At 36.6% G+C, this 144,179-nt stretch overlaps 1 long non-coding RNA gene and 1 pseudogene across 1 annotated transcript; one reads left to right on the top strand and one right to left on the bottom strand.

Annotated features, from left to right (window-relative positions):
• The first annotated feature begins 74,126 nt into the window (after positions 1–74,126).
• Positions 74,127–104,606, top strand: LOC140506831 (uncharacterized). The gene is made up of 2 exons (XR_011968107.1): positions 74,127–74,491; positions 103,605–104,606. It is a non-coding gene; the product is annotated as an uncharacterized lncRNA (long non-coding RNA).
• LOC140503044 (transgelin-2 pseudogene) lies at positions 83,549–84,246 on the bottom strand (annotated as a pseudogene).
• Positions 104,607–144,179: the final 39,573 nt, after the last annotated feature.

Here is a 144,179-nt window from a genome sequence, read left to right as displayed (position 1 = left end):
ATTTTGAGGTGTGTGTGTAAGGGATACCATTAGAGTTATGGAAAATAGTCATTTTCTCAGTAAAATGGGAGGTAAGATCCTCTTCTGAGAGAGATGGGTGACTGAGGAATGAAGAGAGTAGAATACTTTGGAAGGCTTATTCTGAAGATTATGAGAAAGAACCTATCAGAGAGGCTTGCTGTTGAAAGGATTGCCATGTACCAATGAGGGCCATTGTGTGAATTTATAGCAGATCTAGTGACTTCTTCCAATATTATTTAGCAACTCAGGAATATTGGGATAGCGTGGTAAGGCCTGGTGGAGAATTGATAAGGAGTGAGTAATAAGGGACAAGGAATTCAAGGCCATCAAGTACTATCTCTTGTTGGAAGTGTGATGTATGTTGTCTTTGAAGTTTAGTTTGGTTTTGCGTTTTACTCAGTGTGCAGAATTAATCATTGTGAGTCAGAAGATAACACCCTTCCTCTACTCAGTTCCTTACATAATTTATTATAAATTACTTCAAAACCATCTGCTGATTTTTCCTCTTTTTTCCCATTTTTTTCAGTAGAATACCTGCAGCATAATTTTAGAATAAAAGTACTATTTTATGTCAATAGCATTTTCCTAAATGATGAGATGTAAAAAATTTTCCAAGGAAGCCAACAGCTGGGGAATGCACACATTCAGCAGCCTGGCCTCAAATATGTTCCAGGGAAACTATGAATTTGGCACTGGAATTAGTTATTGCCAGTAGAGATTACAGATGAAATTCATATGTATACAATTATGTATGGTTCACAGTTACATTGCACTTTGTGGTTATAAACATATTAACTTACTTGATCCTCCCAACAATCCTGTGTGTTAGGCAGTGACAGTATCCACATGTTACAGGTGATGGAACAGAGGCCCAGACAGGCAAGGTAGCATGTGCCAGATTATACATGTTTGTAAGAAACAGAGTTAAGTCTCAAACCAAACCCAACTCTCTTTCATCTACACCAGGCTGGGAGTTGGCCTTTCACCTCTGCGTTGAGTATTACCCTAGGATTAAAAATCCAGCCACCCCTTTAAAATTTTTACCTTATGGTCTTTAAATTCTCATGCCCAGAGCCCAGAGTTGACTGTTTATTTTAAATTTAGAGGTGGTGGTGGGGAACATTTCCAGCCCAAGTCTTTTTAGCCTCACTATTTTATACTATAATTATCTTCCCTTGAAAACATGAGCTTAACCCTAGGGCCCTGGCACCTGGTTCTTCTCTGGGACTCTGTGGGGCTTCATAGCTGCCTTTTTCTGTGGCCTTTTTTAATACCACAGCTTTCTCCCGCCATATGCCTGCAACTGCTTGAACTTCCCAGCTTTAGGTTTTGTTATCCTCTGTCTAGACCAGGTGGGTTTAGTTCATTCAGTCAACACAGCTGTTGAGACTTCAGAGCCATTTTCCAGGAGAGAAAAGCAAGATAAACTTGCCTGGCAAACAAGCATAACATATTTACCAATCCACACACATTTTTGCTACACAGATTGAGAAAAATAAATTACAACAACATTCTTTTTTATGCCTTTTAAATGATCCTAGAAGGAAGCTATATACCTCTATGTAACAAGTTTTCTCAATACACAAAAATAAAATAAAACTAAACCTGACCTAGGAAAAAAAGCAAATTCAACTTAGAACTATATAACCCCCTCTTTTTGTGAATATAACCTTCTTTGGGGTTATTTCTCATGTGCATCCAGTTTTCTAGGGCCCCAAACCTTCAACTGAGCTAAATATGGACTGACGAAAATTAACATCTTTAAAGATGGTAACTGATGAATGCCTTTTAGAAAACGATGCTTCTGTTGATTATGAACAAAAATCATTTCAATGTATTAATTTCCATGAAAACATTTAACCATTTCTACAAAACCTATCCTTATGTACAAATAATAGGGGAAGTTTCTGAAAATATAGTTTACTTCCTCAACATATCACAATGCTTGAGGCATTTATGAGGAAAAACTCTACTCTTACAAATCTCATGTATCATCCAATTTTAAGCATTTCTGTATTTCTTATCCAAAACATTAAATAAATAAGACCATTGTCTTCATTTTAAATCTATGATTGTGTACTGTTGCTATGTCGTACTGAACATGAGTCAATCTCACTAGGAAAATAAAAGCATTTGTGAATTATTTCCTTTTTTGCTTCAGACAAATGGATAATTGTTTTCTCTCCTCAGTTTGATACTGCTACCCTTCTCATAAATATCCAGGAGATAAAAATGTTTGGCTCTTTCTTTCTTTCAAAATCATGAATGAATACAGTTTAACAACCCAGTTCTTTAATCTCAGCATCTCATCTAGGGCAACTAATAACATTAATCAAAGCGGCCATTTATGACGTTTAAATAAATGTATTTCCTTTTACACACACAAGGACAATATAGATGATCTGGAGATACCAGTTATTTATCACAATGATATATTTCTGTTATCATGATACCATTACTTAACCATTGATTCTGTGAAGCAAACTGCTTCAGATTTTGAGACATATTGATGTCAGAAGAAAGAAGAAAAAATATGCTTATGAAAATGCAAAGGTTTCTCTTATGACCCACTTTCATTTTCTATTTTTAGAGATAATTTATATAGCTTATGATCACACAGAGAAGTTGGGCTTAACATTAATAACATTTTCACATGACGTGGCTGTATATCATGTATATGCATGATACATCGGTGATTACAAGTTCTAATAAACAATGTATTGTAGAATACGAGAGGAGAAAGAGGCCACGCTTTCTAAAACAGAAACTTAGCAGAGCCAATTTCCCATAAACCTAAGTTAGTATACACTTAAAAATCAAAAGCAAGGAAAATATTAGTCTTTTTGTGTCTCTGTGGTTTGGCAGCTAGGCATGTTCTAAGCCATCAGTTGGAAATATGGGGTAAAGTGAACCCAGAAATAGGAACCATGACTGAAAATATGTCTGCCTTTGATTTAAGTTTGAACTGGTAATGCAGAGCCAAAAACAGTAATAAAAAAAATAGTTCGCATAGACAGCACACAGACATTTATGTGGTAAATTTAAGAAAAACTCAATTAATTTACTCATATGAATCAAATGCAGTGTTTCATACAACATTTTTATGATTAAAATAAGCTTCACATTGGTTTGTATGCTTTCCAAATAAGACAAAAGCATCGTAAATAAGGAACTAATTGTCTCTGAAGTCAGAATACTCTATTTCATTCCCTAAGGAGATTGTGGAACAGAAATTGTGCTACAATAAGTTTTATTTTGTCCATGTGTAGATAATCCTTATGCTTTATGGGGTTTCCTCCTTTTCCTGATCCAGCTGCTTGAGGGCTTTCTCCACATCTCAAAAATTCCTTATAGCTCAAATGATCTCAAGTTCCAGGGCCTCATCTTTGACTCAAAATATCCTTACAACCAGTCGTATAAAAGACACAGCTCCTTGTGAATCCATCTCTCCCCTGCAAAACAAAATAAAAAACCCTGCACTCATTTTAGGTGTATTTTACATTAAAGAGGCAATGTGGGGTAGTAGATAGAGAGTTAGTCTTGGAACTTGGAAGATTTGGGTTCAAATCTTTCATCTTACTCATACTGTAGGTCTGACGCTGGGCAAGTTATTTAGCCTCTGAGTGTTTAAGGTAACCCTTTAAGGCTGACTCTGAGTTGCAAAGAAGATACCAAACTGTATTGGTAAAGGTAGTTTCCTCATCTGAGCATGCCCTATGACAATAAAATCATGAATTCATTGTCTATCCCTATATTTTCTATGTACTTATATGTGCATGTTTCCTTTAACAGAATGGAAAGAATGTTTCATTTTGTTCTCTGTGCCCACAGCACCTGATTGGTTGTTGTCTTTTTGTTCTCAAAGAGGACCAAAATGACATCACTATGTTAGAATCAAGTTACAGTGTGTCCGAATATGACTGATCAGACCAATAAGAGCTTGGAAGGCTCTACCACAGATTGGGCTACTTAGTCTATGTGAACATTTAGGGTGGATTCTCTAAATTTACACATTCCTCATTTTTTTTGTGCTCCTTCAATTCTGCTTTGCTCATAGAGAACAACACCTTCTCTGATGAGGGCACTCCAGGCTGGCTGATCCTGTGCCAGTGTCTCCTATGTCATGTAATCAATTCCAAAGTTCTTCAGGGAGATTTTGAGAGTGAGACCCAGAAAGACCCCCCAGCACCTAGCACACTGCTTACCACATATCTTTCTTTTCTTTGACTAGAGTTTTGATTTCTTTGGAATAGGAAACTACCACAGAAGAAATTCCCTTTATCAATTATAGTCTATCTTCTCTGAAACTTAAAGTCTTAGAGAGTTCCTTGGGCTACTAAGAAGTTAACTAGTTTGTTCAGAATCACACAAATCAAATCATTCTTATATACTTAATGCTCTGCAGTTTAAAATTTTGATTGATAGATATTTGTGTGGAATAGGCATTTAATATATATTTGTTAGAATCAGTATGGATTGGAAATCCCCTTTCACACAACAGAAAGCTATATAAAGAAATGCCAATGAGGCACCACAAGGAATAGAATGCTGCACCTGGAGCCAGGAAGATCTATATTCAAATACAGTCTCATATATTTATGAGCTGTGTGGTCCTGAGCAAGTCATTTAATCTGCCTCAGTTTCCTCATATGGAAATGGAAATGAAAATAGTCCCTACCTCCCAGGACTGCTGTAAGGATAAAATAAAATTATATTAGTAAAGAGTTTTGCAAATCTTAAAATTGCTAGCTATTATAATTATTAAATTTTTCAGTTAGTCATTTCTGAAACAACTGTTGATTAAAAAGAAAGGACAATGAGGATTAAGAACTTCAATAAAATGTTACCTCAAATTACATAGCATAGATAAACGTATACTAAAATATACACTTGACAGTATTCCCTACTTCTTTATGTCTCCCTTCAATCAACTAGTTGGTGATTCTTGGTTGTCATGCTAGCTCTTTTGCCTTCTGGAATATCATATTCCAAGTCCTCTCCTCTACTTTCACAGTAAAACTGCTAGATCTTGTGTGATACTGACTATGGTGCCACAATATTTGAATTAGTTCTTTCCGGCTGCTTGAAATATTTTCTCCTTGACCTGGGAGCTCTGGAATTTGGCTATAATATTCTTAGGAGTTTTCATTTTGGGGTGCCTTTCAGGAGGTGATTAGTACATTCTTTCAATTTCTGTTTTACCCCCTAGTTCTAAGACATCAGAAGAATTTTCCTTGATAATTTCTTGAAACATAATGTGTAGGCTTTTCTTTTGATTGTAGCTTTCAGGTAGTCCAATAATTTTCAGTTATCTCTCCTGTATCTATTTTCCAGGTCAGTTGTTTTTCCAATGAGATAGTTTACATTTTCTTCTATTTTTAATCCTTTTGATTTCGTTTCATTGTTTCTTGATGACTTATATGGCCATTAGTTTGCATTTGTCCAATTCTAACTTTTGAGGCATTGTTTTCTTCAGTGAGTTTTTGTATTTCCTTTCCTCTTCAATGAATTTTTGTAGATCTTTTCCCAAGTGACCAATTCTGCTTTTAAAGGAGTCTCTTTAGTAAATTTATACATACACACACACACACACACACACACACACATATCTATATGTATGTGTATGTGTATATATATATATATATATATATATATATATATATATATATATATATATATATATATATATATATATATATATATACACACAAACATATATATGTGCATGTGTGTGTGCATGCCAGGACAAAGACAATCACAATGAGCAAAAAGAAAATTAGAAAAGCAAAGACCATAGATTCTTACTATGGGAACTTGGAAGATCAAAATATAAATTCAGAAGAGGATAGTACTGATACTATACCCACATATGAAACCTCAAAAGGGAATAGGAACTGGTCTAGCACCCAAAAAGTATTCTTGGAAGAGTTCAAGAAGTGTTTTAAAAGTCGAATTAGAGAAGTAGAAGAAAAATTGATCACTTCTTTTAAAAATGGACAAAATAGGGGGAAAAAATCACTGAAGAAAGCAACTCCTTAAAAAGTAGAATTGGTGGGGGGGAGAGCCAAGATGGTGGAGTAGAAAGATACACATACACTAGCTCTTACCCCACAGCCCATAAAATACCTGTAAAGAAGAACTCTCAACAAATTCTAGAGCAGCAGAAGCCACAGAACAACAGAGTGGAGGAGATTTCTAGCCCAGAGTGACCTGAAAGACCAACAGGAAAGGTCTGTCCCACCAGACCTGGACCAGAGCCTTGGCCATGCAGCACTGGAAAAAGCAGAACCAAGCGGGCTTCAGGGACAGAATCTCCAGTGGCAGCACAGATCCATCAACCCACAGACACCACAGGTCAATGAGAGGGTCTTTTCGGCTGACCAAGAAGGGAGCAGGGTGTCCCCATAACTTGGTCCTCTAGAGGTAGGAGTGGACAGAGTTCCCAAAGCAGGCAGTAACCCACATCCATTGTTGAAGGTCTCATGGTAAACCCCCTGAGGGAACTGAGCCCTGCATGGTGGCCCTGCCCCTTCCTAAGCAGCTGATCTTAATCTCACACTGAATAGCAGCCCTGCCCCCACCTAAAGCCCCTGAGGGTTTGGAGCAGCTCATCTGAATCTCAGCCCCCAGTACTGGCTTGGTGGAATTGGAGGCAAGGTGGTTGTGAAGAGGAAACTCAGAAGTCAAGTAACTGGCTGGGAAAATGCCCAAAAAAGGGGAAAAAAATAAGACTATAGAAGGTTACTTTCTTAGGGAACAGGTATCTCCCCCCATCCTTTCGGATGAGGAAGAACAAGGCATACTGTCAGAGAAAGTCAAGGCCTCTGCCTCCAGGGCCTCCAAAGGGAACATAAACTGGGCTCAGACAATAGAAGACCTTAAAAAAACAAGTTAGCACCTTACTAAAGGAGAACCAAAAAAATGCTGAGGAAAATAACAGACTTTTAAAAAGGCTAACTCAATTGGAAAAAGAGGTCCAAAAAGCCAATGAGGAGAAGGAGGCTTTAAAAAGCAGAATTAGCCAAATGGAAGAGAAGGTTCAAAAGCTCACTGAACAAAATAGTTCTCTGAAAGAGAGAATTGAGGTCAGGGAAATGAATTACTGTGAGTTAAACCAAGAAGTTAGTAAACAAAACCAAAAGTTTGAAAAAATAGAAGATAATGTGAAACATCTCATTGGAAAAACAATTGACCTGGAAAACAGATCCAGGAGAAACAATTTAAAAATTATGGAACTACCTGAAAGCCATGATCAAAAAAAGAGCCTAGACATTATCTTTCATGAAATTATCAAGGAAAACTGCCCTGATATTCTAGAACCAGAGAACAAAATATATATTGAAAGAATCTACCAATCACTTCCTGAAAGAGACCTGAACAGAGAAACTTCTGGGAATATTGTGGCCAAATTTCAGAGTTCCCAGATCAAGGAGAAAATACTGCAAGCAACTAGAAAGAAACAATTTGATTATTGTGGAAATACAATCAGGATAACACAGGATCTGGCAACTTCAACATTAAGGGATCAAAGGGCTTGGAATGGCATATTTCAGAGGTCAAAGGAACTGGGATTGAAACCAAGAATCACCTACCCAGCAAATCTGAGTATAATACTTCAAGGAAATAAATGGTCATTCAATGGTATAGAGGACTTTCAATCATTCATATTCAGGAGAAGACCAGATCTATATAGAAAATTTTACTTCCCAAGACAAGAATCAAGAGAAGCATGAAAAAGTAAACAGGAAAGAAAAATCATAAAAGACTCTCTAAAGCTGAACTGTTTACATTACTACATGGAAAGAAAATATTTATAAATCTTGAATCTTTTCTCAGTATTTGGGTAGATGGAGAGATTGTACATACACACACACACACACACACATACACATACATAGATAGAGAGTACAGAGTGTGTTGAATCAGAAGAGATGATATCCACACAAAAATAAAATAAAATAAAAATTAAGGGGTAAAGGAGGAAAATACTGGGAAGAGAAAGGGAGAAATGGAATGGGGCAGGCTATAACTCATAAAAGAGATAAGAAAAATCTTGTTCAGTGGAGGAGAAAAGGGAGAAGGGGAGAGGGGAAAAATGAAGCTACTCTCTCCACATGTGGCTGAAGGAGGGAATGATATGCTCACTAAATCTGATATGAAAATTTATATCACAACACAGAAAAGTAGGAGAGGAGGCAACAAGTGGGGTGAGGGGAATGTTAGAAGGGAGGACAGATGGGAGAAGGGAGTCACTAGAAATAAACACTTTCGAGAAGGGACAAGGTCAATTGTGGGGGAAAAATAAAGGGGAATAGAGTAGGACAGAGGGCAATATAATTAGTATTACACAACATGATTATTATGGAAGTCTTTTGCAAAACAACACATATTTAGTCTGTATTGAATTGGTTGCCTTCTCAGTGGGGCTGGGGTGGGGGAGGGAGAGAAGTTGGAATTCAAAGTATTAGAAACAAATGTTTAGAATTTTGATTGGATATAATCAGGAAATAAGAAATACAGGGAATGGGGTATAGAAATTTATCTTGCCCTACAAGAAAAGAGGGAAGATGGGGATAAGGGAAGGGTGGAATGTAATAGAAGGCAGGGTACATTGAGGGAAGGAGTAATCAGAATGCAAAGTATTAGGAAGCAGGGGGAGGGGAGCGATAGGGAGAAAAACTGGACATGTTACAAAGTGAGGTAAAAGCAATTAGTATTGAAACAATTGACTGAATTAATTACTGAGAATAAATCAATGACATCTTTAGTTTGGGGGAAAGAATTTTAGTCTAAATTTCCTAGAGGAAGGTAACTTCAGGTAAAATTTGGCATTGATGGCAAAGTTAAGGTTTTAATGGTAATTTGATTTTATGATTGCTATTTAATCAGGAGCTAGAACATGTATAAAAAGGCATGTAGGCCACTTAAGACTTGCCTCAAAAGATGTTCCTTAGCCAAATTGAAATTATAATCATATTTGAAACCTGGTTATTGGAACCTGACATTTTTAGATGCTATGGGACTATTAAGTGACTGTTCTGAGTCTAACTCCTGGTATGGATAGCAAGAAAGGCAATCTGAGCCTCCAATCCATGATGCCAGTAAGCAGATGAGATGATGGTATGAACTGTTAAAGGTGATCTCATGGGAAGGGTGGGAGAGCAGCTGTTCAGCCTGGGCTGAGGTAGGATTCTCCTGACTCAATTTCCCCACAGACACCTGGCAGACTTTAAGCCTGACTAAATGCAAATTGACAATCTAATCCTTCCTGGAACTGACATGAAGTTGGGGAGATATTGTATCCCTGCAACATCCCTACTCTTGGTGGCAATTTCCTACAGTCAAAAAGTTTGTAAGCTTAATACCAGATCTATTAAATTATAGATTACTGGTAGGGGAACATCCAAGGTAAAGTCTAAAATTAAGATATTAGGCATAGGACTTTAGACCAACAACAATAAGTTAGGGTCCTTTAATTCTTAGTAATACTGTGGAGACAATTAGGTCAAGAGTTTGTGAAGTTAGCAACATAAATATTATTTGTGTCTCAGTTGGTTAATGTTTAAAAAAAAAGAAAAATTCTTTTGTGGTCCATATGGTAAATGCTTTGAAAAGAAGTATCACCTGACCAAAAGTTTGAATTGTTTTATCTGTTATAAACTGTATTAAAAATGAAAAATAAAATTTAAGAAAAAAAGTAGAATTGGCCAAATGGATAATAAGGTACCAAAGCTAATTGAAGAAAACAATTTGTTAAAAATTAGAATCAGGCAAGTAGAAGCTAATGACTCTACGAGGCTTCAAGAATCAGTCAAACACAATCATAAGAAGGAAAAAATAGAAGAAAATGTAAAATATCTCATTGGAAAAACAATTAACCTGGAAAATAGATCCAGGGGAGATAATTTAAGAATTATTTGTCCATTGGAAAGTCATGATGAAAAAAAAGAACCTGGACAGTACCTTCCAAGAAATCATCAAGGAAAACTGTCCTGAGGTCCTAGAACCAGAGGATAAAATAGTCATTGAAAGAATCAACTAATCACCTCCTGAAGGAGATACCAAATAGAAAACCCCAAAGAATATTGTAGCAAAATTCCACAATTATCAGGTTAAGGAGAAAATACTGTAAGCAGCCAGAAAGAAATAATTCAAATACCATGCGTACAATCAGGATCACACAAGACTTTGAAGCTTCTATATTAAAGGATAGTAGGGACTGGAAAATGATGTTCTGTAATGCAAAAGAGTTTGGACTACAATCAAGGATCAACTGCCCAGCAAAACTGTGCATAATTTTCAAGCAAAGAGATGGACATTTAATGAAATAAGGGAATTCCAGACCTTCTTGATGAAAAGTCCAGAGCTCAAGGGAAAATCTGATCTTCAAATACAAGACTCAAGAGGAACATAGAAAGGTAAACAGGAAAAAAAAAAATTAACTATGTTATTCAATAAGGGCAAACTGTTTACATCCCTACATGGGAGAATGATAATTGTAAATCTTAAGAAGTGTATCTTTATTACAACATTTTAAAGGGATATACATAAACAGAGGGTATGGGGATAAATTAAATGATGTGATGGTTAAAAACCTAATTAAAGGGTACAAACAGATTGCAATGGGAGAAGAAAAGGAGGAGGCAGGAAAGTGTAAATTACATCACAGAAAGAGGCACAAAAACATATTATAGAAGAGAGAAAGAAGAGAGGGATCTGAGCATTGTTTCAACTTTACTCTCATTGGATTTGCTTCAAGGAGAGGATAACAAAATCAGTTAAGTAAAGAAATCTAACTTGACCTACAGGCAGTAGGAGGGAAAGGGGGAAAGAAAAGGGAGAGGTGATTAGAAAGGAGGGAAGAAGTAGTAAGGGAAAAGGGAAAGAAAAGAGAGGGTTGATAAAAGGCAGGGAAGACTGAGGGAGGCAGTGATCAAAAGCAGAACTCTTTTGAGGAAAGTAAGGAAGAAGCAAGAAATAACAGCATACATGGGGGGGATGGGATGGAAAGAAAGACATAGATAATAATCATAACTGTGAATGTGAATGGGATGACCTTTCCCATAAAACAGAAGTGGAATACAGAATGGATTAAAAACCATAATCCTACAATATGCTGTTTACAAGAAACACATGTGAAACAGGAGGATATACACAAAGCAAAGATAAAAGGCTGGAGTAGAATATATTATGCTGTAGCTGAAGTAAAAAAAAAAAAAAAAAAACAGAGGTAGCAATCCTAATCTCAGAAAAAGCAAAAGCAAAAATAAATCTAATCAAAAGAGATAAAGAAGGAAACTATCTCCTGCTAAAAGGCACCATAAACAATGAAGTAATATCATTACTAAACATATACGCACCAAATGGTATAGCATCCAAATTCTTAAAGGAGAAGTTAATGGAGTTATAGGAAGAAGTAGACAGCAAAACTACACTAGTGGGGGACCTCAACCTCCCCTTCTAAATAAATAAATCTAGACTCAAAATAAACAAGAAAGAAATTAAGAAGATGAATAGAATTATAGAAAGGGTTGGTATGGTAGACCTCTGGAAAAAACTGAATGGGGATAGAAAAGAATATATCTTTTTTTTTATGTGGCACATGGCACATACACAAAACTTGAACATATACTACAGAATAAAAACCTCAGAATTTAATGTAAAAAGGCAGAAATATTAAATTCATCTTTTTCAGATCATGAGGCAATGAAAATTATAAGTAATAAAGAAACATGGAAAGACAGACCAAAAATTAATTGGAAACTAAATATTGTAATACTAAAGAATGAGTGGGTCAAACAACAAATCAAAGAAGCAATCAATAGCTTCATCCAAGAAAATGACAATAATGAGACAACATACCAAAACTTATGGGATGCAGTGAAAGTGGTTCTTAGGGGAAGTTTTATGTCTCAGAATGCTTATATGAATAAAATAGAGAAATAAGAGATCAGTGAATTGGACATGCAACTGAAAAGTCTAGAAAAAAAAAACATATTAAATATCCTCAATTAAATACCAAATGAGAAATACTGAAAACCAAAGGAGAGATTAATAAAATTGAAATTTAGAAAACTATTGAACTAATAAATAAAACTAAGAGCTGAAACAAGAGCTGAAATAAAACTAAGAGCTATATGAAAACAAAATAATAAAATTGATAAATCTTTGGTTAATTTGATTTTTTTAAAAAAGAAGAGAACCAAATTACTAGTATCAAAAATGAAAGGGATGAATTCACCTCCAATGAAAAGGAAATTAAAACAATAAATAGGAATTATTTTGCACAACTGAATGCCCACACATTTGACAGTCTTAGTGAAATGGATAAATATTTACTAAAATGCCCAGATTAACAGAAGAGGAAGTAAAATACTTAAATAACCCCATTTCAGAAAAAGAAATTGAAAAAGCTATCAATGAAATCCCTAGGAAAAAAAATTGCCAGGGTCAGATGGATTTATAAGTGAATTCTATCAAACATTTAAAGAACAATTAATTCCAGTACTACATAGACAATTTGGGAAAATTGGTGAAGGAGTCCTACCAGTTTTTTGTTAATATGGTACTGATATCTAAACCAGGAAGAGTCAAAACAGAAAAAGAAATATATAGACCAATTTCCCCAGTGGATATAGATGCAAGAATTTTAAATGAAATATTAGCAAAAAAGATTACAGTAATATATCATGAGAATAATATACTTTGATCAGGTGGTATTTATACCAGGAATGCAGTGCTGGTTCAATATTAGGAAAACTATCAGCATGATTGATCATATCAACAAGAAAACTAACAGAAACCATACAATTATTTCAATTTGGTGCAGAAAAAGCTTTTTGACAAAATATAACATCCATTTCTATTAAAAATAACTGGAAAGCATGGGAATAAATGGAACCTTCCTTAAAATGATAAGTAGTGTGTACCTAAAACCTTCAGCAAGCATTATAAGTAATAGGGATAAGCTAAATGCATTTCCAATAAGATCAGGGGTGAAACAAGTGTGTCTATTATCACCACTGTTATTCAGTATTGTACTAGAAATGTTAGTTTTAGAAATAAGAGAAGAAAAAATTGAAAGAATTATAATAGGCAAAGAAAAAACTAAGTTATCACTCTTTGCAGATGATATGATGATATACCTAGAGAATTTTAGATAATCAAAGAAAAAACAACTTGAAATAATAAACAACTTTAGCAAAGTTGCAGGATATAAAATAAACCCACCTAAGTCATCAACATTTCTATATATTACTAACAAAATCTGACAACAAGAGATAGAAAGAGAAATTCTACTTAATGTTACTGTAGACATTATAAAATATTTGGGAGTCTACCTGCCAAAAAAAACTCAGGAACTATATGAACACAATTATAAAACACTTTTCACACAAATAAAGTCAGATTTAAGTAACTGGAAAAATATCAGTTGCTTGGGGGCAGGCTGAGCTAATTTAATAAAAATGACAATTCTGCCTAAATTAATTTACTTATTCAGTGCCATACCAATCAATCAAATTGCCCAAAAATTATTTTATAGAGTGGAAAAACAATATCAAAAATCATCTGGAAGAACAAAATATCCAAATATCAAGGGAATTAATGAAAAGAAATGCTAAGGAAGATGGCCTAGGCATACCAGATTTTAGATCGCTTCATAAAGCATCAATCATCAAAACTACTTGGTACTGGCTAAGAAATAGAGGGGTAGATCAGTGGAATAGGTTAGGTACACAAGACACAGTAGTCAATGGTAATGGCAATCTACTGTTTGATAAACTCAAACACCCCACCTTCTGGGATTAGAAGTACGATCTGACAAAAACTGCTGGAAAAACCAGAAAATAGCATGGCAAAAACAGGCCATAGACCAACATCTGACACCATATACCAAAATAAAGTCCAAAGGTCTACATGATTTAGATATAAAGGCTGATACTATAAATAAATTAGGTGAGCAAAGAACAGTTTATCTTTCAGATTTATGGAGAATGGAGGTATTTATGACCAAACAAGAGATAGAGAATGTTATGAAATGTAAAATGTATAATTTTGACCACATTAAATTGAAAAGGTTTTGCACAAACAAGCTAATGCAACCAAGATTAGGAGGGAAGTAGAAAACTGGGAAAGAATTTTTACAACCAGTGTCTCTGATAAAGGTTTCATTTCTAAAATATGTAGAGAACTGAATCAAATTTACAAGAATACAAGTCATTCCCCAATTGACAAATGGTCAAAGGACATGAACAGGCAATTTTCAGAGAAAGAAATAGAAGCTATCTATAGTCATATGAAAAAATGCTCTAAATCACTATTGATTAGAGAAATGCAAATCAAAACTCTGAGGTACCACATCACACTTATCATATTGGCTAATATGACAAAACAGGAAAATTATGAATGTTGGAGAAGATGTGGGAGAGTTGGAACACATTCATTGGTGGTGGACTTATGAGCCGATGCAACCATTCTGGAGAGCAATTTGGAACTATGCCCAAAGGGTATAAATGCCAAAATGTGCATACCCTTTGACCCAGCAATATTGATTCTACAGCTATATCCTAATGAGATAATAAAAATTAGAAAAGGACCCACATGTACAAAAATATTCATAGCAGCTCTTTTTATGGTGGCAAGAACTAGAAATTGAGGAGATGCCCATCAACTGGGGAATGACTGAACAAGTTGTGGTATATGAATGTAATGGAATACTATTTTGCTATAAGAAATTATGAGCAGGGGGACTTCAGAAAAACCTGGAAAGACTTATATGAACTGATGTTAAGTGAAGTGAGCAGAACCAGGAGAATATTGTATGCAGTAACAGCCAGAGTGTGTGATAACTGATTTTGATAGACTTGGCCTTCTCAGCAATGAAAGGACCTAAAACACTTCCAAACAACTCATAATGGAAAATGCCATCCACACATCCAGAGAAAGAACAATAGAGTCAGAATGCAGAATGAAGCAGACTATTTTCTTTTGTTTTGTTTTATTTTTCTTTCTCACGGTTCCTCCCATTCATTATAATTCTTCTATGGAACATGACTAATGTGAAAATGTGTTTAATAGGAATGTATGTGTAGAATCCATATCAGATTGCATGCCATCATGGAGAGGGAAGAAGAGAGGGGGGGAATATTTAAAACTTATGAAAGTGAATGTTGAAAGCTAAAAGTAAATAAATAACCTAATAATTTCTTTTAAAAAAGGAAAGTTAATACTTTGGGGAAAAAAAGAGAAAGAAATGGATTTCAGAAACTAACTCTTAAGGAACTAAGATTCTTAATCTCCATTTTTCATCCCCATTTGTATACTCCCTTGGCTTCATCTATCTTAACTATACCTTCATCTATCCCACTCCATATCTACCCATCTTTCCATTTTGGTCTCTGAAAATCCTGCTCCATAGTTAACAAATCTCTTTTTATCATCAAGTCTGTCCTGTCACACTCCCACCATCTCCTGGCTCTCTCTGAGTCCTGGTTCTCTTTTGATGAGATAGCATCTGTGAGGATCCTATCTAATGCTGGTTGCACTTTCACTCATAGCTATGAATTTACTGCTCAGAATATTCCTTGCTCCACAGCACCACTTGCAGATTCTCCTGCTACCACCATCACTGACAGAGGTCAGACACTGATCTTTGTCTTTTGAGGTTTATTTAATCCAAATTTATTATTCAATCAATATTCTGATAGCAATTATCTACCAACCCCCAGGGCACTCTCCTTCCTTCCTCCATGAGTTCAGTAACTAGCTCAAAATATTTCTTCTCTCCATGCCAACTCCTGCACTCAAACTAGGGGACTTCAACATACTTATTAACAGTCCTTCAACATCCTATTTACCAACTCCTCAACCTACTGATTTCTCATGACCTATTTTTTCATAGCACCTTAGAGATGAGAAAACTCTTGAAGTTGCCATTACCCACAAGCATTCCAATTCCATATTTATGAACTCTAAAATTCCTCTATCTGATCATAATTTTTCAACATTCAATTCTCAGGATCATTAAACCTATTTGACATTTTTATTGTGACAACTGATCCCTTTACTTCAATACTCCTGTTCTTTTCCTGGCCATCACCCTTATAATTGCTACACTTACTACTCTTTCTTGTATCAGCACATTGGTGAGCCAGTTCAACTCTACAGAATCCTTTACACTCAAGACCTTTGCTCCCATATCCTAGTGCTGACAGTATATTGCTAAATCCCAATCTTACGCTACATCCTACCATTATTCTACCTTCATTCTTATTTGTATGCTGCTGAATGAAACTAAAGAAAATCATAAAACCATACTGAGTATAAAACTATAAATTTAAGTTACATAACTTCACCTGGGTCCTCACTGTCTCACAGTTCTCATTTATAGGTCTCTAGTTGATTTACTATCTCAGTCCCTAGAGAGGTTATTCTAAACATTTTTGTCCCTCCTCTTATGGTACCTCCTTTCCCCATCTTTCCAGCTTAGGACTTTGCCTCAAGCTTCCCAGAAAAAAGGAGACTTCATTGACAGCAATCTTTCCTCCCTTCCTCCACATCTCACATCACTCAAAAGTGTTCATCACCTATCTCCCACTTCACACCTATCTCTGCAAGTAATTCTTAGATCCATTTATCTAGCCTCAATCTTCCATGTGACCTCCAGTCTCAGATCACCAACTGCTTATTCAAAATCTTGAACTGTATATTCCATAGACATCTCAAACTCACTATTGTCAAAAACTGAACTTTTATTTCCCCCTCTCCCAAAAACCCTTTCCTTCTTCCTAAATTTTCTCATATTATTAAGAATAATTCCTTGTAAGCCAGACTCAAAACTTCGGTCCAATTTTTGATACCTCTTTTATCCCACATAACTGATCTGTAATGACTTTTTTTTTTTTTAAAGCCAAAGAAAACAAAGTTTATTAAAGATTCACCATCTTGGGTTGGCTTTTAAGAAGACTAAGCATTTGTAACACTTGTATTCACAAGCTGGCCAGAGAGAATCTCAGCTAGACAGAGTATGAGCTAGATTGAATCTGAGTGCCTTCATGGAGGGGAGATGGGACTAAATACAGAAAAGACTATAGGAAGGATGGGGGGGGGGGGCGGGATCTGGTAGTCTAGAGTGATGGGAGAAGGGGTCTAGGGAGGGTCCTGAGGAGAAGTTCAAAGAGGGAATCCAAGGAGGATCAAAGGCTGGAAACAGCTGAAGGCAATCAGGAGACATTAGACAGTGGAGCACCTAGGTGGGAAGCAGGTGGGGCAATCAAGAGGTAACAGACAATGGCCACAGATTTGAGTATGAAAAGCCAGGTTAAGTGGGGAGATTCAAGAAGAATTCAAGGAAGTTCCCAGAGTTTGAACCCCATCATTCCCCCCTCAAACAGACTGAACCCAAATTCTTTTGGGGTAAAGGGCAAAGGTCTCAGCTTCTAAAACTCTTTCCTGTTGGCAAGGGGCATAGAGCTGTCCCTGCCTTGATGGGTCCTGTTCAAGGGTTCAGAACCTAGGTGGTGCCAGGACTAGTGGGCTGGAGACCTTGGATTCAGATGGAGGTTGGTATATAGCCTGGACTGTCATCTGGAAGTTGATGGCTTGCATTCTGGAAAAAACAAACCTGGCAAGGAGGTTAGGCAAATACACACCAAACAAGTACAGAAGGAGTATAAATAAAAGACAATTTCCCTGGCATAAAAGATAATTTCTCGGGAAAGAATTAAAGATGACTATAGCAAGGCCAAAATATAGAAGAGCATGTTTGACAGGGGAGTTTTTTTCCATCGTTTATCACCTTTCTTTCCAGATTGTTCTATGAGTATGTAGAACAAGGCCTGGGGTCAGGTCCTAAGGAATGAATTAAGACTCCCAAAGCCTGTCCTCTCCTTTCATCAACAGATAGAGTTAAAGATTTTCCCAGATTGGGTAGGTCTAGTGATAGGGTGGTGGTCAAATTAGTTTTCAGAGTCTCAAAAACGTTAGCCTGGTCTGAGTCAGTGCCCTGAGTAGGATCATAAAGGGGTTTAGCAATAAAACCAAAATTAGGAATCCACAGTCTACAAAATCCAGTCATGCCTAAAAACACTCAAACTTGTTTCTTAATGGCTAGAACATTGTCCTTTTTCTCTCAGAGGTTAAGGAGAGAGAGGTGGGCATGAGCTCATGGCCCAGATACTTTAGGGACTGGCATGCTATCTGAACTTTGTTCAAAGAGACCTTATAGCCTTGTGTGCCCAAGAAATTAAGGGCTTCTGTGGCAGCAGCCAAAGACACAGCCTGGGTGGGGCTACAAATAAGAATATCATCCACATACTGAATTAAGCTACTACCTAGTATTTTGAGGTCCCTTAAATCCCTTCCCAAAGCCTGGCCAAATAAATGAGGGTTGTCTTGAAAGCTTTGGGGCAACACTGTCCTTGTTAGCTGATATGGACTTGATTCCCCAGGAAAAGTACATTCCAAAGCAAAAATAAATTATGAGTATTCTCCATTAGGCTTTTTTGCAGAAAGGATTGCAGTGTTGCATGGAAATGAACAAGGAACAAGGATTCTATACTTAAGGAATTTTTCAGTTGAAGGTGTAGTCTTTCCCAGGTCTCAGATTTAATCAGATACTGACTGAGATGGGGGAGTACTTTAGGGTCTGGAAGGCTAACAATGTCTGGGGTGGCAGAAGTAGCTTGCCCTAGAATTCCCAGATGCCAAACAATTGGCTCAACTGTCTCCCACACTCTCAAGTGAACATGGGGAGATTTAGTGAACAGAGGGATAAAGGAGATGGGAGGATTAACTAGAGAAAATTGGCTTCCCAATTTCACTACCAGGTCCTTTTCCAGCAAGGGGGCAGGGTCAGAGGAGGGCATAAGGAAGGAGTAGTTAAACAACAGATCCTCAAGTAGGCTGGGGAGGGGGTATGTCTGGAGACATTCCTTAGTTTCTCCTTCAACACCTATGACCTGAAGGGTCAAGAGACAGGTAGGGTCAGAGTAACTGGTTAAAGCAGAGAACTTAGCCATGTTAAAGTGGGTAAACTTACCTTCAGCCTTCGTTTTTGCCCAGGGCTTAGCAAGAGAGGTGGAGAAAGTGGGAGCATTGCCAGCACACAGGCTTTCCCGTCATTCCAAGTCTTGAGAAGACTGGAGGACAGGGTACTGGGGGACAGCTCCACCTCTTTTCCAACCTGAGGGACAATCTTTCCTCCAATGTCCCTCCTGGTCACATGGGCATGGTTCCACAGGAGTTGGTTCCTGGGGCTCCCTCTGAGGGGGGCACCCTGGAGGGGCACTCCTTGGATGAGGGGCACTCCTTGGATGAGGGACCCTCCTTGTGGCAACAAAAGCAGGTTTCCCCACTGCCCAAGTAGACAGCCTTCCTCTAAGGGGGCGCCCTGGAAGGGTGCTCCCTGGGTCTTTTCCTGGCCAAGGCAGCAGCCAAGAATTGAGCATGCTCCCTGGCCCTGGCCCTTCTCCTTTGTTCTCTTTCCTCTGCTGCAACGAAGCGTCTGCTATTAAAGACTGTAAAGGCTGTCTCCAGTAATTGGGCCTGAGGTGCTTGGGGTCCCATTGCCAATTTCTACAGTTTCCTTCTAATATCTGGGGAAGACTGATTAATAAAATACATGCTAAGGACTGCCACCCCTTCTATGGAGTCAGGATCCAAATTTGTATACTTTTTAATAGCTTCTATTAGCCAGTTTTGAAAAAGAGCAGGGTTTTCCTCTTCTCCTGGAGTAATTTCCCTAATTTTTTTGAAAATTAACTTGTTTTTGAAATGCAGTTTTTAGGCCTTCTAACAGATAAATTACCATAAGGTCTCTCTTTCTCCTGTCCTCACTCTTTTGATAATCCCATCCTGGGTCACTAGTGGGAACAGCAGCTGCTCCTGGGGGTATTTTATGGGATAATTGCCATCCATATGATCCCCAAACTTATGGGCATGCTCCCAAATTCTCCCCTTCTCCTCAGTGATACAACAGACAGAGAAAAGAATATGCAGATCCTTCCAAGAAAGTTCAGATTGTAGGGATATGTCCCTAAAACCCTCAGTAAACCTAGTGGGGTCTTCTGAGTATCTCCCCAGTTTCTCTTTAACCTGAATGAGATACAGAACATGCACTTCCCTCAAGGTAAAAAACCTTGAAGGTGCTGTAAGGGCAGAGGCTTGGTTAGAGAGATAAGAAGTCCCAGTTTTCATGACGGAGGGACTGGGGAATGCTGACTCAACTGGTTTGGGCTGCAAGGCCAGGGCATCTGGCTGGCAAGGAGAAAGATCAGCTGGCACCTGAGGAGGCAAAGAGGTTAGAGGGGGAGATACCCCAGAGACTGCTATGGGAGAGGAGCCTGAGGCCTGAGTGAATGTTGCCTCATCAGAAGGAGCTACAGAGGGAGGCATCTCAGCAAGCCCTGTGGCTGGGAACAGAACCGGGGTTGGGAATGGAGATAGGAGAGGAGGTGAGGCCAAGATCCTAGGAGCTATAAACAGGGAGTCATCCAAAACATCCAATTCACCTCCATTTCCCTTCTATAGGGTGGCTCTAGCTACAAGCATCTTACAATCTTTTCTGAGAATGGGGTCCTGAGAGAGTTTGACAAAGGCCCTTACGTAAGATATTTCTAATCATTTTTCCTTTAGGAGACGATATAATTCTAACTGTAAAAGGGTACTATATTGTAAGGTCCCAAACATGAGCCATACTTCGTTGTCCTTCAGATGATACTGAGGCCAAAGTGTGTTGCAAAAGAACACCAACTTTTTCTTTTTAAGTTCTTTAGAGAAGCTAAATTTTTTCCAATTTTGTAAGAGACAGCCAAAAGGCGAATTCTTTGAAATTGATGAAGTTTGACCCATTACTTGGCGTGGGGTTGGAAGTTCCCCCTTCCTTAAAGGAAGATGTGGGAGTAAGCCTTGAGAAAAAGAAAAACAAAAACAAGAGGACAAAAATAACTGAGTTTTCCTTGATTTCCTTCCGTCCAGGAAATCCAGAGAATTGGGCACCCACTTAACTGACATTTCTCTAACCTCCTAGTGCCCAGGAAGTTCAGAGAGTTTTCCTGATACTGGGACCTGAAGCCAGGTCCGAAAATCTGCTTGTAAGGTGCTTGGAGAGTTTGAAGGGGATAAGAAGAGGGGGAGGCTTACATACCTTCCAGTTTTAGTGGAAGAACTTGAGATTAGCAAGTTTTCCCAGGCAGGGAAGCATAAATGATGAAGTTTAGGGGTGATGGGGACCCCAAAATACTGACAGTCCGGGTCGTGCTCGAATGAATTCAACTCAAGCTTTCTTAAAGCCAAAGAAAACAAAGTTTATTAAAGATTCACCGTCTTGGGTTGGCTCTTAAGGAGCCTAAGCCTCTGTAATGCTTGTATTCACAAGCAGGCCAGATAGAATCTCAGTTAGACAGAGTCTGAGCTGGATGGCATCTGAGCCTGTAGTGACTTTATCATTATATCTTCACATTTTTTTTCTATACAGCTCCTTCTCTTTACTTACACAGCCATTATCCTTGTACAGAACCCTATTACCTCCCACCTGGATTAATCCAATGGCTTTCCCAATAGTCTCCCACAGCTAGATGGTACAGTGGATACAACACCAGTGCACGAGTCAAGAGGACCTGAGTTCAAATCTCACCTCAGACACTTGACACTCACTAGCTGTTTGACCTTGGGCAAGTCACTTAACCCCAATTGCCTCATCCTGGGTTATCTCCTGTCATCCTGATGAGTATTTGGTCACTGGATTCAGATGGCTCTGGAGGAGTAGTGAGACTGGTGACCTGCACAGCCCTCCCTCACTCAAAACACCATCAAGTGCAAGTTATGTCATTATTTCTCTGAAGGCATGGTCTTCTTTGGCAACAAAGGATGAACACATCCCAGTTCAAGCTCTCCCCACTCTAATCTGCCTTTCACTCAGCTGCTAAAGTGATCTTCCTAAAGCATATGCCTATGTCACCACCCAAGTGAATAAATTCCAATAACCCTCTATTGCTTCATCAAATATAAAATCCTCTGTTTGGCTTTTAAAGCCCTTTGCTACCTGGCTCCTTCCTATCTTCCCAGTCTACTTATACCTTACTCCCCACACTTTATTATCTGATAACACTGACCTTCAAACTGTATCTTATGCATGATAATGAATCTTTTGATTCCATACTTTTTCAGGGACTGTCCCCCATGCCTGGAATACTTTCCCTCCTACTCTCAGTTTCCTGTTTTCATTCAAAACTCAGCTCTAATTCTACTTTTGGCAAGAGATCTTTCCTCCTCTTCTAATTCTTCTCTTTTCTTCTTTTCTCCCTTTTCTCTTCCTTTCCACTGCTAGTACTTTGTCTCTGAGATTTCCTTTCATATATACTGTATATATCTTGTATGTCCCTCGAGGTCAAGGACTGTGTTTTTGTCTTTATTAAATCCCTAGTGCTTAGCACACTGCCTGGGACATAGCAATTGGTCAGTAAATGCTCATTGATGATGATGATGTTAATGATGATGATGGTATTCATAAGTATATTTTCTGTTTATATTATGAGCAAGGCACATAGGTGTCCCAACTGATTTTGGCATTTCAAAAATGCATTGTTTCTCTAAATGACTAATAATGATATAATACATTTTGGAGAGATATTAATATTTTCAGAAATAGATTAGAGAATAAAATACTTAATTTTTTAGGTGACAGTGTTTCCTCTGTATCATGATGCACTGAGCCTTATCCAGAACTTGTTGCCCATATTGACACTCTACTTCCTTTGTCCAAAAAGATCTGCTGACCTTTCTGTTTCTGTACCTCTTCATCAGCATATTATTGGACAGTATGCTGCCTAATTACCGAATCCAGAGACAGCTTTTGGCTATTTATATTTTCAGCCTGTGTTACCTCTTGGGGGTTATGAGTTCCATATGCTCACTACCCACTGTGTAAAGAAGTGCTTATTTTTATTTGTGCTAAAGCTACCTCTTGTAAGCTTAGAAATTTCCTTTAAGTGTTCTAGGGTTTGGTGAGTCTTCCTAGAGTTCATTATCAAGGTCACCTAAAAATGTATTTTTGAAATGCCAAAATCAGTTGGGACACTTGTGTGCCTTGCTCATAATATAAATAGAAAATGTACTTAGGGTACCAGGGCAGAGGGGAGTTCTGGAGGTCAGTCATAATGGAGCAGGTACCTTCATCACAGTTTTAAGGCAAAGAGGAGCTTTGAACTAGAACTTGTGGCTACAGGGGATCAATGGCCTTTCGTGGGTAAAGGCCAGAGCACAGACCAGGAAAGCAGTGACCTTATATCTCCCAGGATAACATCACCCTGGAAGTAACAACAATTACCAGACATCCAGAACTAGCTCTGAAAACAGCAGCACAAAAAAGCCCGAAAATTGGTACATTGTCTTCCCACTCCTAGGTGAGCAGAACTCAACTTTAATATAAAGTTCAAAGACAAGAAATAGACTGGAAAAATGAACAAACAACAGGAAGAACAATAATAACAAATAATTTGGCCATAAGAAGCTATGACATAGAAGACTAAGATATAAACTCAAGAGAAGACATTAGATTCTGGGAGCCAAGATGGCAGAGCAGCAGTAAATTGCCTTAATTCTCTCATATTCATCTCAAAAGAATCATAAAGCAGTCCTTCAAAACAAATCCTGGAGCAGTAGAATCAGTAGAAAGATGGGGTGAAATAATCTTTGAGCTCAAGAAACATGGAAGATTGACAGGAAAGATCTGCCTCACTTGGATTAAAGAGGAATATAGTCCAGGACAGTAAGCATCCCAGAAAGCCAGCAGTAAGCCCCATCTCAGTAAACCAGCAGCAGATCCTGAGCTCCAGTGCAGAGGAGCAAGCAATTGTCAACACTAGGACCCCAACATGCCTTCATTTAGCCAGGGAATCAGGCAAACTCTAGCTCTGAGAATTGCCACATACTTCACCACAGTACCTGACAAGCAGGCAATCTCCAGCAGTCAGACCTCCATGGGCTTCAGTGTAGCCCTAGGCAAAGAGGTAGACTCCAACCCTACAGGTACCTAAGCAAACAGGTAGCCACCAGTACTGGACCCCACAGCATTTGCTTCAGCATATCCCTAGGCAAACAGGCAGTCACCAGCAGCCAGACTATTATGTGATTCAGTGTATTCCTGGGAAATGCAGAAACATACTACTGGCTTCAGCACACCCAAGACATAAATACTAAGACCATGGCTCAGTACTAGGTAAGCTGCCAGACCCCTATAGGCTCCAGTAGCAACAGCCACCCCCCACTTTACCCCCTGAGCACAGCACCAGTCATGAGGGTCTCCTATGGGTGTCAGAGCAACATCAGTACAGAATGAGGTAAACAGCCAGGGTCTGCAGCCCCTGCACAAGAAACCTGAGATAATGCCCCCTTTCACTCCAGGAGCAGAGATCAAATTTAAAAGAAAGGAAAAAGGACAAAAAAGATGATTAAAAATCAATGGAAAAAAGAATCTGACCATAGAAAGTTATTGTTGTGACAGGGAATACCAACCCACAAACTCAGGAGGGGACAACAATGACAAAACACCTATGGACAAAACCCCAAAGAAAAATGAGAAGTGGTCTCAAACCCAGAAAGAACTCATGGAAGAGATCAAAAAGGAGCTTAAAAATCAGATTTAAAAGGTAGAAGAAAAATTGAGAAAAGAGATGAGTGTTACATGAGAATTATGAAAAAAGAGTGAACTGGGAACAAGAAAACAACTGCTTAAGAAAGAAGAACTGGCCAAATGGAAAAAGAGAGACAAAAATTCACTGAAGAAAACAACTCTTTAAAAATACAATTGGCCAAAAAGAAGAGAAAGTACTAAAGCTAACTGAGGAAAACAATTCCTTAAAAGTTAGAATTGGACAAGTGGAGTCTAATCACTCTATGAATCAATCAAATAAATTCAAAAGAATGAAAGAATAGGAAAAAATGTAAAATATTCCAATGGAAAAACAACTGACCTGAAAAATAGATCCAGGAGAGATAATATCAGAATCACTAGACTATCTGAAAGCCATAATCAAGAGGAGGACCTGGAGGGCATCTTTCAGGAAACTATCAAGGAAAACTGCCCTGATATCCTGGAACCAGAAGGCAAAATAGATATTGAAAGAATCCAACTATCACCTCATGAAAGAGATACCAAAATAAAAACACCAAGGAACAGTATAGCCAAATTTCAGATCAAGAAAAAAGTTCTGCAAGTGACAAGGAAGAAACAATTCAAACGTTCATAATCAGGATTACACAGGATTTAGCAGCTGCCACATTAAAAAATTGGAGTTGGTAGAACATGATATTCCAGAAGGCAAAGATGCTAGGACTACAACCACGAATCACTTATCCAGTAAAATTAAGCATAATACATCAAGGGGAAAAATGATCATTCATGAAATAGAAGAATTTTAAGCTTTCATAAAGAGAAGACCAGGTTTAAACCAAAAATTTGATCTCTAGAGGGGGTGGAGCCAAGATGGCGGAGTGGACAGATGCACATATGCTAGCTCCGAACCCACTGTCCATAAAATATATGTAAAAAAAAAGAACTCCCAGCTAATTCTGGAGCAGCAGAAGCCACAGAACAACGGAGCGGATGAGATTTCTGCTTCAGAGAGCCTGAAAACCTCTCACAAAAGGTCCCTCACGCCTTGGACCCAGAGCAGAGCCCAACCCTGCCTCAGCGGCGCAGCGCCGAAAGGAGCAGATCCAAGCAGGCTTCAGGGACGGAATCTCCAACAGCCACACAGGTCCCCCCACCCACAGGTGACAAGGGTCGATGAGAGGGTCTCTTTAGCGGGTCGAGAGGGGAGTGGGGTGCCCCCATAACTCAGGCCCACTTGGGAGGCAGCAGCAGAGGCGGGAGCAGACCAGGGCTCCCCAAGCAGGCAGGAGCCCTGATCCATTGTTGAAGGTCTCTGCATAAACCCCCAGAGGGAACCGAGCCTGGGGAGGGACAGGATCAAAAGAGGGAATAGAAGTAATGGGGGACAGGATAGGATGGAGGGAAATACAATTAGTTCTTACACAACACTACTATTATGGAAGTCATTTGCAAAACTACACAGATTTGGCGTATATTGAATTGCTTGCCTTCCAAAGGGAAGAGGTGGGGAGGGAGGGAGGAAGAGAAGTTGGAACTCAAAGTTTTAGGAACAACTGTCGAGTACTGTTCTTGCCACTAGGAAATAAGAAATACAGGTAAAGGGGTATAGGATGGAGACAAGGGCAGAGAGGGATGATAGAAGAGAGGGCAGATTGGCAGATAGGGGCAATTAGAACGCTCAGTGTTTTGGGGTGGGGGGAGGGAACAAAAGGGGAAAAAATTTGGAACCCAAAATTTTGTGAAAATGAGTGTTAAAAGTTAAATAAACAAACAAACAAACAAACAAACAAATAAATAAATAAAGGAAAAAATAAAAATAAAAAAAATTTGATCTCTAATGTTAAGACATAAGAGAAGCTTAAGCAGATAAAAAGGGAAAGGAAAACATAAGGGATAGGTAGAGTTAAACTGTTTACCTCCCTACATTGGAAGATGAGACTTGTAATTTTAAAATATTGTATCACTAATAGTATAGCTAAAAGGAATATACTTAGAGTGTATTGGTATAAGGTGAATTTGAGAAAATATTAGTTAAGGAATGAGAAAGAGGAGTACACAGGGAAAGGTAGAATGGGGTAAACTATTTCACATGAAGAAGTGGACAAGACCTATGACAGTAGAGGAGAAGATAGAAGGGTGAGTAATAGGCATCCCTTGACCTTTATTCTCATCAGTATTGGCGCAAAGAGTTACCTCTTATATATTAATATACATAGTTAAATATGAAAATATATCTTACCTGACAGGGATGTAGCAGAGGAAGAAGATTAAGCAAAGGTCAGGGGCAACTGACAGAAAAGAGGGCAGACTGGGGGAGGTAGCAGATAGAAGCAAAACACTGGTGAGGAGGGAAAGGGTGAAAGGAGAGGACAAACAGGAGGAAAAGTAGGATGGAGAGAAATACACAGTTAGCAATCATACTGTGTGTGAATGAGATGAACTCTCCCGTAAAATGGAAACAGATAGCAGAGTAGATCAAAAACCAGAATCCTACACCATGTTGTTTACAAGAAACACATTTGAAGCAGAGAGACACATACAGATTAAAGATAAGAGACTGGAGAAGAATTTATTGTACTTCAACTGAAGTAAAAAAAAAAAAACAGGGGTAATAAACCTGAGCTCAGACAAAGTAAGACCAAAAGTAGACTTAATTAAAAGAGATAAGGAAGGAAACTATATCTTGCTAAAAGGCACTGTAGACAATGAAGTATCAATAGTAAACATATATATGCCAAGTGACATAGAATCCAAATTCTTTTTTTAATTGAATTATTTTATTTGTTTTCAGTGTTTGACAATCACTTCCACATATCTTAGATTTTTTTTTCCACTTCCCCCTACATTTACCCCTCCCTCCTCGCTCTCTCCCTGAGACAGCTTACCATCTTATATAGGTTCCATATGTACAATCATATTAAATGTATGTAGCATAGAAGAATTAAAATGAGTAGGAGAAACCATAAAACAAAACATAATGCAAAAGAAAATGTTCTGCTACATTCTGCCATTGAATTCCATACTTCTTTATCTGGATGTGGTAGGTATTTTAAACCTCAAGAGTCCACTGGAAATTTTTTAAGTCCATGTATTTCAACTAAGTATACCAGAAAAAGTCTTCACACTGCGGTTGTTGCTGTGTACGAAGTTCTCCTGCTTCTGCTCCTTTCATACAGCATCAGTTCATATAAGTTTTTCCAGGCTTCTCTGAAGACTTTCTGTTTATGCTTCTGATAGCAAAATAGAATTCCATTATATTCATATAACATAATTTATTCAGCCATTCCCCAATTATTGGGGAATTGATTTCCAGTTTTTGACCATCGCAAAGAGAGCTGCTATAAATATTTTTGTATATGTGGGACCTTGTCCCATTTCTATGGTCTCTTTAGGAGAGAGTCCCAGAAGCAAATATTTCTGGGTCAAAAGGTGTGCACATATTTTTAGCTCTTTGGGCATAGTTCCAAATCGGTCTCCAGAATGGTTGGATCAGCTCACAGCTCCACCAACAATAAATTAGTGTTCCAACTCTCCCACATCTTCTCCAACATTTATTATCTTCCTGTTTTGTCATGTTAGCCAATCTGATAGATGTGATATGGTATTTCAGAGTTGTTTTGATTTGCATCTCTCTAATTAATAGTGTTTTAGAGCATTTTTTTATATGATTATGGATGGTTTTAATTTCTTCCTATGAAAATTCCTGTTCATATCCTTTGACCATTTATCAGTTGAGGAATGACATGTATTCTTGCACATTTGACACAGTTCTCTATATATTTTAGAAATGAAGCCATTATCACAGACACTAGTTGCAAAGATTCTTTCCCAGTTTTCTGCTTCCCTTCTAATCTTGGTTGCACTGGGTTTGTTGGTGCAAAAAGTTTTCAATTTAATGTAATCAAAATTATCCATTTTGCACTTCATAATGTTTTCTGTCTCTTGTTAGGTAATAAATTTCTCCATTCTCCATAAATCTGACAAATACATTATTCCTTGCTCCCTTAATTTGTTCATAGCAACAATTTTTATACCTAAATCATGTATCCATTTGGACTTTATTTTTGTGTACAGTGTTAGGCATTGGTCTATGCCCAACTTCCACCACACTGTTATCCAGTTTTCTCAGAAATTTTTGTCAGTGAGTTCTTATCCCAGAATCTGGAGTCCTTGGGATTATCAAACAGTAGACTGTTATATTCATTAACTACTGTCTCTTGGGTACCTAACCTATTCCACTGGTCTACCCCTTTATTTCTTAGCCAGTACCAATGGTTTTCATGATTGCTGCTTTATAATACAATATGAGATCTAGTATGACAAGACCACCTTCCCTAGCATTTCTTTTCATTAGTTCCCTTGATAATTTGGACCTTTTGTTCTTCCAGATGAATTTTGATATTATTTTTTCTAGCTCTAGAAAATAATTATCAGATAGTTGGATTGGTTTGGCACTGAATAAGTAAATTAATTTAGGTAGAATTGTCATTTTTATTATATTAGCTCAGCCTACCAATGAGCAACTGATGTTTTTCCACTAACTTAGATCTGACTTTATTTGTGCGAAAAGGGTTATGTAATTGTATTGTATTGTATCCATATAGTCCCTGAGTTTGTTTTGGCAGGTAGATAGGTAGACACCCAGATATTTTATAGGGTCTACCATAGCTTTAAATGGGAGTTCTCTTTCTATCTCTTGCTATTGGGCTTTGTTAGTACTATATAGAAATGTAGAAGATATTTGTGGGTTTATTTTGTAACCTGCAAATTTGCCAAAGTTGTTTATTATTTCAAGTAGTATTTTTACTTAATTCTCTGGGATTCTAGAAGTATATCATCATATCATCTGCAAAGAGTGATAACTTAGTTTCTTCTTTGCCTATTTTAATTCCTTCAATTTCTTTTTTCTTCTCTTATTGCTACAGCTAGCATTTCTAATACCATATTGAATAACAGTGGTGATAATGGACATCCTTGTTTCAACCCTGATCTTATTGGAAATGCGTATAGCTTGTCCCCATTGCATATAATGTTTGCTGATGATTTTAGGTAGATACTGCTTATTATTTTAGGGAAAGTTCCATTTATTCCTATACTTTCCTGTATTTTCAATAGGGATGGGTGTTGTATTTTGTCAAAGGTTTGGGGTTTTTTTTTTGCGTCTATTGAGATAATCATGTGGTTTCTATTAGTTTTGTTGTTGATATGATCAATAATGCTAATAGTTTTTCTAATATTGAACCAGCCCTGCATTCCTGGTATAAATCCTACCTGATCATAATGTATTATTCTTGTGATAAGTTGCTGTATTCTCTTTGCTAATATGTTATTTAAAATTTTTGCATCTGTATTCATTAGAGAAATTGGTCTATAAGTCTCTTTCTCTGTTTTGTCTCTTCTTGGTTTAGGTAGCAGAGTCATATTTGTATCATAAAAAAGAATTTAGTGACTCCTTCTTCCCCAATTTTCCCAAATAGTCTTTATAGTATTGGAATTAACTGTTCTTTAAATGTTTGATAGAATTCACTTGTAAATCCATCTGGCCCTGGAGACGTTTTCCTAAGGAGTTCATTGAAAGCTTCTTCAATTTTCTTTTCTGAGATAAGGTTATTTAAGTATTCAACTTCCTAATATAAACAATATAGAAATAATATAGACTAATATAGAAATATGTTTAGCATGATAGCAGAAGTATAATCTATATCAAATTGCCTACCATTTTCAGAAGAAGGGAGGGGAAGGAAAGAAGGACAAAAATTTGTAACTCAAAATCTTGTAAAAATGAATGCTAAAATGTTGTTCTGACACGTAATAGGAAGAAATGCTACTATAAAATAAAAAGGAAGAAAAGAAGAAGAAATAAAAAAGAAGACAACAATGTGAAAATATCTACAAGTACTCAAAGAAAATGCTAACTTGGACCAATGCCAAGAAGAATTTTTAGTAGAGTTAAAGAAATTAATATGAGTGGTAGAGGAAAAATAGAGGAAAGAAATGGGAATGATACAAGAAAATTATGGAAAGAGAATCCACAGCTTGGTTAAAATAGACATTAAAATACTGGGAAAAAATAGCAGCTTAAGAAAAAAGAATAGACCAAATGGGAAAAGAGGTACAAAAATTCACTGAAGAAAACAATTCCTTAAAAAAAACAGAATTGGTCAAATGGAAGAAAGAGTTAAAAATTTTCAATGAAGAAAATAATTCCTTATATATTAGAATTGGGCAAGTGGAACCTAATGACTTCATCTGACATTAAAAAAAATCAAACAAGGTCAAAAGAGTGGAAAAATAGAAAAATATGTGAAATACCTCATTTGAAAAACAACTGACCTGGAAAATAGATCCAGAGAGATACCTGAAGAGTAATTGGATTGCCTGAAAGCCATAACCAAAGAAATAGCTTAGACACCTTTTAAAAGAGGGAAGTAGTGGAGAACTTATTTGTACAAAAATACTTATAGCAGCTCTTTTGTGTGGTGGCAAAGAATTGGAAATTGAAGAGATATTTATCAATTGGGGAATGGCTAAATAATATGTGGTATATGATTGTGATGGAGTGCAATGATCCAAGAGAATTCCTAAAGACTCATGATTTTAAAAAATGCTATCTACCTCTAGAGAGAAAACTGATGAAATCTGAGTAAAATTGAAGTATAATTTTTATATTTTATTTTTCTTCATATTTTGACATATGGATGACATGGAAACATGTTTTGCATGATTTCACATGTATAATTGATGTCATCATGCTTGCCTTTTCAGTGAGTGGGGGTGGCCTAAGAGAGAAGAAGAGAATTTAGACTTCAAAATATTAAAAGAAAAGAATGCCAAAAATAAACAATAATTTTCACAAAATAAATAAAAGTAATTCCCAATGGCAAAAAGTTGACAGTTTTCAATACTGAGCCCCCAAAATCATGAAGTTTAATAGTGCTGAAATAAAGCTTGCACAGTTTCTACTAGAAACTGTGGATGATGGACAACAACAGGGTACCTAAGAAACTTCTAGAAGTTCAAGGAAACCAAAGCACAAGAAAATGTTCATCCAAACTTTAAATTACTATAAAAGCAGTGAGTTAGAGATAGCAGGTACCTTTAAGGTCACCTAGTCTAGCCTCCTCATTTTACAGTTGAGGAAACTGAGGATCAAAAGAGGTAAAGTCTATCGCCCAAGGTCACACAAGTAGTAAGTGCCACTATGAGGATTAAAACCAAATTTTCCTGACTTCAAATCTGATTATCTGCTTTGTACAGCACTCATACCACTCATCTGAGGAATCGGGGAAAATAACAATCAGTGAGATCAACCTGGTGTGTAGTAAAAACAAAAAATGAGGTCAATCATTTTGAACAAAGGTACTAAACATTCCACAAAATATAAAGGACTAAAGTATAAGGGCAAATCATATAAAAAGTCAGTTGATCCCCTTTTAAAATGAAGGACAATTATCAGATCAGCAATACTTACCTTCATTACTTTATGTATTTAGATTTCCATTTAAAACGTTGAAGAAGAAATTTATTTGCCAGTCAAATGGATTCTATCCTACCCTAATTAGCTCCCTATCACATTTGATTTTCTTACATATAGCAGTGCACATGTTAAGTATCTGTTAAAAAAAAAAGACAAAATAATCTACATATATATTAATACATTATATAGAGAGATACCTTATACATTATATACATATACATATTATACCTATACATTGTATGTACATACATATACATTATACACATATATATACATTATACGTATTGTACATACATATAAATTATACCTATGTATTATACATTAAAATCTTTTACAGAGGTTGAAGAGGTGAAGAAATTATATGAAGAACTCAGTAAGACCCTCTAAATTAAATCAACTTTGATGCATAGCAATTTCATTAAAAAATAGGAATAGTCAAGGATTGCAAACAATAAGTTGGAAAATGTCATTTAGGAGTAAGGAATGAGGGGGCTGAAAGACTTGTAGGCTACACAAAAGCCTTAATGAAATATTTCATGCATGCTTTCTTTGGGAAAATAATTTGGAGACATTAGACATGACTAACAACAAATAGCATGAAAAAATAAACTGCTTATATTTTATTGGACATAAATCATTACTAAATCAGTTGTATGTACACACTCAGACCATTAATTTATTAACATAAACATAAGATTCATTACAACCTAGAATAAAACTGTTAAAAAGATATAATGTACAATTAAACCAGTCTGATTCACTTAAACAAGTTATTGACCCTAGACATTGGGAAATGGAGGGAGAAAAAGGATATTGACACTAATTATGATAAATTCATGCAAAATTTTGACTGACATAAATCAATTTCCATCAGGAGAAGACCAAAACAATCTTAAAACTGCCTTAGAAAATATTTTATCTACTTGCTAAGTAGAGAAATAGGATAGCTAAGGGAAAACCCAATTTATAATGTAAAGTAATTTGTAAAATTTTACAGAGAATGATGGTTGAAGATTATGAGCACTATCACCTCATTAAAAAAAAAAAAAGCAAGAGCACAGTGAGGAAAAACAAGCTTAAGGGTAATTTAATAAAAAATTCAATTAAGCAAAGTTATCCCAAGGTCATGAAACTGGAAGGAAGAAGGTCAACAATAGAAGAAAGATAGACAAGCTCTATTAAGATTTATATAACAGACTATTTTCTCCATCAAAGACAGTAGGCCAACCAAATTTATAATCTAAGTGTACTACAAATAACATTGAAGAAAACAATGATGGGGAAAGCAGCTAGATAAAATCATATACAAACAGAAAAATGAAGTCTAGGAGAGACACCATTTGGAGGGCATTGAGAGATCATTTCTCAAGATATCTGAAGGAGAGAAAAATGCTGTTGTTGATATTATTATTACCAAAAAATAACATATAACATCAATAACTCTGATTCATCTTTTTCACTGTCAAACTAACCTTTGTCTCTATTAATCTGATATAGTAAGCTTTGTTTGGGGCATATACCAGTCATTGTATATGTTTTGTTATCATTGATTCACCCTCATACTTCTGGGGTTTGTGTCCAGAGCAGGATGAAGATAGAATGGAGTTACAAATAAAAGAGATTAGAGCTGTTTCAGGTTAATGAGTATTTTAAAAAGATGATAACAAAAGGGATATATTGAAGTAATCAAGTCAAAAATCAAATCAAATTTGTATTTTTTTAGACAAAAAACTATATCCAATAACCACATGCCAACTTTAGCTTATGTTTAAATTTTTCATCAAATTAATCTTCATAGATCCCTGGATGAGTATTTATTTTGGAAAGAACAGTCAGGTTTTCATAAGCTGGTAGCATAGGTGATAAAGATTAGATTTTATATTCTTTTGTGTCCTACATAGTACCTTGTTTGTAATAGGCCCTGCATCTAATAGAAGGATATTTCTAGTCCGTAGCAAAGTACTTGGCACACAGCAGACACTTAATAAATGCTTGTCAATTTATTTTGTGATGTTGATTGATTGATAGACGTATAAGTAAGGTTCAAAGCCCAAATATAGTTCCTGCAGTTTCCTAAGCACTTGGTGAATTGACTCTCCCTCCTGTCACAATACTGTAGATTTTCTTTACCTTCTTTATCAAATCTGGTAAAAATTTCTAGCTTCAAGAAATTCCTGCTTCTTTAAATTATCACATCACACTAGAGCTAAAGGTTACCACCAGCAGCCAAGAAAAGACCCACTTCATCTCAGTGGAAAATTTGAACCCACTATTACAGAAAGGCAAAATTAAAACATGGGCACTATTTGAAAACTTCCTTCATATCGCTGCAAGTCAAAAAGCAAAGGGACCTCATAGGATGAGTGAGTGTTCTGCCATGATTACAGAGAGATTTCAGCCAATTACAGTATTCAAATTGTTCATCAGCTGGATAAAGCTCCTCAATGCCTTTGTAGGATACATAACCTCAAGGGATAAAAAAATCATCTTTCTTAAATCAATCGTATCACTGGGTCATCTGTATAATAACTGAAATGAGTCCTACAAGACAACTCTGCTTTCACACACACCCCAAAAAATAATCTGTAGAAAGGAAACTATTGAAAAACTATCCAAAACCAAAACCATCATTTTAAGAGTCCTAACATGGGAATGATGTAATGCAGATCAATGGTTACATAACCATCATATTAAAAGATGCATGGAATGTGAAAGGAAGATAAATGGAGAAATGGCTCTGAATCAAGATTTTTTTTCCAATAAGATAACAAAGGAGCTGATTTTATTTGGGAAGAAAAATAAAGGATATTATCACAGAGGCTGCAGAAATGCATCATTTCCCAATTGGGGATATGGAGAAGGAGAATGTATTTTAATAATTGCTTTAGGGTAATAAACATTTTTCTGTACACTCAATTTCTTCTGGTTAGTATAGCTCTCTTAAATAAAAGTTACAGTGTAGAAGATAAATCCACATTGCAGATCACCACACTAGACTCCACAGGGAACATTTAAAGAAAGGAACAGAGCAGACCTTGCCTATAAGAAATGCACAATATAATGGGCAGGAAGAACAAGCAAAAATGACAGCATACAAGGACACCTCTGATACAAGAGAAACACAAAGTAGGTCACTACCTCTATTTGTGTATTTGTGAAGCATCCTGAGATTGCTGTGGAGAGTGGAACACTGCCTTTCCTCCGTGGGATGAATATGAAGAACAAAGAGATAAGGAGAGAAATGGAAGGAGATGAAGGGGGCAGGGGGTGGTAAGCAAATTCAGCGCACTCCCTAATAGAACAAGGACTGAAAAGACAGAAATTTTTCAAACTTTTCTTCTTAACACAGCAATGACAAAATTGCCTTGTCTGGTTGTGATTCTCCCCCAAACTTCTTTTTGTTTCCTTCTTGGCACTTTTTAGATGTTTCATTAAGGTTATCATCTCCATTGCTACCCTCTGACTCCTTCCCCTCACCAATAAAGACCCTCCCTAAACATAAGTACAGTCAAGCAAACAATTGAATCCATCGGCCATTTCTGAAGAGGCATGTCTCATCCTGCACCTCCGTCCATCATCTTTCTTCCAGGAAATGACTGATATGCTTCATCATCATTTTTCTGAAGTTGTGATTAGTCACTGATCAGATTCATGCAGTCCTTCAAGGTTTTCTTTTGTTTTGTTTTTTCCTTTACATGACTGGTGGTCTTGTAAAATGTTCTTCTGCTACTTCTCATTTCATCCTTTATCAATTCATACAAGTCTTCCCAGCTTTCTCTGAATTTGTCATAATTCTCAATTCACATGAAGCAATAATAGTCTATTATATCCGCTGTTCTTTTTTCCACAATGGAAAGAGCAGAGGATTTAAAGTCAGAAAACCTGGATTCAAATTCTATTTTTGTTTCTTACTACCTATCTGGCACTGAGCAAATCATTTAATGTTAGTGGACCTTGTTTACCAAGTTTGCAAAATAAGGAGTCTGGACTATATTATTATATGATATCCTATCAAACTCTTGATCTGTAATCCAAGGATCTTACTGTAATTTGCATATAGGAGAATTCATGAATAATAGGCATATAAATTGTTGTTGTTCAGTCATGTCCAACTATTTTAACCCCATTTGGGGTTTTTTTGGCAAAGATACTGGAGTTGTTTCTCCAGCTTATTTTTGCAGATGAGAAACTGAGGCAAATAGAGTTAAGGGACTTGCCTAGGATCACACAGGTAATAAGTGTCTGGGCTAGATTTGAGCTGAGCTGAGTTCTTCCTGATGCACTATACATTGTGCCACCTAGCTGCCCTCAATCAGTCTATTAGTATTTATTGTGCCCACTATATGCCAGGCACTGGATTAAGCCAAGTGGGAGATTATCTCTTGATTTCTAACCAGATTCATATATTTCCTCAAGCTTCAATCCATGATGCTTATGTTAATGTTGCAATAAGGATCTGTGGCTGCCAGCCTTCTTCACCTAAGGGAAATAATTGATAGTGATGAAAGAATAGAGAGCAAAATGGATAGTTATGTTTACGGATATATGAGCAACCAGTGGTAGGCCATGCACTTAGAACCCTTCCCTAGTGGGAAGAAAGGCCAGGCAAAAACCCAGAGGAGTGACTCAATTAGAGGGAGTAACATCCTTCCCCAACTGCATGTCAAAGGATAAGAAAATTATCTTAGAGGATGCATTTGAGTTGCTCAGTGACCAAGGGTTCACACCAAAGCTACAAAGCACTCATCAGCTGTCACAGCAGCAACAGTGATCGAGAGCCTTGATCTTTCTCTAGAGGGCAAAGCTGACAAACAAAATTCTAGAACATCCCAGCACCCATATGCATGGTGCCAAGATGAACTCCCCTCATGAACTGGCATTCTTCACTACTCTGTTTCCACTGTCTTTCTCCCAGAAATTTTCATGAAGTCATCCCACTTGCAAAATTTCACTAGCTGGTAGATGATGGGATTTTGTCTCTCATCTTCATAACAATGTGAGGTTATACTATAATTCAATCTCTCTACTGCTCCCTTTGATTACTTCAATATATCCCTTCTGTTATCATCTTTTAAAAATACCCTTTAAACTGAAACAACTGTAATCTCTTTTATTTGTAATTTCATTCTCACTTCACCCTCTACTCTACTCAAACCCCAGAAATATGAGAGTGAGTCACTGATAAATCATAATCATGACAGGAATATGCCCCCAAACAAAACTCACTGCATCAGAATAATGGAGATAAAGGCTAGTTGGACAGTGAAAAAGATGAATTAGAAAATACTTTCAAAAGAAATGCTCTTATTTCTTGCAAATAACATCATGTTTCAGAGAAACTCTCTCAATACAGGGAGGGATTGAAAGTGCTGATTTTTTTTTTTTTCTCCATACCCCTTTCTCCTGCATCAGCTTAGAAAGTTAACCTGGGATCCAAATATCCCACCTCATGCTGTGTGGCTCCCACACACAGGCAGCCAAGGTTGCTACAGCTGTTCTCCTTCAAGTGCCACCATCAGACTTCTCCCCAAATCCTGGCCCACACCCAGCCCTGTCTTTTCAACAGCTCCTCGGAAATCCTTCACTTCTCATTCCACCTGTTGAGTCTCTCAGTACTCTATAAGAAAAGTATTTGGAGGGGGCCAACCTCAAGTCAATAGCTTCAGGTTCCAGTCAGGAAATGAGACATGTGACCTCCTCATGTGGACCACAAAGAGAAGCAGATACTTCCTTAGAGTAGATGCTGCCTGCATTCACTAGGTTACAGTCTCCTCAGGACAGGTGGTCCACACCTGGCGTTCCTCAACTCCGGACATCTGCTCCCATTCACTATAAACAGTAAGTAGCCTAAACTGCCTAACAAGCATTGCCAAGTAGGATCTACTTTCATGAATAATTGAGAATCCTTTGAAATTCCCACATTACCAGTCTGCAAACAATAGTTGTTGCCACACTAACTTGAAGAGTGCTTTAAAAGAGATTCTTGGTTAAGTAGACTAAATATTCACCCTATAACTATTAATTTGCTTAGCAAATACGTTTTCCATAGATAGTACCAAGGTAAACTTCAGCCAGACAGAGTTTGAATGATCATGCATTCTCAATTAGCAGTTTCGAGATTAATGAGGTAACAGTGCACACCAGGTGTTTTCTGTCTCTCTTGCAAATATTACGCACTATTCAGTCTATTGTTAATACTCTGTCACCTGAATCCATGTCGATAAGCCATCCTTACCAACAATACCGTACACTGGTATCACACCTTAGAATTTTCCAAACCCCTTTAACATGTATTATTTAAATTTATCTTCATTGCAATAATAGAGGTAGGTCAGTGAAATATGACTGGCTGACCCCTTGTTACAGGCAAGGATACTAAGTGATTAATTAAATTAATTAGTTAACTTAATTAGGTGATTTTCCAAGTCCATTTATTTAGTGAAGGCAGGGGGTGGGGACTAACAACTAACATTACACATTGAAATAATGAGGCATTTTAAAAATATATGGCTGTTGCCTTATTACAGTTGAGGAAATAGAGATAAAGAAATTAAGCAATTTTCCCAAGTTCACATATCTGTTTAGTAAGGGCAGGGTGTGAGGCATAGTAACAACTGCCATTACATATTCAAATAATGAGGTTTTTAAAAAAATTGTTCTGTTACATTAATTAGCCTGACAGGTAGCTAGGTGGCATAGCACTGGAGCTGGAATCAGAAAAGCCTGAATACAAATCCAGCCTCACATCCGTCCTAATAATATGCCCCTAAGAAAGTCATTTGACTTTTGTCTGCCTCAGTTTCTTCTACTGTAAAATTGAAGTAATAATAGTAGCAGGGCACCTGTAAGCTCAAATTAGATAATATTTGTAAAGCACTTTATAAACCTTAAAGAACTATATCAGCTAACATCCAAAAGAGGACACAATGCACATAAAGATCATAGGAGCATACATTTAAAGCTGAAATGGGTCTTAGTCCACCTTCCTCACTTGGTCGATAAGGAAAACTGAGGTCTAGAGAATTTAAATGACTTGCCAACCAAGCTAAGACAAATGTTAAGTATGTGAGAGGTGAAAGACGAAATGACTGAGAAAACAAAGGTTTGATGTTCCAAGCAATTTATTAAGCAATGCACATCAATTGCCCAACAAACCAGGCAGACCTCTTCAGCTTAGACCTGGACTCCAAATACAAAGGGAGACCAACTTTCCTGCATCAAAAACAATTACTCAAATAAGACCAATTGATTAAAAGGAAGCAGTGCAACATTAGGTAATCTGATTTCTAATTCAATGAAAAATTAAAAACTTTCCAAATTAGGAGAAAGTGAACAGTTGCAATTCCCTGAATTCAGAAACAGAGGTGTCCCATTGCCCCTGAGTCTATAAAGCAATCAAAGGAACATGGAAACAATAACTGATTGATCATTACAGATTGATTTTCAGATAAGACATCTGGGTTGCATTTTATATATAATTGTGAGGAAATTCCTGACATCACTGGGTTTCTGGTCAGCATAACTTAGGTCTTTGGTTAAAGGTCTCTAAGCAGCAGGGAGAGGTTATCCAGTTTCCCAGTCATAAAGGATTAGATTCAAACAATATAATAACATTTTCTCAATTCCCACAATTGAATAAAGTTTTCTTTTAAGACAAAGTTTTGACAAGACCCATAATTGAATAGAAATGGAATTGATCTAGCTCCAGAATTGAGTCACAAGAAGGAGTCTGTGTGATTCACTCAATTCCCACAATTAACCCTTTGCTATCCTAATCTCATTAATTCCCTTAAGTGACACTGACTGGATTTGAATTCAGTCCCTTTAAAGCAAAAGCTGGCAATCTTTCCACTATATCCCATAATAAAAGCTTTATTCTATTAGGAAGAGGTAGCCAATTTCCCCAGATGGTTCTAATCTAAGTATCTCCTCCCCTGCTCCTCTTTCTATTAGAAAAATACTACCCCAAATTTTCCCTTTAGCCCTCATGTTCTGTACTTTATAATACCTTTTGGGTTCTGGTTTGAGAAAGAGAAATTGTAGAAGTATTAATGTATCAAATATTTATATGATATCTAATTTTGGTCCTCACAATGTCCCTGTAAAGTAGATTCTGCCAGTTTTATTATCTCCTTTCTACAAAAGAAGAAATTGCATAGAGTTTAAGAGACTTGTGCATGGTGTCGCAGTTAATAAGCATTCGAGAGGACTTGAACACTTCTCTTCCTGACTCCAAATCCAGCTATGTCAAGCTGCCTCTAAAACCTAGATCTTCTGAACTTAATTTAATGCACTATATCTCACTGCAGTTTTGTAAAGGTAAAATAAACATTAACCTACATGGCATGATTTTCAGACTTCCAAAAAGATTCCTCTACCCTCAGGTATCTCCTTTATCCAAGAGTCCTTGATATTTCACTTTTTGAGATCCATTCTTTTGGCTCTTCCAGTGATCCTCCCCAAATGATAAACAATTTATGCAGAAAAATTTAAATTCATTTATCAGATTTCTTCTCTCTGAACAGGGGGGAAGGGAGGAAGTCTGAAATAACCAGGTATCTAGGAAGGAAGGGGAATTCAGAATGAGAAAAGGAGAGAAGAGGGAGTATATTGTGTAAGGGAGGTAGAGGGTATAGTTTTTGCTGGTGGGAGGCTTGCGTGTTGATGGAGGTAACCATGACTTCAGTTGTCATATCTTGTTTCTCAGTATGTCCATGTTAGAATGTAAACTCTTTAAGAGAGGTGAAATATTTCCTTCTCTCCTTAGAAAAGCTTTAATTTTTGTCTTTGTATTTCCATGGCTTAGCACAGTGCCTGGAACATACTAGGCATTTAATGAATGATTGATTGATTGCATCTCTATTTATGTACCACTAAAGAATGTCATGAATGTTATGGTTGTCCAGTCATGTCTGACTCTTCATGAGCCCATTTGAAGTTTTCTTGGCTGATACTAGAGTGGTTTGTCATTTCCTTTTCATTTTACAGATGTGGAAACTGAGGTAAACAGGATTAAGTGACTTGCCCAAGGTCACACAGCTAGTAAGTGTCTGAGGCTGGATTTGAAGTCAGGAAGATGAGTCTTCCTAATTTCAGAACTGACATTCCATCCACTGAGCCATCTAGCTGAATGAGTATCAAAAAAAGTTTTTATAAGAATGGGATGGTGCAATTAATTTGATTTTTTAAAAGTCCATGTAACTTAAATGCAGCTATCACTTTTCTGAGTATCCTATTCAATTACATACAGCTTCTTTGTGGGGCCTATCTCCCTTTCAAAAGGCTAAACTTCAACTGAAATTGTCACCTCATCTGTAAAATGAGGGGATTAGACTATGTCATAGGTATCAAATAGGGGATAGGATCATATGAAAATGTAATTGGGAAATATGAAACAACATAAATTAAAATACAAAAGAACATAGATAATATTAATATGTGGTTTTTGAAGTCAAGATGTTGCCCATAGTGGCCCCGTTTCTATTTGAATTTGACACCATTGTACTACATGATGTCTCTCATCCTTCTTGTGCTAAATTATGGACCCTAAGGATTTTAGATTTCACCTTGCAGGACCTTTGTACATTTATAAAGGAAAAAAAATCACATCACTATCTTGCTGTCTATATGATCTTTGAAATTATATAAATGACTGCAACGTCAGCTTCTTGGCCTGGAAGTTAGAGTGGCTCAAGCCAAACCTGAGGCTAAATTGCTGAAAAAAGATTTTGGACTTCTCTTGTGGACAAATATATGCATAGAAAGAACATATGCATGTCTGATTACTAGGGAAAACATATGTTAAAAAAAAAAAACCCAGGCACTATCTTGCACCCATTGGGTAATTGTGTGTGCAAATGGCTCGCTAAATGCTAGCTACCCAATGGGCTTGCACAAGAAGCAGATTGTCTAGGATACCAAAAGTTTTTCCTGGCAGAGCAGATGCACCATGTGGATTTGAAAATTTTGCTGCTGTGTTTTTTTCCATTCATAGAACAAGGTGTTGATTCCAAAGCTGTAATTCTTGCTAGTGAAAGGGAGAGACTTCTCCAAGTTCAGCGTTAATCATTTCATGTTTAGAGAATTAAAAAGAAACAGAAATAATGCTATATTATATTCTCCAGGGCCTACACAGGAAAAACCAGCCAACTCATTTGCACTAATGAGTACTTGGCTCACCTTTGAGTAATTAAGTTTTACATGAAAGTAAAACACATGTCCAGGTTTTTTTTTTAATTAAGTCTTTCTGTTAATGTGGCTGGGGGAACTGAGGTATTGAGGTCACCAGGAGCAAAAGGGCATCTCACGTATCTGGAAGAAAACTTAAAGATTTTGTAGCCCAAACTTCCCCTTCAACCTCCCCTTCCCCCTGAGATACACACACACACACACACACACACACACACACACACACACACACACACACACACACACACACAGCTTTATAAATGAGGAAATGACTTCAATTAAATGAGAGAACAAATGGGGATAATATTAGAGAATATATAATATAAAACATCATACTAAGAGAAATAATACTACAGAATTGGACTGGAGATTGGGATCCTGGACTTAGAATTGGATGGGACCTTAGAGATTATCTAATACAACTCTTCATTTTTACATATAAGGAAATTGAGGTCCAGAGAGGTTAAATGATTTACCTAAGGTCACAAAGGTAGTAACCAGAAGAAACAAGATACGAACCCCAGTCACTGAGTGTGGCAGTCTTTCCATTCAAAACAATAATTTAACAAGCAGTTAAGAGCCTATTACAGTAAGGTGCTATCCTAAGGCTCTGGAGACAAAATGACAAAAACAAAATGGTCTCCACCCTAAGAAGTTTGTTTGTTTGTTTGACTTTTTGTTTTTGGTTTTGGTTTGTTTTGTTGTGTATTTGTTTGCTTTTTGGGGGGCGGGGGTGGGGAGGAACCAGGAGAGTTAAGCTTCACAGTCTCTAGGTCAAACATTCCAGAATTTTATGAGCGTTCACTGTTTCATAAAAACTTTCATGATTTCCTAGATTTGAAACATAGCCTCTTTCAGTTATTATCTTTCTGAAGTGAAAATTTCCAGTTATTCTAGTCTCACTTCACAGGAAATGTATGAATGGTGTGTTGGTATTCTAATTGTGATTTAATCATTAACAAGGCTGATTGATTTTCCCAAGATTTTCCCAACTACATGTGTTTCAGTTTTTGTTTTGGGCTTTTTTTATCTGAAAAGTAGGGAAAATATAAGTTCTTCCTCTTTCCTACTGATGTTGTGGGAATAAAAGTAGATTAAAAATGGTAAGGACTTTTAGAAATAAAAGTATTACACAAAAGCATTCTTCATCAGTAATCGTATAAGATGTGGCACACTTCCCTCACCATTTCACCTTCTTAGACAATGATCTGTCTTCAGAGTGAGGGCAGTAACATAACTCTGAGGAGGGCGGGGGCGGGGGTGGGGAGGTGCATGGTGGACAATCTCCAAAGAGATGTGATTTATTAATTGGAAAGTAGGAAAACAGGTTATATTCGAATTATGATAAATACACACACATGTATGTGTGTGTATATACACATACACATGCACAAATATGTGTATAAGCAAATATACATATATGTGTATATATACCTATACACATATGTGTACACATACCTATTTGTGGCTAATGGTAGCAGGGGTAGGAGAGGGAAGAAAAAAGGAAAAAGAAAATATAATATAATAAAACGATGATTGCACATGAAACTGCAAATGTATTATGTACAATTTGCTTTTCTTTTTTAAATATGTAGTAAAGTTATCATGTAAATTTCTCGGTTTTTTATGCTCTTTCCTAACACCCCCTACTCCAGTCATGAGAGTCTCCTGAATGTCTCTCACACACTATGTTCATCTCCAGTACCCATATTCTTGCTCATACTACATTTCTTAATTCAAATTCCTTCTTCCACTCCATCGTCTTTCTTAACCCCTCTAGTTCATAGTATTGCTCCCTTTCTCTAAATTCCATAAGCAATTTTTTAAATAGGTGACACATTTTGGCACTTAATTGGTTTTGCATGGGTAATTGATTGTCATGTTTTCATATCTTGTTTTCCCATTTAGTATCTAAGCTCCTGCAAGGCAGTGACTTTATCTTAATGTTTCCTTTGTTTTCTTCTGAATACCTTGGATAGCTCTACGTATTTAGTAGTCATTCAAAAAATATTTGTTGGCTGATTACATGGAGAATGCTTAGCTTTACTCTGGAAAAGATTATTTCCATTCTCATGCTTCAGGTATTTAAACAGAATCAGCCTGTCATTATTATAGTAAATGATGCTGAGCTAAATTCCAAAGGTTGCCACCCTTTTGGTGGGTTACTCTTAATGGGCACTCCGTGTGTTCACTCCACTGGGGGCAACCTTGGATGGCCAAAGAATGCCAAAGGAAAATGAGCAGAGAATTTCTTTGTGTAAAATGGAGTTAGTTAGTCCCTAGAAGGGACTTTCAGTCCTACCATGCTAGTACACATTAGGGAGAGAAGGAGGGATTTTGAATTTCACTTATATCCCTCAATGGTATTAGCTTCTATCTCAGGATTCTCTTTCTAAGATACCCAAATTATCCAATACCCTAATGATTATGTTGTCTAATAAGTTTGGACTTCTGTTTACTTTTATTTGAAAAAAAAATAATGTAGTGCTCTAAAATTTGCAAAATGCTTTACAAATATTTTTACCTTTACAAAAATTTACCTTATCTGATCCTCACTATAAACCTGATGGGTAGCTGCTATTATTATCCCTATTTTAGAGTTGAGGAAACTGAGGCAGACAGAAGTTAAGTGACTTCCACAGAGTCACACAGCTAGAAAATGTCTGAGGTCAGATTCAAAGCTTTCTTTCTGACTCTATACACTTGTCACCTGGATGTCCTGGGCGAAAGGTGGACAAAAACAATTTTTTAAAAGTTTATTTTGGGTTCATTTTTGGTTTGCTTTTACTTTCCTAAACAGAAAATATGATATAGTATAAAGTGCATTTCTCTATATCATTTTCCTCATTTGTAAATTAAAGCTATTAACACTTGCACCACCTACTTCACAATGTTATTGTAAAGAAAATATTTTATGACTACTAATAACTTTGTATAAATACCAACTATTATTACAAGAAGTAATAATTGCCTTGAAGACAAATAGAGGAAAATGAGAGAGTAACAAGGAATAGACTCTGGGGGAGCCAACAAGAAAGCATTTTTCTCAATGTCATTGGCTTTGTGAAAGTGAGAAGATTCAGTTTTGACCTTGTACATCAGTATAGAAGTGATTCATAATTAGCCTATCAGGACATCAAGCTCACTACTTTATCAGCAGACTAACTATGTAAAAAATTTTAACTACTGTTTTTCTTTAAACATTAGTGGCTTACAAAGGTTATAGAGATGGAGATGGCATTACTTAACATACTTTTATCCAATAAACATTTATCAAAATATGTCACTGAATGCTATGGAGGAAAAAAACCTATTAGAAATATAATATAAACTAAGAATGCTATCCAGGGTGACCTTGAACAAGAGTAGAAAAAAAGGTGTTCCATATTCAAATGAAAAAATCTAAATATAGTCTGAATACTAATATAGCCAACTCTCAAGTATCCAGGAGCAAATGATCTGATTTGCAGATTACCCATGTCTCTAGTTTCTCCACTTCTTCCTATAGTCCATATTTTGGGCCTCTCACAAAAGGAAGGAAAGACAGTTATTAAAAGCAAAAGCATCCAATTTTGCTCATTGCAGGATCCTGTCAATCTTCAGATGGCTAGGCAAACCTGGAACCAAAATGACATTGAGGGTTATTTGGGACTTATATTTTTCTTTTTTTCTTCTATTTTAACATCCTTTTTCATTTTTGAGTTTCAAATTCTCTCCCTCCCTCCCTTGCCTGAGAAGGCAAGCAATATGATATTAATTATACATGTGAAATCCTGCAAAACATATTTCCATATTACCCATATTTTTAAAAAATCAAGAAAAGTAAAGTGAGAAAATTATACTCCAATTTGCACTCAGAGTTCATCTGGAGGTGAATATCATTTTTCATCATTATTCCTTGGGAATTATTTTGGATCATTGTATGCATCAGAAGAGTCAAGTCTCTCACAGTTGATCATCGATAAGATGTTGTTGTTACTATGTCCAATGATCTCCCAGTTCTTCTTACTTCAGTTTACATCAGTCTTGCCATGGTTTTCTGAAATCACCCCCCTCATCATTTCCCACAACACAGTAGTACTCCGTCATAGTCATATGCCACAACTTGTTCAGTCATTCTTCAATTAATGAACATCCCCTAAATTTTCAATACTTTGCCATCACAAAAAGAGTTGCATAATTATTTTTGTACATATAGGTCTTTTTTCCTTTTTCTTTGATCTCTTTGGGATACAGAGCTAGTAGTGGTATTGCTGGGTATGCACAGTTTTATAGCCCTTTGGGCATTGTTCCAGGTTGTTTTCCAAAATGGTTGGAACAATTTACTATTCCACCAATAGTTCATTAATGTACCTCTTTTTTCCTCATCCCCTCCATCATTTGTCATTTCTGATAAGTGTGAGGTGGTACCTCAGAGTCATTTTAATCTATAGTTTTGATTTTTTCTGAAAACTGCTCCTTCATATCTTTGACCATTTATCAATTGGGGAATGACTCTTATTTTTATAAATTTGACTCAGTTCTACACTCAGTATATATTTGAGTACTAAGGTGTTTATCAGAGAAGCTTGCTGTAAATTTTTTTTTTATGTTACTTCATTGCCTGTGGTACCTTTTAGGACAACGTAATTTTGCTGATTATGTCTTTGGGGTCTATTTTTGCTTTTGCTTTGTCTGACATCATAATTGCTAGATAATATTTTTAATAAAAGTTCTCTTTTATTAGCAAAGTTTTAGTGTGGGGTGTGTGTATATGTGTATGTGTGTGTGTGTTTAGACATACATAAATGTGTTGCTAGTAGTATAAGGCTTTATAAGTGCATAATCTCTATCATAGATAGGCATACAGTGTGGGCCAGGTATGCCAGCCACTGTACATTTTCAATAGGCAACAAACATTAATTAAACATTTACTATATGCAAGGTACTGTGCTAAAAACTGGGCATACAAATTTTAGCAAAAAGAAATACAGTCCCTGATCTCAAAGTGCTTACGTTTCTAAGAGGACAAGACAACATACATGCACGTACACATACACACACACATAGGATGTAGAAAGGGATTTGGGAGATAGGGTGGTGAAGTCCTCAGTCAGAAGCACAGCAGGGAGGGAACAAAGCATGACCTGCCTAGGCCCATGATACCTAAAATGAGAGCCCTGAAAAGAACTCACCAGTGAGTGAAGCCCCCTTCCCTTGCTAAAGGAAGTTCCAGAGTAACTGAGTCATAGTGGCAAAGTCCTTAGATTCAGAAACAATGGGCATCTTAGGCCCACTGTCCCCAAAATGGAAACCCTCCCCCTAAAAAAACAACATGCTCTATGAACATCTACAATCTTCAAAATATCTTGCTCTAATGAATTATTACATGTTCTACCAAATAATCAAATTTTCGTCTACCTGTCTTTCCCATGAGCACATGGTCTAGCAGGGGTACTAGAGAAATAATAGTCAATACACAATTTATAATATGACTCTGTGTGTGTGTGTGTGTGTGTGTGTGTGTGTGTGTGTGGCACGTGTGTGCTGGTCTTTAATGAAGTAATCTGAGTTGATGCCCTTCTTTCCATTTCTTATAGAAGAGATACCTATGCCACCCAGACTAAAAGAGAGCTTTGAATGTCAGGACAATAAACTTAAAATAGGTACACAAAACCCAGGAGAACTGGAGCCTTGTTACTTGAACTGTCATTTGGGGTCTACCTGCATTTTTAAAGCCACTGCCAAAGATAGAAAAAGTAATTTCCATTTCTTAGAAAATTTAACATGAAAAGCTAGGCTTGTGCTAACCATCTTGTTCTGTCTCCCAGAAGGTCATGAAATTCATAAAATCTATATATAGTCTACTGTACTGCTGTCAGACTTTTATCGATGCAGTCTGCTGCTGCTGCTTTGTATACCAAGATCCCTGGTCAGATTCCTGCAGTGGCTAGATCTTGAATGGTCAAAACAAATGCCAGAGATCTCCTCTCAAAGGGATGTCAACAGGACTCTCATTTCAAAGGAATGTCAAAAGGAAGACTAGCATATACAGCTCCAGTGACAGAAAGCAAAAGATAACAACTCAACTGTTTCAAACTCTACACTTGGCAGTTAATTCTGGAGAAAAGTGACAAAAGAGCTGGATCTTCTAAAAGGAAGAAAATATGAAGTATGAAGTAAAATGAAGAATCCCGGTGTCGGTTCAAAAACAGCTAGGCTTGGTTCTTTGCCACCCCCCTCCCTTTTCTCCTTTCTGAAAAGGTGTTTCCCTAGAATTCCTGCCCATTTTCCTCTAGGCAAAAAGGATCATTAAATAGGCAATTGAGTGGTTCACTGGGTAGAGTGCTAGTCCAGGAATGAGGAAGATTGGAGCTCAAATCTACCCTCAGAGACTCACATATAACCCTCACAAACTATGTAGCCTCTTCCTGCCTCAGTTTTCCCATATGTAAAATGGGAATACTAATAGCACCTAACTCCCAGGGTTGTTATGAAAATAAAATGAGAAAATGTTTGTAAAATGCTTTGCCAACTTTAAAGTGTTACATAAATACTAGTTATAAATATTAACAAGCTATTTTTCCAATTTTATCTTATTTTGTGTTCTTAATTCTCTCCCTTCTTTCTCTTCCTCTCACACCCACTGATAAGACAAAAAGAAAGTCCATTGAAAATATATATAATCATGAAAACCAATTCTCAAATTTGACTATAAACTATCCTTGAAATGATTCACCCAAAGCAAGTTTTTTGGGGTGCTTCAGATAACTTTGATAAATAGGGGATAATGGGTAGAATATATAAAAAATACAGAAGTCATCAAGCAGCAGAAAGATGTCATTTAACCAAATCAAAACATGTGATAAGAACATGTAATGTCAAAACTGCATCAGCACCTCAATAAACAAGCATGCTTATTGATATAATGAACAATCATATTTACATCTACAATGTGCCAGGTACAGGGATTATAAAGACAAAGATGAAATAATTCCTGACCTTGAAAAGATCACATTCTATTGAGGAAAAGCAAGAAAATCTTCATGTGAAAAATGTTGCCTGAGCAGAGAGTTCTGAAGGGCATGAAGATTTATAGAAAAAAAAAAAATTCACTCTGCCAGTGCAGATGAGTAGCTATGGCTAGTATGTAATGTTCCATGTAGCAAACTTCCATGGAGAATAAGGCCTGGATCTATGGCATCACTGGGATGTTGAGAAAACTTCCTCTCCCAATTTAGGTCAGCATCTTTTTCTGCAACTTATAGTCTTAAACGATTGTCTAGAGCAATGAGAAGTGTATCCCTTGCCCAGGGTCACATAAATAGCATGTGTTAGAGCTAAGAAGACTTGAATCTAAATCTTTCTGGTTCTGTAGCCAACTGGCTAATATCCACTTTGCTAAGCTACCTTTCAGGAACATTTCATAGTAAGTGTGTGTGTGTGTGTGTGTGTGTGTGTGTGTGTATGCATGTGCTGAAGTTACTTTTGACAAGAAATGTTTATGCAAAAATAGTAATACATTGGTGTTAACTTTATAATATTAGATTTCTGATTGTTCAGTCATGTCTAACTCTCCATGACCCCATTTGGGGTTTTCTGGACAAAGATTGCCATTTCCGTCTCCAGTTCATTTTACAGATGAGAAAACTGAGGCAAAGAGGGTTAAGTGACTTGTCCAGAGTCACACAGGTAGTAAGTGTCTGAGGTCAGATTTAGACTCATGAAGACAAGTCCTCTTGATGTCAAGTCCAGTTCTCTGTCCACTGTACCACCTCATAAGGTAGGTAACCCTGCAAAAAGACGATTTGAAGTCGAATCATAGACTCCTTCTATTTTCAGAAGCAGAAGTTATCCTCAAGTAAACTTAGGCCTATAAACTGAATTATATAGCTGTATTTTAGAGGATTGTGCTTCATTTTAAAGTATTTGAAAATATCTTTCATATTATTCATGTGCTCTTCCTTCCCTGAGAGAGATGTACTCCCTCAATGCCCTAAAATAATGTGGCCTAAATAGGTTATCTCCTGGTGACTAATCCAGCGATGAGCAGACTAAGACTAAGTAAGGGTGGTCCTCAGACAACACTGTCACTGGGTCGGTGAAACCTGCCAGACCCTGTGTTTAAGAAGGACAGCTTTCTGGAATTCAAGGTCACCCCTATGTCACAATGAAGCATCAAAATACGTTATCAGTGTCAGTTTTTGCTTCATATTTCCAAACTCTTGATCATCCTTCTAGACTATGAGTAGGACAGTAACATGATTAAAATAATACAATTGATATATTTATGTTTTCTTTTTCACCTTGGGAAGAAGTCTCCTTTAAAACATAAAATATTCTAAAGGAGGAAATATTTAAATTTTTGATAATCTTTCATCTCAGTACATTTTAAATCATACTTTATTCAGCAGTACATGCCAAAATAGGATTTTTCCAGTTTCTAAAATGGCTTGTATATATTCCTCTGGTAGGGACCCATTAGAGGAAGAGTCTTGTGGGAAACAGAGGAGCATATGCCTTGCCTTTCAGAACTCTAAATGCTAATGTAAAGCATACTTACTAGGTGTATGACCTAAGCTAGTCCTATTTAATCATTCTTGGCCTCCATTTCCTCACCTGTTAAAAGTGAAGGTGTGATGGGGTTAGTTCATCTCTAATCTCTAGCTCAAAATTGTATCCTTCTGTAGAAACAGAAAGCTGGAAAATAAATTTCAAATAAAATATTACCACCAATACATGCATAACATATTTGATGTTTTTATCTGAGTCAGATCCTAATCTAGATCCCTGATCCCCTTCACCCTCCTCCAGCCACCACCATCTTGCTTCTAGGGCAACTCTGCTTCAATTAAATCAATTCACATACAAGTCTAGACATCACCTCCTAATGTCATTCGTCAGCTTAGAAAATGAAGAACGAAGAACAGGGCATCTCTGAGGCAAAACTGTGGGAGGACAACAAGCTTCTGTTCTATTTCCACAGACCCATTTAGTACGTTTCTCTTCGGTCATAGTAGAACCACTTCTATCATTCTACTGAATTCCCTGCACTGTTTCTAAACCACTAAACACAAACCCTGTAGTAGCTAGGTGGTTGAGCACTAGTGCAGGAGTCAGGAGGACCTGAGTTCAAATCTTACCTCAGACACTTGACACTCACTAGCTGTGTGACCTTGGGCAAGTCACTTAACCCCAACTGCCTCATCCTGGGTCATCCCCAGTCATCCTGATGAATATCTGGTCACTGGATTCAGATGGCTCTGGAGGAGAAGCGAGGCTGGTGACCACCACAGCCCTCCCTCACTCAAAACAAAGTCAAGTGAAAGTCATGTCATCATTTCTCTGATGGCATGGTCTTCTTTGCCAACAAAGGACAAATACACACACACACACAAACCCTCCATTCAGTGAGACAATTAGATGGATGTGTATGTATATGTGTGTATATATAGATGGATAGATAGGTAGCCATGTTCCAGAGCCTATTGGCATAGGACTCTCTCTTATATAGGACATCAATGCCCTATATAAATATATGTGTATATATGTATGTGTACATATGTATATCTAGCATATATGTGCATATATACAAACATATATATACATATTACACACACACATTTTGAATTGGACTTTTGATTTCATTGATGTAAGGAACTCCTCATTAAGGAAATTCACTCAACCATGCAGATCAACAGATATTCTGCAATTTAGAGCCAGTGTGAGTTGCTTAGGGCACTGAGATGTTAAATGATTTACCCAGAGACCCACAGAAAGAATGACAAGGATGGGAATTATGCTCCCAGGTTTTCCAGCCACTTTAACAAACTGTGATTCTTATTATAATTTATGTGTGAGTGGAAAGGCAGGGTGCAGAGGAATAGAGACCTGTTATATCATGTGTGAGAAAATTCTGGTGGTGGAAACTATCCCATCCCTCACCACCACTCATTCATTCCCACCCCCTCCCATCCTTCTCCCACCTTCTCCCACACCCCTTCCCCCACAAAAGGCAGGACTTGAGCCCAAGTCTTTCTGACACCAAGGGCAGATGCCTGTTCACTTTACCAAACTGTCTCTTGAAGTCCTATATTTTGTGAGCTATTATTATTATGTTATCTTGAATTAAGTAATATTAACTTCCAAATATCTGAAAAAAGTATTCCTGGCTGGTGGGCATCTCTATTAAGATGTGAATAAATAAAAAAGTTAAAATAGATACTGATGATCTGAGTTTACTATAGTAAGATATCACACTAAATTTATTTTCTATACTTCTATAAATTCACTGCTTAACTGAGAACCTGAACCTTATAAACTGGATGATCCTAAGAAGAGATTAATTCTCCACAGGACTAAAAATAAACAACTTCTGGAAAAGAATTGGAAATTGATGGAATTCTCCAACATCAGTTGGGGAATGACTGACCAAGTTGTGGTATATGAATATAATGGATTTCAGAAAAAAACTGAAACTGATGTTGAGTGAAGTGAGTAAAACCACAACATTGTACACAGTAACAGTAGCATTGTATAATGATCATCTATGATTGGCAGTTCTTTTCATCGATGCAATAATCCAAGACAATTCCAAAATACTTGTGATGGAAAATGCTAAATCCAGAGAAAGAATCATGGAGTCTGAGTGCACATCAAAGTGTACTATTTTCACTTTTTTTTTTTTTTAGTTTTTTAGTTTTTAGTGGCCTTTGCCTTTTGTTCTGTTTCTTCTTTCATGACATGACTAATGTGGAAATATGTTTACATGATTGCACATGTATAACCTATGTCAAATTGCTTGATGTCTTTGGGAGGAAGGGAAAGGGAAAAACTTGAAACTCAAAATTTTATTTTAAAAATGAATGTGAAAGAAATTTTAAAAATAAGATAAAAAATAAATAAAAAATGAATGTGGAAAACTATCTTTACATGTAATTGGAAAAAATAAAATACTATTTTCCAAATAAAAAATAAAAAGTCAGACTTTCACTCCCAAAATAAAATTGAACCACTTCTTTATTGTTCATATTTACTTATGATATATCATATGGCTCCCCAAATATGGGTTTTAATTCATACTTGATAGTTATACTTGCTTCTTTGCAAGAATTTATTTAATGGTAACTGTTCCTCTCAGCTAGTAATGACTGAGACATTTAACTAGGGAGTATCTGAAACTAGATTTGAACTCAGGTCTTCCTAACTCCAAGTACAACACTTATTCTACTGCCAGAGTCCTCTAGGCTATGTAGTAGGTTGGCAACCAATCAAATAAAGAAAAATCTGAGAGTATAAATAAATCAAGTACCAGGAGAGAATAACATTAGATCAAAGACATTCTTCAGAAATTAAGGCATACTAGAATAGTATTATACCTTACATTTGTATATGTAGCACTCCTCAAAAGTATGGATTCTCCCACAGGTTACTCCAGGTTCAAGATACTCTGTGTGTCTATGAAGCCAAATACATTCTATACACTCAAAATAAAAATAGCTCACATACCCCTACCAATGTGTTTACTTTTACTAATCAGCCAGGAAATGTGTCAATTCAAAGCAAAATACATTTAACAAAATAATATACTAAGAAAGATAAGAACATGATAGTTCTCCCATAATCTGAGGTATACCCCTCTCAAACTACATATTCAACAAGTAAAAGGGTAGGTATACCTAGGGAATACATACAGAGGACACCTCCAGACAGAGCACAGATGTGGAGGGACACACATTGGGATAACACAGGTAGACAGAAAACACATGAAAAAGGGCAATTCTGACAATTCGGACATTGCTGGATATGAGTATGATAGGCTCCATGCTGGTCATGCCTAATCACTATTTGATGATGTTCTTCTAATTACTGGGGACATGGTCACACTGATTGCTACCAGGTTTTCTGGGTAGCAGGTTATGGAGTTTCTCTGTTTCTAGCTTTAACTTCAGCTAAGATGCTCAGCTGAGGGGCTGTCTCTTCTCCATTACAGAAAGAGTTGACACTCCCATGTTTTTTTTTAACCTTCATCCGAGGGGCTTGAGTCTTAGCTCCTTTAGAAAGACAGAGTATTCACACACTAAGTTATCAGAAGAGGGAAAGGGTAAAAAAAAAAACCTTAACTGTTTTCTTCCCTGGGGGAAGGTCTGTCATTTGTCAGAGCCTTGGCTCCAACAGGCTTTTTCCTCTCCAAAAGGAGAGTGTTGCTTCCATGGGCCAAGATCTTTTGGAACGCAGTGTTAGTACTGACTGTTAGTCAGCAAAGTCATAAGAATTAAGATTATTTTCAAAACTCAACTTCCTGCTCACCAAAGACAGGATATCTGTTCCAAACATCTTAACCGGCTTAAGGTTAGAAAGCATTTGTAACTAATGTCTCATTTCTAATTGGTACTAGACAACAAACTGCTAAAAATTATTTCGGTCTAAGGGTCTCTGGTTTTCTTAAGCCTGGAATCCTTTTTGACTTTCCATGAAAGTGAATGAAGATGGGGGAAGACAAAGGAATAAAATCTTAGATGGAGTAGTTTGAAGGTACTTCTACCTCAATCAACCTTATTTCAAAAGTTTCAAATTTTGACTTTATTATGCTTATGTGCCAAGCAAAACAAACAAAAACCAATTGCATTGACTTCTAACTGTGCCTACACATTAAGCAGCTTTGTGATATATTAGATAAAATGCAGAGCCTAGAGTGAAGAAGACCTGATTCCAAATTCTGTCTCTGACATGACACTTACTAGCTGTGTGTCCCTGGGTAAGTTACTTAAACTCTGATTGCCTCAGTTTCCTCAACTGCAAAATGGGGACCATAATAACACCTATCTCCCAAGACTATTGTGAGGATCAAATTAAATATTTATCAAGAATATTGCACAATCCTGGGCATACCATAGGCACTCAATAAATTCTCGTTTCCTTCCTTCTTCCTTATAATGCTTAAAAAGTAGAATGGGGTAGAAAAGAAGTAGGATGGGATAATTCACCAATTGGATAATCATCCTCTGAATAATTGAATAGTTGTTTGTTCACCTTTTATACATCTCAACTGTAATAGCTAACAACCAAACGTGGAATTTCTATTACTATGAATGCCCAAGGGTGAAATATTACTGAAACCAGTGATGTACTGTGCATTTATTAATGATCTTGGGGACAAGGTAAATAGTGAGGTGGTAAAATTTGCTGACACAAATTTATTAAGTTAGTAAAAATGATGGTGAAACATGAGAAAGTAGAGTAATCTAATAGAGCTGGGTGATTGAACTGCATGATAAAATCCAACCTAGAAAGAAATAATTTACATTGGCCATGAATTAGCCAGAGGTATACAGGGAAATGTGTAAGAAAGCATGGCTCTGTATAGCTGCCTTCTCAGTATTTGACAGGACTCAAAAAGTGAAAAAGATGTTTGGATAAGTTAATGAAAGGCAAGGGAAAAATTCAACTACAGTATTATGTGTATTGTAAATCAATAGAGTTCGTGTTCATATCCTCCCTAATTATTTCTTTTCCCCCTAGAAAAGGAGCATCAGAGCTCCCTGTTACTGTCTTACCCCAATTCTACCATGCCTAAATCAAGATAAGTGCTTTCAAGTATCACATTTAGTTGACAGACCCTATTTTAAGCCATAGTTTAAATATAGTGTTCAATTGGTTAGATTTATTTACTGGTTGTGTGACCCAAGGCAAGTCACTTCAGCCTCTCTGATCCTTACTTAACCTTTGTAAATCTCAAAGTGCTATATAAATTTCAATTGTTTATAATTTACCTCAAAAAAATGTGTACCTTCGGGGGAAAAGGATAGACAATAAAATTAAAGAGATAGGGCTATGGATGGGAAAGGCTTGCTTTCATGTAATTTTGTAATTTTGTATTTTGAAGGATATGATAGCAAATATACTTTGCAAGTTTAGCTGTCAAGAACCAAGAGTCACCTTGATTCTATAAAGAAACACTGAGTATGACTTTAGAAGATGAAAATAATCATAGGTACCATAACAATACTGTGATGAAAAAAATAGGTATATAGTCACATATAGACAATCTATTTTAAACTCAGAAACAACAATGAAGAAGGTGGGGGAAATGTATATTATTGGACAAATAACTTTGCAATTTTCCCAACTGGAATGGAGGAGAATGATGGTAATGACACTCTCCAGTGGCAGGATTCTTTAGAATTTATAATGCAGGAGTGGTAAGAAGCAATGGGGTGAGCTCTACTCCACAAACTTCTCCAAACAAGATCTAGAAAATGTACCAGATAGAATCCTAACAGAGAAACCCAGAAAAAGTCACAGTGAGTCATTTATTCTGTTCAGATTGACATAGGGAGAGAGTCAAGAAAGTTTGCAGATTCTGGAGATGGGGATCAGCCAGCAAAAGAAAACCAGAGCACCCAGCCCTTAAGAAGAGGCTGTGCACCAGGGCTCGAGGAGTTCGCAGACCTCTAAACCTACACTGGGGCAATGGAACCAAGGACATGCACTAACTGGTAGCTTTGCTATCCTCTACCCAGTTCCAGGTGATAGATCCAGGGTGGAGTAAGAAGGGAGTCTGCACAGGGGAGGGACATTCTCAGGCAGGGAGGCTCTGGTGTACTAAAGAAAGGTGGAAGTTCAGAGGCCAAAAGGAAAAAGTGCAAAGAGCCAATCCCAGGCATAAATCAGGATCTCATCCCATCTGTAGAGAGATAGATAACCAAGGCAGGAATCCCAGACCAAAAGGGAGTCTACATTTCTGTTACTCTGAACTAACAGAACTTCCCACTTGGCCAATAGGAGAGAAGACCAGTAGCAATTGACTCTTGCTCAGATCCAAACCCAGGTCAGGAGCTTGCAGAGGAGGATATAGTGCCAGGAGACATCTAAACACTAAGAGATTAGGGAGGTGGGCAGATAGCTCAAGGAGAAATTTCTTTTTTTTTTTTTCTGTGAAACTTGAGATAAGGTTCTTAGCTAAGAGAGTGGAAGGAGGAGCAGCCACGAGGGGTTTGAAGCGAGATTAAAAAAAAAAAAGTTTGGAAAAGCCACTGTGGAGAATGGACTAGAGAATGTGCGTTTGTCCTTTGCCAAAGAAGACCATGCCATCAGAGAAATGATGACGTGACTTGCACTTGACTGCCTTTTTGAGTGAGAGAGGGCTGTGCATCACCAGCCTCACTTCTTCTCCAGAGTCATCTGAATCCAGTGATCAGATATTCATCAGGATGACTGGAGGTGACCCAGGATGAGGCAATTGGGGTTAAGTGACTTGCCCAAGGTCACACAGCTAGTAAGTGTCAAGTGTCTGAGGTGAGATTTGAACTCAGCTTCTTCCGACTCTTGCATTGGTGCTCTATCCGCTGCACCACCTAGCTGCCCCATGGAATAGAGGGTAAATAAGCAAGGTATGGTAGGATTGTCTAGCAGCATTGAGGGCCAGTCAAAGTTATGTAACAAAAATCACACATGATTTAGCAGCCACTATAAAGGAGTAGAGAACTTATAATGCAGTATTCCAGAATGCAAAGACTTACAGTCAATGATAACTTACCCAGCAAAATTAGGTATGGGAACTACATGGGGAAAATGAATTTTTAATGAAATAGTGTTTTTCAAAGTATTCCTGATTAAAAAAATAAAGAACAGAGCTGAAGAGAAACTTGAAGTTTAAACACAGGAGTGGAGAGAAACATATAAAAGAGTAAACATGATCAAGTAATCATAAGGAACTAAACAAAGATAATTTCCTTACATTCAGATAGATAGATGATACACGAATTATCTTGGAACTCTATCATTATCAAGAGTTACAGAGGCAGTTCAATTAGACAAGAGCAAGAAGTGCTTCTTTTATGTCATGATGATATTAAGAAAAGAATGGAAAGGGAGGAGAAGAAGAATAAAATACACTGGGAGGTGTGGAAGGAAAGGAAAGTTAGGGGAAATTACCTTATATAATCAGAGGCACAAGTAGATATCTGTTCAAACAAGGAGGTCAAAAGAAGGAAGAAAACAAGTACACACAGACTCAAAATACATTTTGTTCAACAGGGAAATTAGAGAGAAAGGGGAGAAAGGGACTAGGTAGTTGAGGATGGGTAGATTAAGAGGGATATTAGTTCTCGGCAATCTCTAAGGACGTACAGAAAATGTTTGGACTCTTTTTGAGGTGGCAAAGAATGGGAATCTAAAAGGGTACCCATAGATTGGGGAATGGATGAACAAGTTATGGTATATAAATGTGATGGAATGCTGTATTGAACTCTTATCAAACAAGATTTCATATTACTCCTGATAGAGAGGGAAAGGACTCAGAATGCAGAATGAGGCAAATGTATTTTTTGGAAATGCCAATATAGGAAAGAAATTTTGATTGATTATAGTTGTTTGTGATAATGGGTTTTGTCTTCTTATGTTCTCAGTGGGAGATGGGATTGGGATGGCAAGGTAAGAAGTTGGATCTTAACCTATTCAAACAAAATATTTTTAAAATTTATAATATATTTAGAAATCTACTGTTTCATCTTTTCTTTGCAATATTGGAGACAAATATGGTTAAAAGAAGTACTGAATTTAGTGCAGAAAACCTGGCTTTCATTCATAGTTTTGCCATCTGCTCTGTTTGGCCTTGGGCAAGTCACTGTAAATTAAGAGAATAGCACCTACATCACAGGATTGTTGAGAGGAACAAATGAGCTACTCTTTTGAAATCTTCATAAATTCTAAAGCATTGTATAAATATGGACATACCCTCTTTTATAAATGAGGAATTAACTTAGAATGGCTAAGTGACTTGCCCATGGTAGCATGGCCAACAAGAAGCAGGGTTTTAACTAAAACCCAGGCCTTCTGGCTCCTAAATCACTTTCAGCTACCAAGCATTGTATGCACTCTAACTATGGGTAAGAAGATGGAAAAGACCTCTATGGGAGAAAAAAAGAATTCTAGCTTATTTAACTCCATCTTATCAAAGTGAATTTGGAATCTCTCAGAGTTCATCTGAGGCTTTACCTGCCTGAATGAGATGTTAAATATTTTTCAAGAGTTTGATAAAACAAAGTACGTTTTTAGAAAGTACAAATTTTAGAAAAATGACAAAACCAAGATTGTTCATACTAATAGAAAAACTAACCTGCCAAGGGAATCTATTCCACCCATCTCATCTCTGCTTTCTGGGTTTGGCAGTGCACATGAGCCCATATAAAAGTTAAAAAAAAAAATGTAGTGAGTTAGAATTAAACAAACACATGAGGGCTGGGAGATATGAGGAGAGGATGAGACTTATCTATCACTACTTCGAGCGTTACCAACAGAAACAGATGACAACTGGAAGAAATGAGATAGGGTCTATGCTTTTTTTTTTTTTTTTGGTCAGTTGACTTATGGACAGATAGGTGGCAACAGCGTATAGTGCCAGGCCTAGAGGCAGGAAGTTAGCTATTTAAAGACCTGAGAAGGTATGTCTATTTTTTGCTTGTCCAATAAGATTGCTCCTTTTAATTTTGACAGAGGAAGTCATTTATATATCATAAAGGAATCAGAGCCTAGGTGCATGTTTAGAGTTATCTTAATACATCATTATCACCCCGAGTTCAAATCTGGCTACAGACACTTACAATCCGTGTAACCCTGGGCAAGTCACTTAACCCTGATTGCCTCAGTTTCCTCATCTATAAGATGAGCTGAAGAAGGAAGTGGCAAATCATTCCAATATCTTTACCAAGAAAACCCCAAAAGGAGTCAGAAAGAATTGGTCACAACTGAAAACAACTGAATGGCAACAAATATAACACAAGCATATGCCATCTTAAAAGTCTCAGTTGTTCTAGACTGCCATCTATGAGGTCAGAGTCTCAGGAACCACCTTATCTCAGTCTGATGCACAACCAACACAAAGTTACATTTATCCATTATTAAGCTGTACCATTGCCATATACTTATCAGTTACACTGGGCAGGGCCACCTCCTCATATCAGGCTGGGCAACTTCCCAAAACATCCAGTTTCTGGGCAGCATTTCCAGAAGTAGCAGGACTCCAAATGCTTTCTCAGAGCTCCATGGAAAAATACAAAGAACAGAGGTTACTCTGTCTGAAACCAGGCAAGTATCTAATTACCCTTGGGCTAGCCAATCCCCATAGAAAGAAAGTTAAAACTATTCCCAATTTTCTTTCTTTTCTAAAATCTATATTCATAATTCCTGAAATTACCCCAATTTAATCCAGTAGAAAAAAGAACAGCTATAAATGGTTATATGAAATCTTCCTTTGCAAAAGGGGAAGGAGGTGGGTTATTCTTTGAATGCCCCAAAGCCAAAAGGGCTAGAATCTAATCACAGGATGATAATGATGTTTTAAGCTAACTCTAAATATGCACCTAAGCTCTGATTCCTTTATGTTATATAAATGACTTTCTCCGACAAAATTAAAGGAAGCAATCTTATTGGACAAGCAAAAAACAGACATGCCTTTTCAGGTCTTTAAATAGCTAAGGGCTAGGGACAACTCAGTTCCAGAGAAATATATGCTGAAGAATATTTTGTGGAAGAGACCTCTTCAAGCGGGAGCCCTGTTCTTTTATTGGCCACAGGGCCTAGCAGAAAACTACCTATAGGCAGACACCCTATCTATCAATTCAAGTTTGCCATTTCTAGAAATCTAGAGGCACAATCAAGGAAGCAAAAACTGTATTCTAGACTGACAGTCATTCAAGAAAAGAGAAAAGCTCAAGGAACAAGACCCCTGGCAACAGCAAAGAGTCACTGATAGACACTAGAAAGCCAGTTTGCACAATCTAACGGGAATAGATGGGGTATACCATGCTCATGAAGAGATGAAGGACTTATAGGCCCTGAAGGACCAGGAGTTAGGATGCCTTTATTACATATATATCCTGCGCATATACTACACTACCATTGTACTCTGAGCCCACTCTTTTCATGGATTCTCTATATATTTGTAGAAGAATATATAATAGGGCTAGGGGGAGAATGTTTTGAAGTTACTGTTTTTGGTTTTTACCTTGCCTTCTCAGTAAATGTCTGTGCTAAAAGCTAATTGAGTCTACTGATTGATTGTTAATTGGAAACACACTATGAGGAAATTAAGGCCCTGAAAGGTTAAAGTACTTGTCTAAAGTCTCACAGGTAGTAGAATATAATGCATTAATAGGATTTTAAAATGTTTTTATTGTGAACTAAATTACATACACACATATGCATACAATGCGTGTATATGTGTATGTATTATGTGTATATGTATATGGCAGCTAGGGGGTATAGTGGATGGAGTGCCAGTCAGGAATCAGGAAGACTTGAGTTCAAATCTAGACTCAGACGCTCACTAGATGTGTGACCTTGAGCAAGCCATTTAACCCTGTTTGCTTCAGTTTCTTCATCTGTAAAACAAACTGGAGAAAGAAATGTCAAACCACTCTAGTATCTTTGCCAAGAAAACCCCAAATGGGGACACAAAGAGTCAGAAATGACTAAAAGTGATTGAATAACAAAAACAAATCACCAATATATACAAAAATTTCAATATGCAAAGGACAAGAAAGTATTATATGAAAAACTTTGACTTGATAGTTTTGTTTTGTTTTTAAATATGTATATACTCACATATATAATTTAACAGGGTAGTGACAAAATTGCTTTATCACCTCTCACGCTACTTTTTTTTTCTGTGTGTATATTGGAATGTTTTTTGCATATCTATAACTTCTGCTAATACTACTACTACCACCACCATCATCATACCTGCCCTCCCTGCATAGAAATCATTCCTTATAACATTAATTTCTTTTGTTAGAGTATAAGGTACCATATACCTTTTCCATCCTAGTTTCTGTGCCTAAAAATAGCCTAATTGTGATCATTAATGAATTTTATGACAAGCCACAGTCATGTTTTTGTGGTGCTTAAGATCATATGTCTAGAATTAGAAGAAACTTTAGGGGTGCAACTGCTTTATTTTGCAATGAGGCTCAGAGAAATTAAGCAGCCTGCCTAAGGCTACACAGGCTTCAGACAGCAGAGCTCAAATCGACTCCAGATACAGCCCTTTTTTCACAATCCCATGCTGCTACTATTCCATATAAATTTTGTAAATTTTTAAAAACATTTTTTGAAAGATTAAAATGCTTTGTGGGATATTATACAATTTTATGCTTATATTTTATAATTATATGCTAGCTGTTTTTGTATATGCATATATAGCTACAACTAGATATCTACATATGTATGTGTACATATGTATACATATATACATATGCATTATATATGTACTCAAATGTCTAACTGTAGCTACATATAATGTATATTATGTATTTTTCAAGATTTACAAAGCTATTTTTATTTATTATCTAATTTGGTGCTCACAACAACCTTGTGAAGTAGGTTCTATTATTATCTCTTCTTTACAAAGGAGGAAAATGGGACAAACAGAGATTAAGTGACTTGTCCAGGGTCTTACATCTAGCAAAAGTCTGAGTCCAAATTTGAATTCAGAATTTCTTGACTCCAAGTCTAGCACTCCATCTGATATGCCACCTGGATTCCCTCTTTCCTTAAAATAGAAGGAACCACAGACAACAGAAAAAAACAAAATGCCAATCTTTAAGTCAATAAACATTTTTAAGTACCCACTACTTGGAGATCTAAAGAAAGGTAAAAGATAGTCCTCTCAAGAAAGTAACAGTCTATTGGAGGAGACATTATATAAACAACTGTGTACAAACAAGGTATAACTAGAATAAAGAGGAAAGGAACTGAGAGGGAAATAGAAAAGCTGTTGTAGACGGTGGGATTCTATCTGGGCCTTGAAGGAAGCCAGCGAAGTCAGGAAACAGAGATGAGGAGGGAGAAACATATAATGAATGCAAATGACTGAAGTCAAGAAATGGGCCAGTGTTACTGCATCAAACAGTTCAGGGGTATAAGAAGACAGGAAAGATGGGAAGAGAAGGGAGATTATAGAGCACTTTAGAAGCCAAACAGAAGATTTTTTTTTTTATTTGATCCTGGATGTGACAGGGAGTCACTGGAGTTTTCTGAGTAGGGAGGATGACATGGTCAGAACTGTATTTTAGGAAGATCAGTTGGACAACTAAGTGGAAAGTGGATGGGAATGGGGAGAAATTTGTGACAGGGAAACCAATCAGTAGGTTAATACAATACTCCAGGCATAAGGTATTGAGAGCCTGTATCCCACAACCTCCTCTGACACTTACATGTATGACCTTGGGTAAGTCATTTCACCATTTTAATCCTGTTTCCTCATCTGAAAAATGAAGGGAAGCTTTTAACAGAGGAACCCCAAGGTCTCTCCTACTTAGGGTCTATGTCTTCATGACCTTGCAAGACAAGTAAATAATACTATCAGTTGTTTAGTCCTGAATTGAACTATCTTTGGAAAGTTCTATTATATGTTAGAACTTATTTTTATAGCTCTTTTCTTCTGAACTCAAAGGGCTTTTAAAACAATTTTATTGATTTTTTTTGGCCTATCATAGTGAAGTGAGCAATTATATTCCATTATTTCTAGAGATGAAACCCCCATGTAAGATCTTGCGTGTCATTGTGGAGTGCTCTATTAGACCACACTGGTATGAAAATAACCTCTGTCATATCTTAACCCCAAAGCTGTTCCATAAGGCTCTTTTTTCATTAAATCTAATAAAATATCAAGAATAACTCCATGCTTCCTGCCTCACAAATGAGAAGAGAGTCATTTATCATTTGTCAGGACAGGTACAGAATATCTGAGGCCCTAATTCCTATTTAAAGTCTGGGTCAGAACAAAGTGTCAGCCATTCATCCCTATCTTAGTAACTGCATCTCATTGTGAGGTACATTTTGAAAAGCAATGATAATACTGGGAGAGCAGGATCCTGCTTACTCCTTAGTGAAGACTGACATATCAATTCCAGGAAACACAGCTTTGCTCTTGAAAACATCATCCTCTGAAGTTCAATCCAACTTGGCATTGGGATCTCTATGATTGCCAAGGGCCTTAGAGAGGCCAATACATTCATCAGAATTTGTTCCAGGCAAAGAGAGACACGACAATGTCTCAGTATTATTCCTCAGATAGTAGGGCCCTGCTAACACCCAAAATATTGAAAGATTGAAACTGGCATCCCTCACAACTTTCTTAGTCCAAGTTTCTAATGCTTGCACTTGAAAACAAAACAAACCCTCAAATTCTAAGCAATTAGATTGTTTTAGAATTAAATCTTTTTAGAAAAAATTTTTAGAATTAAATTCATCTCAATAAAAAACAATAATCTGGTTTATACGTATTATTTTAAAAGTTTTTATTTCCTTTCCCCTTAATACATACAATTATCCAATTCATAATGAAATTTTATCATTAGTCGTATTCCAAGTGGGAGCTTCTATTTAGCTCCAGCCCCAACCAACAGAGTAGGTAGCAACCATAAACAAATAACAAAATAGTTAATTAAATGAAGATACTAATAATACCTTCCCACTCCCACCAGGATTACTGTGAGGATCAAATGAGAGGCCCATGTCAGAGCTTTATAAATGCTTTGCTTATTATTTTTACTATTATTAATAATTATTATTATTCTTAAAATGTGAGTATGCAAGTAACTTTGACTGCATCAGCTTTGGGTGGAGTAGATTTCATGAAACTCCTTTATGTCTTAGGGAGTTGCTTGAGGCACATTTAATCAATCAGTAAACATTTGTTAAGCTCCCACTACACGTCAGACATCTTGCTAAGCACTGGAGATACAAAAAGAAACAAGAAAGTTCCTGCCCTCCAAGAGTTTACAATCTGGCATTTATTAAGTTGTTTTGTTCATCCTTTGTTTTTGAAGAAGAGCATGACATCTGAGAAATGATGACATGACTTGCACTTGACTTTGTCTTGAGTGAGGGAGGGCTGTGCAAGGTCACCAGGCTCACTTACTCCTCCTGAGCCATCTGGATCCAGTCAGCATTTATTAAGTATCTACTGTACATGGAGGCCTGTGCTAGAAGTTGAGGATATAGGCAAAAATCAGTCCCTTTCTTGAAGAGGAAATTATACAGGTAAGAATAATATATAAGTGAAAATTAAAATCAAAAGATATACAAAATAATACAAAAGGAGGGCACTACACAACCTGAGAAATCAGGATAGGCTATCAATGTTCTTGTTTAGTCATGTCTGACTCTGTGTCCCCATTTGGGATTTTCTTAGCAAGGATACTGAAGTAGTTTGTCATTTCCTTCTCTAGGTCATTTCACAGATGAGGAAATTGAGGCAAACAGAGTTAAATGACTTGCATAGGGTCAAACAGCTAGTAACTGTCTGAGGCTAAATTTGAACTTAGGTCTATCTGACTCCAGGCCTAGCATTCTATCTACTGCACCACTTAGGAGGGATCATTCTAACTAGCCATGGAAGAAAACTGGGGAATTTACAAGACAGAAGGGAGGAATTGGTATATTGGTAGTCCACGTAAAGACAGAGATTACAGATGGACTGACTATAATATATGAGGAACAGCAAGCAGGCCAGTTCGGTTAGAATTTGCAATGGCTGAGGAGATTAATATGTATTAAGCTGGGATGTATAGGCTGTTATTTTTAACATTTATTTTTTAAAATTTTGAGTTCCAAATTCTCTCCTTCTCTCATGCACCTCCCTCATCCATTGAGAAGGCAAAGCAATGTGATATCTATTACACACGCAAAGTCATGCAAAACATATATCCATATTAGCCATGTTGCAAAAAAAAAAAGCAAGAAAAATAAAGAGTAAAAAAAAGTATGCTTTAATTAGCACTTGGAGATAATCAGTTCTCTCTTTTAAGGGTAGATAGAATTTTTCAAAATGGGCCCTTTGGAATTGTCTTGTTCAGACTAGCTAAGTCTTTCACAGTTGGTCACCTTTACATTACTGCTATGACTATGTACAGTGTTCTACTGGTTCTGCTCACTTCACTTTGCACGTAAGTCTTCTCAGGTTTTTCTGAAACCATCCTGATCATTTCTGTAAAAGCAAGCACCCTGACATACACAAGAGGACCTACTATGATGGGTTCTTGGATCCTCATTTCTAAAAGAAAATCAACTTTCAAAGAGTCAACAATCACTTTAATTCAGCACATCAGAGAAAAAAAGTCAGCTCCCTGAACTTCAGAGAAAATACAGAGAAATCAAAATCAACAGACACACTTCTAACTGTCTGACATAAGCAATACATACATCACAGATCCAACTGTCTGACCATTACATACATACATAATTACCAGAGAGGGAAGCACCAACATCTGCATTTTCAAAGCTTAGCTTTGAAAACCGCTTAGCAACTTCCTAGAGTCTCATCTGGCACACAAACCTTCTTCCAAAACTAAGTACCGGGGGGCAGAGCCAAGATGGGGGAGTAGGACACACCTGTAGAAGTTCTCCTCCCACAGACCATAAAATACCTGTAAAAAATTACTCCAAATAAATTCTAGAGCAGCAGAAGCCACAAAATGACAGAGTGAAAGAGATTTCCAGCCCAAGGTAGCCTGAAAGGCCAACAGGAAAGGTTCATCACACCAGGTGTCGAGTGGAGTGCAGCCCAACCTTGGCCATGCTGCAGCAAGGACAGGACCCAGCAGACTTCAAGGTGCCACCAGCAGTGACTGCCGGTCCCAGATTCCTAAACTCACAAAGGCCAGAGACAGCTTCAAAGGTTAGTGAGAAAGGTTTTTCACCTGGGAGAGAAAGGAACACAGCAGTCTAACCCCAGCCCCAGCCAATGATAGCTTCCATGGTCTAAAGACCCTGGGGAAATTGAGCTGAAGATCTGCATTTCAGCCCTGATCAGCCACCCTGGGGTAAGGAGAAGTGCTGGCGGTGGAGCTGCCAGAGGCTTTGGAGAGGGCATTCTATTCTTAGAAAAAAGTGCTTGTAGTGGCTCTCAGACCAAAGCGCATGCCAGGAGAGGAGTAAACTCTTCTCCCTTGACTGTGCCACCTTGGAGGAACTGAGAACTTACAAGTCCCCAAAGTATACCCTCCTCTTGACAAAGAACTCAAAAGTCAAATAACTGGCTGAGAAAATGCCCAAAAAGGGAAAAAGAAGAAGACAATAGAAGGTTACTTTCTTGGTGAGCAGATATGTTCTTCCATCTTTTTGTATGAGGAAGAATAATGCATACCATCAGAGGAAGACCTAAAAGTCAAGGCTTCTACATCTAAAACCTCCAAAATAAATATGCAGTGATCTCAAGCCATGGAAGAGCTCAAAGAGGATTTTGAAAATCAGGTAAGAGAAGTGGAGGAAAAATTGGGAAGAGAAATGAGAGCGATGCAAGAAAATTATGAAAAGCAAGTCAACAGTTTGCTAAAAGAAAGCCAAAAAAATGTTGAAGAAATTAAGCTCTTTAAAAATAGACTAACTCAAATGGCAAAAAAGGCCCAAAAAGCCAACAAGGAGAAGAATGCTTTAAAAAGCAGAACTAGCCAAATGGAAAAAGAGGTTCAAAAGCTCTCTGAAGAAAATAGTTCTTTAAAAATTAGAATAAACAAGATGAAAGTTAATGATTTTATGAGAAATCAAGAAATTACAAAACAAAACCAAAAGAATGAAAAAATAGAAGACAATGTGAAATATCTCATTGGAAAAACAACTGACCTGAAAAATAGATCCAGGAAAGACAATTTGAAAATTATGGGATGACCTTAAAGCCCTGATCAAAAAACAAGTCTAGACATCTTCTTTCATGAAATTATGAAGGAAAACTGCCCTGATACTAGAGGAACTAGAGGGTAAAATAAATATTGAAAGAATTCACCAATCACCTCCTGAAAGAGATCTGAAAAGAAAAACTCCTAGGAATATTGTAGCCAAATTCCAGAGTTCCCAGGTCAAGGAGAAAATATTGCAAGCAGCCAGAAAGAAACAATTCGAGTATTGTGGAAATATAATAAGAATAACACAGGATCTGGCAGCTTCTACATTAAGGGATCGAAGGGCTTAAAATATGATATTCCAGAAGTCAGAAGAACTAGAATTAAAACTAAGAATCATCTACCCAGCAAAACTGAGTATAATACTTCAAGGGAAAATATGATCATTCAATGAAATAGAAAACTTTCAAGCATTCTTGATGAAAAGACCAGAGTGAATAGAAAATTTGACTTCAAACACAAGAATCAAGAGAAGCACGAAAAAGTTAACAGGAAAGAGAAATCATAATGGACTTACTAAAGTTGAACTGTTTACATTCCTACTTGGAAAGATAATATTTGTAACTTGAAATTTTTCTCAGTATTTGAGTACTTGGAGGGATTATACACATACACATACACACACACACACACACATATAGACAGAGGGCACAGAGTGAGTTGCATAGGAAAAGATGATATCTAAAAAAATAAAATTAAGGGGTGAGAGAGAAATATATTGGGAGGAGAAAGGAAGAAATGGAATAGGGCAAATTATCTCTCATAATAATGCAAGAAAAAGCTTTTTCAATGGAGGGGAAAAGGGGGAGGTGAGAAGGAAAAAGTGAAACTTAAGGCTTAAGGAGGGAATAACATGCACACTCAAATTGGTATGAAAATCTATTTTACACTACAGGAAAGTAGAGGAAAAGGGGATAAGTGGGATGTGGGGGATGATAGAAGGGAGAGCAAATGAGAAGAGGGGTAATTAGAAGTAAACACTTTTGGGGAGGGATAAGGTCAAAAGAGAGAATAGAATAAATGGGGGGGCAGGATAGGATGGAGGGAAATATAGTCTTTCACAACATGACTATTATGGAAGTCTTTAGCAAAACTACACATATATAGTCTATATTGAATTGTTTGCCTTCTCAGTGGGATGAGTGGGGAGGGAGGAAGGGAGAAAAGTTGAAACTCAAAGTTTTAGGAATGAATGTTGAGAATTGTTTTTGCATATAACCAGGAAATAAGAAATACAGGTAATGGGATAGAAATCTATCTTACCCTCCAAGAAAAGAGAGAAGATGGGGATAACAGAGGGGTGTGATAGAAGGGAGGATAGATTGAGGAAAGAGGTAATCAGAATGCATGGTGTTTTGGGGTGGTGGGGAAGGCAAGATGGAGAGAAAATTTGAAACTCAAAATCTTGTGGAAATGAATGTTGGAAACTAAAAATAAATAAATAAATTGGGGGAAAAAAAGCCTAAACACCAATGTAAAACTTCACCTCAGCGTCTTTATACACTTTTTAGAGTCAGAGGGCATCACAACCCTTGAGAAGTAGTGCCTCATTAACAAAAGGTGTGGGTCTTCCTACAGATCTTCCCAGGCCCATTAATGGGTGGGGAAGATCTTCTTTAATCACATTATTCAATCAGAGGCACTTGATTATACTAAAACAAAAAGAGCAAAAATCCTATTTTGCTTGCCCTCACAATTTCTTATAGCACAACAGTATTCCATCACAATTATACCGTAATTTGTTCATCCATTCCCCAACTGATAGACATCTCCTCAATTTCCAAATTTTTGCCCCCACAAAAAAGCTGCTATCCATATCCCTTTTCTTTGACATCTTCAGAATACAGATCTGGTAATGACATTACTGGGTCAAAGGATATCCATATAGTTCTAAATTGTCCTCTGGAATGGTTGGACCAGTAAAGACTTTAAAAATACCAAACAGGACCTTTATCCTAGAGAGCAGAGATAGATTTTCTCTTCTTGAGGAAAAGAGCAGCATAATTAATATGTCATATCATGTCAGAGGCCTTTTCTCTTTTCTGTTAGAATGTATCAAGGAAATTCACATAGGTGCTTAGTGGACTCTCAGGGCCACCACCTAGATGTCTATCATCTAACTACAAGTATTTGTATATCATCATTCTGGAGTCATCTTCAAGGAACATACAAGTTTAAAGCAGGGATTTTTAGCTTTTTAGCTTTTTCTGTCATGGACCACTTTGGCTGTCTAGTGAAGCCTTCGAACGCCTCCTCAAAATAATGTTTTTAAAAGAATAAAATAGAATATCTGTGACTATAAAAAAAACAATTTTATTATAATACAGTTATCAAAATATAAATTTGTATATATGTATATACATGTACATGCATATGTATGTGTTTATAACCATCCACAGTCCATGTGGATATAGATACAGATATCTTCACATACATATATGCATACAAACATATTATGGAATAGGTATCCTTTTTTTCTTTTTCTTCATTTGTCTGCTTTTAACTTCACATAGAAGGCAGAATTTGAGTCAAGTTGAAGGAAACTAGGAATTCTAGGTGACACAGTATATGGAGAGCCAGACCTAAACTCATCTTCCTGAGTTCAAATCTGACTTCAGATACTTCCTAGCTGTATGACCCTGGGCAAGTTGCTTATTAAACCAGTTTGCCTCAGTTTCCTCATCTATAAAATGAGTTGGAGAAAGAAATAGCAAACCACTCCAAAATCTTTGCCAAGAAAACCCCAAATGTGGTCATGAAAGTCATACACAACTGAAAATGCCTGGACAACAGGGATTCTACGAGGCAAAGGTTGCAAGTATGAGGAATAGGAAATGCATAGGCAGAAATGGGAGATGGAGGGTTGTGTATGATGGTCACTTTGGCCAGACTATACTGTAGGTGAAAAGTTCAAATGCATAGTAATACAATACATTAGGGCCAGGAATGCCAAAGGCTTTGAATGCCACATAAGGGTTTACTTTTGATGCTTGAAGTAATAGGGAACCACCTTTGTTGAGCAGGGGAGTAACATGGCAAGAATTGCATATGAGGAAAATCACTTTGCCAACTGTGTTGAGGATGAATTGGAAAGGGGAAAGGCTTGAGGAAGGGAGAGTAATTTAGAAGGCTATTGCAATAATCAAAGTGAAAGGTGATGACAGCCTGAAATCAATTATTGATTATACAACTGGAGAGAAGAGGACAGATATAACAGATGTCCTAGTGGTAGAAATGATAAGATTTGATGACTATGTAGGTATTTGCAGAAAGGACTCTTGTCGGTCAATAGCTTTAGACTAGAACTTTTAGCCAATCTTTTGAATTACCTTCAGTAGCCTTTCCTCACACGATGTTTTCTTTTCCAAAAATGGTAAGATCATCTCAATACACCTACAGTGTGTTATTGAGGGAGCATGAGGAACCTTAGGGACAGGGATGGTTTTATTTTTGTCTTTTTGTTCCCATTTATTTTATGCCTGGCACATGCTTAATAAATATTAACTGATAATTGTTTTAGAAGAATGATGACCTCAGAAGTCAAGATGTTTAAGGGAATATCAACATATATGTTCAAGTCCCCAAATATAAGGGCAGGAGATGGATTGGAGATGAAGATTGTGCACCAAGTACTAAACCCCTTGGAAAAGGGAAGAGGAGATGGTATCGTCAATGGCCACTAAAATGGTATACAATGACACATTTGAATGGAATGAACCTCAAGGAGTAAAGGTTACTGATAACAGCAGGAGTGGAGTGTGGAAGTATGCAACATGGAATATGCCTTTAAACTCCTGGCCCAACATTTCTAGGGGCATGAAATAAAGCATTAGATAAAAGGGTGGCCACAGATGCAATGTCTCTTGGAGGATGAGGTATGGAGAGAAGAGAAGGGGGCAGCATTTCCCTGATGACCAGGAATTAAAAGGACCATGAAAGATATCTAAAATGATTCTATGCAATCTGGTAACAATGGAGCAGGGGTTCCAAATGGCACAATAGGAAGAGAAGATGTGTGTTCTTCCTTTGTTGCCAAAGAAGACCATGCCATCAGAGAAATGATGACATGACTTGCACTTGACTTTGTTTTTTTGAGTGAAGGAGGGCTGTGCAGGTCACCAGCTTCACTTGTCTTCCAGAGCCATCTGAATCCAGTGACCAGATATTCATCAGGATGACTGGAGATGACCCAAGATGAGGCAATTGGGTTTAAGTGACTTGCCCAAGATCACACAGCTAGTGGGGGTCAAGTATCGGAGGTGACATTTGAACTCAGGTCCTCCTGACTCCTGCACTAGTGCTCTACCCACTGCACCACCTAGTTGCCCAAGGAAGAGAAGAAAGGAACACTGGAAGACTGACCTAGATGGTGCTAAGGTAACCAGGAGTGGTATAAGAGAAGGAGATTGCTCGTGTAGGCAGCAGCCTCTCAACTGCTTTAGAGTGGAAAAGGAGAGTGCTTGTTAGCCATAGGATAGCAGATTGTCACTACTTTCCTGTAAACAATGGTAGCTATAACCTCAGGTCACAGTTCTAAGACATGATTTATTTTTCTTCCCTTGAAGGGTTCCTGGGTTGGTCCAGGTGTCAAAAGTCAGGGTAGAGTAGCAATCTACTCTATGGTGGTAAATTGGGAATTGGAGATTTGAATGAAGGGAAGGGAAGAAGACCCCGGTACGAGGTGGGAAGTGGGAGGAAGGTGAGGGTATCCATTTCAAGTGAGTTTAACTGCCCTTTTGGTAATTCTCACTTGTCAGGAAGCTAGGGGGTACCGTAAATAGAGCTCTGGACCTGGAGTTGAGAAGAGCTGAGTTCAGATACTGCCTCTGACCTTTACTAGCTGTGTGATCCTGGGCAAGTCACTTCACCTCCATTTGCCTCAAATTTCCTCATCTGTAAATGGGGGTAAAAACAGCACCTACCTCCCAGTTATGAGGATCAAATGAGACAATATTTATAAAGCACTAAGCACAGTGCCTGCATATAGTATAAATTCTAGCTATTATTTGAGAAGATTGAGCAGGCTTTTCCAGCATACAAAGGCTCAGTACTATTCCCTAATAGAGCAAAAGACAGTCCCCACCTGACTTCAACAGTTTTATTTCATCACAGTGTAGAATTTTATATCCTAATAGTGGAGAAAGAAAAAACCCTCCCACTACCCTGACTTCAACAATCTCATCACAGTAGACATTATCCCACCCCTGACACAGTTTACAATCCCTCCATATCTCAGCATATCACTGAATGTTACAGCTGCAAAAGACTCATCTAACCTCTTCATTTTTTACAGATTAATTAACAGAGACCTGGGGCACTAAAGCGGCTACCCTATATCCCCATGAGTTGTGGCAAAAAAAAAATAATTATAATATTAATTATTGTTATTGTCATTATTAACATCTGGTAGCCAGCCTTCTGCTACTGAGCTAATCCAAATTCAGGGTAGGTTGGTCCTTGGACGGCATGCAAAGGTCGTAGATTTAGAGCTAAAAGGTAGAAGTCTTCTCTTCCCAACTCATTCATTTTTTAGATGAAGAAATTAGGACAGAAAATAGTTAAGAAATTTACTCAAGGTCACACAGGTAGTAAATAGCAGAAGCAAAGTTTGAACTCAGGTCCTCATACTGTTTTTCTACGACACAAAGTCACAGTTCAGTTGAATTAGAGTCCATTCCCATGCTCACACTGAAAATATGAGTGTTTTATCAGAAACTGGCATAGCTTTTAAGAATCCAGGGTCAACTCCACGCTACTAGAGAACATAACAGAGAATATTTTCCTTTAATAAAAAGATCTATTTCTGAATCACCCAAAAATGAATAACAAACAGGAAAAATGTGAAAGAGATTTTAAATGATGAAGACGTATAGAAACAGAGGGAGTTGCTGCATTTCATAAATGACAATTACCCAGCAAAAACTCTATTAAAATTGGATTCTATCACGGAAAACAATCTTAACTACAAAGGAATGGGTGCACTAAGAAGAGAATTATCTATATTTTCTCTGGCTAGATAAAGCCTTGTAGTTAAAATGTCTGTTTGTAAATCACAGGTTGGGCTTGCATAAGCCAGCCACTGTTCCTCAGAGTAAAGGTCAGCCAGGTGCTGTCCTGCTCAGTTCAAGGCCTGGGAAGAATTCGTTAGTTAATGCATTTCACCTGTGCTTGCCTTCCTCTATTGAATCTTGTTGAAACAAAATATATTCCGGATAAGCCTCCCTGTGTATCCTACAAGGTACTATTTGTGGAAATCAAAATGAACAGGTGTTCATCTCCTAATTGAAATCTAGCACAGTTCTCGGCTGCCACATTTCCGAGTCCAGCTGCACGGCTTGTGCTGGGGATGATAGGGTACAACAAAACGCTTTGCCATTATCACTTATCCTCCAGAGTGTGGGCGTAAATAATGTGCCCACATTTGTGAAACTCACAGGGATCTCCATGGAAACGCTTAATCGCTGACATTTAAACTCCTGGTGCTGATAAGGAAAGCTGCTGCCTCTGACCTATTGAGAACAGTTTATCAAGGTAAGAAGCAGGCTTTTTGACTTGGATTAGCTAAAAACAACACTACAGGAGTCCATGTATTGTACTGCCCTGCCTGCCCAGGCTTTGCTATTTTTAGGACCGGCCATGAATTTTTTTTTCTTAAACAATCTGTATTTCCTTGACCCGTTTCATTTGGTGTTGCCCCACAATACAAAATGTGATTTAGCTGAAAAGCTAAAGAAATATCAGATTTTAAAAGGTGACAGCTTGTGCTCCACCTACACCACTTTTATTCCAGAACAAATGTAGAGTACAGTATATTGTCATCACCATGGAAGTAGCAATCATGCTGTGGAATCAGATGATTGCTAAAGAGACTCAGAAATGGCTTCATTTAAGTCATAAGAGATTGATTTCCCGCTGATGCTTGTTGGGCAAGCATAGGGATGGAAGGGACTTCTGTAAAGGTCATCTAGTTCACCTGAGGCCTAGAGAAAGGTCCAGTAAGTTGGCCAAGGTTGCATGGGTGACTCAATGACTGAGAAGAGACTTGAATTCAGGATCTTTGACTCCAAATACAATTCTCTTGGTTTGGTTTGGTTTTTAATTGGAACAAAAGGTAGAGAGATTGAAGGATAAGGATGATAATTAGCTTGGCCTTAAACCTTTTAGTCTGACTTTTTCACAGGCCCTTGTTCATAATTCTGTCTTATCACTTTATATTCATTATGGCTCATAGGTCATAGGATCATAAATTTTGAGTTGGAAGGGTCTCATAAGTCATTTAATCCAACTCATTTATTTTGCTGATGAGGAACTGAAGCCCAGAGAGGTTAAATGATTTGCCCAAGTTCACACATAGATAGTAAATTGCAAAACCAACTTTAAACCCAGGTTGTCTGACTTCAAATCCCAGGGCCTTTCCATTGTATGACAATGATGAAACTGATCTTGTTTTGTAAAGACTGATTGATAATCGACCATCATTTCATGCTTCTGTAACATATCATAATTTCCACAATATTTTCACATCATTTCTTAGTTGATATAATTTTATTATAAATGATACAATGTAGGCATATTTATAATTCTTTCCTGAAAATTTCCACAACCACAAAAATCAATTTATCATAAATTCAATACTGTCAAATATTCATCATTTTCCTTTTAGCTTCCTAAGATGTCTTTTTCTCTTCAGCCCAGGTGTCTTCCCTTAAAACAAAAGTATTTATATGCTTCAAAATTTCTTGCCTACAAGATGAAGAATCATTATTCTTCTTTTTCACACCTTCCTCTTTGCAACTGTAGCTTGACTCCTCTTTTCTCCCCACCTCCGCCTCCATTATTATCTGTTAACTGGCTTTAGAAGCCTTTACTCACCGATTTGACATTGCTACGTCTTTTCTTCCTCTCAATCTGTGGCAGGTGTTGTATCCCCTGCCCTAGACCTTTTCGTTGGTTTTAATGAGCAGTTTTAAACATCAGACATGACACCCCAGATTAGTTCCCCAAACCCTATCAAACAGCTTTCAAATGCCCTCATTCTCAAGTTCATCAATTTCTATTTTATATAAAGTTTAGGCTTTCTTTGATGTCTGTATAATGTATTCCTAGTTTTCCTCCCTAAACTGTCAAATTGCTACTTTATCATACCTTCAGCATGGAACAGTAAAAAGAGAGCTAAATTTGGAGTCACCAAACCTAAGTCCAAATACAGCAAAGTCACTTGTATTACCTTAGGCAGGTCATTTAATCTCTGGGCCTCAGTTCGCTCAATTTCAAAAAGTGAGAGTTTGACAAAATGACTTGAAAGGCTCTAAGGAGAAAGATTACAAACATGCATATATATTATAACTTTACAATAACTACATCAAATGCGAATGGCTGTGAAAGCATTTTGAAAAGTATAGCACATTTACAGAAATAATGACATAGCAATGGACCTGGAATCAGGAAGGCAAGTCCAAAGAAGACCTCAGATGCTTGTGTGATTCTGGCAAGTCACTTGACCTCTATCTGACTCAAGTTTCCTTAACTGCAAAATCATAGGGATGATAGCAGCATCTTCCTCCCAGGGTTTCTCTGAGGATCAAAAGAAATGATATTTCTAGAACATTTTGTACACTTTAAAGTACTTTATAAATGCTCGTTATTATTATTAATGCTATTATTATACTATCACTTTAAGCTCCAGAGCAATGATCCTTTTCATAGTTTGCCTTTTTCTGCTTATTAAACTCATTTTCCTTTACGGAAATAGCTTCCCTTCCACCAGCCTTTCAGCATGGGTAGATAAAATTAGAAATTTGTTCCCAGTTGTCTTTTGCCTTCTTAAGAACTGAAATAGTCTGACCCTTCCAAGTATTTCAAAGATGAAGCAAGGATGATACACTTAGCCACTTGGCCACTTAGTAGCAAAAAAGTTGACTGTGACAACCCATGAAACTAAGACAAATACAAAATAGCCCCCAATTCAATGCGTTCCCCTCTGCTTCTGTTTCTGCAATGAAAATGACAGAGTGGGAAGAGAGGGTACTAAGAATTACACTTCTTTTACACCCTCTATAAATATGAATGTAACTGTTTGAGGGAGAAATATGATATTCTTGTCTGTTTACCAACAAGTGGGTATATGACTAAAGGGATTGAATGACATCGATCCGGACATTCTTTTGTTAAATAATTTCATAAGGCTTCTACCAAGATGACTGAGAGGTGGCATCTAAGCTCAACCCCTCCTCAAAACCACAAAATAGCAAGATATAACAGTAAAGAAAGTAAAATGCCCTAACGAGTCAGAAAAAGAAAAGAAATCCCTAGAAAGTACTCCCAGACAGCAGTGGTCTATACTCTAACTCTTACACTCTCTACTTTGTTCTCCACACTTCAGGCTGTGTTCTGAATCAGACTTTTCCATCCCTTAACAAGTGGAAGTTAACTTAAATCACCCAGATTTAGTGAACAAAGAAAAAGAGAGAGAAGGCAGCACTGGAAGAAGAAAGGGTGCAGAAGTACTCCAGCATCCAAATAAATGAGAAAGAGCTCCCAACAAAAAATCTATGAAAGTATGTGCATTAGGTTAACTTTGTGCCAGTAGCTCCAACACATCTAGAAATGTACCAAATAAGTGAATATAACAACAACTGAGAGAAAAGCAAAGAAATCACAAAAATCAGCAGAGATTTGAAGACAAAGGAAATGTAAGGAAAAGTAGGGGAAAACTTCAGAAGAGGAAAGTAACTGTAGTAACCCAGAAAAGAGATTACGAGGGCCAAAAAAACAAACAAACAACTCTAGAGTAGATGGATTTCTTAAAATAATTGAAAAAATAGATAAGGAACAAAATTCCAACAACAGCAAGTATTACAATAGTAAAACAAGATCAAGAGACAGCAAAATTGGGAGAATACTCATTGAACCTATTCAAAGGGGGAAAACTGACCAGGAGAATAGAGCTAAAAAAAGATAATGTAAGAAGAGTTATTCTGCTAGAAAAACAAGATGAAACAGAAACCTGAGTACCATATTGAAAGAAATTATAGAAGAATTGTCTGCAATTACTGGAGCCATAGAACAAAGCAGAGATTCTTAGCCTTTAGAAGGTCCCAGGTTTACCTTAGCAAGAAATGTGATTAGTAAACTCTCACAACCAGGCCAAATGACACCTACTGTAAATCAGTATATTAATAAGATATTTCACTAATAAATTAATTACATTAATATATAATTTAGTAATAAATATACTATGCCAATGATACAATGTTGATATAATACATTAATATTATTGCTGATTATATTCAATATTAATGATATTTTGTATGTGTAACCTATTATGAGGAAAAAATGAATCTCATACAAAAGAACTCAAATTAAGATGCAGAACTACATATCGTCCATGAAGAGATAAAGGAAAAACAGAATGATCGACTGAAAAGTTCTATCCTCCACTACCATCCCCCAAAGGTATTAGGCATTTGCCCAATATTAACATATCCTAAAACAATAAGTATAATCTTATTAATTTTAGGTCAACATCTCCAGTTAGTACTGATGAAAACACAAAATAAAATATTAGCAATAATGTTATATTCAAACGAGAGTAACTATGACCACATTGAATTTATATAAGGAAAGCAAGAATTGTTTAAATTAGGAAAATCATAAACATAAGCCATTTTAACAATAAAAATAATAAAAGTCACATGATTTTATCTAAAAAGATCAACAAAATATGATGTTGATTTAAATAAATTAAATAGAAATACTCTAAAGCCTATAGGAAAGAGAACTTTTGTTTAATGTTATCCAGAGGACTTGTATCAAACAAGCAACTAACATTTCTTGTACATGGAAAAACTAAGAACATTCTAGGTATTAGTGATAAAACAGGGATAACAATTCTCACTATTATTTGACATAGTATTAGAAATATTAGCTATGGATACCATCAAAACCAAACAGATAAACATTCAACAAGAAGACAAAATGATCTCTATTTGTGGGAAACCTAAGACTTTGCAAAAAAGTCCCAGAGAATCCATGAAAAAATGAATGAAGACTGCTAACAGTTTCAATAAAGTATCAAGATACATAATTCACAAAATGATCAGCTTTTCTCTACTTTTTCTACAGAAAAAAACTGAAAGAGAATTCATTCTAAGATAACAAAATTTACTAAATATGCCTTTAAGATATATACAATAATGTAATTTTATATAAATAAAAGACGTTCTTTCAATAATTGAAGAGATAGTCAATGTCCATGCCTGGGCCATACCAATAAAGTTCCAATGACAATATGACCCTAATTCTTCTACAGGATTAATGCTATAATAATCAAATTACTGAAGAAATATTTTATAGATTAAGATAAAGTAATTACAAAATTCATGTGAAGGATGAAAAGGTCAATAGTATTAGAGGAATAATATAATAAAGCAGTCAGTATTGGGGTTCGATGTTAATAGCTCTCAAAATATTACACAAAAGTAGTTATCTACACCAAAGATGCCACACACAGCCCAGAACACCTCAAAACATGGCCCAAACCAGACTAAAATATAGTTCCTATTTGATTTAAATGTGTTAAAGTATTAATTTTCTTTAACATGTGGTTTTCTAAGTCAAGATGTGCCTCCCAGGGTTCCTGTTTAGTGGTTTAGTTTAGTGGTCCCTGTTTTCACTGGCATTTGATACCACTGATTTATAATACCTATCACTAGACAAAAAAAAAACTTTGAAAAATAGATCATTGGCGTAGATTAGAAAAGCACAAATGTACCTGACTGTCTAGTGTTTAATATATCAAAGAACATTAAACTGCTGGAGAAAAGCCTCATTTGACAAGAACTCTTAGGAAACCTGAAAATCAGTTTAATGAAAAACCAGATTTAAATCATATTTTACCCCTTCTCTCAAAATAAATTCCAAACGGATTAACTCCTTAAATATAAAAAGTCTTTTGAGAAAACACTTAGAAGATAATTAAAGGATTTATTTTTTTTTCATAATTATGGAGATGGACAGGAAAAATGTAACCATGTAACTGGACAAGAGATACAAAATATCACAAAAAACAAAACAAATAATCTTAATCTCAATTAACAATGTAAATTGTAAAAGCATTTTTCTTGAAAAGTGAATGCAGTTTTTGTGTTTGTCCTTCATTCTCGAAGAGGACCATGACATCAAGATGATGATGTGACTTGCAGTTGACTTTGATTTGAGTGAGGGAGGGCTGTGCAAGGTCACCAACCTCACTTTCTTCTGAGCCATCTGGGTCAAGTGGCCTGATACTCATCAGGATGACTGGACTGGAGAAGGTCCAGTATACAATGTGAGACCCTGGCCCTTTCAGGGGAAGGTCTTATCACATTCTCACTTTGAGTGAGATACACCCATTCAATGAATAGGTTTCTTTAAGTAGTTACTCAAAGGGATGGCCCCTTTAATAAAAAAAAAAAATCAAACTGGGAGGGGAAGACCCTCAGGGTTCCTGGGTAAAAGAGAAATAATTACTATTTATTAGTGAGTAGACTTTAGGTAATGGACAAAGAGGAGAGTGCCCTAAATTGGTTCAATGTCTCAATCTCTTTAGGGTCGTGGAGAAGGCAAAAATCTACAAAGACAAAGAATTCTTATTTCAAAGTTTTGGTAATTCATTTGCCTAAAGAAGGCCTTTTGACCTCCCTCACCTTCAGAGTTTTATTAAAAAGGTTTTAAATGTTTTCCAAAGGGGGAACACAAATTGTTCTTTACATTAACAGAAATACTATATCAACTGATCTAATTAGAAACACTAACAAGTTACTTCTAAGGAACTTGAAGTATGCCATTTTCTTTAGTTTCACGTTCTGTAGCATTTACTAAAAGCCTACTATGTACTGAGAATACAAAGAAAGGCACACACACACAAAACCAGTCCCTGCTCTCAGTGGAGTCTAATGGAGAAGAAAACATGCAAAAAGTTATGCAGATGGAATGCAGCTAAAATAAATTAAACATATCTGGATTGGGAAAATATTTTCTTAAATATCTCTAATAAAAGCCACATGCAAAATGTATAGAGTATTGGTGAAATATATACCCAATTGGGGGGTGGCTGAACAACTTATCACATAGTAATACAATTCAACTGTGCTGTAAAAAAACAGCAACTATAAAGAATTTAAACAAACAGGAGAAATGGGCAGAAGGGACCAAAAAATAGTATACATAATGAAGGCAGTAGTGTCAATTAAGTCAACATGGAGAGGCAACAAAACTTATCAATTACAAAAGTACATCATAGTGCCATTCTGTCAAAGTTAAAGAACATATCTCTATTTTGTTAATAATGAATTATCTCACTGATTTGAGCTGCCCCTCCTCCATAGAATGTGCTTGTATGGAATTTTTTTGTTATTGGTTAGCAATTATCTGCTGTCTCAAAACAAAAGGAAGGTGCAGCTAACAAGAAGGGTAGATCCCAGGCTATACTTGGAAAGACAAATGGTAGGGTTATTTTCATTGGGCATCCAAACATCATTCCATGGAGCACTTGGGATCTTGTATTGTAGTGCCCATGATGAGCATTTTCAACTTATGTATTAACATCTGTTTACAGAAGATAATATGATAAAGTCCATAAATCTGATAAAAATTCTCAAATATAATGGGTATATCCATATACATCCTCCTTCCCCTCCCCCTGATAAAAATAACTACTATGCAATGACATCAATATAAAAATGGGAATAAGAGAGGGTGGCCAAACACTATATTTCAAAAATGGAATAAGAATAACATGGAAGTGCCAGAGGTTTCTATACTACAGGGCAGCTGCCCCATGTGCACCACGAATTTTTTTTTCCAAGAAAAAAAGTTGAACATAGTGGACACCAAACAATATCATAAAATAATGAAATTGATCATAATGTAACAAATAGGAAAAGGCTGATTTCTGATAAGGAATCACTTCTGAATCAGCTGTCTGCTTTCAGTCAGATCATCCAGTACTTAGGACAAAGATAAAAATCAGCACCAATTCTGAAATGTAAAGATGAAAGGAAAATATGGGATACAATTGAGACAACTTGATTCTGTCCTATTTAAATAACAATGATAAGTAAAAAAAGGAGGGGGAAATAGAGAAAAGAAAAAATATCAATACAGACATCTCCATTTCCTAAGTGAGTTTAAGAACATAAATCTGTTAAAATGTAAAGAAAAAAGCCTAGACACCTCAAATTTTTCATCTACTTGAAAAGCGGAGCGATATGGCAACCAAAGCCAGTATTAAATTATTCAAATTTAAATGATTTAAAATATTAATTTATTTGTGAAATCTTACAGAGGATGATAATGGAAAATTTTGAGCAGTATTTTTTCATTAAACAACAAGAAACAGTGAAGTAAAAAAACAAATTTATAAAAAATCTTGGTGAAATCTAATTAACCAGCCAGAGCTGGGTTTGTTTGTTTGTTTGTTTGTTTTATAAAGACTGGAAATCTTTATTCAGATCAACAAACTCACTTTTCTAAAGTCTTAGACTTTAGGTGGGCCTTTTGAAGAAGAGGGGAAGGACAGAGGAAAGAAGAGAAGGCAAGGTCAACCCACCTCCTTGGACATCCCCTCCACCCCTGAACCCTGTCTCAGGCTACTAGGTAAAGAGGAGACTAGATCAAAGGGAATGCCAAGAAGGGAGAGATCGAGGGGAAAAAAAGGTCTCTGCCAAGGAAAGGCTTACCCACATGAGTGGCTTTTGAAGTCCAGCTGTGGTCAGAACAGCAGTCACCATGGGCCCCTCCCTATAAATTAAGACCCCACAGTATCAAGGCTGGTGAGGGGGGAAACAGGAAGAACAACTTTGTGGAAGAGAAAGTGGTCCCATGTTCATCTCCTTTCAAGGCAGTGCCCTGAACCCTGGCCTAAAGGATGGCTATATGGGTACAAGTTCCCAAAAGAGAGGACAAGCCAGGGTGGGAGAATGAATAGGATGTTGAAGGGACCCAGTTTTGGTTCAGGAGAAGGGAGGACGGGGAGGTTGGTCAAGTTTTACTGATTTGGGGATGGGGAGTGTACTACAGCAAGTTCAAGGTCAGAAAGCACTGGCTCTGCTCCTGTAGGCACAATAGGAGAAGCAGTGCCCCCAATGGGTAAGGATCATGGGGGGGGAAGAGGAAGAGTTGGGAATAGAAGGGGCTTGAGAGTTTCATGGGCTTCCTAGGAATGTCACTGGTAGAAATATATTGTGTGTGTGTTCATCCTTCTTTGCCGAAGAAGACCATGCCATCAGAGAAATGATGACATGACTTGCTTGACCTTGTTTTGAGCGAGCGAGGGAGGGCTGTGCAGGTCACCAGCCTCACTTCTCCTCCAGAGTCATCTGAATCCAGTGACCAGATATTCATCAGGATGACTGCAGATGACCCAGGATGAGGCACCTGGGGCTAAGTGACTTGCCCAAGGTCACATAGCTAGTAAGTGTCAAATGTCTGAGGTGAGATTTGAACTCAGGTCCTCCTGACTCCTGCACTGGTGCTCTATCCACTGAACCACCTACCTGCCCCTAGAAATATATTAACCATTCAAGGGAGGGTAAGGAAGAATGGTGATCAGAGGATCCGTCATGGCATCCCATATCTAGTCATGCCTGCCTGAGATGCTCCATGATTGGTGCCTATTTACAGCCCAGTGACATTCTTGCCCTCCTGCAGTTGGTTATCTGTGAAGTTTCAGAGATCCTCCTTGGACTTCTTAGGAAACTAGTTAGGATCTGCAGAGAAGAAGCCATCACCCCGAGCCACTGCCAACCCACCCAGGTTCATCAGTGTCCACTGCACATAGGCCATATTCTTTCCTTCCCAGAGTTCCACAGTTTGGAAGATATCAGTGTCATTGATGCCATAGCATTCAGCTACCTGCAGCAACAGAGAAATCTAATCCATCTGTTTGAAGGCCAGGCCTGAAGCCTGGATTTTCTTTACTGGACCCCAGCCTTCAGGGTATAGCCCATTTAGGAGCTCACACAGCACTATATCATCCTTGAGCCAGTTTTGGAAATTCTCTTGCCCAGGCTGGGGCTGCCCGACATCCCTCCAGCACTGTATGGTAATCCACTGAATAAGGATCTGCTCCAGATCTCCATCATACTGCTTCTCAATTTTCTGTTATACCTCTCGGCTCAGTCCTGAAGCAGTTCCCCTGTTGGCCATTCTGAGATGGTGATGCAGGTATCTTTACCGCAAGGCAGTAGATGGAGAGCTGAGCCGGCTGCTCGCAGTGAGTGGCCCAGAGTTGTTTAAGCATGAATAAAACTGGAAGAACAACAATCAGATTTTTTAAAAACTTACAAAACAGATGTAAAGATTCTACTGTTATTTTCTCTATTAATAGAAATAGTTAACAGGTTTTGATTTAATAACAGTACCCTATATGCTCCATGAAAGAAAACAAGGATGTAAAGAGAAGCTAGTGTAGACCAAGTATACACCAAAAAAGTCTGTGCTTGAGGTGGTACTGTTTTGAGAATGTTGGAAGAGTCGTTCTCAAAATATCGGCACTTTGACGTTACCCACCCTTGTTTCTTTTCTTTTACTTGCCTTTTTTTTTTTTTTTTTGGTGGGGGAGAGGATGGGGAGCATCTCTTCCCAGGAACTTTCAATAGCAGATCCAATACTGATTATCTTTTGCCCCTAGAATAGTCCTTTTGAGATAATATTTGTAATAATAATTGCCAAAATGAGATAATATTTGCAAAAAGTGCTTAGCATAGTGCCTGACAATATACTATGTGCTGTACAAAAGCTTATTCTATTTTTCCTCCCATTTCTGAAATTTATGACACCGCTCTTTGTTAACTCTTATTTCTAACTTGTCTGCCATTTTTTCCTCTTTCTCATTATGGGTATATTTAAATATTTGTATCCCTTCTTATGCTCTTGCCAGAATGTAATTGTCTGAACACACTATACACATACTCAGCCTATTTTCTCACATTGGATAATGTTTTCTCATGAAATCAACAGCAGGCCCTATATGCAATCCAGGATACATAGCCTCTCTCCCCTTTTGGGAGACAAAATAGATAAAGAACAACCGTGGTATTCTTGTCTTCTTTCTTCTGTCAATTCTCATTTTCCTCCATTTTTCCTTGCTATGATTCATAGAATCATCAGATTGTAAAACCAAAAGAGAACTTAAAGATCGTATGGTTGAGTGGAATAAAACTCAAATAGAGAAGGCGCCACCAATCTCTATATAAGGATCCCTGCAGGCTGTATATTGATTAAGTTTTAATATGTGATGTTATATACTTTTAATTGTATTTTTAGTTATTTTTTAATATTTCCTAATTACATTTTAATCTGGTTGAGAAGGCACTCAGTAAGTGCCTCCCTGTAGTGCAACCTGCTAAGCCCCAGATCTTTTCCCATAGCATCTTTTTCTCTTCCTCAATCTTGATTTGCCACTTTTTCCCAGAATGCACTCATTATTCATAGAGGATGTTCATCTGATTCTCTTAGGTGGATTCCTGCAGGTGAGCATTCTAGAAGCAATGCTTCTATTAAAGATCCACTCCTAATTCTAAGGATCTGAGTATATGTTGATAGGAAGAAATGACAAGAGACCTTCTGAGAATGTCAGGAGGCAAGAGTTGTACTAGAAGCAATATTATACAGATAGCCAGAAGAGGTAGGAAGAGAAATCCTAGCAAGGAAGATCAACTGCAGGGCATTCTTCCTCCCCCTAAACACACACACACACACACACACACACACACACACACACACACACACACACACACACTCTTAAACCATCCAGAACTCTACATAACTGTTCCATACTAGTGGATATTCTCACATCCCTAGCACATTGCTTATATTCAAGTAATCTGTGAGTTTTCATTTCTGATATTCTTCTGCAAGCAGGGTGCAGTCACCAAATCCCATTACAAACATACTGGTTAACAAAACTCAACACATGAACAGGTTTATTTATACGTTAGGGGAAACAGAATTCCTATTAGAGGTTATAGAAAAACAAAGATATCCATTAGTTAGCAACTCTTTTCTAAAGACCATTATGGTCTTAGTCATTTACAGTATTTCCCTGGCATAGTAACCCAGTGAAGGTCCCCATATTGATGCTCCTATATACACTGTGTTTTCTGTAGCTCTTTCTTTCTATCTGCTCTCAGCAGATGACACCTGTAACAGATCTTTTACCATCATGCATTTTTCCACCAATAATTCATGCTTCCTGCAGTTCTCCTTGGTTCCCATAGGATGGCAATGATTTAAGGTTCCCTACTACAAGTGACTTTTGGTTTCCACAGTACGTATTTTTTGCAATTTTCCTTCCTGCCCTTCATTCTCTTTCCCAAATACTCCTCTACAATCACTACCAGCCTATCTCTTTGAAGCCTACTTTTTACTGTAATTCCAGTGACCTGTACTGAAAGACAGGAAGCCTTTGGGATCTATAGGGTCAACATATTCTGACTACTTATAAGCAAATCTTTCTCTCCTAATTCCATAGTAGATCATGGTAACTCATGACAGTTTCATGTTCCCTATCCCCGGTACTTAGTCATAGGATAATAAATCTAGAGCTGGAAGGCCATTTAGTCGATAAATAATCATTTATAATAAATATTTATTAAAGTGCCTACTATGTTCCAGGACCTATACTAAGCATTAATCCAACACTGTCATTTTATTGATATCAGTATACATCCCAACACCATCAGCACTTCCTGTTGATCTAGAGACTCATAGGAACATCTTACTCTCACCAATTGTCTTTCAATCCACAGAAATTCCTCATGTTGATGCTGGATGGAATTACTCAAACTACTTGGAGTTGCCTCCAGAAAATTTTTTAAAAATGAGGAGAAAGAGTAGCCACAAAGTTGCTCAATTCTATTGTGTTCCAAGAAAGGAAACAGACAGAGACCTTGTTGTGGTAGGGGAAAAAAAAGAATTATTTCCAATCCATTCCAAACCTACAAAAATTTATTAACATCCACTTACATCCCAAGGTTCCATGAACTCCCATGAGCCCTCAGTCTAATGATCTCCGCATGTCTTCCTAGCTCTTCTTTCTAAGTTCTGCAATCTGTATCTCTAACCTTCTACGTCCTTAGACTACCTTATTACACATTCGTACTTTCAGTTAGGTTTTGCTCAATCTTTACGTGGATTTATTGATTTTTTTTTTGGAACTTCTTCTTTTCCTTTTTTGGTCAATTCCTATCTTTCTGCCCCTCCCCCATAACTTGGGTTCTACCCCCTCCTCTATTTCTGCCTCCCTATTCACTTGGAAGCCTTCTCTATGATAATATTGTCTTTTTTTTCTCTTTATTCTTTCTCTTCCTTATTTGCACCAAAAGTTCTCCTCATTTTTTACTTTCCCTAGTTCTTCTCCTCATCCTTTCTTCCCTCTTTGAATTGACGACAAGACCATCAGCAGGAGCGATCTTCTCCCTGCTGTTTCTTTAATGCAACTGCTGTTCATCCCTAACACCTCCTTCTATTTATTTTCCTTTGCCTTTTTTTCTACAATCAGCTGAAATCTAACTTTGTTTCTTTGCCCATATTTATTTCTGAAGACTTAATGCTTTCCCTTTTGCTCACAGCCCCAGGCAATTTAACTGCTTTCTGTTAGGAAAATGTTATATCTCAGCTTCATTTTTACTGTCATTTTGGGTCCCTGAAGGTGGCCCAGCTACGCCCAGCTGTTTTTTTTTCATTGTGACTTGATGGCATAAATGTATCCTTCACCATAGGAATTACATATCACCTCCTTTAAAAAGAATAATGCTTTACATTTGTATAATATGTGTATTAATTGTATTATTAGAATAATAATATATTTGTATAATACTTTGCTCTTTCAAAGTATTTTCATATAGAATTATAAGGAATTTGAAAGGGATATAATAATACAATAGTAATAGCTAACATTTCTATAGTGCTTAATGTACATCAGACGCTGTACTGCTTTACAATTATCGTCCTATTCTGTCCTCACAACAATCCTGGGAGGCAAAAATGAGGCAAACTGGGTGCCCACAGTCACATGGCTAGTGAGTGTCTGAGGCTGAATTTGAACTCAAGTCTTCCAGCATCCAGGCCCAGCACTCTTTCAACTAAGCCATAGAGTTGCCAGCTATTATTAGAGGCATTTTAGTCCAAACTCTATTTTAAACATGAATCCCTTCTATTACGTATCTTACTAGGAGTCATTCATCTTTTAAAAAGAAGTGAATAAAATCTCCACATCCAAAAACAGACCCTTCCATTTCTGGATTGACTATAACTTTCTTGTTTGTACTGAGATGATCATCATCTACTCTCTAGTAGATTCCATTTATTAGTCCTAATTATCTTACGTGTTTTTTTCCACATGAGAACTCTTCAAATATTTGAAGACCTAAATCAAGTTCCCCTTAAGTTGTTCCTCCAAAGATTCTCAGTCCCTTCATCATCCTTTTTTTCCTTCTTTGAACACACTCCAGTTTGCAGGGTGCTTCCTAAAATATGGGTCCACAACTGGAAACAGAACTTTTTTGCAAGACAATTTTATCCATACCCCATAGTATATTATATTTCTAAGGCAAATAGAAACTCCTCAGCATAGCATTTAATTTTTTTTTAAATTTGAACTAAAAAATCAAAACCAAAAATACTTCCATATGCAAAAGTCATAATTTGTTATACATAGATTGTTTTCTTCATGCACATCTTACATTTAGCATAGTTGTTTGTATCCCCTCTGAACTCCATTGTGCTTTCTTTTGTGTGTTTTTAAATTTTGCTGATGCTCTTTTTTTGTTTCTTTTTTTTGTGTAGCTAACATTACCACCCTCAAATAAAAACGTTCCCTTTTGACAAATAATTTATAGTCATAACAAAATTTATTTGGGGTTTAAAATTTAATCTAACCTGAAAATGTTGTTCTATACCCACAATCTTCACAAAGAGGCAGAAAAGGTCCTATGATTTCTAGTGGGGTTTTTTTAAACATTGGGTATTATATTTTATCCAAAATTTATCCTTATCTATTGAGATAAATAAAGGTATTTCAGTATTTTTGTTATTTTATTGTTGTTCTTCAGTCATTTCACAACTCTTGACCCCATTTGGGATTTTCTTGGCAAAGATGCTGGAGTGGTCTGCCATTTTCTTTTCCAGCTTATTTTACAGATGAGGAGAGTGAAGCAAATAGGGTGGAGTGATTTGCCCAGGGTCACACAGCTAGTAAGTGTTCAAGTCCAGATTTGAATTTGCATCTTCTTGATCTGATATGGGCAATTATATTTATAGTTTCCCTAATATTGACCCAAAGCTGCATTTTTAGTGTAAATCCAATCTGATCATAATAAATAACATTTGCTATAACTTTACCAATGCTATAAATATGTTATAGATCTTGTATTCAACATTTTGCATACATATTCATAAGCATTTTTCTGTATTTTCTTTCTCTACTTTATCTTTCCATGATTGAGATATCAGCACTATATTTGTCTCTGTATTTTACAACTGTTTGTATAAGATTGAAGTTAATTGTTCTTTGAATGTTAGAATTTACTTGAAAATACCTCCATTTCTGTTATTTTTTTCTGTGGGAATTAGTTTATACATTCCTCATTTTCTTTTCCTGTGACTGTCACTTATGTTCTCTATTTCTTGTTCTGATAACAGTTATTTTGTACTTTTCGTAAATATCTATTTCATTGAACATACATCCATCTTGTATTAACATTTTCCTCCTTTGTAGCCTCTTATAATTTTTCTGTCCCCCCCATCATCCTATTTATAAAGAAGAAGTAGATGGCTATGATGCTCCTGAGAGCTTTCATTCTGGGACATTAAAGAGGTGACTGACGGATTCCTCCTATTTTCACTTTGCCCTATGGTATTAATGGATCCTCTTGGTCACTTTAATTTATGATTTCTTGAATTATGGCATTCAGGGTTTTTGTTTAGTCATGGTTTTAGAGAATCTCAGTAGCATCCCTATAGTTCTCTTCCTTTGAAGCACAGCTCACACCCCACTTTCCCCATGAAGCTTTGCCCAGTCCCCGGAATATTAGTGCCCATCTTTCCTCGCCACCTTGTTTTTAACTACATTTTGTTTATTTTGTATTCATTCTGTATTACATATTGCCTACCAATAGAATTTCAGAGTAGGAATTATTGCTTTTTCTTTGTAATTTTTCCCTAGCATACAGCATACTCCCTGGTATATAGTAGATACTTAATAAATGCTTACTGATTGATGAATATTAGTTGGAGGAGTAATGGTATTATGAAGTCATAGATTTAGACCTGAATAGGATCTTAGAAGTTTTTGAGTTCAACTTTCTCATTTTACAGAAGAGAAAATCTCTCAAAGAGATTGCCACTTGCTTAAGGTTCCCTATCTAGTAAGTGCTTGAGAAAGAATTCAAACTCAGGTCTTCTTGACTGAGTCCAGTACTCTAACTACTACATCATCTAACTACTACATCTTCATCTTCCTCATTCTGGACAGGTCTTTTGTTTGCCATACCAAATTGCTGACTTCTAGGGAACTTGAAATCCTTGGAACGACTAGGTTGTTTCAGATTGCTGATGAACACCACACCTTTGGTGCTGATAAGGCCAACCATAAAGTCACGAATGGAATAGTGTCAGAATACTGGTGAACTTCTCTGGGTAGCCATACCTGTTTTAAAACTCTTGTTGTATTTAATCATTTTTCAGTTGTGTGCAACTCTATCTCCTTTGAGGGTTTTCTCGGCAAAGTTTCTGGAATGATTTGCCATTTTCCTTTCCAGCTCATTTTCTAGGTGAAGAAACTGAGGCAAAAAGGGTTAAATGATTTGCCCAGGGCCACACGGTTAGTATGCATGTAGAATTATTTGAACTCCAGTCTTCCTAATTCCAGGCTTGGTACTCAATCCATTACGCTGCCTAGCTGCCCATTTTGAAACTACAGACCCAGCACTGGATGGGACCCAGAAGCCATCTTCATTAAATATGATGAAATTGAGGCCCTGAAAAGTAGAGAATTTGCTCAAGATTACACAGGCACTTCACATGAGAGACAGTATTCCAACTACAGAGCAAAGTACCAGATTTCAGGACCACTGAGATGTCAAGAGACTTTTGTGAAGCTAATAAAGATAAGATGGAGATTTCAATGTTCTTTCTTGCCCTTTGGCTACTTGATCTGAATGCAGAAAAGATAAAATTTATTATCCCACAATACATCTTAAATGTATGCATACATTTGTATCGTAGCATCATATATTTAAAGCTAGAAGGGATTCCTAAGTCATTTGACCCAAACTCCTCATTTTGCACATAAGGAAAGTAGGCTTAAAAAAGTGAAGAGACTTAGGGATTTGAATCCAAGCCCTCTGACTCCAAATGCAGGGCTCTTCCATCTCAAAAACATAATTCCATATACATACATATGTATAAGTATATGTAGGTATATATATGGAATTCTGTTATATATGATTATATATGGATTTATATATAATATTATACTATAGAAAATAGATAATATATTTATAAATATACAATAGATAATATATTACATATGATAGATAATTATATTATATATAGATTGCATGTTATATATATACATAGGTTGTAAAAATTGTGTGTATATAAAATATATATATGTAATATGAGAGAGAGAGAGATTAATTAAAATGTCCTGAGAGTGCCTAAAGAGCCTGTGTGGGACCTGGAGTGAAGAAGATCTGAATTCAAATTTGGCCCCATACACTAAATAGCTGCATGACCCTGGGCAAGTCAGTTAACCCTGTTTCCCTCAGTTTCCTTATCTGTGAAATGAGCTGGAGAAAGAAATGGCAAATTACTCAGTATCTGTGGCAAGAAAACCCCAAACTGGATCACAAAGAATCAGGCATGACAAAAAGAACTAAATAACAAAAAGGTCACCTAAAGAATCCACAACAAATCCCAGGCCCCTCTTCTGATTTTTTTATCTTAAATGCTATGCTCTTTTATATACCATCTTTAATTAGAAGTAGTTTAGGGGATGTAAATGATTTGGATTTAACTACCGTTCTGCTAGAGGCTGAGAACTATACAACTAAACCCTGCAAACCTTTCACTTTGAATTCCTGTTTTACTAAATGACCCACCAGAAAGCTGATCTTTATTATTTCTTACATTTTTAAATGATTACTTTTACAAGATGTGAATTTCCATAATACCAATGACTTCACTTTATCATCTCCTAGTATACCTTTCCTGCATCACCGTGGGTTCTCTTGAGAACAGAGAATGACCGTGAGACTCTCATGCTGGACGTCAGCAAGAAAGATAGAAAGGAAAATGTTAAAAGCATGGCACATGATTTGACAAGCTGCCACCTTGAAGGCTGAGCTCTGTGTTTGAATAGCAGAGAGTTCTCTTTAGTCATATAGCTGGTATTGATCCTGATGTGTTCAGCCTTGGTTAGCCCATTCTGTATTAACCTTACAAAGTTCATGTTAATGTAAAAGTCCTTCTTCCTAGAATGCATGATTTCTTTTCAACTGAATAATTATACTTTATTTCTTCAAAATAGAGCCCTTTTAGTTCAGCTTATGGATTTGGAGGAGCTAAGTACTCTTATCTACTGGCAGAGTGAGCACCATTAGCCATTATTACAGAGATAATGCTGTCTAATGACAACATTTAAATAATTATTAATGTTGCAAATTGTACCCTATTTTGTTGTTGTCCAATAAGCCTGATTGTTGCTGATTACTTCCAATTACACTATCACCCAGACTCACTTACAACACTGTAAAAATACCCCCCAAATAAAAGAACAGTTGAAGGAGATACAATCTTTTGCTTTTGCCCAACCGGGATAGTCAGTGTATCTGAGTAAGATTTCCAGTTTCCCCAGTGAAAACCAGATGCTTTCCTCAATATTTTTGTGATTCTCCAGCCTGAGTACTTTCCCCAACTTTATTCTACTACCCACAAATTGATATGAAATAGAATATTAAGATGAAAAGTTAAGGAGCTTTTCTGTTTGAAGAAGATGGAATATGTATTCCCTCCTCCTAAGTTATATATAGTTACTCTAAATTTCCTTTTTCTATCTCTTCTTCACACTCAACATTCAGCTTTGTCTTTGAGCATCCAATTCATATCTCTCAGCCTCTTGGAACTTTGATTTCCATTTCTAGATTTTCTCCCAATTCAAACATTTTTCCTTATTGCCAGGTTTCAAAGCACATCTTTAAAGCAGAATCACAGGAAGCAGTTTTGTCTTTTTTTAAACAGTACTTACTCCACCAATTACAGACTTGTCACGTTATTCATGCCATTTGCTTCAGCTTTGTACTTCAGTACTCAAATAGAACCATGATGTCATTAGTGTGACCATGCCATCCATTGGTGCAGATCTCAACCATCGTCTCCTTGTCATCTTTTCCATGTTTTCCCATGAAATCTCCATAGAGGGTAAATAATTTAGTGGGTCTTAATAATAATGATAGAACTTGATAATGTAAAGGTCTTCCTCTAAGTTTTCTAATACTTTACAAGTTCTATTATAGTACACAGATTATCTATGTATATGTACAGCTCTACATAAATTTTGTGTCAAGTTAAATTGAAATTGAAATTTGAATCATACCAGGTAAGAAGGAAGAAAATAGGCATCTATTAAGTACCTTCTAGAGTAGCTAGGTGATGCAGTGGATAGAGTGCCAGGCCTGAAGTCAGGAAGACCCATCATTTCTGAGTTCAAATCTGACCTCAGACACTTACTAGATGTGTGATCCTGGCCAAGTCACTTAACGCTGTTTGCCTCAGTTTCCTAATCTATAAAATGAGCTGAAGAAGGAAATAGCAAACCACTCAAGCATCTTTGCCAAGGAAACCCCAAATAGGGTCACCAAGAGTCAGACACTCTGGAAAACAACTAAAAAACAATACCAAAAGCACACTCTCTGCAACAGGCACTGTGCTAAACACTTTAAAAGCCGTTTGTGGGATTCTCACAACCACCTTGGGAGGTGGGTGCTCTTACTATCTCCATTTTATAGTTGAGGAAACTGAGGCAGACAAAAGATAAGTGAGTTGCCTGGGGCCATACATATAGTAAGTCCCCAGGGTTTGATTCTAACTCAGGTCTTCCTGAGATGGGGCTACCTCTACTTTCAAGTAGATTTAAGTTCCTCAAGAGTAAGACCTGTAGTGAATCAATCTTTGCACCCCATAAAATGCCTTGTACATACTTCATTTATTTTGAGGGTTTGATAATTTATCTAAAGTGATACAAAGGGAAAGAAAGAAAAATAGTACAATGTGTACAATTACAACAGAAGTATAAAGCAACAGAGGAAAAAAAATGCAACTGAAATTTATACTTACAGGGTTCAGGCCAGGCCCAAAGAATAAAAAAGAAATTGCACCTCCCTCCCTTTTTGGAGGAAGTGAGGAACTATGGGTTTGGAACATAACATCGGCCATCAGACCTGGTTGATGTATTGGTTAGATTTGCTGAAAGGCACCTTTTCTCTCTTTCTTTTTTTATTTTGTGTTACAGAAAATAAATCTCTGGGGAGGAAAAGGGGAAGTAATATATTTGGAAATTAAGATAATAAAAAATAAATGATATCAATAAAAAGAAATTGAATTGGAGCAGAACTGTAGGGATAAAGACACACTGAACTGGAAATTGTGTGACTCTAGTGTTGCTCCTCTTTGAAATCAATAAAACATTCAATAAATATTTATTAAGCACCTACTAGGTTCCAGGAACTGTGATAAGTACTAGGGACACTATGCTAAGTCCTATATTTAAGAATTTGAAGTATTTAAGTCATGGAAAGCTAGGTCTTTTTGGAACAGATATAAAAAAGGGGATGAGGGGAAACTGGTGTACTTTCAGCACACATGTGGTTGGTGGATTCAGCTCTATTAAAATATCATTACTTTCTTTAACCCAAGGGCCAGGACCATAGCTCTAATTTTATATAGCTCAAATTCCATTGGGGGAATGGAACAGCGCCCACTACTATTTTCTCTGGAATACCAGAATTTGACTGGTGACTGGGTCTCCACAGGTAAAGGACCCTCAGTTCCCTCTCAAGTTCTAAGCTGACACTATATTTTATACACACACGTGCGTACACACACACACACACACACACACACACACACAAAACATGCTTTATTTCACGTTAAAGAAAACCACAACATTTATGTGCAGTCTGATCCCATAAACAGTCACCACACTGCTACTCCCCTCTCCAGTGATTCTTACCTCCCCAAATACAGATACAGTCCTCCAGATTCACCACACTCCCCCAGAACTGAGGCTCTTCTCAAAAGGGAAAGCATTAAAGATCACTATCCCTTTTCCCAATACCTCTAGGCAAGTCATTTAACCCTTTCTCAGTGTTCTCAAATATAAAATGAACTGTAAAAGAAAATGGCAAACCACTTCAATATCTTTGCCAAGAAAACCCCAAATGGGGTCACAAAGAGTTGGACATAATTAAAACAAGTGAACAACAACTCCAGCCCAAATAGTTCACAATACAGTCAGCGGAGAAAAGGAAGATTTGCTCCCTTGCATTGTGGCGCTCTTCCTTCCAACCCCTTTGGCTCTCACTGGTTCTAGGAATTCTCTGCCAAGTCCAGGAATTTCTCCATCATAAACTGCTGCTTCCATCTGCTGTCATATCTTGAGCCACATGGTTTCCTCCTCTCCTGAATCCGCTAGGATCCCTAAGAGAGTCACAACAGTTTGGAACCATGTAAGTCTCCCTTCAGGGAAGTGGAGTCCCTCTGTACCTCAGTCTGTCAATCTTTGTTTTCCCTGTACTTTTTAAAAAATTGAATTTAATTTTTTAGAAAAACACACATACAATGATATAATACACTCATGGGTACATGCATCTAGCTTGTATGTGTACAGATTGACATTAAGTGAAGATATCAAAAATACACATGTGAATAGGGATCATACACACATGCAAGCTTACACAGATAAAGATACACACACAGGAGCATAAACTCATGAGCAAGTCTGCAGAATACATGTACCATAGTAACCAAGACGGGTGCAATGCACATTAAAATCACACAGATGGATGTAAGCTGCACACTTATATGGTTATACTAGAACATGTACAAATACATCATGACAGTCCACAAATATCATGTGTATACAAGACACAAAAATATACATTGGTATACATATACGTACACATATTGACCCAGTATTTATGCATAGGTAGGTATAGAACAAACCCATTAGGACAATGAAAGAGATACAGAGACATATGCTCACATGTGGGTGGATAGACAGCATATACATGAAAACACAAAAATGAGTGTGCATATATGTATGTATATGTGTACATATATATATAGAATCCACATACACACATAATTGTATATAGAGCATTAAAATGTGCTAACACACATATATATGCACATACCATGTGTTCTTTATAATTTTATATGCATATGCATTTGTGCATGATTGTTTTCTATATGTGCACATGTACATAGCATATTATATGCATATATGCCTATGTCTGTATGCATGCTGACCCAGTTTACATGCATAGATAAGTATGAAGCATTTGTACATGTACACACATGAATGTATGTATAGGTGCCATATACACAGATATACATGTCAACACATGCATACCAACCCAGCACACATGCAGGCATGTATATGTGTGGATATTGTACATATTGTATGTATATGATACACATGTATACATGTATTGTGTATTTATTTGTCTACTAGCATGGCCCCATGTAAAAAGTACACATACATTATTATATATATATATTTATATTTGTATGTATCCATGGATAGAAGATAGGCACATGGATAAATATACAGCATAGACATTTCTATACATACAGAGACCTAAACAACACATACAGATTCACATAGCATTCCCACAGAGAGATTCAGAGTACACTGGTACACACTAATAGAGATATAGGTGCATATTCACATTGATCCTGAAAACACACATACCTGAATAATGCATACATATATATTCTAATACAGATCTATATACATTTATTCAGTGACAGAGAATGCACATAGAAAGATTTATAGCATACACAAAGTAGACACACTAGCAAACACACAAATATATACACACATTGACACCATGAATACATGTATATGCTCTCTGATTTAAAAGTCAAGTCCAAGGGTTATAGCCCACAGTGTTCTCTTACTTTTAATGGGATATTACTGGCCCATTGTGCTATACCCAGGGCAAAGGGAGCTCATATCTTATCTAGGAGACATCAATATCAAAAGGAAAGCCTCATCCTTATTTTTAAATATTTTTTCTTCTGTTAAATATTTCCCAAATACACGTAAAAATTTTTAAGATTCATTTTTTTTAAATTTTGAGTTCCAGATTCTTTCCTTTCCTCCCACCCTTGCCATTTCCATCAAGAAGACAAGTCATATGATCTTGATTATACATGCAAAGTCATGCAAAACACATTTCCATATGCAAAACAAAGCAAAAACATAAAGAATGTGAGAAAATTATACTTCAGTTTGTACTCAGAGTTCATCAGTTCTCTCTTTGGAGGCGGATGGCATTTTTTCATCGTGAGTCCTTTAGAAATGTCTTGGATCATTGTATTTATCAGAATAGCCAAGTCTTTCACAGTTGATCATCACTACAATATCATTGTTGCTGTACACAGTGATCTCCCAGTTCTTCTCATCAACTTCACCCCCAAACTTATTGGGGAGTTTCAAGCTTATCCCCATTCACAGATAATGCTTGCATCATTTTAGGTAGATGCTACTCATCATTTTAAGAAATGTTCTGTTGATTCCTATGCTTTCTAGTGTTTTTAACAAGAATGGGTGCTGTATTTTGTCAAAAGCTTTTATTGCATCAAGCCTCATCCTTATTAACATTGTCAAGGGTATCTCATAGATATGTGAAAAAAGACGCAGGATGGATTCAGGAGAGCCATTATAGGCTCCTCTTTGCCACAATAATAGTCTGTTTCCAATATAAAAGACAATTCTTTAGCCTGTAGTTTACATAAAAGATATTGCCATCCTCTGTAACACTATAATGCTTATCACTTTGCAACAGTGAATATACTCCAGAAATCTCAATGAATTCTTTTACTTCATTTTGTATTGTCATGTATTTAGATCATTCCTGGTCATGATCAGTATCGAGAGAGAAATTCATATTGTACTTTGAAACAAAACTGTAACTAGGAATATTTTTACCAGGAGCAAAACCATTTGGATGAGATAGGAGGAGGAGTAGGTGCTGAGGGAGTGACTTCCCCAAAGTTATATAGCTAATAAGTGACTGAGCTAAGATTTTAACCTGAGGTTTCTAACTCCAATTCCAATGTTCTTTTTATTATATTACCTTGTTTGGTAGATGTGGAAATCAAGGCTCAAAGAATCTTGTGACTGTGACTTACTCAGGGTCACACAACTAAATGGCAATATTTGCAAAGGCTATCACATGGGAAGGGGATTAGACTTGTTCTTTGACACCAAAGGCAGAAATAAGAACAATGAGTGGAAAATTGTATTAGCAAGCTCCCTAGTACATCCAAGATGGCCTGCTAGCACAGGTTCTTTGATCTACTTTGCTAAAGGAAAGATGACTTTTAAAGGGGTCAACAGTCTTACTTTAATGACAGATAAGTACGAAAAACAAGCAGATAAATTAGCACAGAGATTCAACAGACAGGGCTCCTACTGTCTGAACAAATACAACCACCTACATATACCATCAGACTGGGAAAGCACAAACCTCTAAGTAGTTGGGGTGGGGGGGAGGAGGTGATGCTCTTAACAAACAGCTACTCAGAGTCCCATCCAGGGAATCAAAAGGTCCTTCTTATGAGCGAGTCTGCAAAGCAAAATGCCAACCTCCCAGAATGTATAACAAGGACTCAACCCCTGATTAGCTCAGAGCCAGAAGGCATGGAACCTGTGTCACTCAGCACAGCTATGAATTATCCAGGTTCAAAGAAAATCAGTCCTTGAGATGTTCACAATTTAATCTGAGTCTGGGAAACTGAACTTCATAAGAAAAACAACAAAAAACTCCACCTTGCTTATGCTTACAAAAAAGCCCATGAAGACAGATTTAGGCTTGAGGTAAGGAAAATCTTCCTTAGAGCCTTGTCGAGTAGGATGGAGTGTTTGGGAAGGCAGTGAGTTTCACATCACTGAAGGTCTCCAAGCAAAGTATGGATTGGCCACTAATGGGCTTTGTTGTAGATAGATTTCTTGCTTAGTCATAGGTTGGACTAGATCACCTCTGAGTTCCCTTCCTGCTCTGAAAGTCTATGATAACCTCTATAATGAGACATCTGAAAAGGACTTTAATGGAAAAAAAAGGATGGGGACTTAGAATAGGGGAAAAAGAAAAGGAGTCTAGTGATGGGAAATCCAGGCTGGTAGGTAGAAGCATGGGTAAGAGAACAATTGAACAAGATTTATATTTGTCCTGGCAATATAATCCTTATACCTGTATCGGTATCTTGAAAAAGTGAAGCATAGGAACAATGCTCTGTGTTTAGTTGTTTTCAGTCATATCTAGCTCTTCATGACCCCTTTTGGAGTTTTCTTGACAAACATACTGGAGTGATTTGCCAGTTTCTTCTCTAACTCATTTTACAGTTGAGGACATGAGACAAGCAGAGCTAAGTGACTTGCCCAGGGTCACACATTCTAGTAAGTATCTAAAGTTGGATCTGAACTCAGGTCTTCCTGATTCCAGGACCTGCACTCTATCCACAGTATCACCCAGCTTCCCCAGGAAAATGTTCGCTGGGGGAATAACACTAACCTTGTGGCAATAGCTACAGTAATAGGTACTCCTTAGGAGGAAGCATCCTTAATGTTGGAACCTTGGGACAAAGCTGTGCAAACTCCTTGCTGAAGTAAAGCACCCAAATACATGGTATTTTCTTTATTTTATGGAATTACATAGCTACAACTAGAAAGGACTTCAAAAACCATCTGAGAAGAAGCTGTTATCATAGAACACTGGACCTGGAGCCAGGAAGGGCTGAATTCACATATTGCCTCAGTTACTTACTAGTTGTATGACCCTCTGCGTGTCACTTAAGTTCTATTTGCCTCAATTTCCTCATCTGTAAAATGGAGATAATAATAGCAGCTACCTCCCAGGATTGTTGTGAAGATCAAGTGAAATCACTAGCCTTAGTGCCTAGCACATAGTAGATACTCTATAAATGCTTGTTTCTCTCCTCGTTCTCCTTTTCTAATCCAACCCCCTCATTTAACCAATGAGGAACCTGAGACCCAGTGAGGTAAAGTGATTTGTCCAAGGTTACACAGGTAGTAGTAAGGTTTTGGACCCAAGGCTGTTACTAATTGCACAAGCCTGAGCAAGTCACATCCTTTCTGAACTTCAGTTTTCTGACTTGGAAAATTAGCAGGTGGGACACAGTGACCTGGAAGGTTCCTCCTAACTCTAAATCTACAATCCTATGATAAATGTAGAGAAAAATTGAAAGGCATATTAAGGGATGCTAGCCAAGGAATAGAATTTCAAAGATATTAATTTACTTGAATTCATTATCATTTGTCACAATGAGATTAGAGATCTACCAAATACCAAAATTGATTACTTTATGCTTAATGAGCAATTTATCATAGTTTTGTACTCTTTGATTTAACAATAGAAAATGATTCGGAATACTGACCATCAGTAATCCTTTATGGCTCTGGACACCAGGAAGACCTTCTCATTCGCCATTACTGTACACATATTAACTAAACAACTGGTGCTCTCCCCCCTTGAAGAAGGGATCCAAAGAAGGGAAAAAGTTATATAATAATAGCTAATGTTTATTTAGTGCCTACTATGTGCCAGGCACTGTGCTAATCTTCAAAACAACTCTGGGAGGTAGGTGCTATTATTACCTCCATTTTACAGAAAAAGAACTTGAAGTGAACAGGGCTTAAGTGACTTGCCCAGAGTTACCAGTTTGTAATTATCTGAGGTCAAATTTGAATTCAGGTCTTCCTGACTCAAGACAAGGTACTCTATTTGCTACATATCTTAGTATGACAACCATCCTTTACACTGGGCTGAGCCAAATGTCTTATTCTACCCACACTAAAAGGAGCATCGCTCAGAAGACAATGTGAAAAAGCTATTGTCAACAGGACCCCTTGTATATGAATGACTGAATGATTCCTTCTGACTCAAACCCTCCACAGACCATAACAATTTACCTTCCACTGAATACTATTGACATTCATTCCAAATAAAGTAATTCAGGAAGAGAAGGCAGAGGGTTAGAAAGGACTGGAGCAAATAAGCTTAGTCACACCACAACCTGCTGTCCCACCTCAACAACTGTACCATCTTTTCTTCAGCTATTCTACCTTGAAAATTGCCTTTAATACACACTTTTAGAAAAATGAATCATGAAAACTCAGTGAATGGGTAACCAAAGCCACTAAGTGTAAAATTATTAGTAAATTATTTAGATAATTCAGGTTGAACAGCAAACCAGCAGTATATTGGAAAGGGTACTAATAAATGCCTGAATTTGAATATAGCTCTGCTCCTTATAATTCAAGTCAATTCAACCATCATTTATGAAGTACCTACTACGTATGAGGCATTATGCTAAATGTTAGAGTTATAAAGATAGATGTGACAATAAACTCTGTTTTCAGAATTTCTATTCATTTTTGTTGTTGTTCAGACATTAAGTTGTGTCCAGCAAGAATTGGGCCATGACCTCATGGACCATGTCACACCAATTTTGCTCATGGGGTTTTCTTGGCAAAGATACTAGGAGTGGTCTGCCATTTTCTTCTCCAGTGGATTACGGCAAGCAGAGATTAAATGATTTGCCCTGGGTCACATAGCTAGTAACTGTCTGAGACCAGATTTGAACTTAGGTCTTCCTGACACCAGGGCCAATGCTCTATCCACTGAGCCACATACTTGCCTCTTTTGATTTAATTGAGATTGGACAAATGCACAAATATCATGTGAAGTGCTCTCATAGTAATTTTATTAGGACCAAAATGTAGGGCAGAGATATTGCTAACCCACTCTCATCTTGCTAAGTAAAATTTCTGAATTGATTTACTCAAACTGAAGTATTGACTTGGTACATGATGGAAATGGAAAGAAATCATCCCACTCTGACTCAAAGAGTAGACAATATTTAAAGAGTGGCAGTAAAGCTTAGTGGAGTCAGCAGCAAACGGCAACACAACAGATAGACTATATCAGCAAAGAACTCCAACAGTATGCAGTAGTGAAGTCAACTCAGTCAAATGACATCACTGGACCAGGAGGTTTTATTGGTAGCTATACATAGAATTAAACAGGATCATTATTGTATTGTATTATATTATATTATTTTATATTATATCATATCATACCACAGGTAGAAAGGTGCTCTGGTAGGGACAAAACCAGCCCAGTTACCTATTTTTTGTGATAGCATTTTCTATGAATGTTCCCCCTCCCACTGATGTTATGGTAACCAATGGGAAAATATAGCCCTTATTTTAAAGAATGGCTATGTAATGTAAGCTATAAAAGTACTAGGAAGTGTCAAGATAATTGCCTTATTAATCTAATACATTTTAAGTATAGAGAGTTTTGAATGCCCTCCTCCAAAATATATCCAGTTCAACAGAAAGTTAATGTTTCCAGAAGAGTCTCAAATTTTAATAATTTAGTTTTTATTTTCCTGAAAATACGTGATTTCATGTTTTACCGAGGTAGACTAGGTATGCTTTCACTTAAGTAATGAAACTATAATGGTCTAATGTATTTACTTCTACTTTTTCCTACAACTTTATTATTACTAACAGTAGTTCTAGTATTAATAGTTTTAGAATACATTATATCTGTTACCTACAAAATTATGAACATAAATGGATACTGCTCTCTTTGGAAAATGTTAAAGACTATGCAAAAATAGAACTTGTGAAATTTATTAATAGTATACTGGTATTGAAAGGTATCTACTCTATATTAGTAAAGAAATGATCATTTTTAACAACTGTATGTAATAATGCATGTTAGCATACATAAACATATGCTACATTCAGATTATATTAAATACATATATTCCACTTCTCTCAAAGTGAAGAATTCTCAGAACACAGACATTAGAAAAAAGGTAATATTGAATTTTAATTTGGCATAATAAAAATTGGGGCATTCAATACCAATGGGAAATAAAAAGCATCGATAAATATTATTTGTTTTTCTAACATACTAATAACACAAGCAGCTTCCCTAATAATAGAGATTTATATTTACATGCACTGGGAACATGAAAAAAATCTGCTTGAACCACAATACTTATTTGAAATTTTGCAGTTTGCTTTATAATACACCCATCTTATTTTCAGGAACTTTAAAATAATTAATCACATTAACTGATTCAAAATAAATAAATACTAAAATAAAATATTGCCATAAATGTACTCAAGGCTTTTCCCTGATCATCCTTAGTCAAGATCTCAATCAACAAATATTTAACATGGCTTCATATAAGGTTCTGGACTTGAAGTCAGATGACCTTTCAATCTGACATGACTTTTCTAATGACTAGTTGGCAATTCTTTTCTTCTTTCCAGATCCCAAATGGAGATCCCTCTCCAAAATGAAGAAATTAGACTATATTATCTCTATACTCAATTCCAGTTTGAACGTTCTGGTTTTTTTAAGACTTTTTATGGACAACGTACTACAGAAAACACTCTATCATCTAAATGTTTCTTCATTAGGAAAGGAAAGAAGGAAGAAGAACACCTAAGTCCAAATACCTCAAGAGAAGAATTCATCTAAATTGGGGAAAACCATTTTAGTTTGATGAATAAACATCGATCAATTATGTCTTGTGTGCAGATCACTATGCTAGGTACTGGGAATGTAAACATGGACAAAGCAACCTGCTGCACCCTCAAAGAACTTACAATCAGTTTGTAGGTATGAGACAAATATATTAACAACTAGAACACAAGTTATGACATAATAAATGCAGAAGAAATGCCGAAATAGTCCAAATAAAAGTCCAAAGTATAAGAGATTTAAGAAGGGGGGAAATCACTTCTTATAATTTATAAAGTTTTAAGGCTGTAAGTTGTACTACACATAAGATTCTTTAAGGACAAGAATCTGGATAAGAATATAAAAAACTTAAAAAGAATATAAAAATATAAAATTGAAAAGAATATAAAATGTCATTACTGTTTTTTCTTGTATGTCTAAACTTCTCTCCAGTGAGAATTTCCATTGTTCTCTATTGGGTAATAAATACCATAAGTGACTCTCATTATTTTTGCACATAATCCTACAATAAAGCAAATTACTCTTGGGAAGTCAGCTGTTCACCCATGTGAAATGAATTAACTGTTCTACTATCACATTGGCTGAGTTAGCTTGGGTAGGGGTTAGATAGCCCTAGAATTCATTCATGTCTCATGAGGATTGACATTGATTCTCATAGGGGTTTGTTCAACGAATTATTTGCTTAAAAATTTGCTTCATATAGAATCCTACTAAATCACGTACTTGTTAGCCCAGTGGTTTTAAAACATTATAATTTAAAATAAAATAACAAAATTATTGAAGTATAATATTGTGATATAATTATACTAAAAGTTTGTTAACATCTTGATGTCTTTGTTGTTCACTTATTTTATGATTCACTCACTGATTTTCATAAATCCTACTGTTTTGGAGTGGAATAGAATTGATTTCAAGGTCAAACTGGTTACATTTTCCAATCCTTACCTTGAGACAAAGATGTAGTCATCACAAGCCCCTTCAGGGTTGAAGCCTTGGTTTTTATTCCTTTGTGTCTCCTTCTCTTACTTACCCCAGCACCTTTTTACACACATATGGTAAGAACTCAGTAAATATTTGTGGAATGAATAAGAGAATCCCTATTCATTTTCAAGGCTGGAGTTAATATAATACAGCCCATTTAAAAGAATTAAATGCAATCTCAAAAGCTACAGCAGTTGTAGTAAACCTAAGCCACTCCCAAAGCCGGAGCTGGTTGTCAAGATATCACATGACAATCATATTCACTCATTGTCTATGCAGGAAGTGAATTTTTTTTCATTGTCCTGGGATTGCCTGAGAAATTGAATGCCTACTGTATGTATTGGCTATCTTCTACTTATCATAGGTAACTGAGAGAAAGCTGTCTCCTTTATGGAGTCCAATGTGGACATTGTAACCCCTGAAATGATATTTAGAAGAGACCATTGGGGCCAGTTTTTTTTTTTAACTATGCTTCACAAATTTCTAAATAAATTACTTGTCTTTCCCAAAGGCTCAAATTCAGAAAGGCTTATTACAGTGAATGAGGGTATTATTCTTCTTATTCTGGTTTTGGAGTAGTGTTCTTGACAAAGGTTCTGACCTACTATAGAGGTATGAATAGTTAGGTAGACAGCTGAATTAATGCAGAATGAGAAGTCAGTGTCCTGAACGAGATCATTATATTGGGATTCTTTGACATAAATTACATTTGGGGGAGTACAATCTGTGATTTGAATTTTAAAAAGTATGGGAGTGCCTAAAGCTTCATTTTTAAATAGTTAACTACTACAGAAATGGAGAGACTACAGTGATTTTATTTGGGCTCATCTCCAGCTCATAAGCTTAATTATTTTTTATAAAGTCCCTTCACCAAGCTATTTTCCTAAGCCTTCACAACCCTAATTTGAATGGAAACTTACTGCTGTGTAGAGCACATAATATATGCCTCATAAAGATTCATTATCTATCCTTCAAGAGAGAAAATATAGGTCTAAGTACCATTTTCCTCCAGGCAGTGAGGCATGAATTCAAGAAGTTGCAGAATTCAAGGCTTGGGTATGTGTGTGTGTGTGTGTGTGTGTGTGTGTGTGTGTGTGTGTGTGTGTGTGTGTGTGTGTGTATGTGTGTGTGTTTTAAATGTTACCAACAAAGACTATTTGAAAATTAAGGAATCACAGAGTAAGAAGGAATCCTGAGATGTGACACAGTCCATACTCATGAAACTTGATATTGTGGCTCTTAAATCTCTCCAGAATAACAGATATGAGACTAAAGTAATTGTACAATTTCTAAGATCAAATAAGATGCTGTTAATTTCTCACGCCTCTAGAACAAGAAGCCATAGCTCCATGGTTTGAATTTTCATTAACTGTTTAAATGGCTATTGAAATACCAATGTAGTAAAACAATTCATTGGTTTCTGGCTTCTAGTTATGACAGCCAGCCCTTGAACATTACCTAAATAAGGATGTCACTTACAAAGGGAAAAAAATGATGCAAAAGAAAAACAAATCACAGCTTAAAATACACAATAAAACTGATACTTAGGTTCTTTCTAACTAGAATGTCTTTAGTGTAACTGAATTTGCTGGACATCTCTGCTGCTCTTATATTTTCATTGTTTATTAATGATTTTGCACTGTATATCTTTATAAGCATTTGTCCTTTCTTTGCATTCTAAAGAGTACATGGAGAGTTACTTACAGTCTTAAGAAATTTTTCTGTTTTGTCATAGATTGTTAGAAGATTGAGTGATCCCATATTGGGAAAGGCACAAAACAACATTAATTCAAATGTAATTAATACTATTTAACAATAGTAGAGTTCCAGGTGGACCCAGTGTGATGGTTCATTTGAAGTAATGTCTTTTTTAAAAAAAACAGTCTGTCTAGGCACATGAGAGTGCAGCTTAGTGGGAAAAAATAATGGCTTGAGTTAAGCAGAATTGTATTCAAATGAAGCTCCTGAAATTTCTTAGTGGATGTGATCCTGTACATCTCATTTAACTTCACTGTGCCTCAGGCAAGTTCTTAGGACTTGTGCACTATGTCATAAGATGCCAATATTTTCCAGTCATTCAAGCTCCTTGCACCCACCATATTTTCTTGTTATCTACTCTGGACAAATGGCACTTCTGGAAAGGACCACCTGAAGTGTTCAATGGCTTCTTTCCCTATCACTGTGATTTCCCTACCAAAGCACTCTTCTCTGTCTACCAGCTCCTATAAATATCTACCACATTAAAATAAAAGTTCCTTGAAGGCAGGTATCACTTTGCTTCTTTATAATCTAGAATTTAGAATAGTACTGGACACATAGTACGTAGTACCTAAATATATCATTTCTTACTACAAGGAAGTGGAATTAAAAAAAAATTTTTTTTAATTTGTCATAGTATGTAAATTACTATAGAATTATAATTTAATTTGATTTAGTATGCTCAGGCTCTCAGAATTTAATACAATTCAAATATTTCATTTTATTTTGGGGACACAAAAAACCCAAATATTTGATCCAGATTATTCTATTTTTGGTTAAGGAATCCCAGATTAGAGGTGGCCAGAGTCACTTCTCCCCAAATATCAGCTTCATCCCTTTTATTCCACCATTACTGCTTCATTTCTTTGAGTTTTGAAGCAGTGGATCTTGAATAGTCTTTTAAAATACAAAATATTCCTTGGAAGGATTGTACATTAATTCTTATCATTGAACATATGACTTGTCATCAAGTCTAGGTATGAAGTGGCCTTAGGGATCTTTTGATTGATTAATCTATCCCAACTCCCTGTCTCATGCATGAATTTTCTCTACAATATTCCAGGAAATTGTTTCTCAGTCTCTGCTTAAACACCTCCAGTGATAGAGAATTCTCTATCTCATGAGAGAGCTAATGCCATTTGGGGGTAGCTCCAATTGCTAGTCAGATCTCTCTATATTTAGTTTAAATGTGCCTCTCTGCAATGTTCTCCAAATTCTTGAACCACATATAATATCAAATCTTTTTCTAATGTAGCAAGTCTTCAAATATTTAAAAACAATTGTTATGTTTTTCCTAAGGAAAACATTCCTAGTTTCTTCAAACAATCCTTATGAGATGTGATTTTGCCTCCCTTCGTCCCCTTGGATGCCCTTCCCCAAATGGGCTCCTGCTTATCATTGTTTCCTCTGAAATGCGGTGTTCAGAACTAAACAGAGTAGCAAAGGTGTGGTCTGACCAAGGCAGAATCCTGAGATTCTACTGTTACCTCAGTCATTGGGAATGCTAGTTAACAGAGAAGGAATGGGACAAAGGAATGGGTGTGTCAGAAGGTTAGGGGGATAAGAGAGGGAAGGAATCCTGAAGGACGAGTGAAAGGGTTCCAAAAAGAACTTGAGCTGCTTCTCAGTTGTATAAAGACTTGTCCCTAAACCTGAGAAGAGGGACACGAGGAGGGGAAGCTAATATTGCCATTTCTATTTTAAATTCTAGCGAAAAAAAAGCATGCCAGCAATGCATCTTAATTTTTTGTTTTGTTTTAAATGAACTACTTTTTGGAGAGTAGAAGAAAGGAAAATAGGCTCTCTTTTCACTGTTTGGAATGTTACAAACCACCAAGTTTAATAGACACTATTCTCTGGGTGTTGTCACAATTTTGAAGTTCAATTTAATTCCAAATGGGATATTGTTTTTCCTTTAAATGTGTTTTGTTTGTTTTAACATTGTAGTAGTTTATTTCACAAAAGAGGTGGTTATGTAACAGGAGCAAGAAGTGGATATTAAATGTAAGAAAAACTTTAAAAGCAACAAAAGACATTCATAGTTATTACTGAGCTACTTTAGAATGTTAATGGCTCATTGTAGGGATAATTACTTGAAATGCTTGTTTTTATTAAAAGTAATGACGTGTATGTAGATAATGGCACAATTTTGTATATTTAGGATGGTTATTATGAATGTAGGAATAAGATAATCATCACAAAAATGAATATAGAGGAACTAGAAATGCAGCTTTCAATAACAATCTTTTGAAAATTGCATGTCATGGGGCAGCTAAGTGGTACAGTAAATAGAGCACCAGCCCTGGAGTCAGGAGGACCTGAGTTCAAATCCAAACTCAGACACTTGATACTTACCAGCTCTGTGATCTTGGGCAAGTCACTTAACCCCAATTGCCTTGCTTTCCCCCCTCCAAAAACAAAACAAAACAAAAAAACCAAACAAATAAAAAAAAGAAAATTGCATGTCATGCACTGTAACTTCCTATTTGGATAATGTGAAATATTTGTTACATCATGCATACTAAATCTATTGAAAACAAAGTAAAATAATCCTGCTATCCTCACTGTATTTTAAAAACCCCACATGTGTCTGATAGAATAAGACCCTGTAAAATATGAGATGGTAAAGCCAAGGAGAATGTGTTCCCAGTTCCAAAGGGAATGAAAGCCAGACAATGCCAGATGTTGTTGACACAGTAGTTCCTGACTAACCAGCAGAATGAAAAGATGCATTACTTAGAGCCTTCTGGCAGCCCTAATCTGGATTAACACTGTATAATCAAGGAAAGTCTGATTTTGTACTCTGTAGCATTATATCTAAGGTTCAAATTCAACAAAGCTAATAAAAGAATTAATTAAAATGCCTTCTCAGTATTATTAATGTCTAGATCAAATATCAAGAAAGGGGATCAAATATTTTTAAAAGAACTATTTGAAAGCAATTTAAATTAATTAAGAGAATAGAGGTTGCAACCTTACAATTAAACTGACCTTTCTCATTTTGGGGATGAGAATCAATTATTATTACAGGAATTATGAGACACTGATAAGAAATATGATGCTAAGTAGGTGTAAGGATGAATCTGGTAAAAGAAAATATCTCAACCAACTAGAAAGAGTAAATAAATTAGATATTTATATTAATAATTTCCCTCGAACTTCTGTTCCATGCCCCAGGTGGGTATTGTGCCTTTCTCTGCTCTTTCTGCTTCCCCTGGATATGTAGCTTTCCTTTATTAGAATATAAGATCCCTGAGGGCAGGGACCATCTTTTTGTTTGTAATTATATTTCTACCACTTAACTGTATGACTTATAGCAAGTGCTTAATAAATACTTTAGCTAGCTAACTAGTTAAGCTATATCAATTTTAAGCAAATATTCATTAAAAGTAACTTTCAAAGGAGAAATTAAATAGTGCGATTAAAATAGTGGACCTGTGGAATGCACAGATAACTGCATAATCATAAATTATAATGGATCTTTCTGACTGAAGATGACAAGTGGGATTCCCTGGAGCTAGATTTACTTAACATTTATATTAGTGACTTAGGAACGTGTTTGATATGCACTGTGTCAAAACTCACAGATGACACAAAGATCAGGAGAGTTGTAGATATTATCTTAGGGATAATACGTTAGGTATTATCCCAGGGAAGATCTTGCCAGACTGTGAAAGCATTTTAAAAGAATGGGAAAACGGAAACAACCAAGCTGTGACATTTATTTTAAGTAAAAGGCATGCATCTCTTTCAGATGAATAATATCATTCAGTCAGCTCTCCATTAACCACAAGTAAATTGTCTGCAGAGAAGGAATGAAGTTTCAGTTCTGGTTTTCTTAGCTAGTTCCTCGGCTGACATACATTGCATATAGCTTAAAGACCATCAGGAGCTTTCAGAGTAGGCAGATGGTTGCATAAGTTTACAAATCAGTTCTTACTCCCCACCTCACTTTGTCCTGTCTCCCAGGCCAATCAGATTGCACATAACCATAAATTTTCTCTACCACTCTCCAATAAGAAAGATATGAGCCAAATAAAGAGTAAGCAAACTGGAAGAGGAAGTCAGAAGCTGCTTAAAGGCACAGATCATCTTACTTATATTACCCTTCTCCTCAGCAACCATGTATGATTTGCCATAAACATAGTATACTCAAATGTTTGTTGAACTAAAGGAAGTAAGGTGATAGAAAGATGAAAGCTTAAACCCATGACCTCTAAACTTTTTGGATTGAGCACCCCTATTACTATTAAAATTTTGTGCATGAACCCCCAATGTATTTATATCTATTTATTTACAAATATCATAATACCTCACTATACCAATAGATTGTAGGTATATTACTTATGTACATATTATGTTACACAAAAATAGAAATTTTAAAAGGATGAAATGAAGATGAAATGACATTTTCAAAATAATATTTTATTTTTAACGGTATAAAACAATTTTGTTTTCACTAAAATATTATTAACAATGATATTTTAGTGAGAATGACAATGATTTAAAGAATACTACATTTAAAAAATAACTTTGGTTGAACATTTTGGGATGCAACCATTCTATTCTAAATTTAGTAGATTTTTAAACTTAATTTTTAATGACTGTCATAACAAGAAAAAGATACCTCAGAAACATATATATATGTATATATGTATATAACATATATACACACACACACACACACGTATGTGTATACCCAAACAGAAATAGTGCGTCATTGATGCACTTACTTAATCATAATACTCATTTTTCAATCTCATTTATGTAAATCTTAATTATGATTTAATTATAAGATTTTGTTGAAATTAGGCTAGTAAATTTCAGTCTTCCTTTATGTCAATCAATTGTTCTTACAAGCTACTGAAGCTATTGCTGTTTTATACCTTTACCAAATGAGTTCACAATTCACTGAAATTCTTCATTTGAAAGATTTTAAGCAGTTTAGGAAATTGTTTCCAAATCTCTTAAGCATACAGATGTAAGGGTTTTGTTGGCAAAAGACATGTCTATTTCAGCAGCCAAGAGGAGAAAGAGGAGAAGGTTTTCAAAAGTGACAAATCCTGGAGAGAGACCAAGAATAAATTTTGAGAAAAGGTCATAAGATTTGGTAATTAGGAAGTTATTAACAACCTTGGAAAAGGCAGTTTTAATTCAGTGAGGAGTCAAGGATAAAAAGGAGGTTGAGAACTTGGGAGATTGAAAGGATGACAGTAACCTTGATAAAAACAGGAAAGTACTTAGGAAAAGTGAGTTGGAGAGAAAGACAATAGTCGCTCATTACAATTCATATGTTTCAAATTTTTTCCCAGCCAAATATATATGTATATATATATACACACACACACATATACATATGTGTATGCATATATTAGCTTCTGCTTTCATATTCATTCAATCATACGCTCTATAAGTATTTATTATATGTCATGCATGGCACTAATGCCTCTTCATGGTGAGAATGTCATATTGAATTCTTTTTTCATTTTTAATAGTTCATTTTTCCCCAATTACATGTAAAAACAATTAACCTTTTTTTAAGTTTTTAGTTCAAAATTCTATCCTTCCCTCCCTTCCTCCTTGTGCCCCTTCCTGAGATGGTAACCAATCTGATATAGGTTATACACATGCAATCATGCAAAATATTTCCATTTTAGCATTTTGTGGAAGAAAACTCAAGCAAGACAAAAGAAACAAGAGAAAGTGAAAAATAGCATACTTCAATCTGTATTCAAACACCATCAGTTCTTTCTCTGTAGCAGACAGCATTTTTCATACTGAGTCTTTTGTGATTGCCTGTTATTCACAGTTGTTCATCATATAATATTACTGTGTATAGTGTTTTCCTGCTTCTGCTCACTTCATTCTGTATCAGTTCATTTAAGTCTTTCTGAAATCATCCTGCTTCTCATTTCTTATAGCACAATAATATTCCATTATGATAATATGTCACAATTTGTTCAGCCATTCCCCAATTGATGGGCATCCCTTCAGTTTCCAGTTCTTAGCCACAACAAAAAGAACTGCTATAAATATTTTTGGACAAATAGGTGCTTTTCCCTTTATTAAAAAAAAAAACTCTTAAGGATACAGTTCTAGTGGTGGTATTGCTGGATCAAACAGTATGCATTGTTTTTATAGCCCTTCAGGATAATTCCAAATTGCTTTCCAGAATGGTTGGATCAGTTCACAACTCCACCAATACTATGTGTCCCGGTTTTCCCATATCCCCTCCAAAAAAAGAAAAATTTCTTTTTTTCTGTCGTATTAGCCAATCTGATAGGTATAGGGTGATACCTCAGAGTTGTTTTAATTTAAATTTCTCTAATTAATTGTGATTTAGAGCATTTTTTCATACAACTATAGATAGCTTTGATTTCTTCATCTGAAAATTGTCTGTTCATATCCTTTGATCATTTATCCATTAGGGAATGACTTGTATTCTTATAAATTTAACTCAGTTATCCATATTTGAGAAATGAGGCCTTTATCCAAAATATTTACTGTAAAAAATTTTCCCCAGTTGTCTTTTTTTCATCTAATTTTGATTGCATTGATTTTGTTTGTGCAAAAACTTTTAATTTTAATATAATCAAAATTATTCATTTTATATTTTATAACGTTCTCTATGTCTTGTTTTGTTCTAAATTCTTCCCTTATCCGTAGATCTGACAGGTAAACTATTCCATGTTGCTTAAGATATCATTTGTTATTTCTAAATCATGTACTCATTTTGATCTCATCTTTGTATACAGTGTAAGATCTTGGTCTGTACCTAGTTTCTACTGTACTGTTTTCCAGTTTTCCCAGCAGTTTTTGTCAAATAATGAATTTTTGTCCCAAAAGTTTGGATCTTTGGGATTATCAAATATTAAATTTCTGTGATCATTTACTACAATGTCTTGTGTACTATTCCACTGATCTATCACTCCATTTCTTACCCAGTAACAGATAGTTTTGATGAGTACCACTTCATAAATAATCTGTATATGTTTGGTCATCCTGTGCTGGGAAGGAAAGAAGGAAAAGAAAGAGTTTTGTCTTACCAACCACTAAATCAGAGCACAAACCCACCTACTGAGTGATTTGGTTGTGACAACACTGTTAGAGAGAGGATGGATAATTTACCTGTCCAATTAATGAAAGTGCCTAGTTGTAAGTTATGATATAATCATCCTAAGGGGCCAAAGCTGGGCACAACCACAGGAGGCCAGATGTATACGGAATGAAGGACTGAGTCTGAAGGTGCTAAGTCATAAGAGCCGATGATGGTAGCTTAGTTGTGTTCCAGAGAACTTCTATTGGCTTGATTGGCTGTGAGGGGTTAAGATAAATTGGGACTAATCTTCCCACTGTCCAAATGGCTGATGCCACACCTCTTGTGGTCAGACCACTGCTTCCCAGAAGGGCCCCAGTCTCCAACTTGGACTAGACTGTTATTTTGCATCAAGCTGAGTAGTCCATCCTTCATCATGCATGCACATTCCTTCAAAGGTCATAAGACCAGGCAGCTGAAGTTTTGTAAATAAGGAAAATGCAGAATTTGGCACAGTCCTACTAGTACCTTTATCCCTTGTCTCAGCTATGTATAGGTCATATTTCTGGTCTTTCCTTCTGTCCCTCTTTCTGCCTCTTAACACACATTAGTGTAAATGAGTTTGAGGTTAATATGTTTACTCCCCCTGAGGATAGCCATACTTTCAAACTTGCATGTCTAAGTTAAGAGGCTTTCATTGCCTGCTAAAGGAATTTGAGTTATTACCTCTTACCTCTCTCCCTCCCTCTCTCTCTCTTTCTTTCTCTCTCTTTCTCTTTCTTCTTTCTTCCCAAAGCTACCCATGTAGGTAAATGGGCCTTAATCATTTTAGAGTGCTAGAAAACTAAGAGAAGGGTGCAGGGAGAAACTCAAAGGATCAGTCTATAATCCCTTACCTTCCACACAAGAGGACAAAGTAAATGTTGAAGTAATGTAGTTGCTAAAGACCTGTTCCCAGATGCTAATGTGCCATTGGAAGAAGACCATCTTGTATCTAAGCATTACTGATTTCTTCCTGTCAGAACCTTAGGACCTGACATCTACTTCACTGGGAGTGAACTCTATCCACTAAAGTATATCCCTATGTATAGCCCTATCTCCTTTTCTCTGCCAGTTCATAGATAGGTTCCTATACCTACTCCCCTCACCAGTGTAGCAAGACAGAAAGCATGGACAGTGCTGCTTTGTATCACATATAGTGCTTAGCACAAGGCCTTATGTACATTAAGCACAATGAAAGTATCTAAATTCATAAAAGAAATGCTAATCAAATTGCAACAAAAGATAGACAGCAACATAATCATGTTAAGAGACTTTAATACTCACTTTTTAGTGCTAAGTAAATCTAATGGAAAGCTGAAAATAAAAAAGAAAGCATAGACATCAACAAATTTCTAGAAAGATTAAAATTTTAAAGACTTCTTACATCTTCTAAATGGGAACATTAAAGAATATACACATTTCTCAACATCAAAAGTAACTTTACAAATATCGCACATGTGCTAGGTCACAAAAACTCATGACAGAAATGCTTAACCCATCTTTTACAGATAGCAGTAATTAACTGCATAAAGAAAAAAGGCTCTAAAAACATAAAAACATAAAAAAAAATTGCCATGCAATTAAAGCAATCCTCAGAGGAACTATTACAGTTTTGAAGACATATATTTACAAATATAAAAAGAAAGGGTAAATGAATTGATCATGTATTTTTGTTAAATTAAGAAAATCAATAAAATAACAGTCTCCCCAAAATAAAATAGAAAAAACTTAAAAGTCTCAAGAGAAATAGAACAAATTGGAAAAAGTCTTTTAGAAGATATAAATACAGAGCTATTTTTAACTGACAAAGTTCATGAATCTAATTTTTTAAAAGAAATAGGGAAAACAAGTTATAAAAATAAAAATGGTAGCAATAAAGATTTTGCAATGAACAGAAAATAAAATTATTAGACTTGCTATGGGTAAGAAACTGAGAAATATGCCTAAGAAACTGAGAATTTAAAGGAAAAAAGGATAAGTACCAAAATGCAAAATACCTGAGGTAATAAAAAAAAAAGAAATTTTAATCAACCCAAATATCAGAAAGATAAATGAAAAAAAAAACTAGCCATACATGTGATATCAGATAGGCTCAGGCAGTGGGAACCTTGGCTCCAATGAATTTACCAGTATATTGTATCAAATATACACAGAGAAATTAATACTTGCATTTTTTAAAAGTGGCTCAATAATTAAAAAGCATGACACTCTACCAAATTCCTTTTATGAGACAAATGTGGTTCTTCTACTTAAGCCAGAAGGGATACAACATTGAAAATAGATTAGAAAATATTCTCAATAATGAAATTAGTGCAAAAAATATTTGAAATGCATCTATAACAATATGTCCAAAATATTATTTAGACAATATGTAGGTGTATACATACATAAAAATTGTTTAAAATCAGGAAAATAGCCACATAAACTACAAAATACATGCTAAAATAGAATATAGAAATGCAAAGATAGACTTTGATGAAATTCCATACTTATGTTAAAAACTCTAAAAACCATATGAATAGAAAGAACCTTCTTTAATAGAGTGAAAAGTGTATGATCTGCACTGGTGAAACAGTGGGATCCAACTACAGGCATAAAGCAAGGGTGCCTCCTGTCCATACCACTATTTGATATAATTCTTGAAATTATAGTAATTGTAAGAAGGCAAGAAGTTAGTGGTATAATAGAACTCAGCAAAAACAAAAACAAAAACAACTCCTCCTTATAGATATAATGATTAACTTAGCAAACCCTAGAGAATAAATGGTCTATCACAACAGGAAAGGCAACATTGACCTCAAAGGCAGGAAGACTTGGATTCAACTACTGGCACTGATTTATATTATGTCACCCTTCACAAGTCACTTAACCTCTAAGTGCTCTAACCAACTTGAGAGGACTAAAAATTGCAAAGATGCCCTGCATTGGTACAGGTTGTTCCTCATATCAATGAATCCTAGTCCCCAGTCCTATAATAACAGAGTTCATTTGAAGAGACAAAATGACTAGAACAGCAAAGTGAAGAATAAAAAAAAATCAGGCATGAAAGAGTTGTAGCTTAACAAGATCTCAAAGAGGTAATGCACAAAATTACTTCTGTCTTTCATTGGAGAAAGTTCTGGAAGGAGTAGGAAAAGAGAAGAACATAAGCTCACTAAAAAAGATAAGGAAAATAGATACGTTGGAGGGATTAGGATTAGTGAGTCAATGGTAGAGAAGGTGGGAAAGAGAAATCCAGCAAGTTTGGAATAATTTCTAAGCTCAGATGCTACTTCAGATTATCCTTCTGAATTTTAAGAGGAGTTGACCCAAGGACAATTAAGGAGGATATAAAATGATTGAGGAGAATTAAAGAATAGAACCTGAAAAATTAGATTTAGGAAGAAAAACACAGTTGACAAACCAAAGAAAAGTGGGCAGGGGAAAGGTAACTGAAAAAATTAGTAGGTTAAGCAAATTGATTGAATGAATTTGTGAGAAGAAAACATTGGGGAAACAGGAGATTGGTGAAAGGCTGAAAAGAACACAGATGTGACTGGCTGTAGAATTACAACAAAGGTAAATAATTTTAATGAAGTTGCCAAGTTATTAAGAAGCGATGATTAACTGTCAAAGTTTCAGTCAGGTGTTAGAGTTGAGATATAAATGTCCACAAGTAATTTCAAGAAACAAAATTAAAAATATTAACCATTAAGGTGAATGGGAGAAACGTAGTGTGTTGCACTGAGTGTGCAATGTCTATATATCTGCCACAGCCAAATGACTATGTAGGGTGAGATGCTACCCCCTGAAGAAGATGATGAAAGGAATGAAAGAACACATCTCCACTCAGATTGTTAGGTTTCCTAAAGGAAGCACATGCAGGACTTCAGTGGAGTTGGGGAAGGATTTAGGGTGGAGAAGGGGAGACTTGATCTTTGTAAGGATGACAGAGGACACAAAAGTGTTACTCAGGGGAAAGAAAGAGGGAAAAGGATAGCCTTATCATTAGAGCTTAAAAATAAATTTGAGGCTTTTCCTAAAGAAGAGAGATCTGGATTTTCTGAAGAAGTAGAAGCTGCTTGTTCTCCCAAAAATGATACAGTTGAGTCACAGAAGCTATCAAGGAAGAGATCATCTAATAAGGAGCAGAAAAAGAAGCAAGAAATAGTGGCTGATTCCCTGCTCAAAGGTACTGATGTATGTGTGTGTATTCATGTGAAGAAATCCAGAAATCAAAAGGGATAAGCATAACGGAAAATATTTTGTTGAAGGTCAAAGGAAGGAGAAACAGAAGTTGTTATTTTCACTAAAATATTCATTGGACTATACTACTGGTTGTTGTCCTTCATTCTCAAAGAGGACCAAAATGACATCACTGTACTAGAGTCAAGGTTCAATGTGTCTGATGGTGGCTGATCTGACCAATACAAACTTGGAATGCTGTATCACAGGTTGGGCAGAAATAGTTGATGTGAACATTTGGGGTGGATATTCTAAATCTGCGCATCCTGTGTTTTATTTGAGCTGTTTCAATTCTGCCTTTTTTTTGCTCATACAACACAGCACCTTTTCTGACATGGGCATACCGTGCTGAGTCTCCCATGTCACGCAATCAATTCCAAAGTTCTTAAGAGAGACCTCAAGAGTGTCCTTGTATCACTTCTTCCGAACATCACGTAAACACTTATCCTGTGGGAGTTCTCCATAAAACAGTCTTTTTGGCAAACATACATTTTGCAATCTAACAACATGGCCAGTCTGTGGGAGTTGTGCTCTCTGAAGTAGAGTGTGAATGCTTGTCATTTTAGTTCAAGTAAACCTCAGTTTACTGAGTTTACCTCAGTGTCTGGTTCCTTGTCCTCCCAGGTGATCTTCAGAATCTTCCTAAGACAATTCAAATGGAATGCTTTCATTGAGGATGAACACAGCATCGAGGTCAGCTATTGCACTGATGGTAAATTTTTCAACTTGAAAAGGCTACAAGCCAAGACCAATGTGGAGGGATCATTAGTGCATGATATTCTGTTTGTGGATGATTGTGCACTCAATGCAACCTCTGAAGCTGAGATGCAATAAAGCATGGATCAGTTCTGTGCTAATTCTGGCCTAATAATTAACACCAAGAAAACACAGGTGCGCCATCAGCCAGAACCACACATCCATACATGGAACCATTTATAGCAAATGGAGAAGTTTTGAATTCGTTTGATGATGAGTTCATTTACCTGGTTAGTGTACTTTCCAGGGATATACTCATTGATAATGAGGTTGACACACACATTGCCAGACCTAGCTCAGTGTCTAAGTGACTCTGAAGGAAAGCATGAGAGAGAAGAGGCATTAGACTGACTACCAAACTGAAGGTTTACAGAGTTGTTGTTCTGACCTCATTGTTATGAAACACCTGTGAAAACTGGACAGTATACCAGTGCCATGCCAGGAAACTGAATCTCTTCCATTTGAATTGTCTTAGGAATATACTGTAGACCACCTGGTTAAGAAGAAAAACTAGATGAAGAGTATAGGGAAAAACCACAAGTGTGTATATGTGTGGGTCTCATATATATCACAAATATATATATATGTATATATATATATATTTTACATATACATACACCTATGTGATCTAAACAATCAATAAAATAATAAATCAAGCTGTATAAATGCTCACAATGAAAATTTAATGATCAGCTATCACTAGCAAGTTTGAGCTGGCTCTAACATGCTTTTGCAGAGAGGCATGATCTGGTAGTGATCAAGGACTTCAATTATTCAGACATCTTATAGAGTTCTCTCTCCCCACCAAAAGCAAATCAGCTAATAGTTTCTTAACCTGTCTTAGTGATAATTTTACTTTTTAAAAGGTGGAGGAACCAACAAGGTGAAATTATATTTTGGTTGGGATTCTCACTAATGGACTAATTGGTTTCTGGAGTGGAAAGGATGGGAAAATTGGGAAGTAACCATCCCATTTATGATTTTAAAAAGAATGAGGAAATATAGGCATAATTTTATGTGAACCCCAGATTTTAAGAAAACATATTTGAAGGGTTTCAGAGGAAAGATGAGTAGGATCCCATAGAATAGGAAGTAGTCAGTTAATTAAGAATGAGAGATACTCAAGAATGAAACTCTGAAGATACAAAATGAAACAATTCTAATAAGGAGGGGAAATGTCTGAAAAGACTGATGTGATGGTGATGCACAAGAAACTGACCGATTTTTAGTTTTTCAAACGAAATCTATAGAAAATGAAAGCAATACCCAGCAATGGAAAATGGATATGAATGTGTGGCACTGTCCTGTAAAAATAGTCTCTAGAATGCTCAGAATAAGTTCAGGCTAGGAAAGCAAGTTAAGGGTCACAAAAACACTTCTTCTAGCATTATTATTATTGGGAGAAACAAGAGGACTGAAGTAAGGATAAGACCTTTTGAGGTTTGGAATTGGTAGGCTAAGAATAACTGACAACAGAGAATTGTTCAATTTTCCTTTTGTTTGTCTGCAAATAATAACATTAGTACCAGCAAAGACAACAAACTATTGATAGAGAAGTGATACCCAAAATAAGTGGGTAGTAATATCCCATCTTTTTGTCCTTAATGAATTCATATTACCTGGCCCAGGAGAACTACATCCTCTGGTACTGATAAAATGAACGATATCTTTGCTGAGTCACTGATATTTGAAAGATCACTGAAAACAGAAGAGGTAACACAAAATTGGAGAAGGTCGAATGTCATCCTGATTTTTAAAAAAGGAAAGAGAAGAGAGTCTATAAACTATTGGCAGTTGAACTTCAAATTTTGGGGGAAATTCTAGAAAGGATAAAGATAAATTAAATAGATCATTAATGAATATTTCAAAAGTGGAGTCACGATTACAAAGATCCAACATGGCTTCATCAAAAACAGATTATACCAGATTACCTTTTTCAGTTTTGGGGAGCTTAGAAAGGATTACTCAAGTAAGAGATGAGGAGAATGTTTATGGATATAGTTTTTTAGATTTTAGGAAAGCTTCTTGTGGAGAAGAAGGGAAATGGATTAAATAATAAATAATACACAAAAATGAATTCAGATCTGGTGGATGGCCAGACTCAAAGAGTTGTTAATGGTTCAGTGTCAAGGTAGCAGATTTCCAGTAGAGTACCACCAACAAACTGTGCTTAGTCATGTACTCAAAATTAACATTTACATTAATGACTTCATAAAGGCGTGAATGATATGCTCATCAGATTAATAGACACAAGCTGGTAAGGATAGCTAACAGGATGAATGCCTGAGTCAGAATCTAAAAATACCTTAACAGGCTAGAAAGCTGAGCTGGATCCAACAAAATGAAATTCAGTAGGGATAATCAAAAAGTCTTTCACTTGGCTATGAAAAATTAATTTCCTAAGGACAGGCATGGAGAGACAATAGTTTTTGTTTTGTTTTGTTTTGTTTTCTAAAAAGGATCACTGGATAGTAAATACAATATGAAGCCAGAGTGTGATATAGCAGCCAAATAAAGATAACACCATCTTGGATTGTATTATAAAGAAAGTGGTTTCCAGGAATAGTCACTCTGCGCTCATCAGACTTGATCTGCAGTGTTATGTTCGGTTCTGGGCAACGTAATTTTAAAAAAGAAATCGATAAGATGGAGGGCATTCAGAGAAGGACAACCGGGATGATGATATACCTTGAATCCATGATATTTGAGAATCACTTAAAAGAAGTGGGTGTGTTTAGCCCGGAGAAGAAAGATTGGGGTCAGGGGAAGAATATGATAGCTTTCTTTAATTATTTGAGGGGACATCATATGGTTGATGGATTAGATACATTTTGTTTGGCCCCAGAAGACAGAACCAGGAGTAATGAAATGAGTCGTTCAAGTTGCAAAAAGGCAAATTTAGACTTGAGGTCAGGAAAAAATTTCCCAACAATGAACATTTAAACTGTCATAGCCTACTTCAAGGGATGGTAGGCTCTCCCTATTCAAGGATATATATATATATATATATATATATATATATTCAATATATATTCAAGCAGAGCCTGAACATTTACTTGTAAGTTATTGTATATGCCGAATATATCCGTGTAGTATGAATTGTACTAAATGGCTGCTGAGGTCCTTTCATGCTCTCAAATTTGTGTTTAGATATTGTTTAAAAAAAAAAAACAGAATATTTCAAAAAACAAGATTAGATAAGTTCCAGAAGTAGACCAGTATTTTATAAACTCAGCTATAGGGATAAATCTTCTATGTAACCTAATATAATTTGGTGGAAATTAGTTTTAGACCAGTACTACACATCAGATAGCACAATAAGCTCTAAATGTGTACTTGACCTAAACAAAAAATCATATCATATAAAAGCCAGACTATGAGAAAATATGGAATGGAAAAAAATTCATTAAATATCTGATAAAAAATTTATATGCAAAATATGCAGGGACACGTATTATGCACACATATGTGTGTATATAATAATATTAATATAAACACATGTGTGTGTATTCATGAAAAGAGATAAGACCAGGAGATATTCCCCCAGGATAAATAACCAAAAGATATGAATAGCTTTTGGAAGAAGAAATGCAATGGTTAAAACACAGAAAAAATGTTGCTCTAAATCAGTAGTGATAAGGAAAAGTGCAAATTAAAACAACCTATAGGTCTCACCTCCTACTCATCAAACTAGCAAAGATGAAAAACTATTGTAAGCCAATGATGAAAGAGCTATGAAAGAGATAGTCACGATAATGAATTTGAAATGCCCTGGCAACCAAATCACTAGGTTGTTTATACCCTTTGACCTAATAATTCCACTTACTAGACAGATGTCCCAACAAGGTCAATGACATAAAAGTCCTAAATATAGCAAAATATTCAGAGAAATATGATATATGTGATAACAAAAAATCAAAATATGGATGCCCCTTGATTGGAAATTGGCCAAATAAATTGTGGTATATACGTTCAATGGAATGTAATGAGAATGAGAAAATATGAGAATTCAGAGAAATATGAAAAGACTTGTATGAAATAAGGCAGAGCAGAGAAAGAACCAAGAGAATCATATACACCAGGGATAGATGATAATGTTGAAAAGTGTTGAAAATTTGATGATTAGTAATGATCAGTCTTAGTCTGATATAACTCTAAGGAACACACCCTCTAGATAGATGAATACTAAGGATGTGGAAGGTGATATAGAATGTCAGACAGTCATTGGGTCATCTGGCTTCATTTAAATGTTTTTCTTTGCTAGAAGGGTGAGAGATGTGAGGGAGGGTGAGGCCAGGGAATGGCGAGATGGTTAAATGGAAAAGTTTATTGTATAAAACAAAAAGGCACACTGAGATTTAAATGTATATGTATCTATATATATACATATGTGTATGTATGTACACACATGTATACATGAACATATATATACATTGTATATGTGGCAGTGTATATGTGTGTATGTATATATGCTATGTGCATATGCATATTTCTGTGTATATTATGTGTGTATATGCACATATATACAAATTGTTATTCTTATTCAGTCATTTCAGTTGCATCCAACTCTTTGAGACCCTATTTGGGGTTTGCTTGGCAAAGATACTGAAGTGGTTTGCCATTTCTTTCTCCAGTTCATTTGCCAGATGAGGAAACTGAGGCAAACAGGGTTAAGTGACTTGTCCAAGGTCACACAGCTAGTGTCTGAGGCTAGATTTGAACTCAGGTTTTCCTGACTACAGGCCCAGCTATCTATTAAGTCACCTAGCTGAGTGGGCAATTCCCCATATAAGCAGTGATCATCCTATAACTGCTGTTTCATAGTTTCTAAAAGCATATAGCAATGACTTGACAGAAAGTCCTGAGTTCAAATCCTAGCTCTGACACCCACTGGCTGTGTGTGACTCTGGAACTCACCAAACACAGAAGCCACTTGTGGAATCCTACAAGGTGCTTAGCATTTGTGACCTTTCTTTGGGATGGATGATTAGGGGAAAACTCAGTAATCCAGGGCCAGGATCGCATCTACCTCATTTGGGATAGGTTGCTATTTTTGTTGTGTTCGTCCTTCGTTGCCAAAGAAGACCATGTCATCAGGGAAATGATGACACGACTTGCACTTGACTTTGTTTTGAGTGAGGGAGGGCTATGCAGGTCACCAGCCTCACTTCTCCTCTGGAGTCATCTGAATCCAGTGACCAGATATTCCTTAAGATGACTGGAGATGACCCAGGATGCAATGGGAGACCTTGGCCAAGGTCTATTCAGAAACTCACTTAGGGTGAGGTAATGCTCATTCAGTGAATAGGCCTCTTTAAGAAGTAGCCAGGATACCCTCACTGATAGAGTCACACATTCCTGAAGTACTGCCATTAAATGCAGCACAATAATGACGACCTATCATTTGATATTTTAATACTTCAAAAGATCTGGCATTTCCTCAATGTTTCTTTTTTTCTCTGATTGATAATCCACAGGATTTGGGTCTGCCTGCAAATCTATCCTTGCCTCTCCCCTCCCCCCTGACACACAAAGTGCTTTGCGCAAAGGTGACATGTGGGGCATATTCTATGAGCTCCAAATTGCCTTTCTGAGCAGCATTCCACTTGGCAGTTCAATTCAAGCTTTTACTAAAACACAGGGTTGGAACAAGGGCCAAAGCAATAAAAAGAAACAGAACTTTTAAGGAAGAGAACAGAAAAGGGATATAACCTTTTTCTCCCTCCTCCCTCCCTCTTCTCACTTACTCCAGCCAGTATGAATTCTGGGGAGAATTCAATCCTTTTCCCACATTACACATATGACTTTCAGTTTCTGAGATATTTTAAAGCTTATGTGGGCTCTTTGGAGCAACCTTTTCATGACAAATGGTACCTCACTTATGTGTTAACCTAGGCATTCAGAGGCATCTTCTGACTGATCTGAAGTAAGAATTACCAGGAGAGATCTCAACTCACAACTCTCATTCTTTGAAATAAAATGGGAGAGCTGACTCCCCAACATGAAGTTGAAATTCTTGTTACTTTTTTTAAGCACAAAGAGCCAACTAGTGCATTTCCAAGTGTCCAATACTTCTGTCTAAATAGTGACAGACATAAAACTTTAACGTCCAGACACCAGAGTCTTCCTTTAAAAAATACCAGCCAGAGCACTTTAATGAACAGACTGTTTTGAAACAGAGATAAAATAGAGATCTACATCTACCAAGTATATTGGATATAATCCTCTTTGGTTGCTAATTATGTAGCACACACATAACAAAACTGAAGGATTTACATACATTTAGAAATGAATTTTTAAAATGTTTTTATCTCCTAAAATCAATTGCACTATTCAGTCTGAATTGCAAAGTATCTGTCACTTCCTTGGCAAAGTTCTTGCTAATTGCTGTTTTCCTTTGGTTTTATGATTAAAAAAATAATTCTTTTTCTTCTGTTTAGCTTTTGCCAAACTTGGATTTGATTTCCATCTAGGTCATTGAAAATGTCTTATTAGGTCATCACAACCTTTTAAAAAAGGGAAGAAGACCCAGGAAAGTGGTTCTGTGTGATTCATGGATTCTTTTAGCATAGGAATATCTCTGTGGGTAACTATGACAAAAAACAATTTCTTCCCACTAGCAATCAGGAGATTTGGGTTCAGTTCAAATGAATTCAACAAATTTTTATGGAGTGACTATTAGGCATACATATACACACTCTCTTTCTCGCTATCTCTCTCTCACATACACATACACACACACACACACATACACACTGTATTTTAGTTTCATTTCTGCCACTGACTCTCTGTATAACTTAGACAAGTAAGTCACTTGATTTTTCTAGGTCTCAATTTCCTTTAAAATAACAATGATTAAATTGGATCTTTCAATTCCCTTCTAGCTCTAACAACCCATTCTTCTGTGTATCTCCTTCTCAGTACTCTATCCATCCATGATCATCTATCTGTCTGAGCTTTAAAGCATTATATCTGCTAACATTCCTGTTACTCTTACCAGTTCTCACTCTGCCTAGGTTTCCAATACCAAAATGAGAGAACAAAGTCCAGTCTTGGCAAAAGGAAGAAATTACTTGGGCACCTCTAAGAAGTTCATGTTGGTCTGCCAAAAGGCTCTGCAGAGCCAGGTCCTTGTAGAATTTATCCCATCTCGCTAACCTGGTGACTTTCTACATTAACCCATTCTGCCCTAATTCCTGCTCTGTCTACTATTTTGTCCATTCTCTTCTGCCTAGTAGGCTTTATTGAGTTTGTATCTGGCTTACTTCCCATTTTAATTTAATTTATATTTTATAATTTCAATTAGGGCTTGAACAGAACATGCACAAAGCTCATCTTACTAATGTCAGCCACATGTACCGGCACAGCGCTTGGGTGCTTTGAGGATGAGGAACTCTTCGGCTACTTGCTGCCAGTACTGTGTGACTCAGCACTTTTGTGCCTCAATGATGATGCATCCCTTTATTGACCACTGAGCAAGAAAAGCTCCTGATTCAAGGGATCTTTAAAAAGAAATAAATAGATATATCCACTGTGTGTATGTATACTCGTGTATATGTGGGTATATACATGTGTACGTGGGTATATGCATATGCACATTGATATTTATACTTATCGTTAACCTCCACTAAAGTCTTCCTCCAGGGCATAGAGGCATGGAGGTGGCTGGCCCCTGAAAGTCGCGACCTGCAGAGTACCAGCTCTAGGAGTAGCCCAGTTATGGTCTAGAGGTCTGTCATGTAGGGATCACTCATCACCAGAAGGTCAAATGTCATCAATTAGGTGACTTTTTCCCCCTCTGCCATAGCATCTCTGTAGATCATTTCCAAATCTAAGGCATGGAGGACTTGCCAGCTGTGTCATTAAAGGGAGTGCCCACACTGATGAAATAACTGCTATCTTGAATAATTGAAGAACCATTTACACAGTATAATCATTCGCTGAACATTTATTAGGCTTTAAAGCCATTGTTTATAAATGCTGGGGATAATAATTCCTATAATCTACTCCTCCATGTCATCTGTTTCCAGAGTATCAAATAATATGCTATAAATTTATTGTGAGAAAACATATATTAAAAGCCCTACAGTTTGCCCTTTTTGTGTATAGGGGACAAGAAAATTAATTGTTCACTTTTTATAACCAAATGAATTTATCTAGGCAAAGCACCATACAAAATACTATTAGTTATTATTCATAACAGTGAATTCTTTGTCATTTAGGTCAGGTGAAATCATTTTTATCTACAAAATGAAAATATTGGGCTAAACTCTAAATTTTCTCTCACTTCTAGAGTCTATAATTCTCAGATTTAAAAAAATAGTTAAATAAAAATCCCATTTCAATCACTTGTCTGTTGGTCTGTTGTCCAGTTTTAGGTGCCTACCACATACAAGGCCAGATCTGAAGTAGGTACTGAGGCACTAGGTAGCAAAGTGAATAAAGCTCTGAACCAGAGTCAGAAAGAACCGAGTTCAAATCCAGTCCCTTCATTTCCCTTATAACTGCACTCCTCTGGACTTCTCCCATCATACCCTTGGAAACTCTTTGTTCTTTCAAGGTCGCCTCAGCCCTAGAACTTAGACCTTGTCGTTATTTTCTGCCCCATGCTCCTCCCTTCCGCTGATTGAAGGGTAGAGAATTCTTTGCCTAGAACTTCCATTTAAAGGGGGAGCCCAAGCCAGCTATGTCTTAATTCCCCATCTGGGTGGACTCCTGGACTTCTCCATCATGCCCTCTCACTGCATACCTCCTCCAAACGCTTTCCCACTTCCTTTTTTATGTTGTCTTCACCAATTAGTTTAAAAGTTCTTTGAGGGCAGAGACTGTCTTTCGCCTGTCTTTGCATCCTCAATGCTTAGCATAATGCTTGTCACGTACTAGGAGCTTAAATAAAAGTTGATTGACCAATTGACTCATTTACTAGCATTTGGGCAAATCAGTGATTCTTTGTCTGCCTGAGTTTCTTCATCTATAAAATTAGTATAATAATAGCATCCACCTCCCAGAATTGTTGTGAGGATCATGCAAGTTAATATTTCTAAAGTTCTTTATAAACCTTACAGCATTGTATGAATATTAGCTTTTATTTACTATTATTATCACTGTCATTATTATTGAGAACATGAGAATGATTTTTAAAGTACAGTCACTGTCCTCAAGGACATTGCATGCTTATAGAAGGATAAAACAGGATAATAAATAATTATGTCGCACATTACATTGGGATAAGAGCAAAGGAATGGCAAAAGAGGGCTGACAGTTTCAGGGAGGGATCCATCACTTCTAACTGGTGGGGATCAGGGAATGTTTCATTGAAGAGAGAACACCTGAGATAGGCTGTTAAGAAAAAAGGTTTTGAGAGGTAAAAATATAGAATGAGTCCATCTAGGAATGTGGGAGAGTTTATGTAATTGTAGGAAGGCAGGAATAGACAATATACAACTGGTGAACAGCTAGTGGGCCACTTTGGTTGTCCATCTATTTTTCTAGCTTTTTTTCCCAACACATTTGAAGAAAAATAGATTGAGCTAGATTATAAAGGTATTTGAGTGCCCGAATAAGGTTATATTTTAGCTGGTAGGCAATCAGAAACCACTGAATGTTTAATGAATGATTTAGAAATGTCCCTTCATCTCCTGGGGTTTTGTGTGTGTGTGTGTGTGTGTGTGTGTGTGTGTGTGTGTGTGTGTGTGTGTGTGTGTGTGTGTGTGTGAAAAACTAAAGGATTAGACTAGAAGGTCTCAAGTCTCTTCCAGCTCTAGATCAATAATTGTGTGGAGACTTCAATTTGCTTCCTGGCTTTACCTGTGTGATGTGTGGCAAGTCAAGCAACTCCTGAGGGACCCAGTTTTCTGATCTTAAATTGAGAGAGTTGGACTAGATGACCTCCAGTGCTTAGCATAGTGCTTGCTACATGGTAGGCATTTAATACATGCTTATTTACGGACTCTAAAATGTATTGAAAACCACATAAGAAAAACTTTGGAAATTTGAGTTTCAAAAATTAATTGATGCTAAGTGTGTGGTCTTGAACTAAATGTGAACTAAGATTAACTTCAAATTTGAATGGAGCCTTTTAAAATATTTTCATTCTCTTGAATATTCTGTGGTTAAATTGTCTGTAACTCCTGAAGGTAAAATGAAAGGAACCAGAGATTTGGAACACAGAGCAATGAATCCTCTCCCATGATCATCCCTTCTGCAGACATTCATGTAGCTATGCAAATTAGTGCTTTAATCTCCTGGTAACAGTTCAGTATTCCAAATCAAGTTTGAATGACAACAATGAATGATCAATTGTTCTGTAAATAAGAAACACTAGATACAGAGTGAGAACTACTTTGTAAAAGGTTAAGTAATCTATAGATCTAGGCTGCTTTTGAACTCTTAAAATGATGTTGAATTATACATATTTCTACGATATGGTCTTCAACACTTTTGAAGTTAATCTTTTAGTTCCATAAAATTCCACAAACCCTTAGAACTAATGGTACTTACTCTTTGGAGAAACAGAATCTTTGGGATAAGGGGATGGGGAAAGGAACAAGCTTTTATTAGGCACCTAGTATATTCCAGGTACCATGCTAAGAACTTTACAAATATCTCATTTGAATCTCAAAACAACACTGGGAGTTAAAGGGATAGCACTTTCTTGTGTAATTTATTTATTTTTATTTTATCTATTAATTATATGTTAATATATTACATATAAATTATTTATTATTTAACTTAAAAATGATATTATTTATTATGTTATCCCTAGTTTAGCAATGAAAAAACTGAAACTGCTTAAGTGATGTTCTCAGGGTCACACAGCTAGCAAATATCTGAGGCAGGATTTGAACTCAGATCTTCCTGACTCCAGGATCTGTGCACTGCACCATCTAGCTGTCCCTAGAGACAAAAAAATGAGAGGTATTTGACATCCTCAGTAGAACTGACTCCCAAAAGTGGGCATTGTTTTGCTCTAACAATTCATCCCACAAATTATCAATTAAAATGGAATCACTTAGAAGAACCAGTCACCCTATTTCTTTAGCAGTTATGAAATTTGTAAAGACAGTTAATTTGGCAGCTGATGGACTTTGCCAGTGACTTTTTAACACATTTCAATAAAATGATAAAAGACACATTCAGGCTGAAATGAGCTTGTGCTTTCAGGTCATTTTGATCTCAGCAGTCTATTCCAAAAAAGTAATATACTCCTTTAAAAGCATTATAGAATTTAAAAAAAAAAATGATTCACCCCCATATCCCCAGGACAAGCCTGGTAGTATTAAGAGATTTGACAATAAATATTTGTTTAAGTAGGGAAACTATGCAGTTCTCTTAAGTATGTGATCCCCATCTCTTATCTCTTGACTATATCATCTGTGTGCTCTGCTGCTTTTACATAGCTGGGCATCCAAAAGAGTCAGTTGCTCAGTGATTTGAAACAAACAAGTAAGAAATGCCCTCATCCAAAATCAATTTTTCCCTCTTTCTACAGAAGTCCCCCTTTTTTGAGGGCAAAATAATTTCTCAAATTTATTTGGAAACCATTCTCCCTACTGGAGATGAGATTACTAAAATATCTCTGATGTTACAGAGGGCATAATTTTCAGAACATTAAATGCCTGTGAGGCAAACAGCCTATGGGTTTGCGAGCATGCCATAATATTCTTGTGAGCAGACCAGTCCAGGGAGGCTGCAGTGTGGAGTCAGTTATTTGGTCTCATAACACAATCCAAATGCATTAAGACATTTTAGTGAATGTTTCCTTTGGCATTTATTTCCTCTGAGTGTTGCTGCTTGGGAATACTAGATAATGGAGACCATTATTAACCCCCTCCCATTTTGATTTGTCACCATTTAGTCATTACCTATATTATTTTCAATGCCTAGATCTTGAAACACAAAGGCGCAGGGGGATAGGATCCCTAGCCTAACTAAAACATATGAGCATCTAGCCTATATTTAAGGTTCTAACAGTTTCTTTGTGTTTATCTGTTTTCTTCCATCTTCTTTGTCCTCAGCAGAGAAAGGCAACAAATAGTCAGGAGTTTTCTTTTAATATGTTATTAAACCAAACCTCATGAAAAGCAGTTTGGGATCATGGAAGGATCACTGCTCTAGAGCTGGAAGAGATCTCAGAAATAATGTAGTTCAAACTCCTTGTTCAACAGATGAAGAAACTGATGAGAAAACCCAGGTCAAATAGGTAGTAATATGTGAACTCAGGTCCAGTGATTCTAAAACCAGTGTTCTTCATATTATACCCTACCAATTCCCTGAATCAGATTAAGAATCAGAAGACTCAGACTCTAATTTTAGCTCTGCAATGAACTTGATTAGGTGGTCTTAGGCAAAACAAAAAATGTCCTCAGAACCTGTTTATTTTATTCATATAATTTTCACTTATATCATTACTTACATGTATAAACAAAGTTAATCTTTTTCTTAAATTTTGAATTCCAAATCCTCTCTTTCCTTCCCTCCACATCGCCTCCTTGAGAAGGCAAGCAATTTGATATCAATTATGCATGTGAAGTCATGCAAAACGTATTTCTATATTAGCCATATTGCAAAAGACAATAGACAAAAAAATAAGAGAAAATAAAGATTTTTTTAAAAAAGGAAGCAGCAATCTGCAGTCAAAGTTCATCAGTTCTTTCTCTGGAAGTAGGTAACATTTTTTATCATGGGTCTTTCCAAATTGTTTTGGATTATTTTCTTGAGCATAGTAGCTGAGTCTTTCGCAGTTGATCATCATTAAAAGATTTTTCTTAAGTATGTACATTGTTCTGCTTATACTTACTTCATTTTGCCACAGTTCTTATAAGTCTTCCAAGGTTTTTCCTGAAACCATCTTGCTCATCATTTTTTACAGCATAATAGTATTCCATCACAATCATATACCACAACTTTTTTAGCTATTCCCTGACTGATGGGCATCCCCTTAATTTACAATTTTTCACCACCACAAAAAGAGTTGCTTCAAGTATTTTTAAACTTATAGGTCCTTTTCCCTTTTTGTTGATTTCTTTGGGACAGAGCTACTAAAGGCATTGCTGGATCAAATGGTATGCACAGTTTGATAGCCCTTTGGGTATAGTTCCAAATTGTTTTCCAGAATGGTTGGACCTTTGGTAAAACAGGGAGTGCAAGTATGACTGCTTCTGTTTTATTATCAGTCAAGAAAATGATGCACATTGGATCATGTCCAAAAAATGTCTCATTCTATGCCATAAGGCCTTAATTTTTCAGGAGATGGATAGTATGTTTCATGACTAGTTCTCTGGAATTGTGATTGGCTATTACATTGATCAGAGGTCTTAATATTTTTGTAGTAATTTGTCTTTACATCTTGTTGCCTTCGTATAAATTACGTTTCTAGTTCTGTTCACTTCACTCTGCATTGGCTCATACAAGTCTTCCCAGATTTCTCAGAAACATTCCCCTTCATCATTTCTTATAGCACAATAGTATTCCATAAGTTGTTCTGTCATTCCTTAATTTATGGGGATTCTCTGAGATTCCCATCTTTGCCTCCTCAAAAAGAGCTATAACCATTTTTGTACCTCCTCAGCGTTGGTTTTGCTTAAAACTAATCCCTTCCTTAATCTACCATCCTTCTCATTCCCTTTCTCCCCTTTTCCTCCTGTTTCTCTGATGAGTGAAATATATTTCTATTATCAAATATATGTGTGCCTTCTTCTCTCCTTTCACCAGTTCAGATGTTAGTGATATTCAAGTTTCAGCTGTTCTCTTCATTCCCTTCTGGTTGTTTTTTGTTTTTTTAATAAATGTCCACTTGCATACCTTGATTACATAAGATAACTTTCCCTAAGCATTTCTCCCTTCCCCCTTCCCCAGGGTATTCATCTTCCCTTCTCATTACAGTCTTCTCTTAAAATAATCAAAACACAAGAGAACCACTCCAGAGCCTTCTATCTCATAAGACTCTCTCTGTAATTCTGTGTAATCTCCCTATATTTGAATGTAGGCAGTTTATCCCTGTTTAGTCCTTTATGATTGCTTCATCACATTTACCTTTTTACTTTTCTCTAATTACTGTTTGAATGTCAAAGTCTTTATGCAGCTCTGCTCTTTTCCTCATGGATACTTGGAAGTCCTGTACTTTGTTAAAGGTTAATTTTTTCCCCTATAATTTTTTTCTGGGTAAGTTATTCTTGGCTATAAGCCTATATGTTTTGCCTTATGGAATATCGTAGCCTTATGGAATATTTTCCATGTCTTAACAGGGGTGGCTACTAAATTATGTGTGAAGTTGACTGTGGTTCCTCCATATTTAATTTTTTTTTTTGGCTGCTTGCAATATTTTTTCTTTCACCTGGGAACTCTGGATTTTGTTTATAATGCTTGAAGGAGTTTTCATTTTAGGGTTCCTTTCAGGACTGGTAAATGCTTTTTCTCTTTTTACTCTGATTCTAAGAGATTAGACAGTTTTCTTCTTTTGATAGGTTGAACTCAGGTGCTAGGCTTTTATTTTGGTTACTGACATTCAGATAGTCCAATGATTCATATGTTTCTCCTCAGTCTGTTTGTTTTTACTATGAGCAACTTTACATTTTCTCCTGTGTTTTCAGTCTTAACTTTGTTTTAATGTTTTTTGTTGTTTCATGGAGTCATTAGTTTCTGTTTGGTCCATTCTAATTTTCAGAAAATTTGTTGCTTAGGTCAAGTTTTGTACAATTTAGAAGAGTTAAAGTGTTTTATAAATTAACTTTTAACTATTTATAAATTAACCAAGAAACCTAGATGAAGAAATTTAGGGAAAAAATGAGATGTATGAAAAAAAAGAATTGGAAAGATTTTGGTTCCATTCACCTTTCTGACAGCTCTTTAGGCATCAGCACTATATAGCCTAGATGGAATGACTGAAGTCTAAGATTATATTTTACCTTGCATTAATGACAATTTCAAAAAGTTGGAGTGAAAGACAAAGGCAGTTAGCATTCCGAATTTGACTCTGATCAAAGAAGAACTAGTTGCTAATGTAGAAGGGACAAGAATCTTGAGAAGTGACCATGATAGTTGAGAAATTCATGATTACATTCAACTAGTTCAACCATTAAGGTATTTATTAAACACCTTCTATGTGCAAGACACTGTGGTTAGCATGGGAATACAAAGACAAAAAAAATCCTGCCCTCGAGTGTCATGTGTACTAATTATATGCATACATATGTGTGTATGTGTGTATATATGTGTAGGTATATATGTGGGTATCATGTTTGCAAATATATAAACACCAGATAATCTGAGAGAAAAGAGATGTCATTATCAACTAAAAGGATAAGGAGAAGCTTTCCATAAAATGTATCAGGTGGATTGAATACTGAAGGAAGGTAAAGATTTCTAGAGGCAGAGGAAAGGAAGGATAACCTTAAAGTCATGGGGAGGACAGCCTTTCAAAGACATAGAGGTCAGGCAAGGAATGCTAGGTTTGGGAAATAGCATGGGGCAGAGTTTGGCTAGAACTGATAGGGAAAATGGAGCCAGACTGTGAAAGGTTTTAAATGCCAAGCTGAGAGGTAATGGTGGTGGTGGTGGTGGTTGTCAGTGGTGGTGGTTATCCTTTGTTCCTGAACATGAGCGATGGCATCACCAGGGTGATGTCTTGACTTTCAGGTGAATTAGATTTAAGTGAGGCAGAGCTGCAAAGTCATTAGCCTCACTTTTTCCTCCAGAGTCATCAGAGTTCAGTGGCAGGGCGAAGTCAAGATGACTGGTTCAGGAGACAATAGATGACTTTGACCTTGGGCAAGACCAATTCAATGATTAAGGGCTAGGTAAGAATTGAGACAAAAGATGACCTAGTTTACCATCACAAAAGTATCAATCTGGTAGGGGAAGACCCTCAGAGTTTCAGTATGGAACAGAAAATAATTACTATTTACACTTAACTCAAAGGATGAGCAATTGGCCTTAATGAATGAGAGGATCTTATTTTATCCTAGAAGCATTGAGGAGCTACTAGAAATTCTTGAGCAGGAGACTTACATACTCCAGACTCTTGTTTTAGGAAGATTCTTTTGGTAGATGTGTGAAGGATGGAGACCGATTAGGAGGCCACTATATTAATTCAGGAGACTGGTGATGAAATACTGAAACTCATCAGTGTGGTGGCATTTTGAATGGAGAAAAGAAATTTTATGAACAGGACTTGACAAATATATGAGTTGGTAGGGGAAAAATATCAACCTCAGGGTGACTTTGTTTTTACAAATCTGGGAGGACAGTAGCACTCTGAACAGAAAGAAGGAAATTAAGAAGAAAATTTGGTTTAGAAGGAAAAGGATAAGTTTGAAGTACTGACTTTGACAGTTGACAATTGTATTGTGCAGCTTAAACCTTCATGCTTGGGCTCACTGGACCTGGCCAATCCTTCTGAATGTCAAAGTTCTTATTGGTCTCTGACCAGGTTCTCTCACAATCAGTAGTAATAATTTTTACAGCACTTTTAAGGTTTGAAAAACATTTTACATTTATTATCTCACTTGCATATTATCCCCATTTCACAGATGAGGAAACTGACCCTGAAAAAGTCAAAGTGACTTTCTCAGGGCCATATAGTTAGCAAGTGTCTAAGGCAGGACTGAGACTCAACTCCAAGGTTAGCACTCTATTTCGCTGTGCCACCTAGTTACCTACCCCCACAAGGGCACCTTCTCAGGACAACGAGTTATATCTGACTGCTTCAAAACCTTAGGATCTTCAACCTTTACTATCATTGTCCTCCAACATTTGGCACTTCCATAAAGACTCACCCCATTTGGGAATCAGATGTATGCACAGTCTAAATCAGGGAAATAAGAAACTAAACCCTTGTACTAAAGGATATGACAATATTCTTCAAAGTCAACTCCATCCATTACTTTAAAATGCTCTGAACTGTAGGATCTACAGGGCTCATTTTTTGTTTTATATTATTTTTATAAGTCATGTTCTACTTTTTTTGTTAATGATATAAACTTTATGTAGCCCTATAAAGATGTCGTAATCCCCATAGCGCATTTCTTTAATTTGTCTGAATTTTGTAAATACTATATTTCACAAAGTGCCTGAATCATTCCCCTTTTATCGGATTATATAAACAACAATACCTGGGGGCCTTTAAAGTGATTGGAGCAGCTGGAAAACATTGGGATTGCCATGGCTTTGGTGCCAATCTTACATGGCATTGGCATCAATTAGAGCAAAATGAAATCTCCCTTTCTACCTTTTGGCTATTTTAGCTCATTGTGAAGATATAGGAATCATTCTCATATGGCAGAGATGGACCCACTTTAAAGAAGAAGAAGAATGGCTTGGGAAGAAGAGAGGAGAAGAAAATCTTAACACAAATTCATGTTCTTGCCTTTCTTCCTCTTAAAATCACCAATCTAATATAAAATAAAATATTCTTGCATAGAATATGCAAACTAAAAAGGACTTTAGTGATTATTTAATCAATCCTCTTCATGTTATAGATGTAGAGGAAACTGAGACAATAGAGGCAATTTCCCAAGCTTAGACAGTTTATGGAAGAGCAAAAACTTCTCTCTACACTGGCCCTCTTCATACTTCCTCCTTCTTAATCCTTAGTGCCTCCTATTCCATAAAAATCCTTTTACCTTCCACTTTTGTGAACTTTCTGCAACACGGTCATCATCTTTAGGTCAACATTCCTGAAAGCTATTATTAATATCCCAAAAGATAGTTAAAATCTGGCACCCTTCCAGTTGCCATAACCTTTGATCTACTCTTATTTCATCTAAGAGGGCTTTGTTCTGGGAAACTAAATCTTAGAATGCTACATCCCACAAAAATTGTGATTAGAACGTTGCAGTTGATTTATTCTACAGGTGTGAGTCTACTGTGCCCTAAGTCTAGCAAATTCCAAGCTCCTATTCACCCATCCCTGCCATTCAGAGTTGATATTTGCCCTGTTAAGCATCCCTTTCTCTGTTGTCACTCTCATCCCATCCAGTTCTGCCTTGCCTCTTCCAAGTCCCTGTCCTCCTCTGTCTGTTCTCTCTATCCTCTCTAACCATTGCTCTCTTGTTAACAAATTCTCCTTTATTTTCAATAAAGAACAAAAGAAACAATTACCATTTATTAAATGCCTACTATGTTTAAGGTACTCTGTTAGGGGCTCAGGAACAAAGACAGAAAATTACATGTGTTCTGTGCCTAAGGTTCTTACAATCTTCTGGCAAGAGCTGGGGTATAGTATATGCATAAATAAGGAAAAGATGGAAATGGTGCTCTCTGCCTAGGTGAATCCTTTCAGCAGAGAGGATCAAGGAAAGCTTCATGGAGGAGATGGCACATGAACTAAACAGTGAAGGGATTTAGATGAGGAGGAAATATGTTCCAGACATGGAAGGTGGAGATCCAAGATGGTATTTTAAGAATAATAAATAGTTAGCTGTCCAATTTGTCTGGAATTTGGAGTGCACGAAAGAGAAAGGTATGAAATAAGGTTGGAAAAGTGTGTTAGAGCAATATTGTAGGAAACTATAAAAAACAAACTAAGCTATTTGTATTTTATTCTAAAGACAATAGAGAGGAACTGAAGGTCATTGAGAAGAGGTCATGATATAAATGATATCATTTCATGATATAAGGAAAGTGTGGTAGATTTGGATGAAAGTTCTTGAGCCAGGATGAGAGAGGAAAGGTCAGAGCTGAGAGACCAATCCTGGCTCTAATAATTGCCGGCTCAATGACTTTGAGCAAGTTATATAATTTCTCTATGCCTCAGTGTCCACATCTGTAAAATGAGAGGGTTGATAGAGGTGATTTCTAAGTTCCCTTTTAGCCCCACATCTATGATCTTATGACCTATTCCTTAGAAAGAGAACACTGAAAAACGTATAACCAAGAAGAATGATTTTAATAGAGTGGTATAGATAAGTGATGATAAGGGTATGAATTAAAGTTGTGACAGTGTGAATGAAGCAAAGGGTATGGCCTGGAGAAATGTAAATTAAACCATCTTATTATCTTTTCCAAAAATCTATTGCTTCTTCTGATTAGATTATGGGAAGGGAAGGAGAGGGATGAGTCAAAGATGACTCCAAGGTTTTATACCTAGATGTCTGGGAGGATATTAGTAGCATCAACAGAAAAGTGGGTGTTTGGAAAAGGGCTAGATTTAATAGGAATGAGGAGCTCTTGAGGTTGAGGTACCAAAAGGATAAGTCTATGGAGATGTCAGGTAGACCATTGGAGTTTTGCAACTGGAATTTGTTGAAAAGTTGAGGTCAGCTAGAAATATTGATTTGGAATTCATAAACATAAAGATAATGGTTGAGCTCATGGAAACAGTTGAGATCAATGAGGGAAAATGTGGAGAGAGAAAAAAGAAGACTCAGAACAGAGTCTTTGGTGTTGCCAATTTTCAGGGGGTTGGGAGAAAGATGATGAATGAATAAAGAAATCTAAAAAAAGAGTAATCAGATGGGTAGGAAGAGAACCAAAAAAGAAAAATAACCTAGAAGCTTATGAGAGAAAGGAAAACAACCAGCAATATCAAAAGACATAGCATTATTCAGGGAAAGGATTTTGTTTTTTAAGCAAAACTTAGGTTTATCAATTAAAGGATTGTTAGTGACAATCCTTAGGGAGCAGTTTCAGTAGGATGGTGGAGTTGGAAGCCAGATTACAAGGGACTGAAGAGTAAATAGTTCGTGATGGATTGGAGGTAGTAAGGAGAACCTATTTTTTTCTAGGAATTTAGCAGTAATAGAAAGTAGAGAATTAGGGTTATAGCTTGAAGGGATCAAAGGATCAAAGGAAGGTTTGTTAACTATGGAGGATCCTTTAGTGTCTTGTAGGCAAAGGAAAAGAATTAGAAGATAGAAAGTAATGGAAATTGAGAGAAAGGGAATGGTGGCTGGGGTAAGATAAGCTTCTAGAGGAGGCAAGTGAGGCACAGACAGAAGGTGTTAACCTTGGAAGGGAAAGAGTCTGCCTCATCCTTCAAGATTGGAGCAAAGGAGAATTCATAACAGATCACCTCTATTTTCTCAGTAAAGAGAGGTAAGGAGACAGGTTCATTGAAGAGCCTTAGTATGCCTGAAGTCACACAGTGTCAGCAGCCAACACCCCATCATGGATGTATGCATGACTAGGCTGTGCCTTGAATCCTATTCCTTCAACTGCTCAAGGATAGAATGTCACAAACAGGATTTAAGGCTTGAGTCTTCAGAGTGGTGAGATTGAATCCACAGGCTTAGAGTGGTCTATTCTGGCTGATGCATGTAGGAAGAGTTTCTTTTGGGGGGGATTGAAAGTGGGAAACCTCATATGAGTTAACCAAAGCCCAGATGAAAGCTCTTGAGCCAGAATGAGAGAGGATAGGTCAGAGCTGAGAGATAAAGTGGCCAAGTTTGACATCAGATTACAGGGTTAAGGCATCAAATATTATCCCGGAGTTAAGAACCTAGGAGACAGCTGTATGCTGAGAGTGACAGGGGAATCTGAGGAAAGAGGAGGACCTAGAGAGAAAAAAAATTAGGAGCTCTATGCCTTTTGGGATCTCTTTCGTAGTGAAAAGGAAATGTTAATTATGAGTCACCTAAGGTTGTCACCCTTGGCTCAAGTTGCCCCAGACAGCAGCAGAGGGAATGTGACTAGAACCCTAAATGATCTCATTTTGAGATCCCCATCATGTTTCTGATGATGCAGGGCAAAGGTCATTCTGTGTGGTCCAGGGAAAATGTGAATGATTGACAACCCAAACTGCCACAGTGCTTTTTGGAAAGCTTCACCTTTAATTTTGATGTTCTGACATTGACTTGGTATCTGTCTCCCCTATTATTTTATCCTGCCTTCTCTACATAGGCAGGCTCCAGTTTTCTATTTTATTGGTTTATTAATATTCTAGTGGCAGCTTTCCACAGTTATCTTGTAACTAAATTCTTTCAAAGGATTGTCTTAGGAGATTTGTATTTTACACATGTGAAAGACAGTCCCTATTGAATTTCATCCAGCTGAAGCTATTCTGACTGAGCTAAAGTAAAGATCTGAGACTTCCTCTCCTTGCTTTTTTTTTGACTCTTCATCTATTTCAACTAACCACATATGCAAAACTCACTTTCTTCTACCACTTGTAATCTATTTTTTTCAACCCATCTTTCCTGCTTTGTATGTGCAGTGTCATTTTGAAAAAGAAATTTCTAATTCACTTTTAAATAGTTTTGAGGCAGGGATGTTACTAGGTACATACAAATACACAGGCAATAGATACACACTGCAGCATTTAGCATGCCATTGGATTGTTCCATACATCAATATATAAATAAATCTATATGTAGGTGTGTGTATATCTATTTGCACAACAATTTCCATTTTATTAAATTTGATTTCCAGAAAATATGCAATGCATTATTCAGCAAGGAAATAATTCTGTACCTGTAATCAACAACTATTGTTTTTTTTGTGCTTCAATACACAGAACCCATTTTCCTGTATTGCTTAACATAAAAAAGCTCTTTTCAATTCAGACTTGGTATGTATGATATTTAACGTACACTGGCTCAACAGAAGCAGGCAGTGATTCATCCTCAACAAGCTTCATGCATACAAATGACCAGAAGCTGCTTTTGGTTAGTCCTTGGGCAGAGACACAATCTTTCTTGAGTTACAGAGGGGGGGAGGAAAAAGGACGGTTGCTTATTTATGAAATGAAGAAAGCTGTCAGAATGGATTACTTCATACATACTAAAGAGTTGACTGAGACAGACAAAAATGTTTCAGGAATATTTTTTTATCTTAGAAATGGGGGTCTATTTTATATTCAGAATTTGGAGGGGGGTGTGGTGGTAAGAGAGAATTTTATTTCCAAAGTCCTGAAAAGTTCTTGTAATGGTCAAAATCTGTTGTTTTATTCTTTCTTGGTACCAAACTAGGCAGAAGAAGTCTCATCCCAACAGGGTTCAAGTTGGAACAAAATGGGAATCTACCAAAAATGGAAAGGAATATAATAGTACTCTACATCCAAAATTGAATCCCCTAACTGATTTCTTTTATTTTCCCAGAATGACTTGGTGGTAAAGGGAAGAGAACAATCTCCTTCAATAAGTTTCCTGAGCCCATGATTCCATTTCCCAGATTTTATTCCCTTTGCTGACAAACTTGTCAATTTACTCTATATTCTGTGAAATTTATAGAAAGTCTTCATGAGCAAAATAATTTCAATAGAGAAAATACTGAAGAATTTAAAATATCATAATCAAAGATAAAAGAATTATAAATCAGAATAAAATCCATTTCAGTTTCAAAATAGGTATGCACAGTTCTTGGATACTTTATTTCTTGTGTTAGGCATGAATTACCCATCTCCCAAATATCTAATGAATTGAGTCAAAGATTCAAGTCAGTAAACCTGACATTGTGTGTGTGTATCTATATGGGTGCATGTGTAGCCACATATGGTTCAAGAGTTTTGATAACATGGCATACAAATAATGTTAGGTAGTGTAGGATGGCAGCACTACAGGAAGTGAGATCATTACAGTTGCCAAGTCAGACATGGTAGTTGTCATCATCATCGTCATTAACATCATCATCACCATCAACAACGACAATAATCTTTGAGCTGGAATCCAGAGGTTATATGAAACCAGAAGATGAAGACAATACTTTAAAATACCTTGGTCTTTTCCAGGAAAACCATTTGATTTGATCAGTTTAAAATTCTTAACACATGCCATGGAAAAAGATAGAGGCTAAAGGTTTTGAGTTTGAATCCAGAGGTCAAATTGAGGCAATGTATTAAAGTAACAGTTATAAATACCTTAATCTCCCCCAGGAAAAAAGACATGGATGGCAAAGCTTTAAAGGAGAAAATTATGGCTGAATGTATTGGAAAGCTTACTGGCATCCTAAAATCAAAGTGCAATGGGAAGAGTATGTTTGAACTGATTAATTCTTAAATACCACCAGTCTTAATGCTTCTTTGTGTCTCCAGCAAGAAGTACCATGTTTTCCCTTACTTCCTTCCTCCTCTCTTTCTGTCTACATAGAGAATCATACATTGCCATATATGTGGGTGCTCTGCCCAAGGAAATACATATTTTGATCTCTGAAACCTCAAAAAATGTCTTGGGGTTTGAGGGCTAGATTTTTTTTCTGTTCCCTATTTTTTTAATTCTATCATTTTTTAAAAAACTGGAACAATTAACTCTTTTGACCCATGTAGTTTCATTTATGATTTCTTGAAATAGAGATCCAGAAAACCAAATGGAGCTACTAGATCAAGCTTTAAATTCAAATCACTCTGTCTCTCACTGATTGGCCAATAAGAGGTCTTAGCCCAAGCTTCACTTGATCCCTGTTTGAGTTTTGATGGATAGTAGTGCGTATAAATTGCAATTGGTTCTGTCTTGTTCAGAAACCCTGAGGTCTCCCCCTCCCAGATTGACTTTTTTTTCAAGTAGACAAACTAAGTCATCTTTTGCTTCATTTCTTACCTAATCTAAAATTACTGAATGTGTGTTGCCTCAGACAAACTGAGACCTTGGGAAGACCCTAGTTTAAAAAGGCCAAGGTCTCCCACTGCATCTGGGGTCATCTCTAGTCATCCTGACTTTTGTTTTGCCACTGGATTCAGTAGGCCCTGGAGGAGGGAATATGGCTGATGACTTTGCACAGCTTTGCCTCACTTAAATCCAATTCACTTGCCAGTTAAGACATCACCCTTCTGATGTCATTGGTCCTTTTCTAGAACAAAGAACAAACAACAGCAACATATCATGCCTGCCACATAGCAGGCACTTAATAAATGCTAGTTGACTGACTAGTAAATTAATGTATATTTTCTGAGCTGTAAAATGAACCATTATAGATTTAGAAAACATCCTAGTAGAAGCCCAAATAATCAATATTAACAAAACACAGGGTGTGGCAGCTATACTTCACCAAAAAAAAAAAATAACAAGAATGATAAATATTCTGAGACCAGATAGTAAATAAGTAAAATATCTACAGCAACATTTTGGAAAAAGTAAACATCATTGCACCAATCAATCATAAGACTGATAACAAGTACATACCATTTGATTGATCAAATGTAACCATATGGAATGAAAGTATGAAATGGCTAAGAGTCAAGACAGAATCAAAAGACTCTCCATGGGCAAAATCTACATAAACTTGGCCAAAGATATATTAACCAAGAAGCATCAAACTGGCCAAGTCATATGGATTTGTTTGTATAAATGGATTTGTGATGGCAATAACAGAAACTACAAAAATGTCTATCTTGTTGACTATAAATTGCCCATATGTAATATAAAACCATTAAAACTTAAGAAAAAACATTTTAATACATGTCACCATACCAAATATTCATAACCTCCAAACTGTGTGCAATGAAGTTTTCAAAATACAGAAATCTAAAAGAAATCAAAATTTTGTATAAAAAAAAAAATGAGGTACTTATCATCCCCATCATCCTAGCTGCTAATTGAGTTGCTGTGCATGAGACTTCAGAAGATGAGCCTACTTATATACTAATGCTTTTATTCAATTACAAAAAGTAGACTGTTTTAATGGACAATTTTAATAATCTATAGGACATTAAATACAATAGGATCATATCAGTGATCTGAGAATGGCAGCTTGTCTTATTATTATTTCCATCTGAACAACAATGAACAAATGGGAGGAATGATGTCTGTTCTATAACATAAACAACAGTAGTAAAACACAGGACCTGTCACTGAAAGGAAACTGTAGAACTATATACTTTCTAGCCAAAAAAAGAGAAAGTGTTGATGGATTTTTCTCAGATCAATTTTAACAGGTTAAAACGTATAGAAATGCCTCTGCAACAACAGATAATATTTTACAGAACAGTAGTAAAGAATAAAATTGGTTATATGTCACTGAATTTGTATATTCATTCAATCAACAAGCATTTATTTTTATATAAAAATTTTTCCCCAATTACACATAGAAATAACTTTGAAACATGTTTTAAGTTCCAAATTCTAGCCCACCCTCCCCTCCCCAATCCAATATAGTTTATACATGTGCAAATAATGTAAAATATTTCCATATCAGTCATTTTGTACAAGAAAAGTCAAATTAAAAAAAGAATAAAAGAAAGTGAAAAATATCATGCTTCAGACTGCATTCAGATGGTATCAGTTTCTTTCTTTGCAGGTGGATAGCTTACTTCATCATGAGTTCTTTGAGATTGTCTTGGATCACTGTATTGTTGAGAATAGCTAAGTCATTCACAGTTCTTCATTATACAATACTCCTGTTACTGTATACAATGCTGTCCTGGTTCTGCTCACTTCACTTTGTGTCAGTTCATGTACATCTTTTCAGGTTTTTCTGAAATCACTCTACCTGTCATCTCTTCTAGCACAATAATCTTCCATCACAATCATATACCACAACTTTTAATAAGTATTATTACCTATTTCTGATGTGCTAGGACTTATGTTCTAGACACTGGTGATACAAATATAAAAATAATTCTTACTTTCAAAGAGATTATATTCTAGTGGAGGAGAAAAGAAACACATAAAATAATAAATATAAAGTAAGTAAATAC

This window comes from Notamacropus eugenii, chromosome 5, assembly GCF_028372415.1.
Source record: "Notamacropus eugenii isolate mMacEug1 chromosome 5, mMacEug1.pri_v2, whole genome shotgun sequence".
In the NCBI taxonomy this organism is placed as follows: Eukaryota; Metazoa; Chordata; class Mammalia; order Diprotodontia; family Macropodidae; genus Notamacropus; species Notamacropus eugenii.
This window is presented reverse-complemented; position numbering and strand designations above follow the sequence as displayed.